At 40.0% G+C, this 144,179-nt stretch overlaps 3 protein-coding genes, 1 non-coding gene and 1 pseudogene across 12 annotated transcripts; 2 read left to right on the forward strand and 3 right to left on the reverse strand.

The window, feature by feature from the left end:
* Nucleotides 1-1,430: 1,430 nt before the first annotated feature.
* On the reverse strand, nt 1,431-1,575 carry LOC129150369 (small nucleolar RNA SNORA48; annotated as a pseudogene).
* Nucleotides 1,576-5,912: 4,337 nt separating this feature from the next.
* CA5B (carbonic anhydrase 5B) lies at nt 5,913-38,898 on the forward strand. Its single transcript, XM_008154930.3, has 8 exons — nt 5,913-5,937; nt 16,015-16,201; nt 24,486-24,683; nt 31,664-31,782; nt 32,808-32,903; nt 33,451-33,513; nt 34,476-34,631; nt 37,135-38,898. Exons 2-8 carry the CDS (start codon nt 16,060-16,062, stop codon nt 37,312-37,314), a joined length of 954 nt encoding a protein of 317 aa, XP_008153152.2. The 5' UTR covers nt 5,913-5,937; nt 16,015-16,059; the 3' UTR covers nt 37,315-38,898.
* An 8,574-nt stretch (nt 38,899-47,472) lies between these two features.
* Nucleotides 47,473-75,361, forward strand: ZRSR2 (zinc finger CCCH-type, RNA binding motif and serine/arginine rich 2). 4 transcript variants are annotated; one of them, XM_054720489.1, is made up of 11 exons: nt 47,473-47,647; nt 48,066-48,145; nt 55,965-56,040; nt 59,730-59,838; nt 60,035-60,121; nt 62,885-62,923; nt 63,528-63,646; nt 68,288-68,501; nt 71,847-71,902; nt 72,647-72,756; nt 74,826-75,361. In XM_054720489.1, exons 1-11 carry the CDS (start codon nt 47,607-47,609, stop codon nt 75,338-75,340), a joined length of 1,446 nt encoding a protein of 481 aa, XP_054576464.1. In that variant the 5' UTR covers nt 47,473-47,606; the 3' UTR covers nt 75,341-75,361. The 4 variants fall into 4 exon arrangements, with proteins under 4 accessions (XP_054576464.1, XP_054576470.1, XP_054576477.1 ...); XM_054720495.1 differs by lacking the exons at nt 47,473-47,647; nt 48,066-48,145 and adding exons at nt 48,168-48,227; nt 57,137-57,287; XM_054720502.1 differs by lacking the exons at nt 47,473-47,647; nt 48,066-48,145 and adding exons at nt 48,168-48,227; nt 57,137-57,254.
* LOC114227596 (U6 spliceosomal RNA) lies at nt 69,506-69,612 on the reverse strand. The gene has a single exon (XR_003613653.2). It is a non-coding gene; the product is annotated as a U6 spliceosomal RNA (small nuclear RNA).
* Nucleotides 75,362-77,685: 2,324 nt separating the features above from the next.
* On the reverse strand, nt 77,686-105,941 carry AP1S2 (adaptor related protein complex 1 subunit sigma 2). Of its 6 annotated transcripts, none has more exons than XM_028130305.2 (6): nt 105,802-105,940; nt 103,542-103,720; nt 96,677-96,785; nt 95,965-96,102; nt 84,056-84,105; nt 81,964-83,324 (listed from the first exon to the last, which is right to left on the reverse strand). In XM_028130305.2, exons 2-6 carry the CDS (start codon nt 103,718-103,720, stop codon nt 83,285-83,287), a joined length of 516 nt encoding a protein of 171 aa, XP_027986106.1. In that variant the 5' UTR covers nt 105,802-105,940; the 3' UTR covers nt 81,964-83,284. The 6 variants fall into 6 exon arrangements, with proteins under 6 accessions (XP_008153154.1, XP_027986106.1, XP_054576490.1 ...); XM_054720515.1 differs by lacking the exon at nt 105,802-105,940 and adding an exon at nt 104,773-104,919; XM_008154932.3 differs by lacking the exons at nt 81,964-83,324; nt 84,056-84,105 and adding an exon at nt 77,686-78,931.
* Between the last annotated feature and the right edge of the window lie 38,238 nt (nt 105,942-144,179).

Raw genomic sequence — 144,179 nt, forward strand, 5'->3', positions numbered from 1 at the left:
AACTCCTTTAACTAAAATCCATGTATACTGCCAGTATCAATGTGCATTCCACTCACTAGTCCCTAATGCAGTGATGGCGAACCTATGACACGCATGTCAGCACTGACACCCGTAGCCATTTCTTTTTTCTTTTTTTTTTAATATATTTTATTGATTTTTTACAGAGAGGAAGAGAGAGGGACAGAGAGTTAGAAACATCGATCAGCTGCCTCTTGCACACCCCCCACTGGGGATATGCCCGCAACCAAGGCACATGCCCCCGACCGGAATCGAACCTGGGACCCTTCAGTCCGAAGGCCAAAGCTCTATCCACTGAGCCAAACCAGTTTTGGCCCCGTAGCCATTTCTGATGACACGTGGCCGATGAGGCAGCTGCATGCCGAGGATGAAACATTTGCTGCTCCTGAGGATGAAACATTTGCGAAATAATGTTTTTTTCCTCAAAGTGACACATTACCCGAGTTATGCTCAGTTTTTTGGCGAAGTTTGACACACCAAGCTCAAAAGGTTGCCCATCACTGACCTAATGCTTAGTGCTTGTACTTGATAAGTACTCACAGGTTGCTCTGAATAATAATGTTAAGTTACAGATTTCTGATGGAAAATTGGAGTTTATGTAGCTTTGGATGTATCACATGGTTCCAAGAGATCTAGCTGGAAAGTAAAAATAATTGATTTTGGGATTAAAACATTCTTAGTAACATAAGGGTTGCATTTCTCATGGCCCATCAATATTGGATTGTTTATTATACTAGTAACTCAGTTGACTAATCATAATCATAGGCTGGATTTCTAAGACTCCCAGCACTGTTGGGAATGAAGTATCTTGGGGTACATTACATTTTTTTCTCATTCCTAAATAGAAAGAAAATTTAAAACACTTTCATGATATATCATAAACCAGGCTTTGAAATATTTTTGTCTTCATCCTGATATTTTATGCTTTATTGTAAGATGCGAAAATCTTATGAAACTAGGATATTCAAACGGCTCATCAAATTTTGTAAGTTAATTGACAGCCATAACCATTATGAACTTTGGTTTATTTTTTACAGGCTAACATTTTTTTTACTTCAGTGAAAGTTAATCACTATTGCTTGAAAACAAAAATTAGACAAACTGAATGAGTGTAATTTTGCCAGTGTTATATTCGTACAGAGGGAATTTAAAGGACAGTTACTTAAATGGGATGCTTGTGTGCCTGTCTATGTGTCTCATCCTGTGAATGAAGACCAATAAATTATGACTTCCATGTAGTAAAAGCAAGACTCACACTGAGTTTTCTGATATTTCCTTGTAGATGTTTAAATATTTACACTGCTTCTTGAATGTTACCTTGAAAGTTTTTCATGGTCTTGGTACACAATGCTTATTTTTCTAAGCTAAAATCTTTGCAGCTAGAAAAATATAGCGGGACTTTTTGGTCTTTTTTGTGTGCCTCAGACATGAAATAGCTCTGGCCACCAACACAGGCACCAAGCTAGGATGAACTAAGGACTGTATATCTGCCTGGCCCCTGGTTAATATAAAAGCAATACCACCAATCAGGTGTCTCCTTGCCCACTGCCAGGGGGTGACTTTTCTGGTCTTTAATCACCTAATAGGCTGTCTATTGGAGTTTACCCAAAAGTGTTGAGCCCTGCCCATACGTACTTCCTCTGCCAGCCTTTATAAAAAGGTGATGGGGGCCAATTTTCATTATAGAACCTTAAACTACCTTCCTCCTCAAAGCACATGAATGAATCAATATCTCGAAGTGTCTACCCTGAAGTTTTGGCCAATGACAATGACCTCATACTCTCCACCACACAGGATGATTCTCAACACCCTATAATGAAATGTCACTTTGGGAAGGCTATAAAGACCTGCATGCAGGACCTCTATTTCTACAAATCAGAGGTGCCGGATAGGTTGTTGCTCACAGCCAATCACCCATTATGCAATGTTAATCACAAGTGTGGACACAGCCACCAAACTTCCCAGCACAAGTTATGCAGGCAGTTTCTGTGAATGAATCAGGAGTTGACTTGCAAATTGAAATCTAGTTGTCATCCTGGGTAGTAGTAATCTAAATGCTCCTCTGGCCCTGGCCGGTGTGCTCAGTGGTTAGAGCATTGGCCAGTTAGAGCATTGGCCCACCCACCAAAGGGTCATTGGTTCGATTCCCAGTCAAGGGTAGGTATCTAGGTTGTGGGTTCGCTCCTGGGGGTGAGGGAGTGCATGCGGGTGGCAACCAGTGGATGTGTCTCTCTCACAGTGATATTTCTCTCTCTCCTCTCTCTCTCTCTCCCCCTCCCCCATAAATAAATAAATGAATACTACCCTGGATTCGGCCAGACCATTCAGGACTTTTATACTTTACTCAGCTGAATAGGAAAGTTTGGATAGTACATAGCATCAATTTACTAGTAAAGCACTGTGCTTTGTCATTACAGCAATGGTTTCCATTGAGGGGATTATTTCCCACTTAGTAGCTTATATCACCTTTATGAGGGACCGGGATTTCTCTTGCTACTCAAAATATATCAAACAAAACCCCTAGCTTTTATATCTTATGAACATAGCAAGACCTTAAAATGATTGTCATTCTCTCGATGAGCATTCAGAAGTTCATAGTCAAATCTCTGCCCGCCCCCCCCGCCACACACACACACACTTTAACGAGGACATTTTCCTCTGTGCTCACAAGGAAGGGTTCAGGATCCAGTGGCTTGCCTACTTGTTTATCTTATTATTGGCAGCATTGTTTTCTCTCTCTCTCAAGTTCCCCTTTCCTTGATTCCTTCAACTATGTCTTTCATCCAGTATTGCCTATATTTTCATAAGTTGCATCAAATCATTGTAAAGGAGTAAACTATTGCTAACTACACAAAAATTAAAACAGTAACTTGCACAGTCTGTATTTGGTCTCATTTCCTATTATTTTTTAAGGCAATAAATGAATGATATTGAAAACATTTTGTATAAATGAAGCAGAGTTCTCAGGGTCAGAGTGAGCCTAATGCAAGTGTCCTGTTGCAAAGTTGTTCTTTCCTCTGTGTTCCTTGTAGCACATTTGTGAATATTCCCACTGTCTTCAAGGCAGAAATGAAATGGAGAGTGAGAAGGAAACTAATTGGTGATCTTAAAATCTTTATTGCTGGCACATGGAAAATTATATGTAGCCAATCTTGTTACTATGAAGGGGGAAATGTAGCACTCCACATGAGGTAAAGGGGCATATATATTCAATGGTGATTTATTGGTAATTTATTGTGTAAAGGGCTGTAGTGAGTACTCTAAAAGTTGCTTCCTATGTTTTCTGGCCCAAGATATTCATACTAATCAGATCAAGAAGACCTGTGGTTATTGTCAGATGATTAAACCATTTAGTAACGAGTTTGATGTCTTTTAGGCAAGGAAGGGAATATAGTCCATGAGTTGGGGGTGGGGTGCAATGCCTCACAAGCAGAGGGGTGCTCTTCCCGAGGGATTTTGGGCAAGAGCGAGTTTTCTAGAACATTAGAAGAGGCAACATGGAAACAGGGCAGGATGAGCTAGGAGGTCGGGGATTTCTTTATGGGGATAACAGCTCCTGTTTTCTAGGGTAAAGTAAGCTAGCTAAGCTGACTTGGACAATTGTGATTGGTGTGTGTTGGGTTTTCTTGACAGGTGTGTCCCATAAGTGCAGGATGACTTAGGTTTAGATTTGTGACATGGGCTGGGCCACTGGGATGGCCTCCATTTTGTGGGTCCTAATATACAAATGAACTTTACCATTACAAGTCCTTTGCATCTTAACATACCTTCCTTTCTGGTCATTTCTTATTGTATCAAAACCCAAGTTGGGGCAACTTCAGGCTGTAAGCTCCTTGGGGTTTGCCTTATTTGTCACTGGAATAAAGTACTTGATAAACATGGTTTGACTTGATAAAGTGACTGAATGGCTAATGGAGAGAGCCCTTCCCCCATAAGTGTCCAGTGAGATATTTCTGGACAGGAAAGAAAGCTGGTTATAACTTCTTTAATTGTTTTTTTCTTCTGGACCCAGAGTTGTAAATGGAGGGATCAAGGATAGTATGGTACTAGACTTATTGGGTACTAGGTCACTTTATAAGTTATGTAAATGTCTAATCACTATGTTGTATGCCTGGAACTAATATACTATTATATGTCAACTGTTATTGAAAAAAAAATTAAATCTCTGGCTAACCTTAAACTGTTTTGGATCTGATGGCCTGCATACTTAAATGCTAATTTTATCATTGCCTGCATTATTCTCCTTCCATTAAGCTCCCCTTTTCTTGGCTCCTTCAACTATTTCTTTTATCCAGTAATGACTATATTTCAGTAAGATGCCTCAAATCATTGGTGGAAGAAGATGAGGTAGAACTAATTGTATAAAAATCAACTCAGTAATTTATATAGACTGTATTTGGATCAATTTCTGTGAGTTAGTTTTTCAGGCAAATCTGACTGACAGTTGAAACATTTTATAAATGAGTCAGGGTTCTCAGGGTCAGAATGTTCTGTTGAAACATTCTTTTCTCTGTGTTCCTTCTAGTGCAACATTTGTGAATGTCCCCACTATCTATGAGCCAGAAATGCAATGGAGGTTGGGAAGGAAAAAAGTAACTAAATATGCTATCATAAAAGTTTTATTGTTGATATATGAAGAAATAAAAGTAGCAAATCTTACTGCCAAGGGGGGATATATCTTTCTCCACATGTGAAAAAGGCAAATATTCAATGAAGATTTATTGAGAATTTATTACTTAAAGAAATGTAGTAAGTCCTATAAAAGTGGTTTTTTGTTTGCTACCCAAAAGCATTCCAACTAATCAATTCAAGAAGACCTGTGATTACCAAATCCTTTCTCACTTGTCAACCCCTTGCCACATCCTCTCTAATGTTCTTGTCATAATTGTCACGCCTAAACCCAAGTTGGGACAACTTCAGACCGTAAGCCCCTTGAGGCTCATCTTATTTGCCAGGGGAGCATGTATTCAGTGATAGGATTTATGTGGATGAATCAGATTTCTGTACAGGGGTATAAAAGCTGGTTATAACCTGGTCACATTATTCTAGTGGACTCAGAGTTGTAAATAGAGAGAGAAAGGAAAGCGGAGTCATCTGTGAGCGCAGGCAGGGCTGCAACCAGAGTTTCAGTCTGTGTGGTGTCTCGACAGGCCCTAGAGAGCCAGGAGCTCCCTGGATGCCTAGGAAAGTTCATCTGGAAGAGACATCAAGAATACAGGAGTTCCGTTTACTCCACTCATCTGCCTAAGGGACTAGAAGGAACACCGGTTCACAGTTCAAGTTCAGAGCACGGGAACACTGGCTCGAGGGAACTCGGGTGAAGTGGACACGAAAACTAGCTGGAAGGAACGTGCCTGCACCATCTGCTCAGTGTCGGCGTGTCCCTCCGGAGCCACCTGCCCTCAGTGTTTCGTACGGATGTTCGGAAATGGGGAAAACCGGAGGAAAATCATTTCTTAGACTAGCCTCTTAAGTCTGACTTCACCCGACAAAAGGACGCCAGCGCTCAGTTCTCCGGCCGGAGGGTTTCTCTCCAGACAGGTTGGGGGGCCGCCCACGCGACATCCAATTCCTGCGACAAAGTTCCGCACGGGAGGAGGAGGGGGGGGGGGTGCAGGGGCGTGATCAAGGTGGAGGGGCGGGCCCGGGCGGAGCTCGGGGGCGTGACCCGGAGAGGGGGGCGTGACTGTGGCGGGAGGCGGGTGGCCGGGCCGGAAGGCTGAGAGGGGCCCCGTCGGGAGTGGCGTGGCCAGGGCGGCAAGTAAGGACTTGGAGGTGGAGTCATGTGAGGCGTGGCTTAGGGGCGAGGGGCGTGGCTATTGCCCTGGAACCCGACGAGGGGGTGTGGCTATGATGGCTAAGTTTGCCAGCTGCGGTCCCAGGACTAAGTAAGGTTCATGCTCTTGGGAAAACGCTCAGGTAAGGGCCGGTGGCCGAGTGGAGCTGGGGCGCGGGGGGGGGGGGGGGGGGGTTGGCTACAGCGGGGGCTGGCCCACTCGGGGAGGGCTGGACCTTCCTCACATACCCCAGCACTGCCCCGCCTGGTCTTGGAACCAGGAGAGCTGTTTGCGCGTATTGCTGGGGTCACCGCGGAGCGCGGAGGACTGGTTAAGCTGGGAGGGCATTACCCTCCCCTTCTCCACCGCCCCCCCCCCACCCCCCCCCCCCCCCCCCGTGCATCCCTCTTCTATGGGAGTCACCAGCCAAAAGGCTGCGCTTCCTTTAGGGTTACTTGCACTTGCCGGGAAAACAGCCGCCCCAGGGAATCTGTGGGGAGTGTGAGCACAGTTCCTTGGGAGGGAGCGTTGCCAGGGCCGGTTGGATGTGACCAACTCGAGAAACTGCTGTGAAATAGCTGGACACAGGTAAGGACTACAAATCTGAGCTCGTGGTGCCACCAGCCGAGGCGCGGCCAGCTGGGACTAACTTGGGTCAGCGCTGTATTTCTTCCCTCCCCTGGCTTTGCCAGGGTCTGTGGATGGAGTCACAGCCACCCCCAACCCCAACGCCGGGGATCAGCATCACAGCTGTGTCTCGGGGACAAATCTCAGTCTTCTGCTTTCCCCGAGTCCTTCTGGCCTTTTTGTTTCATGCCTTGCCCCAGAATAGGAGGAGAACCTCGGAAGTACAAACGTTGATGGCTGCGAGTCTTTGTGGAATCCAGTGTTAAATGCTACTGCCTTGAGGCTGGTGGCAACTCATTAATATTCATGTCAGTGCCCTCCCCTCCCGTATATTTTAACTGGGAAAGTTTGAGAGGTTCAAGAAGGTAATGTGTACACCTTAATTTGGCTAGAACTTGTTCCCTCCCAGCTACTGAAAACCACATTGTTTTCTGCTTCCCCTACTTCCTTTACTGATAATCTAGTCAGTAAAGGAGCAGCCAGATTTCTCTGGTGAGGAAAGCTACCTGGGACCCTAGCCCTGATCTGCCCTTGCACATCCCTCAGAGCCCGCAGTTCTTGGATCTGTTGGAAACGGGAAACCTTTCAGAAGCTATGGAGGGCTGTCCTCCTTTACTTAGGTAATTTGGACATCAGTACCAGGACTGAAATTCACCAAAAGACCAAGAGCAGCGAGGACACGACTCTGTGCCCGCACACACCTCTCGGGAGCCAGGGGAGAGGCAGTGAAGGTGCGCAGTTGGAATGCAGTAAAGACTGGCTGAATTGTTGAGTGAATGAGTGAACATGAATATTTTGGAAATCTGATGGGAGGAGGACAGGCCACACTGGCATAGTTTGTTGCAGCACAGTAAGCAGTCACTGGGAATGTGTTTTGAAACCTTTGGCAACCCCCAGATTAGAAGCATACTCTCAGAAAAGAAGTGGGTGAGAGGAGGAAGCTGAGCTTTCTCAGTCAAGACATGGAAACATAACCTCTCCTTTAAATTCAGAGAATTGCAAGCTGGCTTCCTTTCTAAACCAAGAGGTGAGAAAATTACGGGTCAATATGATACGAATCAAGGAACTTTTTTCAATGTAACCATTACCTTTAGTAGGACTTCATTGCTGTCTGTTTGGCATACATATAGATGTCTTAATCAGGCAGAGTTCAATCTGTCATTTAATAAATACATGATGTATGAATGATTCTTTCAAGGCTTTCAGTATCTTTCTTTTTTCACGAGATTCTAAGTCTGCAAGACAGCAGATAAGGGACCTTGAATTAGTAAAATTCAAGACATGCATCAATAATTAGTGATCACATAGTACTATAGTACAGAAAACTTAGCCCTCCTGGGCTTGTAAAAAAATTAATGGGGATGGAGTCACTTCAAAATGGAGTCGGAGCTGTCATCCCAAAGGTGACTTGCATGTCTTACTCCTGAAACCTTTGCATTGTTAAAACTGAGCAAATAAGCCTACAGCATTGTATCCCAAACAACTGTTTGCAAAGCTAATAGGAAAGTAGATATGACTACATGACTGAAAATGAAAGACATTCTTTAAAATTAGTATCATATGTTAGCCTACCTGCATCTATAGCAATTTCTTCCTTTGCTTATTAACACTCAGAGAAATTCCTTCTATTGCTGCATTTATTCCCCTTTCCTTTCTCATAAAAATCCCTTGCCTTCACCTCCTAATCAGAACACAATTTGGGTTTCTACCTGAATCAGTGCTTCCTAAATAGCTCTTCTATAGAATCTTAAACACTTGTTGCCTCTCACTTTGACCTTTTATTTTTATGTTAACTGTCCCATCTTTAAGGACAAACTTAAGTAAGGACAAATTTTCTGTGAAAGCCAGTAATGTATGGTAGTAGTTCATTGTTATGTATTATGTTTGATAATTAAACATTATTTGTGGTTTCACGAGCTTGGGTTTTATGAGATCCTGGGTAAGTTTAAATAACCACCTCTATAACTTTTAATGTAACATATGGGATTGCTGTTAGGCTTGAGTATAAATAATCTCAACTATTGTTACAGGTATTGGAGCCCAGCATGAGTTTCTGTTTATTTGGATTTTCATGGAATCCTCTTTACCTCTGACTTTCCATGCTCTGTTGCTTCCTTGATTGCCTTTAACTGTTCCTTCTCCATCCCTTGGCCTCCTTAATCACTTCATTTTTTTCAGTCTCCCTCTGTACACCTGTTACTCTTGGGGGTGGGGTGGGGAGAGGGTGTACCTTCTCTCTAGCCTCATAGCCTCTCCTGAGGACCAGAGCTGCTTTGCCAATTCTCCTAGACCTTTCCTCTCATCTGTACCTTGGATCTCAAATCCAATGTATAATTAGATGAAGAGGGTCATCTTTGCCTTCTCACCTACACCTTGTGCCAAGTTCTGTTTCTCTGTCAGGGATCCATCCTCATTCTACCACCAGCATCATCTAGCTGTAAAACCATGAAGCCTTCTTCAGCTTCTTCCCTTTTCTCTACCCCAGTTGAGTGCAAATCTTATTGTTTTATTTTTAACCAAAATGGTGATCTCTTAATGCAAAGTGCCTTGTTCCTCTCTACTGCCACTATCAAGTTCAGTATTTTATATTCTCCACTTGGATCACTGGAATTTCATTTTAAACTTCCCAATTCTGAGCTACTAAATTCCCACCCAAAACCTGTTGGGCACAATATTGTCCTCATCTCAGTTCATGGCAACTCCATCCTTCCAGTTGCTTAGGCCAAGAATCGTCCAGTCATCCTTGACTCGACTCTTGCACATTTTACAGGCTGTATTTCCAGTTGTAGCTAAGACCCAACCACCTCTCATCACCTCCACTGCAACATCCTTAGATCTAACCCCTGCATTATCTGAATGATTTCCCTGATTCTTTCCTGCCTTACATCCCACTTGATTTCCAATAGCGTACCCTGAATGATCTTTTAGAAATATAAATCAGATTAAGTCCCTCCTCTGCTCCAGAAACTTCATCGTAACCCCATTTCTCTTATAGCAGTAGTTCCCAATCAGAGCTGATCCCCCTTCTCCAAGGAACATCTGCAATGTCTGGACACAGTTTTGATTGTCACAGTTGGAGGGAGAGTGCCACTGGCATCTAGTAGGTAGAGACCAGACAGGTTGCTAAATGTCCTACTATGCACAAGATGCTCCCCCACCCCCACCCCAAAAAAAAGAGTTGTCTGGTCAAAAATGTCAACAACGCCAAGGTTGAGAAACCTGAGTTGGAGAAAGAACCTTTATAGTGGCCCAGACATCTACTTGATCTGTCATCCATTACCTCTCAACCTCATCTCCTATCCTCTTGCTGTTTCACTCCTGTCCTATTGGCCTCTTTACCATCCCTTGTATGTGCCAGACACACTCCCACCTTTGCACAAGCAACTTCCTTTCTCTAGAATACCCTTCACCCTGATACCCATATAATAAATTCCTTTACCTCCTTCAATCCTTTGCTCAATTTCACCTTCTCGATAAGACCTCCCCTGAGCAATTAATTTAAAAATCGGACACCCCCTTCCCAGTGGCACTCCAAATTCACCTAACCCTGCTGTACTTTTCACTGAATCTGTTATATCATTGCTGTTTGTTGTCTGTATCCCCCTACTAGAATATAAGTTCCACAAGGGTAGAGACTTTGTTTTATTACCCTGTTGATCCTAGAACAGTGTCTGGCATTTAATATGTTTGATTGACATCTTGATGAATGAAGGAATAAAAGAGTGATGGGGAAACAAAGAGTGGTGGAATTGAAGGAAGGATGGTTGGAGGAATCATCTCGTCACTGACTTTCCTGGCTCCACTCTTTGCCCACTCCCATCCATCCTGCACTGTGCCCACAGTCATCAGAAACCATCAGGGCTTCCTCCTGTACACATGGAATAATATTTGAAAGTCTTCCAGTCTCTTGGAAATTTATATTCTCTGAATTAATCTCAAATCCCCATCCTTCCCTACCTTCCACTGTGTCTCCTGGGCATCTGCTGGGCCAATACCTTAACAAATATCCATAGCAGACTTGAGATTATGGGAGGTTCAGATACACTTGGCTTCATTTACCAAAAACAACATTTTGGTTTTATAAAAAAACACAAGGTCGTCTTCAGAGTCAGTGTCCCCTGCAGTGAGATCAACAGTATTCCTAGGAGACAAACAGAAGTTCAGACTTCCAGACCATTACATGCAGCCCACTATTGGGTGGGCTTTGTGGGGGAGGAACTAGAAGGTGAGGTTGACGTCAGGCCTCTGGAGCTCTTGTGTCCTCCTAGTCCTCGAGAGCCAGTCTGGAAGTAGGCAAGAGACACTTCCTCTGGGTGAGGTGTCATCAGGTGCCAGCCTTGGCATTGTGCACAGATGGCATGATTGCAGAATGCAGAGCAGTCCCCAAGGCAGTACTGCTCTGGCCTATTGCGCCAACTCAGACTTGCCCTAAGGGCTTTCCTGATGGCTCTGGAGCTAAACCAAGGATCAGTTACCCAGACTTCTCTGGGCGCCTCGGTAACAGGTCTCTGACCCTCACATGGCCCCTTGTGCAGGGCCAAGGGCACGCCCACCCATCTTTACAACTCCCTTGGTGGTCAGGCATGCTGCTGACCTTGTCTTATCACAACATTCTCTTTGAAGGGCAGACCAGCAAGTCCCTTCTGTTGAGTATACCTTGCAGTTGGCATTGTGTTCCCAGAATTTACTGTATTTTTTTAAAAATCTAGATTATAAGCAAGAAAGAAGTCCTTTTCCACATGTTTCCCCACCTCCCCACAACACTGGGATTGATTACGAAATAAGCCCAAGATTCTACCTATTTCAACTTCAATTGTCCTCTTTGGCCTTGGTTCCTAAGTACCCCTGCCTCCCCCATAATATCCTCATCATTGCTGACATTACCCCATCCATCTCTCTGTCTTTGTGCCTCTTATTAAAATAGTCTCTCTCCTATGACACACGTTTAAGATGTTACCCCATCCTGAAACTTAGAGCCTCTGCCCTTTGTTCTCATTGAATTAAGTCAGGGCTGTCTTCATATCTAACTTGATTAAGAAGTATTTGTTTAATTACGTTAAGTAAAATAAACCATACTCAGAGGAAAAATATTGTATAATTCCACTTATATGAAGTATGTAAAATAGGCAAATACATAGAGATGGAAAGTAGAAAAGAAGTTACCAGGGTTCGGGACATCATGAGGAATGAGGAGTTATCTTTTAATGGGTAGAGTTTATACAGGGGGTGATAAAAAATTTTTGGGTATAGATACTTGTGATGGGTACACAACATTGTAAATGTATTTAATGCCACTAAAAAAGCGAAAATGATCAATATTATGTATATTTTACTACAATAAAAAGATAACTAAAAAATCCCACAAAAATTGTTTGTTTAAATAGCTTTTCCTTGTAGATTGCAAGTTTGTGGGAATGGTGAAAAAAAAACATGACTTTTTCATCATTACCCAGCACAATGCTTTGAATGAGATAGTCACTCATTACTGCTTCAATTCAGGGATAGAAAGAAAAACAGAAATAAGGTACATTTTGACACATCTGCTGCCTCCAAAAATGTATATATACAAACACACATAAAGCTACTATGAACAAAAGTGATTCTAATTTGGTTTGAGAATTTCCAACTTCTTTTGTTAGTGAAGACATACTTCAGGTGTCACAGCCCTAAAGACCCCAGGTAGGAAGTCAGAACTGCAGGTGTGGAGCCTCTGTGGGTTTGAAGAACTTCCTGCCAGTCCCCTTCCATGTGGTGTCATGCATTTCTGCTCCCTGAGATCAGTGTGATCATTGGCAAAGTGTTACGGACAACAGCACACAGCACATACAATATTTGTCCAGGCACATGCACTAATAGCTAATCCTATCTAATAAAAGAGTAATATGCAGATTGACTCCAACATGAGATGGCTGCCCCCATGTGGTCAAAGATGGCTGCCCCCATATGGACACAAGATGGCCGCCACAAGATGACCAGCAGGGGAGGGCAGTTGAGAGGGACCAGGCCTGCAAGGGAGGGCAGTTGTGGGCAATCAGCCAGCAGGGGAGGGCAGCTGGGAGGGACCAGGCCTGCAGGGGAGGCCAGTTAGGGGTGATCCTACTGGGATCCGGCCTAAACGGGCAGTTGGACATCCTTTGAGGGGCGTGGTTAGGGAGTGATCAGGATGGCAGGAGTGATCAGGAGTGATCACCCAGATTGGAGAGGGTGCAGGCTGGGCTGAGGGACACACACCCATGTGCACGAATTTTGTGCACCAGGCCTCTAGTTAATAAGAATTCTGCTTTGAGCCCTCAGTTGTTCCTTTCAGGGTAGTAATAGGAAGTAACTGCCCTATGCCTTCACTAGACACACCTCATGGTTCCCATGGGTTTAGCCTTCTCCCCTCTAGCTCAGAGCTGGTGGAGTCAAGGGTAGAAGAGCTAGTTCACAGCCAGTTAACAGCAGTGAGGTACATGAAGAGAGTGGATGGTGAAATCAGGACAGGTGCCTCCTTTCTCTGCATCCCTGGGGATCCTAATGTGCTTTTTAAAAAATCTTACACTCTTCTTGGAAAGACTGTGAACGATAAAATTCAAGTCTGTAAGTGATATGTGTCTTTAGTGGCTTCTCCTTTTTGTGCCTTTTGGCAGCTGCCCTCCCCTGGCATTGCCAAACTGTTTAGAGGCCTCCAATAGGCTGAGGGCAGAATCTGAGGAGCACTAACACCTGCTGAGAACTGGATTGGTGTGTATTTTCCTTCCCATGGGATGTGCATTTCAAGAAGCTCCTAGGAGGAGACATTGCACATCTGGAAGCTAGAGTTCATGTCTTGTTCCTCTTTGCATCCCAGCCCCCAACATGGTGCCTGGGGCAAAGGAAATGATAATAAATGTTTCAATGAAAATGATTACTGGCAGAACTCCCATCTCTGTGACACCAGGTTGGGTTCAATAGGTTCCTCTTACAGATCAGGCAGAACTTTAGGGGTCCTTCATATCTTATAGGAAGGGATATGAGACCCTCCTCTTAAACATTTTCAAGTGTTTTCATAAATGTATATAAATACATTTATTTATACACTAGAGGCCCGATGCACGAAACTCGTGCACGGGACAGGGGTGTGTGTCCCTCAGCACAGCTTGCACCCTCTCCAATCTGGGACCCCTCAAGGGATGTCCGACTGCCCATTTAGGCCCAATCCCACTGGGCAGTCGGACATCCCTCTCACAATTCAGGACTGCTGGCTCCCAACCGCTTGCTTGCCTGCCTGCCTGATTGCCCTTAACCGCTTCTGCCTGCCATCCTGATCACTCCCTAACCACTCCCCTGCCAGCCTGATTGACGCCTAACTGCTCCCCTGCTGGCCCGATTGCCCCTAACTGCCTTCCCCTGCCGGCCTGGTCACCCCCAACTTCCCTCCCCTGCAGGCCTGGTCCCCCCAACAGCCCTCCCCTGCAGGTCTGGTTGCCCCCAACTGCCCTCCCCTGCTGGCCTGATCACCCCCAACTGCCCTCCCCTGCTGGCCATCTTGTGGTGGCCATCTTGTGTCCACATGGGGCGGCCATCTTGTGTTGGAGTGATGGTCAATTTGCATATTACCTCTTTATTATATAGGATTTCAAAGTGTATAAATAAACCTGCAAATGGGTGATGGTGATGTGTAGGAAAAGGAAAAATCCCTTCATACTGAGAACATACTAGCAGTCACTTCACTGTTCTCAGTTCTTGAAATTAGGATAAAGGTCTTTCCCTCTTCAAATCATCAGGTAGCCATCATGTGACAGACACTGTGTCCCTAAGAGATGCACCTGTGACTGAGATATAAATAGTCTCTACCACCACGGGGCTTAGATACTGTGGAAATAGTCATAAATTACATTCCTGGTGAGGTATTTAATTCAACTGTGACCAAGAACAAAAGGGCCCTGGGCTCATCAAGAGAGGCCACAGTCAAGGGAGGCTTTTAGGAGGTGACGGTGGATGTGGTCATTAAAGGGTGGATAGGAGTTAATGAGCCACAGGGGGAGTGAGAGTGGTCTATGGAAGGAGGAGCATCTACATAAACCCTTAGACTAGAGGGAGCATCAGGAGTTGGAAAAACCAAAGTCCATGTGGCTGGTGTGCAGACAGGAGTGTGAACTGGACATGAGGTTGAGAGGGTTAGCAGGGCTAGAGCACTCAGCTGTGCAGCCAAACTGTACTCATTGTTGCTCAAATGGTGTCTGAATAGTTGTCTGAATGCATCTCAAGTAATCACTCTAAACACTTTAAATTCTATAGTAGAGTGAATATATAATCAAGGAACATTTTTTTTCCATTTTTGACCTTGTTTGCTTACTTGGTCCAGGGATAGAAGTTTCAGGAAAAATGGATGAAGCAATATTGGGTGGGGAGTGGGGAAGAAGCATTCAAAGTTAACATTACCATAATTTCAGAACACTATAGTGAATGCCTTGTAAAGCATAGTCTTCTGAGACTCTCAACTATGAACATGTGAGAGGTAGGGAGGTCATCAGTGCAGTCATAAATGAATATTCAAATTGAATCTACCTGTAGGTTAGTTCAGGATTAATCTTCTGCATTTTCCAATTAACCAAGGAAAATAGTGCTACACCTAAAATTGGCAGTCACTGGTTATATTTAAGCTTGGATTTCAAAACCACCCCTGACTATTTTGGCAGGATGTATCTTGGATTGTTGTTTTTAAGCAATCCAGATGCAGACTAATTTTTAAAAAATTTAGCCTGCCTGGAGGGAGCCTTCATCTTTGGTTACTTCTTATATATAAAGTAGAGGCCCCTTGCATGAATTCGTGCATGGGTGGGGTCCCTCAGGGTAGCCTGTGGGGATCGGGCCCCAGCTTGCACCCACAGGCACTAAGCCCCAGCTTGCGCCCATAGCTTTGCAGCCCCGCAGCCCCGCCTGGCACCCTGCTGTGGCCTGGTGCCACCCCCTCACCTGCTCCACCATCCCACCTGTGGGGCGATAGATTGGGGGTGAGGGGGGAAGCCCCCCCCCCGCCTGGCTCCCTCAATGCCTGAGAGCTGGGTGGAGGCTCTGCCCCTGGCTGTTGGTCACTGTCTGCAGGGCAATTGGTGGGGCCATTAGGCCCCTGCTCACACCCACCTTGGTCTGGCAACACCCGCTCACCTGCTCCACCATCCCGCCATGTCACCCACCGACGCCCGCCATGTTCTGCGCCACCCCCTGATGGTCAGCGCACGTCATAGCAAGTGGTCAAACTCCTGGTCAAACTCCCGGTCAAACAATTTGCACATTAGGCTTTTATATATATAGCTATCATGCTAGACAATTTGGGTTTCAGGAAGTATCTTTTTCAATTTTAAGAACTCTACTGTAAACAGTCTATTCATTCTTGTGGTTAAAGAGCATAGTTTCTCTGGACCTCTAATATTTGCCAATCTCTAAGGAAAGGCAGGGTGCCTGACTTAGTCATCCAGATCCTGTTGACTCTTAAGTTTGGGCCTCTCTCACCCCATCGTGTGTAGTGATAGTCTGGATGTTGCCATCTTACTTAAGGGATTCCATATGGTCCTCGATCTTGACTATTTACAGCTTTTCCTCCTCTCTCCTCCTGCCTCTGGGTTATTAGGTTCCTGCAAGTTCCTTGCAAACTGCCCAAGACTTCAAGCCAAAGATGGTGGTGATGAGTAGCCTGCGGGTCATTCTTCAAGCCTCTTTATGCAAATTGCTGTGGAGAAGATGCCAAATTCTGAGATCCACACCAGTGAGGCCCTGTAGCCTCTACACCTGCACTTACAAAACCCGGAACCGAGCCTGTGAGTACCCTGCTACCTTAAGGAGAGCAGGATGCTTGTTTCATAACAGTCATGCATGTTAAAGATTTGTGGATGGGATGTCAGTGGCATTCCAGAGTGGGTTTATATGCCTTAAGAACTTTGAGAATTAATTACTTGTTTCTCTATCTGTCCTCTAAAAGGAATGTGGAAAGTTCTTTTTGCCCCAGCTTTACTGAGATATAATTGACACATAACACGTGTAAGTCTAAGATGTACCACATGGTAATTTGATACACATGTATATTGCAAAATGATTACTGCAGTAAGGTTTAGAAAGTCCTTTTCTTGATCAGTTTGAACATGTTAAAATGATGTCCTACAGAAATGGGACAAGGGCGAGATCCCAGTTCAAATATTTTGAAACATGTTCTTTATTGTTTCTTGTTAGCAATTGTCTTTTTAAAAATATATATTTTTATTGATTTCAGGGAGGAAGGAAGAGGGAGAGAGAGATAGAAACATCAATGATGAGAGAGAATCATTGATGGGCTGCCTTCTGCACGCCCCCTACTGGGGATTGAGCCATAACCCGGACATGTGCCCTTGATTGGAATCGAACCCAGGACCCTTCAGTCTGCAGGTCGACACTCTATCCACTGAGCCAAACTGGCTAGGGCAGCTATTGTTGTTGTTGTTTTATTAAGGTTGGCTCACAGACTGCGAATGATTTCTGTGGATCTGTACATTCTAGAAGATGCATGTTAATGTTTGCCAGCAGTTCAAAACAGTAGCATCACACCCTGGAATATTCTTTCCTGAGTTACGCATTGTGGTTGCTTCTAGCTGACCAGCTTGTTGAATGTATGTTCTTCTGTAAACGTAGCAGATCCAAATGAGGCAGCCGATGGTCTCTGCTGAAACCTCTCACATCTAATCCCCCTGCCAAAAGACCAGTTACCATCTACCTCTCTATGGGGCAGGGATTCTCCACTGCAGCACCACTGACATGGGGGTGGTCATTCTGTGTTGTCAGGGGCTGTCCTGTGCACTGTAAGATGTTGGATGGCATCCCTGGCCTCTACCCACTAGATGACTGCAATATCCCTGACCAGTTGCAACAACCAAAATTGTCTGCACGCATTACCAAATGAGCTCTAAGGGACAAAATTGCCTCTGGTTAAGAAATGATAGGAGAGGGTAAACTTTGTATCTGTGGAGAGATGAGTGTGAGTTTGTAGAGAGATTAAATGAATAAATATATCATTGAAGAGGTGTTTTTCATATTTTCCATTAGTTTAAAGGGGTTGACTCAGAGTTTTCAAATATTGGCTTGCTTCTAGGTCAAGGTTTCTCTATTTTTTTCTCTTTGGGTTTAGTCTCTTTTGATCCCATTTGCACATAATAAAAGCATAGGTAAGAAAGGAATGCTTGTAAATTAGGAATGATGATCTAGCTAAAGCCAAGGACTTGAAACTGCTCCATAAATATATTTTTATTGAGAGTATATTTTATTTCCTCTCACATTGACTGTGTTCTCATTAAAATGAACTGCCCAGTGTTATAATACATTTCTGGTTGCTGGGTGTGGCTTCCTACCACCAGGCCCACATCCTACCCAGAATGGGTTATTCTCAACACTGGCACTTTGAGGCTTAAAGTGGAAAAAAATATTTATCTAGGTAATAAAGTTTTACTTTTTTAACAGAAAGTTGAAAAGTATAAGTCTCTAACGGTATCTAGTAGTTAAATAAAGTGAACCACAAAAATGAGCTATGTAGAGAATTCCATCTTTTCTAATAATCACACTTAAAATGAACAAATAGCATGTCAACTGCATCTCAATAAAACTGGGGGAGGTAAATTTTGTTCATTTTTGTAATTCTACTAATATAGAAAACATAGATGAATTATAGTATATAGGTGAAATAAATATTACTAATATATTTTATTTAATGTAATATATCCAAAATATTATCACTTCAAAGTAAGATGAATATAAGGATTATAAATGAAATATTTTGCTTTTGTTTGAAATATATTTGCGCCGAAGCCGGTTTGGCTCAGTGGATAGAGCGTTGGCCTGCAGACTGAAGGGTCCCAGGTTCGATTCCGGTCAAGGGCATGTACCTTGGTTGCGGGCACATCCCCAGTAGGAGGTGTGCAGGAGGCAGCTGATGGATGTTTCTCTCTCATTGATGTTTCTAACTCTCTATCCCTCTCCCTTCCTCTCTGTAAAAAAAAAAAAATCAATAAAATATATTTTTTAAAAAAAGAAATATATTTGCAAACAATATAAGTCTTCACGGTCCCTCAGTGTTTTACATTTATAGCACATTTCAATTTCAACTAGTCACACTGGGTGTGTGGGAACCATGTTAGACAGTGCAGGTACAGAGAGCAGTTGCCTAGGAGTAACAGTAGATGAGAGGATGCTTAATGTAATGTGCAGCTGTCGGGGGAGGGGGGTTTGAACTGACCTTGAGAGCCAGTAGGATTTTCACAGATGAGAAAAAACCAGGCAGTTGTGATCATGTGAATGCAGGAGGTGTTCTGGGTACACCTGCTTGCCTGGTTGGAGAGACTATGGGTGAGAGGTAAGGCTAGAGAGCCTTGGTGTCAACTTGTTTGGTTTTCTCTATCAGTAAGGTAAGCATTAAGTGCCTCCATTGTGCCTGGTACCAAGTTCAGCCCTGGGCCTGTAGCAAAAGTACAGGATTCAGGCCCTACGGCTTAGAGTTGACACAGGCCCCTTGAGCAGATAAAGTAAAGGCACATTGCACGAGACATGGTTAGGTGCTAAATGGTGTGAGGGTGAATGCAGTGTGAGTTCAGCAGAAGTAAAGGTCAGAGTGGTTGGAGAAAATGTCAAGACTGGAGTTTGGGAAAATGGAGTAGAGGAGAGTGAGAGAGGAAGCAAAGCAACCAAGAGCATGGTATGAAGTCTGAGCTATAGAGACTGGAACTAGGCTGGTGGTCATGGGTGAGGCAAGAAAGAGGTAAACCTAAGATATTCTTAAAGAAAAATTAATGTGGTCAGTAGGATATATATATATATATATATATATATATATATATATATATATATATATATGCCTAATATGCAAATTGTCCCTGTGGGAGTTTGACTGGGAGACCGATCGCTCGTTATAACATGCACTGATCACCAGGGGTGACGCGGAACGAAGGAAGACCCTGTCTGGCAGCTGACAGCCGGGGAAGGGAGGCCCCACCCGGCAGCCAGAAGGAAGGCCCTGGCTGGCAGCTGGAAGGACCCGATAGGCCCTGATTGCCGGCTAGGCTTAGGGACCCTACCTGTGCATGAATTTCATGGACTGGGCCTCTAGTATGAAACATAGATAAAAAAAAGAATCAGACCTCCCCAGTTATGTTCTTTATTATATTCCTTCATCCCACAACTGATTGAAAGCCAGCTGAGTTCTGATTTGCAGAGCAGCAGGGGAAGCACATAATAACACTTGTATGTGTAGGGGAGGACAAATTATTTTCATTCTACCCTTCTGAATTATTGCCCCCGGCCCAATAAAAGAGAGACTAATCAAAGGAAAACAAACAGAATTTTAATAACATGGATACCAGGCCAAAGGGGGGGGGGAGGGAGTTTGAGGAACAGGTTAACATATAATGTGGATTTATAAAAAACATCAATTGTCTTGTACATTTTGATAAGCAGCAGCACCAGCTTCATTTGTGACACAGTTTGTGGCATTGGGGAAAAATGTATTCTGTGATTGAAGTAAATTATGTTATAAATGCAAAGAGAAGAAAAAATATTAAAAAACATATTTTCTAAAAAAAATAACATGGATACCTCCTGTATACATAGGAGAGACCCAGGAAAGCTGAGTAACTCCCTGAAACAACCCAACAGGCCACATTGCCCAGACCAAACACTCTCAGTAGTCCTCACAAACTCTGGGTATTCATAGTCTAAACTAGAGGCCCAATGCACGAAATTCGTGCAAGGGGCTCGGCCCTCGCAGCCGCCATGGCTTGCCTTGGCCCTCGCAGCCCCGGCTTCATCCAGAAGGTCATCTGGAAGGACATTCAGCTATCCGGTCTAATTAGCATATTACACTTTTATTATTATAGATGTCCCCTTGCTGTAGTTGTCTCTTCATATACTGCTATGGATAAGCCCCTGTAGTGCCCCTCAGCAGCTGAGCTGAGAGAACAAATGAGATAATATCCTGACTCAGTTTACATCACTCATATCAAAACAACTTAATTCTTAGATCAAAACAATTTCACTCTTAAAAACAACTTTAACTTTTGTCATGAACAGATTTTAAATCACATAAAACTGATACACAATAAGTGTGAATTCTCAAGTCCCCAGCCACAAGTCTCAATATCTCAGAGGTATTTCTAGAAGTTTAAAAACATCACACAATCAAATGCAGTTGTTTATCCCAACAATAGCAGTTCAATACTAAAATTAAAAGGCATATATCAGATAAGGCACTACAAGACAACAAAAAGGAGGAAGATATGGCTCCTACCTGCAAGGAATTTGCATTTTAATCCAATTATAACATGAGTATATTATACCAATTCATATACATTTTCCATTTTAGATTCCTGAAACAGAAAGTTCTTGTTTTTCACAAGTTCTTTTATATTAACGGAGAAACCCAAAACATTGATTTCAGACCTCTCTACAAGTGAGAGTACTGCATTATATGAAAAAATAGAAAGAAGAAGAATACTTTGAGTTTGTCTTTGCTTTTAGCTCTACACCAAGATTTCTCTACTTTGGCATTGTTGAAATCCAGGGTCAGATAATCTATGCATTGTGTGATGTTTAGCTGCATCCTAGGCCTCCACCCACTAGATGTCAGTAGCACCCTCCTCCAGTTATAACAATGAAAAATGTCTCTAGACACTGACAAATATCCCCTGAGGGCAGAATCACTTTGTTGAGAACTACTGCCCTGGAAACTACCAGGAGAGCTTTATGTCTGTACTGCTGGGGTACTTTTGCCCAAAAAGACAAGGTTAAGATCTTGCACTTCCAGCTTTGGGCAGCTACCTCAGAAAGAAGAATGTTTTCTATGTAAGAGTAAATCAGAGGCAAATGTCTGTTTTTTGTTTTTGTTTGTTGTTTTTTTTTAATGAAAAGAAGAGTGTCAGGGACCCTGCCATGCACAAGGTTATTTGACTGTATAGCAGCTGCCTTGTTAAATCCTTAGACTCATTCATAGCAGTGAGGTGAGGTGCAGAGGGTCATTAGTAATGATTTCCTGTTGTTCTTGGTTTTACCTACGTATGGTGCTTCTAAAGGGCAGAGAACTATAACACCCCAAATCATATACATGGGTTCAATCCATCATGCATGGATGTCTCAAAAGGTCTGTTTGTGTTATCAGGAAGCCTGTGGAGATTTATCAGGGACTTGCCACAAAGACTGTTCCAAACTAAAGGGGTTCATTTGCCTAGACACATCAAAGCCCAATAAAACACGAGCAGGAGTTTGCAGCAAAGAAAGTAAATGTTTATTTAAGAAAATGGCACCAAGTTTGGAGACACAAGTGAGCTAATGCTCAAAGACCTAGCTCTCCAATGGCCTGTATGAGGGCAGATTATATACGGAAACAATTATTAATCATTGTGACTAAGGGAGTTGAGGTCATGGGCTCTACTGATTATTTGGGGCCAGAATAGAAAGCAGTGGTTATTGTATTAAGTCCTGATGTCAGCTGTGGTGTCATTCTGTCCAGTTTTATGAGGGTAAAGATTTTATGCTTTCATGGGCCTGGGACTGACACACAACTGAGGCCAAGATGTTATCTTCAGTTTGAAACTGTTCCCTTGATCAACAGACCTGAGGTTTTGTTCGTAAGACCTTATGATGCTATCCAGAACCAGATGTCCTAAGGGCTTTGTGATTAAGGGAGTGGACATGCAGTATGCCATGCCGCTATTGACTGGACAAAGCTAGCTTGAATTAAGGGGGGAAGTCATATTAAAGAAATGAAGTTCCTGTGCAATTACAAGACCTGGTTCTTGAATTTTTGGTAGAAAAATCAGCATAAGTGATGTTATCAGTGCCCATGTGGGATAAAATGTATCTGTACACTTAATATTATAAACAGAACTCCAGGAACCTTAGCAATGGTAATATTCTACCCAGGTTTTGCATAATGGCTCCATAATCTTCAAATCTTGCTTACATAAGAGGTGAAGTTAGCATACACACTTAAATAGGACCATATAATTCCTCCAATGGAATTTATCTCTCTCTGGTTCTCTTTGGTCTGACATACTTCTCTGCTGTGATTCAAGAAGTATTTGAGTCTGTCCTTAAGGCCTTAAGTATCTCTATTTCCCCCCATTTTCCTTTCTTCTGAATGATATGACAGTGTAGGGGAGGAACAATAATTTTTGCTCTATCCTTCTAGGTTCTGGACTGAGACCCAACCCCCTCCAATAATAAAAGACAGATTAACAGGAGAAAAAAACAAACAAAGGTTTAATAACATGGATACCACCTGTATACATGGGAGAGACTCAAGAAAACTGAATAACTCCCCCCAAAGGCCCAAGCCACCACCTTAAATACAGTCTTCAGCTAAAGACAAAAGATTTGGGGGCAGGGCTCTAGTATGGGAGGGTATCAGGAAAAGCACAGTAAACAAGAGTAAGGTTGTTATATAGATTTAAGTCAGTGCCTTCTCCATTGATGAGAGTCTACAGATTTAGTCTTCTTCCTGGTACAGAGAGGGAGACACCCTTAAAAATGAAGATTCCCTTACAAATATAAATGTTTCTTACAAGAGGATAACTTCTACTGCATTTTCAGACCTTCTCATGTGTCAGTTGTTTCTTTAAAAATTCAGCCTAGCCGAAACCGGTTTGGCTCAGTGGATAGAGCGTCAGCCTGCGGACTGAAAGGTCCCAGGTTCGATTCCGGTCTAGGGCATGTACCTTGGTTGCGGGCACATCCCCAGTAGGGGGTGTGCAAGAGGCAGCTGATCGATGTTTCTCTCTCATCGATGTTTCTAACTCTCTATCCTTCTCTCTTCCTCTCTGTAAAAAATCAATAAAATATTTTTTAAAAATTCAGCCTAAAATAATTCTTGTGCCAAAGAGATATTGGGGTGACTCACTCTGCTCTCCATCAACAAGGCCCCTAAACCCTGAACATTTTATATGTCTCAAACTAAGAAGAAATTACTCCTTATCTTCTCACAATCGTCAGTATCTTTCTTAATTTTTCCAAAACCCTAGAGTGTGCTCTAATGTCAACTGGAAGCCTACAATATTACATTGTGTGTAAGGAATCCAGAAATCTTCAAAACAGCAAGCAAAATTATAGGATGCATGCAATGCAAGCCTTTATTTCTACTAGCCAACCAATTAAAACGTTAATGGTTGACTGAACATTTGCTTTCCAAAAATTATTTCTCCTCTTTCCCCATTTACTTTGTTGAATATGTTCATTATTGAAAATTTCATTAATATGTTCATATATATATATTTTTTACATATGTGTCCTTATTCCCCCATTACCCTCTACCCCCCACTTATGCCCCACCCCCCTGTTGTCTGTGTCCATTGATTAGGCTCATATGCATGCACACAAGTCCCTTGGTTATGTTCCTGTGTTTAAAACTAGTTTAGCAGTCTGTTCTCTGTATCTATGAGCCTGTTTCTATTTTGTAAGGAAAAACACACACCAAAAAAACTCATAGACATAGACAACAATATGGCAATTACCAGAGGGAAAGAGGTGTGTGTGTGTGGGGGGGGGGGTAGAAGAGGGTAAAGGGGGGATGAAAATGGTGACAGTGACGAAAGGAGACTTGACTTTGGGTAGTGAATACATAATACAATATACAGATAATGTACTATAAAACTGTACACCTGAAACCTATATAATTTTATTAATAAATATCAAGCCAATAAATTCAATAAAAATTTAAAAATACAAGTAAAATGGGCATATCCCTCAAAAAAAACAACAACAACTTAGTTTAGCAGGTGGAGCCCAGGAAATTATCCATTCTAATCTCCATGCATTTTTCTGTTATCATAAGTCTATGTTGCAGTTCGTTTAAGTGAAATTCGAAGGTGGACTGAGAGGCTGCAGTTTGACATCAGAGGCTGCTCCTCTGCAAAGGGCTCTCTGACCTTCCCATGTCCGTGTCCTCTGCTTTCGTCAGTCCATGAAGCCCCTAAGCGGCTAAGTCCTGAGACTTCTCGTTTCCATTAGCCTCAACAGGATCTCCACAAATAGAACCGCCTGATGTGTGATCCCAGATAAGGGACATCCTGATGGCAGTCCCGATGTGCTTTCTCCTAGTACACCCACTCTGGGAAAGAATGGACCTGGTCCCGGGGGGCGAGCGCCAGTCGCCCATCAACATCCGGTGGAGGGATAGTGTCTACGATCCTGACTTAAAACCGCTCACCATCTCTTATGACCCGACCACCTGCCTACACCTCTGGAATAACGGATACTCTTTCCTTGTGGAATTTGAAGATTCTACAGATAAATCAGGTGAGAGCCAGACTGGTAGTGTCATCTGAAGTTAAAGGCACAGTTTCATATGGGCACAGGTTATGTCACACTGTCTCCATGGAAGCACGACCTCTTTTGTTAGCAATGATGGGTCACAATTGGACTTACTTTTTCAATGTAAGTTTTTATGCATATTTTCTTCTAGTATAGGCAGTATTTTTATTACTAAATAAGCGCATTTCTAAGTATAGATTTATAATTGATATAGAAGATAGGGTGTGAAATTAAAAACTGTGTCCAAAATTTATTTTGTAGCGTTTATGAATATGTACTAATTTTCTCTACTTGTTGACTTTACAAGACACTTTTATGTTAAATAGTAACACTGTTTAATTAGATTTAACTGATCAGATTTCAATGCCTTTGAAATGGTGAAAAGAATATTCATGTGTGCATGAGGTTTTAGTCTTAACAACTAGCTAAAGCTAGAGTTTATTAGAAAAATGGAAACTCACATTCTGTTAATTTTGTTAGTTAAGCAATGTTACATAAAAGAAACACACTTTTATTTTTTATTTTGAATGTGTTTTTGTTGATTTTTTTTTTTTAGAGAGAGAGGAAAAGGGAGAAGGAGAGAGAGATAGAAACATCAATGAGAGAGACACATCAATCAGCTGCCTCCTGCATGCCCCCTACTAGGATTGAGCCCGCAACCTGGGCCTGGGCCCTGACCAGAAATTGAACCGGTGACCTCTTGGTTCATGGGTCAACACTCAACCACTAAGCCACACCGGCCAGGCAAGAAACACAATTTTAACAGATTTTAAAATTAAAACATTATATTGCTTTTGAATCTTTTTTTTTTCTCTTAGTCAGAGAAAAAATTAAATTAATCTGAATGATTTCGAAGTTTACCTGAAACTTTAGAGTGTGATGAATTCTATACAGGTTTCTTTTTTCTTTTCCTTTCCAAGCCAAATTTGATGGTATCAAATTGTCCTAATTACATTTAAATAATTATTATTTGAAATAGTGTGTCTTTTTAAAGAAAGGTTATCAACCTGTGGCAATTTTGCCACCTATTTTTTTCCCAGGGACTGGGGACATTTGGCAATGCCTGTAGGCATTTGTCGTCACAACTGGAGGGTGGTGGTGTGACTGACATCTAGTGGGTCGAGGCCAGGAATGCTGCTAAACATCCAGCATTCATGAAGCGTTATCCAGCTTCAAATATCAATAGAGCTGAGATAGAGAAATCCTGATTTAAAGGAAATTAATTTCCTTTTCTGAATATGAAGAAATGAGTCTGTGAAAGTTCATAAATGAAGTAAAAGCGTAACTTAAAACATAAATACAGTGTTCACTCCTGTGTTTATCCTGACTCGAGGATTCTCAACCGTATCTTGGGTTTCCTTGCATTTTTCTAGTGATGCTCTGATACCTAGACATGGCCCTCTGACCAACTGCAAACATACTGATCCTGCAATGGGGTTCATCTCTCTCTGGTTCTCTTCCCTCTGACATACTTCTTTGCTGTGATTCAGAAAGTATTCTAGCCTATCCTTAAGGGCTTAGGTGTCTCTATGTTGTACCCCATTTTTTTATTTCTCCTCCATGATATTACATGATCCCCAAACCCTAAATATCTTAATTACTTTTGGCAATGCTTGTAATTGGATAACTCTTCATGAATGCTGTCCTGCCTATTATAGGATGTTTAACAGCATTCCTGGCCTCAACCCACTTCTTCCTTTTCTCCAGATTCATCAGTGTCTTCCTTCTTGCATTTTTTAAACCCTAGAGTATGCCCCCACCTCAACTGGAAGACTATAATATATTTTATATAAGGATTCTAGAAATCCTCAAAACAGGAAGCTAAAGTCCTGTGTTTCAAATAACCATCTTGCCTTAGAGCTCTACCATTACTCCTGCCAGAGATAGAGTAATGGACAGACCCAGTCCACAGAACACCAGCTCTCATATGTTCACTCTGGATGCATAGCAATCCCCTCAATTAATTAGTATCAGCTCCAGCTGGTCCTTAGCAACCTTCTTTTCTTCTGACTGTTATTGGTGGGGTGCTCTCCATGTCCCCATCTGTCATTGGTGGAAGTGGGCTTCTTGGGATGCTGCAAGAGTAAGAATTTCCTGAGGCTCCCATGGGAGGATGAGGTATTGTAGAAAGCTTTATTGATGAGGTAATATTAAGGGGCTTTCTTTTCAAGGTCCCACCTCCCTCTGTCTTGCCATGGAAAAAGTCCTATTTTATCTTCAGCGGGGCTAAGATCAAAACCATTACCTAGAGTTTCTGCTCCATATTTGCACACTCCAGTCCAGCAACTGGCTAGCTTAGTTTGTGTTCCCAGCTGTGGTCCATTGCATGTGGGGGCCACAGGTCCATGGGCCATGCAGCTTCTAGGGCCACATGACTCTGGAGGCACAGGACCCATACGGGTCATGGAGCAAATGAGAAACAGTAGTACAAGCGGGAAACAGGAGTGCAAGTGGCAAGAGGAACAAGAGAGAATTCTTTGTCTGGGGAATTTTACCCTTCCAAGATTTTTCAGGCTTGCAGTGGATCCACCCCTAGCCTATTATATTTGTTCCCAGATTAGACTGACAGGCAAGCACCTTCCCTACATCACCCTGACTTGACTCGCATGCACCCATCTTCCCCTTTGTTGGACCCTTTCTTCCAGTGATTTTCAGGGAATGGAATGGTGGTTCCCTGGGAAGAGTAAAGTTGCAGCTTCCTGGTGAAGCTGCCCAGATGACCATGCTTATAATGTCTGCCCTTCCCTTTGCTCCTTTCCTAGTATTAATATTAATAAACTAGCTAGTTACAATGGTAACATGAAGATTCTAAATAGTGATCAATCTTCTAATAACTTTGATAGTTTAGGGACTATTGCCAATATTTTATTGCTTTATTGAGCTAAAATCCTTAGGAAGTTGTTTAATGGGTTTCCTGAGTGAGTCAATCCCAAGATTGTTCAAGGCAAATAGTTTTTTATTTTATTTTTAAAATATGTTTTTGTTGATTTCAGAGAGTGGAAGGGAGAGGGAGAGAGTTAGAAACATCAATGATGAGAGAGAATCATGGATCAGCTGCCTTCTGCATGCCCCCTACTGGGGATGGAGCCTGCAATCTGGGCATGTGCCCTGAATGGGAATCAAACCTTGACCTCCTAGTTCAAGGGCCAACGCTCAACCACTGAGCCCACTGGCTGGGCTTTTTGTTTTATTTTGCAGTCATGCTTTTCTCATTTGAACAATAGTCCCAAGAATTTTCATCCGCCTATTTGCATGGGCAATCTTATATGCAAAAAACACAAAAACGTTTTCCTCAGAATAGCTCTCTAGATACATACCAACACAGCAAACTGAATCATTCCTTAATCTTACCTTCCCTAGGTGAGTCAGTTTCACACTCTTTTTACAAAATGCAAGGAAGTTTATAAGGAGGTTGCTAATTTTCCACTTGTTTTTTCAGGAAGGACTAAAATAGGTAACTCCTTTTCATTGTGCTTTAATAATTATTTTCTTTTAGATATCATTAATCTTTAATAAGCACCTAACTCTATCTCTTTTTTCCACATTTCAGTGACTACCTCCTATCTCCTGCTTATTCTTCACTGCTATTTCTCCATGCTGTTTCCAAATAATCAATAACATTCAAAGAGGAAGAAAGAATGAATGAACATAAAAAATAAAGAAAATTAAAAGAAAGCAAAGACATCCTAGAAAGGAAGGAAAGCGTGAAACAACTCTAATTCTAGAAAATAAAGGATCTAATAAATACTAATGTCTATAAATTTCCCAGAAAAAAAAGTAGGAAATGCTGCTACAGTGTGCTTTACAAAGAAATGAGGATAAAGTGTGCAAGGGAACAAGCTGGGGAAGGTATGTGACAAAAACAAAATATACCAAACCTTAGGGGATGCAGCAAAAGCAGTGCTTAGAGAGAAATTTATAAATGAAAATGCCTGTATTGGAGAAGAAATTTCTCAAATTAATAACCTACTCTTTTACCTTAAGAAACTAGAAAGAGAACAGCAAACTAAACCTAAAGCAAACCGAAAGAAGGTCATAATAAAGAGCAGAAATCAGTGAAATCAGAAGTTGGTTTTTGGAAAGTTCGACAAAATTGACAAATGTTTGGCTAGGTAGAACAATGGGGAAAAAATAAGAGAAGACTCAAATTACTAAACTCAGGAATGAAAGAGGGGATATCACATCACGATCAGCCTTACAGAAATTAAAAGGGTAAGAGAAGGATTGTGAGCATTTCATACCACTGCCCTCTGCTGAATATTGTTTTGTTTGGCTCCCCTGAATAGAACACAGTTATTGATTTTAATGAATGCATATGAGGAATGCAAAATAATGCGGGAAAAGGCCCTGAATTATATCTAGGCTGAGTCCTGTAAATGATTCCTATAAATTATCACCTTCACTGAACTTACTCTCATCAGCAATATCAGGCATTAAAGAGAAAGAGTTGAGTTCTGTTGTTCTCCTAAGGATGCTTCCTGCCCCATTTGGCTTCACTTACTTGACACTTTTAGGAGCATCACCAATGAATCTAAGTTCTCCTTCCGTATTTTTGGTCCTACATCTACTTTTTTGGAAAAAACAAAATAGTAGTTTTTAGTAAATTTACAGAGTAGTGCAGCCATTATTACAATCCCATTTTAGAGCATTTCCATCACCCCAAAAAGTTTCCTGCCCATTCTGTATTTTCTTTTATTTGTATGGGGCTTGTGTATTATCTTCTCCTTCACCATCCCTTTCTCTGTTAGCTCCCTCACCTCTACTTTGGGGAGGAAGGGGCAGGAAGAGATTAACCAAAGAACTTTTATACATATATGTATAACCCAATGGATACTGACAATAGTATGGTAGTCCTGGGAGGGGCGGGGTAGAGAGGGTCAATGGCGGGGGGAGGGTACATCTGTAATACTTTAAACAATAAAGATAAATTTTCTAAAAAGCAAAAGAAGGGAGTGAACATTACATAGGCTGCTTACCTGACACTATGCTAGGTGTTTTATATTTCCTATCTAATTTTTACATGTTTAATCTCTTCTCAGAGCACAGAATGAAATATCAACAACCTCAAATAAATAAGTATGTAATTGATATATATTATGACTGGTCTGCTAATTCACTAACTTCTGTGTCCATTTTCTGCCCCATTTCTTGCCAACTGTACTCGCCCTTCTCATCCACGCATCTGTCCTGCCCGACTTCACCATTTTCCTTGCTCTTGTTGAGGTTACCAGTGATGTTTCAACTAACAAACACTTTACAGTCTATTTTTTTTAGTTCCTGTTTTCACTGAGGATCTCCTAAGTGTCAGGCAGTGTGCCAGGTGCTCATAATAGAAAGAGGGGATGGTTTTGCCTTTAAGGAGCTACAGTGTGGTGGGGAGACAGAAGTGGTGGGACCATCTAAAGGGGGCGACCATTTCTCCTGTCCAGCCTACTGTCACCAGTGGAAGCATGTGCCCAACATGGTCAGGATGTCTCATTTTCAAGTTAAGTTGAAAGCGTGGATTTTTATGTGAAATCATCCAGATTTAAATGTTGGCAACGAATGTGAAAATGTCTTTAGTATTATATGGGTGAATCTAAACACACCTGAAGACCAGTTCTGCCCTGCTCCCTTGAAGCCACCCATTGGTGACATCTCCTCTCTGCCTTGCTCATTGTCTTTGGAGAAGACACACACCGTAAGTGTCCAGGAAATTTTGCCAGTGTGTTTCTGGGGATAGGAGAGAAAAGCTTGCGGTCTCCTCTGCCCTGGTCACTAAACTTGGGACCAGGACGTCAATTGAATTAAACAGATTAGGTTAATTATTTGCCAAAGTCATGCTCACAATATGGAGCTGGCACAGAAAAATAAGAATTTTGAGGAGACGTTTTATTTTTATATCAGTACACTTTAGTACCATCTTCCTATTCATTTACTGAATCATGTGGTATTATTCTCTTCAACTTCCTTGCACCAAAGAAGTCATAGGTGTCTTTGCTCATTTCTTACAAAACTTCTTATTTTTAAAGAGAAAGGTAGGTAAAATATTTTCAAAAGCCAGTACAATACATAGAAGACCATTGTATGACATATCTAATGTATTTGGTCCTTGGGATCACTGTACTCAATCATTTGTGTACATAAAATTCAACAAATGATGCGATAAATGCTAAAGATCGTTATGATAGATGAGATGGATGGTTTTCATGTTGTTGTATTAGTTTAACCATGAACAGGAATCACCAAGGCCTGATTAGATGGAAGAAATGAGAAAATAAAATGATTTAGCAAATTCAAGCAAAAGAAGAAAATTAGCACCACCCAAAAACTGAGGAAGGGCAACTAGACAAACTCACATCCAAATATTTTGCATATACTGTAATGTATTGATTTCATGAGTTTCAGAAAACACTAGTCTAAACAAAAGGTATTTATCCAACACAGTGAACCTAGCGGTACAGTGTGTGGATGATTCACATTGTTCACTCTGTCCAAAGGGGGATGGGTGATAATTTTTAACTTGCAAATTTCCTATTCTATTTCAATGAAAGGGGAGGATATCTACAAAAACTGAAAAGCCAAGTATCATTGCATAAAAAATAAATAGAATATCTTTTGTCCCCATATTTCAGTTTTATGAGATTGGCTTGGATATACATGCTAAGAGAAATATACATTTTACTGTACCCACAAAAAACTGGGCACAGTAAATGTAGAATATAAAAAATAAGTCAAGAATTGACCTTTAACAATTGTATATAGCTTGGACTGTAGTTAAGTCTCAGTGTCATTCAGAGTGCAGATCTCCCCCTTAGACATGCATTAACTGCATGGAAATTAAGTTTATAAACACTTGTATACAACACAGTGTGTTCCACTTAGGACAGTTCATACAGAAGTTTCACCCACAGATTTGGCCTTTCCCTCCATCTTCCACGGTGTGAAAAAACTGTGCCCTAAAATTGTTGGATGTGTCATTTCAGTGATCAAGGGGGGACCCCTGGAAGATAACTATCGATTGAAGCAGTTCCATTTTCACTGGGGGGCCATCGATGCCTGGGGCTCCGAGCATACTGTGGACAGCAAATGTTACCCGGCAGAGGTATGTTGAGAAGCTCGGGAATAGTGACAACTGCGGAGGAGTGGGGATAGTTCTGAGTTTCTAGTTTCTAGTTTGAAGAAATTATCAGGAAGAATCAGGTGATTCCTATAAATCTAAATAGCTCTCTCAGTGGCATATTAGATTATTTCTATTACATGTAAAGTGATAACTGCCCTCATCTCAAATAATATAGCTTAAATCAACCTTAAGATTACAAAATGGACTTCTTTCAGAATTCTACGATAAGTTCAAATCATAGGCTAAAGTAAAAACCTAGGCAACAATGCAGGACCACCCCATCTAATTAATCCAAGTAAGAAATGGTGGGAACCTAAATGAAGAAATAGACATAAAGAGTGAAATTTAACAAGCATTTCTAACCTAAGAGCAACAGAGCACTTGAGGCGGGGTCCTCTTTAGGAAAGGAGAGGAGAGGAAAGGAAGGTAAGCATGACCTTGAGGGTCTTACTTGGGAGGCTGGGTAATGAAACATTCATGAATGATGGATGAGGAATAATTTGTAGTGAAATATAGGGAGCACATAAGCACATAGAATTTCTTCTAACAATTTTCCCCCTAATTTAGTTTTGTGTTAGCTTTAAAAGGAACATATTTTCACTGGTTCTCACTCAGAGAAATGTGTCTTCAACTCCTATCTCATTCCCATAGGGAGAATCTATTTCTCTCAAGATAAGCATCTCTCCTGTATATGCAAATGGATTTGGGATATGAGTGTTTCATGCAAATCAGGGCGAGAATGGACAAATGTTGCTCCCTCACTGAAATGTTACTCACTCAGCTATATATATTTTTTCTTTTATTTTCCTCCCCAAAGAAATGTCTCTATTCCAAATTAATTTCTGCTGCTGCATACATTTCTTCTTGTTCTTTATTTTGATTCCATATGCTTTTCCCAGTGGCTTTATTATGGGTGAGGAAACATGTTAAAATATCATGTTGAATAAGGCTATTTTTGATCGATCCTATGTGGTCATGTGTCAAACCAACTTTTAATGGTGTTTCAGCTGCACCTGGTGCATTGGAATGCAGTCAAATTTGAAAACTTTGAGGACGCAGTACTGGAAGAAAATGGTTTGGCTGTGATAGGAGTATTTTTAAAGGTAAGAAAAAGTTACCAACTTTAATTGATGTGTAGTATTCTAGGAGGAAAAGACAGAACATTGCATGACTAAGTTCTAAGAATATTGGGATAAAAATAAACAATGGTTAAAATACAAGATTATTATGAATATATTTTAAATGGAGTAAAAAATGCACGGTCCAATAGAGTAGTCACAAGCCACATGTGGCAACTGAGCACTTGAACTGTGGTTACTTTGACTGTGGAACAGTTTTTAATTTTAATTTTTTTTTTTCAGTTTTTAATTTTAATGAATTTAAATTTCAGACCTTATAGTTAAATGGAGGGGCACCTTTCCCTGCAGGCATGCTGATCCGGTCAGCAAACAGCCTGCTCTTTTGTTCTGTTGTAATTTAATTCAGTGATATTTATAATATTCTAAATTACCAGTTTAAGTACAGTTTAAGTAGTATGGTTGGTTTGCTTTTATGTAATCGCCAGGTGGTTAATTTTAATTCACATTCTGTTGTAATTTCAAAAGTGAGATGTCAATTATTTTTAATATTTCCTCATTGCCTTTTCTTTAGCTCGGGAAAAATCATAAAGAGCTACAAAAATTGGTGGATACGTTGCCATCAATTAAGCACAAGGTAATATTTTTGTTTCCAAAAGCACTTGTAATATATTTTATGTTGAAGTCTCAGGGTGGAAATACTAACAAAGCCCTTTGAATTGGGAAATGTAATTAATTTCAGTGTAATTCAGGTTCTCTTTGAAAGTTTCCTAGACAACAGCTTGGCTTATGGTGCTGGTGTGTTGAGAGCACCCCTGGCCCTCAGGGTACAGAAGGGATTCTTTGGTGGGCACTGGCCACTGGTTTTGCTGCCATGCCCTGAGCATTCGCGCACTTGGGAACATAATAGGTCCTCACCCCTCTGCTCCTGCCACCTGCTCCCTCTCAGTCCATGTGGGCACACTTAGAGCAGCCTTCTTGACTCTAGCTACCCTCCCTCAGGCAGGAAGCAGAGAAAAGTTGGACAGAAACTTGGCTTGTCCACCTCTAAATAACAATTACCCATATCCTTCAGGACGCATACCTTTGTCCAGCCCCAAGATCAGTTGTTCAATATTCAGAATCCCAAAGGGGCTGCTCCCTGGAAGTCCATATGTTGTTCTCTTCCTCTTTCCCTCCCCATCTCCCCCTCTTTCCTTCCTTCTTCTTTCTCACTCCCTTTTGCGTCTAGGATCCTGGCTCCTCCTAAATTGCATTGCATTTTAGAAAGGAGGATGCTATTAGTCTCTTAAAAAAGGAAGCCTCCCTATTTGTACACCAGCCACCACCTAATGCCCCCCAAGAATTCAGAGGAGACCACCTGCCGGAACCTCACTAGAATGGAGGGAGAAAATGGGTTCTGCTGTGTTCCCACTGAGGAGTGTCAGAAAGGCAGAGTTCATTGCAGGCATGGGCGTGATTCAGTCCAGAGGACCTAAGGAGCTCCTCTGGACCACGGCTGGTCCCCAGACACTCCTAGAGTTGTTGCCTTGTCATCTGTTTCCTGAGTGGTTGTCATCACCATGAAATGATAGTTTGGTGACCCTTTCTCTTGGCCAGGATACCATAGTGGAATTTGGGTCGTTCGACCCTGCCTGCCTGATGCCCACCTGCCCGGACTACTGGACCTACTCAGGATCCCTGACTACCCCACCACTCTCCGAGTCTGTCACCTGGATCATTAAGAAGCAGCCTGTAGAGGTTGATCATGATCAGGTACATTCTTTCCATGTTTCTGTATAAGGAAATTATAGTTTTCCGCTTCAAAACAAGCCTGGGCTCAAACTTTAGGATCAGTTTTAATTTATAATTCCTATACATTTTTATTAAAACTAGAAGCCCGTTGCATGAAGATTTGTGCAAGATTGGGTCTTCCTTCCCCTGGCTGCTGGCACCGCCTTCGCTCTGGCCGGAGCCACCTTTCTGCCTTCCTACACTGCCCCAAGGCCCGGAGCTGCTGGGGTGGTGCAGAACGCCTGCGTCGTCACCATGGTGACGATGCAAGCATCCCACCCACCCCTGGCAGCTCGGTGCCTGTGTATGCAAATTAATCCACAATCTTTGTTGGGTTAATTTGCATACTCACTCCTGATTGGCTGGTGAGCATCGTGAAGGTACAGTCAATTAGCATGTTACTCTTTTATTAGATAGATCTGCTAACTTCTTGTCTAATTTAGGTATAAATTAGGAAATGCTTCAAATTAACCAGAAAGAGAAGTTAAAACTTAGGAAACAGCCTGGCTAGTGTTGCCCAGTAGTTGAGTGTCAACCTATGAACCCAGAGGTCACTGGTTCAATTCCCAATCAGGGCACATACCCAAGTTGTAGGCTCAATCACCAAAGGAGGGTGTGCAGGAGGCAACTAATTAATGATTCTCTCTCATCATTGATGTTTCTATCTCTCTCTCCCTCTCCCCTCCTCTCTGAAATCAATAAAAATATATTAAAAGAAAAAAAAGAGAACATATTAAACAAACAAATAAATATATAAAAGGGTAATTTCTACTGGGTTTTCAGAGCTTCTCTTTGTCTGCACTTTAATAAAGATAATCAGCTCAAAATAATCCTTATGCCAAAGGCATATTTTGGGGTCACAAATTCTGCTCCCCTTTATCTCCAAATGGAGGAAGCTTTTATAACTACATATCAAAACCAGAAGTCATAAAGAAAGCAACTAGTGAATTAGACTGAGTATTTTTTTTAATTCTGTGTGATGAAATCCATTATAAACCAATGGCAAAATACAGATCTTGCCTGCCCATAAGCCTGGGCTTGGTGGCCTATACATTTAATCTGCTACTATCCTTCATATTTAAAAATTGACATGACAATGAAAAATAAGTAAATAAAATAAAGAAACCATTGGTCAGTGTCCTATATAGAGGACTTTGGAAATAAAATTTCAACAGAAAAAAAAAAGATAGAGCTGTCATCTATAATCCTAGTCACCTATAATCTAACCATTCAGTGTTAATCATTGGGAAAATCCTTCAGGTTTCTTATCTGTATAAATATGCGTAGTTTAAAAAAAAAGGAATTATTCTGTATGAACCATTTTGCTGCTCTTTTCACTCTGTGAAGTGTGGAATACTTTGTAGATAATACATTATCTTTGGTATTATTTTTAATGGCTATGTACCAATCCATTTTATAGATCTAATGGTGTTTGGGCTATTTCTAATCTTTGCAATTTGTAAAAAAACAAAACAAAACAACCTTAGTTACTTGGACACATTCCTATTTAATGAGGGTATAATGAGGGTATACGTGTGATTTGTAAGAAGGGTAACTGTTTGGTGCTTGCCTCTGGTCCCAATCCTGCCTCTGCAGCTCTACTGTGCCCAGGTTGTCCTTCAAGCTGTATTGCACCTGACAGGATAATGAGAAAGGTTGTGAATAGTTTTTCCGGCTGGCTTGAAGTTGAGTCCATCCCATAGTTGCCCAGAAAGGCAAGGTGCTACTGATTAATGCTATTGCCACACTAATGAACCCTTGATTTGGGGTTGCTCCTTTTGTACTGAGCTGCTGTGTCTAATACATTGGCCACTAGCCCCATGTGGCCATTTAAATTTAAATATAGATACATTAAAATGAAGCGTAAATTAAAACATCACTTCCTTAGTCACACTGGCCACAGTTCAAGCGCTCAGAAGCTCTCTATGGTTTGTGTCTACCCTAATAAACTGCTGAGGACCTTGCCATCGTTTCAGAAAGTTCTTTTGGACAGTGTGAGCAAGGAGCATCCCAGTGTCCAGGGGCGGTAAGCAATCAAGGATACATTGTGTTAACAATTCAGTTAAAATTTGAAAAACAAAACAAAACAAACAAACCACAAAAACATTTTTGGCGCTGTTATTCTTTGTACCAGGCCTTTCCTTTTTCATTCAGTGAGCTGCTGTTTTAACTATTTCAAGACGAGGTTCCTGGAATCAAAGATGAAGTAACTTATTCTTGGCAAGTGGCCAATATGTGGGGGACAGGGCCTTTGACCCCTAGTTCTTGGGTTCCAAGTGCCTGGCTGGTTTCACCACCTGCCGCTGCTCTCTTCTCCACACATCTTCCTCCCTGTCCAATGCTGAAGGCATTCCTACCCAGAATAAGTTCTGCTGTGTCCAATTTTAGAGGAATGTTTCAGAGTCATAAAAATGAAAGTAATTTATTAATGCGGTGAAGCTGTTTTTCCATTGAAATTATTTATGCTTCCTGTTTCTTTTTCTAGCTTGAGCAATTTCGGACCCTGCTTTTCACTTCCGAGGGGGAGAAAGAAAAAAAAATGGTGGACAACTTCCGCCCCCTGCAGCCCCTCATGAATCGCACTGTCCGCTCATCCTTCCGTCATGATTATATCCTCAATATACAAGCAAAATCCAAGCCATCGACCAGCCAAGCTAGCCCCTAAGACGCCCATATGTAGGTGGTGTTTTGCTTTAATACATAATAGGTTTTAAAAAAACTGTTAACTAAGACTATTCTAAACACCTGTGTTTAATACTAATTATAGAGGTGCATTTCTTGGTATGGTAGTGCTCCTTCAGTCTTTTATTGATAATGATGTTTATCACTGAAGTAGCAACAAGAAACACAAGTTTCTCTTAAAGCAATCTGTTGGTTTTTATAATGTCTTTTAATGTCTGACATTTTTGAGCTGTCTTTGTATATCATCAGTTAGTGGTTATATAGAGTTGTAAGTAGGGATGACAATCAAAATATTTAACCACTGGTAAGGCACAAACTAGTACTTTCTGGCTGAACATTGGCCATGATTTTAGGTACATTTTTTTTCAAAACATGGATGAATTTTCTTTTATAAGGCCTTCTCAGAGAGCATATTTGCTCTGATCTTTAGTTAACTTACAAGTACATGATATGCTTGCTTACTTACTATCAATTTATGATACAGAAAAAAATATTTTGTAATCCTAGGAAAACAAAGATTTACTGATATCCGAAAATCTTTTTGCATTTCTGAAGATCAGATATTTTACTTAAAGGCCTGATCATATAGAAAGCATATGCAGTGTAGAACATTTTAAAGAAAATGTTTGAAGTGCCTAGAACTTAGAATTCTTTCATGACGTATTTATGGAAGTATTTTTCAAATAACTAGTAATATAATCTATAGTTTATAATATTATTTTGCATTATTTGTACACTGTTTCATAGGCTATGATAATATTTTCCACAATGACAAAACAATCTTAGCTTCCTTTTAAAGCTGTCTGAACTTTATTTATTTCCTTAGTTGATGTTCTGGGCAAGACAGATGATCAAAATAAATCTCCCAGTTTATACAGTGGCTTAGAAAACTTTTGCTACAGTAATAGAGGGAGAAACTTGTCAAACAGGCTAAAATCTAGGTAATTCTACATATTCCATGGAATCCATGCCACTGTTGCCCTTGCTTGTAAATATCTTGGAATGTTTCTAATGGCCAATAAGCCTGTGTTCAGACTCAATATTGCCTTAATTAGTAGTATTTCTTTCATGAATATGCTAGTCATCTGGTCTGCAAGATAGAGTTGGATAAATATACTTAACACTACTGAACCATACACTGAAAAGAGTTAAGATGATAAGTTTTATGCTATGTGTATTATTAATTAAAAATAATTAGTAATTCAGTAGGAAGAAAAGATAGAATTGAAGTTGTATATGTAAACTTAGGGGGCTATATCTGTCCTAAAGAAGGTTGGAAGGGGGAGTGAAGGCATTTGCTTCTAGGGTGCATGCCTTTTCTGGGAAAGGGAAGCAAGTATACCTTGGGAAATGAATATACTTCTTAAAAAGATAAATCTGGGGGTGGGGGGGAGTTTACCTCAATTGATCGGTTTCAAACCATAGTTGTCTTCAAAAGGGTAAACACCCAAGATATGCATTATTCCTCTCACACAAGCTTCCCTCCTAGGCCTCTTGCAAACTCTTAATGCAAAATGCTATTGCTGTGAGTCTTCCAAATTGGAGCCAGAAGCAATGTATAGAACACCCGATTTTATATCTTAGAGGTACAAAGGGTGTACAGTTGATCCTTGAACTGCATTTGAAATGCGTGGGTCCACTTACACGTAATTTTTTTTTCAATAAATACGTACAGTACTGGAAATGTTTTCTCTTCCTTATGATTTCCTTAACATTTTCTTTTCTCTCATTTACTGCATTGTAAGAATGCAGTATATAATATACAAAATATGTATTAATCAATGGTTTGTTATCAGCTAGGCTTCTAGTCAACAGTAGGCTATTAGTAGTTAAGTTTTGGGGGAGTCAAAAGTTATACACAGATTTTTTACTGTACAAGGATGTCAGTGCTCCAAGCCCTGCATTGTTGAAGGGTTAACTATACAGGGTGGGGCAAGAGTAGGTTTACAGTTGTCTGTATGGAAAATAATATAATAATAAATTTAAGTACAAGAATAAGCTCAGTGTTTTGCATACTCACAACTGTAAACCTACTTTTGCCCCGCCCTGTATCTATAGGGTGTTTCTCAGTTTACAACTCCTGATTTACCTACACCTCATGTTCTGGTGTAATTATTATCAGAACCCTATTCATTCTCAGCCATGTCCTGTATGTATGTTTGCATAATACATTTTTGGTCACCCTCTCTGCGGAGGTTATGGAAACTGCCTTGGGGCGTGGTTTCATGCATGCCTTAGTTATCTGCCCCCAAAAGGGATAATAGATTCCCTGGCTACTGAGACACCCTATCAGGAAACATGTTATGTCTTTTATGTCTCCAAAAGTGTTTTACTGGTCCTTCCTAGACCCGAAGGGGATAAGATCTGTCAAAGGGCTGGAGAAAGAATTTTGTATTTGAATTGCTGCTCATCTTCATTAAGTAATGCTAGATTAATAAAACCATCTTTATAATATTAGCATTTGTTGAATGAGCTTTTCTTTCTATTAGTTGTTTTGAGTATGGAATATGTCTGTAAAATTTGCGAGATATCCTCACATGTAGATCAGAAAGTGAGTGGAAAACTCATAAGGATTTTACTCGTGAAGCAAGAATGGAAAGAACCACCTGCTCCCCCTCGGCTCACCTGTTTCTGTGAAACCAGGGCATGATCTGCTGACATCACCAATAGGGCAAGCTGCCAGTGCTACATGGGGTAGGGCAGTGGTGGGCAAACTCATTAGTCAACAGAGCCAAATATCAACAGTACAACGATTGAAATTTCTTTTGAGAGCCAAATTTTTTAAACTTAACTTCTTCTAACGCCACTTCTTCAAAATAGACTTGCCCAGGCCGTGGTATTTTGTGGAAGAGCCACACTCAAGGGGCCAAAGAGCCCCATGTGGCTCGCGAGCCGCAGTTTTCCGACCACGGGGGGTAGGGTAATGTTGGCTATTGTGAAACCAGGCATTCACCTCAAAAAAGTTTAGGACGATGTCTTTTTGGGGGACATGATATTAGCAAAAATACAGTATTGTAATTACTTTAGATACTTTTCTTTGTCACTAAAAGAAACAACATTATTTACTTGATATTTATTTAACTTAATGTTTTATTATATTTTTAATTCAACTTTGTTAGTTAAGTTGTTTCATATACAATGTTATTGATCAAAGTGGGTAGTTCATTTAAGTGAATAAGCTCTAATTTTACCATATAATTAATACATATAAACAATACCGGCTACTTTCCAGATAAATAGTAATGCATTCTTCTGTTTATGGACTGAGTGTTTGTGCCTGCCCCCTGCCCCCATCCAAGGTTCATATGTTGAAATCCTAACCCTCAAAGTGATGGTATTAAGAGGTAGAGCCTTTGGGAGGTGATTATATCATGAGGGCGGAATCCTCATGATGAGGTTAGTGCCCTTATAAAGGAGTCCCCAGAGAACTTTCTCACTCCTTCCACCATGTGAGGACACATCGAGAATATGGCTATCTATGAATCAGTAAGGAGGCACTTAGCAGACACCAAACTTATTGGCACACTGATCTTATCCCCCCAGCCTCTAGAACTGTGAAAAATAAATTGTGGTGATTTATTAGCCACCCAATCTCTGGTATATTGTTACAGCAGCCAGAACTGACTAAGACATTGTCAGTATATATACATTTTTATTACTTTTTTTTTTAATTCAACCAGTCTTCAGAAATGGTACTTCGGTTTGGGTTCTAGGTGGGGAGATCAATTCTGCCACCATTCATTCTCAAACCACCTGAAGTTGTGCTGCTTTGACCTTATCACTAGACAAAAGACTCAAATAATAACAATTATCACTGGATAGTTCTCTCCTCCAAAGAAAACTTTTAATCAGTTTTTACAAATCAGCATTTTTCATAATATGCATTTATAAGTAGTTTATCTTGCTATTTTAAGTTATAACTGTAATCTGGAATATATATATATACTAGAGTCCCAGTGCACGAAATTCCTGCATGGGGGGGTGTGCCTCAGCCCAGCCTGCACCCTCTCCAATCTGGGACATCCCTCTCACAATCCAGGACTGCTGGCTCCCAACTGCTCACCTGCCTGCCTTCCTGATTGCCCCTAACCACTTCTGCCTGACAGCCTGATCACCCCCTAACCACTCCCCTGCCAGCCTGATTGATGTCTAATTGCTCCCCTGCCAGCCTGTTTGCCCCCAACTTCCCTCCTCTGCTGGCCTGGTCACCCCTAACTGCCCTCCCCTACAGGCTTGATCACCTCCACTGCCCTCCCTTGCAGGCCTGGTCCCTCCCAACTGCCCTCCCCTGCTGGCCTGATCTCCCACAACTTCCCTCCCCTGCAGGCCTGGCCCCTCCCAACTGCCCTCCCCTGCTGGCCATCTTGTGGTGGCCATCTTGTTTCCACATGGGGGCAGCCATCTAGTGTGTTGGAGTGATGGTCAATCTGCATATTACTCTTTTATTAGATAGGATAGAGGCCTGGTGCACGGGTGGGGGCCGGCTGGTTTGCCCTGAAGGGTGTCCTGGATCAGGGTGGGGGTTTCCTTGGGGCGTGGGGCAGCCTGGGCGAGCAGCCTGTGGTGGTTTGCAGGCCGGCCATGCCCCCTGGCAACCCAAGTGGAGGCCCTGGCATATGGGATTTATTTATCTTCTACAATTGAAACTTTGTAGCCTGAAGCAGAGCCAAGCCTTTTGCTCTCTCCGTGGCCACAGCCATTTCTGTTGGGATTTATTTATCTTCTATAATTGAAACTTTGTAGCCTTAAGCGGAGGCCTGGGCCGGCCAGGGTGAGTGGAAAGCTTGGCTTCTTCCATCGCAGGGGAAACCCAAGCCTCCCTCCTGCTCTTTTTGTGGCTGCAGCCATCTTGGTTGGGTTAATTTGCATACTCGCTCCTGATTGGCTTGTGGACGTGGCTCGTGGGCGTGGCTTGTGCGTGTAGCAGAGTGATGATTAATTTGCATATTACTCTTTTATTAGATAGGATACACACACACACACACACACACACACACACACTGTATATATATCCATGCTTTGGCATAGCAATGAGGGTTGCAGAGACTTGAGACCCTGTTGTATGTCCTTGAACAAATTTAATACTGAAATTCATAGTAGGTAAAGAATGAAATTTTCTGCCCAGCCAGTGCTGCTCAGTGATTGAGCGTCAACCCATGAACCAAGAAGTCCCCAGCTCAATTCCCGGTCAGTCAGGGCACATACCCAGGTTTCAGGCGCAATCCTCAGTTGGGGGTGTGCAGGAATCAGCAGTCTCATTGATGTTTCTATCTCTATATCCCTCTCCCTCTCTCTTTAAAAATCAATAAAAACATATTTTATAAAAAAGAATGAAATTTTCTTTCCTGAGGTTTTCTGCATTGACCAGTGAATCCTAATACCTTTGTCCTACTAGAGCAAGAAAAAAAAAAACTAATTGAAAGAGTCCAAACCTGGCATTCAGAGAGTAGACATTTTTTTAAAATCCTTTTATGCTTGCAGTAAATAAAAAATATACTTATGGACTATCCTTTGGTCTTTTTATAATAACAAAGACATTTAATAATGGCATTATCTACTACATTATTTATATAAGTAAAATATTTTTTAGATAATCAGCTATTTTCTACAGACAACGTAAAATAAAAATTTAGGCATTTTCCCATAGAAGGGGCATAAACTGAAATATACTTACTTGAGAATAAGTAGATGTATTTTAGTCACCAAGGAAAATAGGAAATATATGTTATATTGCAGAATAAAGATAACCTTGTTTTATTTATCAGAATATCATAGCAGAATGTATCTTGCATTAAATTTTTACATACCTTATTTTTATCTTATGATTTATCCTTTTAATGATGGTAACTAGAGTTTGGAAATGGAATTGGCTTTTAAAATTAGGATTATCTTCCTAGAAGACATTCCTTCTTGTTATTATGTGAAAGTCTAGTGCAATTTATAAGAAACGTTACAGCAACCCGAAAACTGATGCTTTCAGTATGGCAGTAATTTTCATCATAAGTCCTGGTCACAGGAAATAGAAAAATGGTGATTTGCATCGGTACATTCTGCGTCACTCAGGGCATTCTCTAGTTTCAGAATATAACTGCCAAGACTTGACCTTCAAGGAGTTAAAGATTCAGTGCAAGAAGCAGACTTGTGAAAGCAATGAAGTGCAATATAGTGTGATAGGTGTTATAAAAGGTGAAATACCTATGCTTGGAGCACAGGCAGGGCAAATACCTAACCCATCTTGAGGGGGTCGGGAAGTTTTCACACCGGTGATGATATAGCAACTATTGCCAGGCACCATGCCAATACGTAGCATACGTTTGAAAACTATTGTTACTATCCCGATTTTTATACATAGACTGAGGACTAGACATTAAGGAATTTACTCAAGATCAGAGAGCCAAGGGCTTGAGTTTCCTAACCCATCCAACTCCAAAGCCTCTAATTACTGATGCACTGAACCGGACAAGATCAACTTGGAGGTGTGTTATTCCAAATGCCTCTGTAAGATAAGGTGACCAGATTTTAACATTGGTAAAGCGGGACATCATTGTCCGGGGGTGGGGTGGGGGGTGGTTCTTAACATTGGTAAAGCGGGACACCATTGACCAGGGCGGGGGGGGGGGATTCTTAATTAAAAATTTGGTCTATATGGAGCAACAAAAATTTTCATAGAACGCAAAAATAGTATTGTAATATATTTTTTAAAATTTCAACATAAGTACAATTTACAAATGAAAGATGAAACAGAGGGCTGGAGACCATGGGATACCAGGACACAGGCTTTATTGGAGATCACCCTGCCGGCCGCCTTCCAGAGGGGGAAAGGAGAGAGAGAGAGAGAGAGAGAGCATGCCGGGGTGAGAGTGCCTTTTAAGGGGAGGAAAAGAGGGGACGGGGCTTAGGGCACTCAGCACACGCTGATTGGTGGTTTCATGTAAGGTACATAGTTAGGGGCCTAGGGATTTAGGAATTGGGGGCTTAGGGTATATGGCAGGTGCTGATTGGTGGTACAATGTACAGTCCATATAAGGTGTTCAGGAATGTCTGGCTGCAGGTGGAGTTTAAATCATACTCCATCCATCAGTTGGGGGAAGGGAGGATCTATCATTCCAGGCTTTTGTTAATATTAAAAAAAAATTGAGAGTCCGGGCAAGGTCAGGGGGTGAAGGTCTATCTTCCGTAACTTCTTCCAGCTGAGAGGGGGCGTCGTTAGGGGCGTCTACCTGGGGTCTCAAGGATTCTGGTGCTAGGTTCTGAATTCAGTGACAGATAGATCTCTCCCACCTTCTGGTTGGCGAACGCCTGCATTCTGTTTTTTTTGTTTTGTTTTGTTTTGTTTTGCAAGAGAAACTAGTGACACAGCGCATGAGAAAGGGGGTAAAGAAATAGACACCAGTTGGCCTAATGATGGGTGGCTGGACAAGGAGTGCAGCAGCATGATTTCCCCAAGAGACTGGTTGGTGAAGTCTCGAGAGCGATCCTGTTGAGTCACTTGGGAGGTAAAAGCTGGTCCTGAGGCTGCCACAGCGTCACTTGTCTGGTTTTACTGCTTTTCTGGGCCTGGAGCTGAAAGACAACTGAGACCTAGATGTTATTTTTAGGGGGGAAAAGAGTAGGGTTTCAGTTGCCTCACTAGTGATATGAAAGGGGAGAATAGGTTACCCTGGGAGTGAGGTTCTTGCTTTCCCAGTTTTGCCCCTTGCTGGGCATCCACGTTTCTTGTAGGTCCTGAGACAGGGTTTCAAAGTATGGGTAGAGTAGTGGTTAAGCTCCCTGTGGCAGTTCCGACTCCTGCTGTGATGCTGAGGGTTAGGAGGAGAGGGATGATCTGGACTCCTCTTTTGTGTCAGATATGATGGGTTATGGGACAGGTAAAGACTGATTATTGGGGGCTGCATCTGCATTGGGTGAGAGATAGATGAGAGTACATGTTCCTGTCCAGCTGATGGGGAGACAGATGTATGTGTTTTCCCCACAGAGGAAGAAAAATCCCTGTCATGGAGACAAGCTGAAAGGTGTAAGGAGAAGTTTCTAGTTCCGCACTCCAAGCTGAGAGGGTAGTCACCATGGCGCTACCAATAAGGGGTGACAAATGAATGATTGAGATTGTGTTGCAGTGAAAGTGGGAGGGAAAGGGAAGGAAAGGAGTAGTGAGAGCCAGGGACCCGGATGGTTGGATAAGAGGTTAGACACTGAATATTCTGGTTTAGCTTAAGAAGTATCCAGCAAGCTTGTCCTGTCAAGCTTAGAGACTGAAGCCTCATTTTCTTGTTTAGAGTAACTTTCTTTCTTTCTACTTTTCTCTGTTCCATCTCATCACATGCACAAACCTTCACAAAAACCTTCACAATTTCAAATTAGCCTTCAAACCTTCCTTCCATGTCGGCACCATGATGAAAGATGAAACAGAGGGCCGGAGACCATGGGATACCAGGACACAGGCTTTATTGGAGATCACCCTGCTGGCCGCCTTCCAGAGGGGGAAAGGGGAAGAGAGAGAGAGAGAGAGAGAGAGAGAGAGAGAGAGAGAGAGAGAGAGAGAGAGAGAGAAAGAGAGAGAGAGAGAGAGAGAGAGAGAGAGAGAGAGAGAGAGAGAGAGTGCCGGGGTGAGAGTGCCTTTTAAGGGGAGGAAAAGAGGGGACGGGGCTTAGGGCACTCAGCACAGGCTGATTGGTGGTTTCATGTAAGGTACATGGTTAGGGGCATAGGGATTTAGGAATTGGGGGCTTAGGATATATGGCAGGTGCTGATTGGTGGTACAATGTACAGTCCATATAAGGTGTTCAGGAATGTCCGGCTGCAGGTGGAGTTTACGTCATACTCCATCCATCAGTTGGGGGAAGGGAGGATCTATCAACAAATATAATAAATAAAAAATTATGTATAGTATTATTTTATTCTTTGGCATATTTCTCATTTGAGTGAATTTTTTTTTTAGTAGATTGCTGTCGTTGTTTAAAAGGTCATGAATTTGCTGTAACGTAAGTCTTAAGTGTCACTTTCAAGGCCGGCGCTAGACTTTTTGCTGCCACTATAAAATATAAATAATACAATTACTGTCTGCTAAATTCAAGAAAATTTATGTATTTATGAAATAAGTTACCTACCTAAATTATCTGAATAGCTGATTTGTAATGACATCACTTGTTTAACTAGCTTACTAGCACGCAGTACGATGTGTGTCGTCTGAGAGACAGTTACAAAATGTTTTCGTCGTTGCCAATCCCAAAAAATGCCATTGTTCATTAAGTCCAAACAATGGTGGTCGAATTCTAACAACTGATCAACAATGCGAACTTTGATAAGCAGTTCTCGATAATCAGTTCTCAACAATTATTTGTTATTATTAAAGTTTAACATTATAAAAGTAACAAAAATAATATAAAACTCATATCCTGGCTAAATAGCCACCTGGCCGCCGAAAACCGTATATTCCCTTCCCGTTCTCCCTCCGTTCCCTAGCTTGTCGTGCATTCTTTCCAAAAATCGGGACTTTTTTAAAACGCCGCGGGACGCGGGACAAATTGTTAAAAATCGGGACTGTCCCGCCCAAAGCGGGACGTCTGGTCCCCTTACTGTAAGAGGGAGTAGGACAGGCTTTTTGTAGAGTTTGTGCTTCGGCTGAACGATTCCAAGGAGGAAGTAGGGGAAGCCGGGGCGGTTTAGTAACTGGGTAGCTGAGTAATTTTTTGGACTTGGAGGCGAGAAGTACAAAGCTAGGCCAGGGAGTTCGGTTCACCTCTGCATCCCCCAGATGTGAACGGAAGCGGGTGAGTCTGGAGCTTGGTCTGAGGCGCTGATAGGTGGAATCGCGGAAGGAGGAGGAGCCTGGGAAGTCGGACTGGGAAGCAAGGCGAGCTGCTTTGGGGGGGGGGGTGGCGGGGGCGGGGGCGGGGGGGGGGTGGCGGGGGCGGGGGGCGGGGGGGGGGTGGCGGGGGCGGGGGGCGGGGGGGGGGCGGGGATGGGGAGAAAAGAGGAAGAAGTGTTACTTTAACCTCACGGCCACAAGCCATTCCACTATGGTGTCGAGAGCAGTAGGAGGGAAGAGTTCTTTGCAGGCCGGCATAGGGATTCTCGAGAAGGAGACATTTCTTTGTGCAGGGTTTCGGAAGACGAGCCACCTGCGGAAACACCCCGTTTTCTATCTCGGGTGCGTCTGGGCGGAGGCGCGCCCCGCGCTCCCGAGAGACCGCAGGCCACGTGGTTCGTACGCAGCTGCGCGCTCTCCCGAGCCCGCCTTTCCCGGCAGGCCCTTGTGGGCGTGGCGGCGCTGGCAACATGGCGGCGCCCCAGACGGTGATGCTTCCGGACAAACTAAGGTAAGTTGGGCTGAGGGAGATGAGCTGGTGAGAAGAGGGGACGGAGCGGGCCGAGCCTGGGCCGGGAGGGTGTGCGAGCAGGAAGGAAAGGGGAGCTAGGCCAAGCCAGCGAGCCTCCGCGGGCGGCTCGAGCCCTCCCGGGGCGCTATCCTGTCCCAGACATCTGGCGGGGGGGGGGGGGAGCTCGGGGAGGTGGTCCGGAGAGCAGGGGGCGGGATGGAGAACACCTGCCGTCTGGGCGGGAAAAGGGCAATGGAATGGCAAATGCATGTTCTGTAATTAAAACACGGGAAGCAAGATTTCACTCCCGAGCGGCAGAGGGATTTGCTGTCATTGGGCGCCGAGGAGAGGGGAGCCCCGGCAGGCAGCGCCGCAGATGCTTGCACTGATGGCGAGTGTGCTTGTCTGCTTTTCCCAGCCACAAAAAGTACCGGGCCGCCCTGAAGAAGGAGAAACGCAAGAAACGCCGGCAGGAGCTCGCTCGGTTGAGAGACTCAGGTAACCGGCCTCTTATCCCGTTTTCTGTGTATGGAAGAAATTGCTCTCCCACTGTCAGAAGGATGCTGAGAATTGTTATCTGGTAAGAATTGCTGGGGCTGCTGCTTCCCAAGTCAAGACCCATGTCGGAAACCACGTTACCATACTACAGAGGAGGATAAGGTCTTGGTGAATCATCATCCACTGATTGTGTGTAGGTACTTATGAGCGATCTAGTATTACAGGTGCACACATGAATTACAGCAGCTAGCACAGCCCTTGCACGTATTAGGTATTCGGTGAGTATTTTTCTTGCACAACCAGCAGGAGTTGAGGATTTTAGACATTTTGCAAGTTTCTCTCAAACTTTAATATAAGAGACCCTTTGTTGACTCAAGTTGTTCTTGACACGTTATTGAAATATATAAGCATAAAACTAGTTACCAAACTTAACTATAAATAATAGATATACAAAACCAAGTGAAATTACACATCTACATTAATGTGATGTTACAGATGATGGGAGACAGATACAACATGACTGTGGCACTGATTGGAATTTGAAATGCTACTATTAATACTATTGCCCTGTGGTTATTTTTCTGTCCTTCACATGGCGGAATCTAACATTTATATATTAAACCTGTCTGTTTAATATAATGAAATTAGTACTAACTTAGTTATAAAATTATATAGCAATTAATAGATGCAGATGGAAGCACTGAAATCACACTGGAGTACTGAGCTATAATGGTTGCTATCCAGATTATCCAGAATATGCTTATTAAGTTATCCTGACAATTCTTGAAGTTCACAGACCCTGGCCTCAAGTAACCAGGATTCATGGGTCCTAAGAAAGCCATAGAAGTTTTATTTACCACTGGAGTTGCCTAGTAATTATTTAGAGCAAGCATGTCAAACTCAAAGTCTAACAGGCCAAATAAATAAGGTTTAAGTTTATGTGGACCGAAAAAAACAAAAGCTTCCATTTTCATAGAAACGTAGGTTTATTTCGATACAGACATGCTGAATACAAAGGGCTGAAATAAATAAGTCATTGTTAACATAAAATAATAGAACATTTTAATAAAAATTAATATTTTTTTCTTGAGCATTAACTTACCAGACACTGAATAACTGCACAAATTAATAAGCATAACACAAATAACCTATTTTTCTTGTTCTTGGAAAGCGAAATATTTCCTGTTGCACACACCAAACAAGTCCGTCCAAGACTAATGACATGGCCATCGGCTGCTAAAATAATCGCTGCTAGTATTAGTGGAGAGAAATGGTGCACCTGCACGTAAGGCACGTAGGAAATGAATGCAACATGACTATAGTAATTAGTCATTAGCAAACGTAATTCGTTATTAATAATTATGTATAACAGGATATTGTAAAAATTAAGTTATGGAATTTTTATTAAAACACTAGAGGCCCGGTGCATGAAATTTGTGCACTTGGGAGTGTTCCCTCAGCCCAGCCTGCGCCCTCTCACAGTCAGGGAGCCCTCAGGGGATGTCTGTCAGTCAGACATCCCTAGCGCTGCTGTGGAGGCAGGAGAGGCTCCTGCCATGGCTGCTGTGCTTGCCAGCTGTGAGCCCTGCATTGAGCATCTGCCCTCTGGTGGTCAGTGCGTGTCATAGCAACTGATCATTCCGCCATTCAGTCAATTTGCATATTAGCCTTTTTTAATATACTAGAAGCCCGGTGCACGAAATTCGTGCACGGCGGGGGGCTTGTCCCTCAGCCCAGCCTGTACCCTCTCCAATCTGGGACTCCTGGAGGGATGTCCGACTGCCCGTTTAGGCCCGATCCAGGATCGGGCCTAAACGGGCAGTCGGACATCCCTCTCACAATCCAGGATTGCTGGCTCCCAACTGCTTGCCTGCCTGCCTTCCTGATTGCCCCTAACCACTTCTGCCTGACAGCCTGATCACCCCCTAACCACTCCCCTGCCAGCCTGTTTGCCTCCAACTTCCCTCTTCTGCCAGCCTGGTCACCCCTAACTGCCCTCTCCTGCAGGGTTGATCACCTCCAACTGCCCTCCCTTGCAAGCCTGGTCCCTCTCAACTGCCCTCCCTTGCAGGCCTGGTCCCTCACAACTGCCCTCCCTTGCAGGCCGGGTGCCTCCCAACTGCCCTCTCCTGCTGGCCATCTTGTGGTGGCCATCTTGTGTCCACATGGGGGCAGGATCTTTGACCACATGACGGCAGCTATATTGTGTGTTGCAGTGATGATCAATCTGTATATTACTCTTTTATTAGATAGGTTAGAGGCCTGGTGCACGCGTGGGGGCCAGCTGGTTTGCACTGCAGGGTGTCCCTGATCAGGGTGGGGTTCCCTTGGGGCGTGAGGTGGCCTGAGCGAGGGGCCTGTGGTGGTTTGCAGGCCGGCCACGCCCCCTGGCAACCCAAGGGGAAGCCCTGGTATCTGGAATTTATTTTCCTTCTACAATTGAAACTTTGTAGCCTGGAGCGGAGCCAAGCCAGCTGCTCCCTCTGGGGCGGCAGCCATTTCTGTGGCAGTTAATTCACCTTCTACAATTGAAACTTTGTAGCCTTAAGCGGGTGAGCCCGGCCAGGGTGTTTGGAAAGCTTTGCTTCCCCTGTTGCCGCTGGCAACCCTGGCCTGCTGTCTCAAGCTCCATTCTGCCGACATTTGTTTGAATTTGTTTACCTTCTATAATTGAAACTTTGTAGCTTGAGTGGAGGCTTAGGCCTGCAACGGCTATGGAAAGCTTGGCTTCATCTGTTACCTGGGAAACCTTGCTCTCTGTGGCTGTAGCCATCTTGGATGGGGTTAATTTGCATACTTGCCCTGATTGGCTGGTGGGCGTGGCTTGTGTCGTGGAGTGATGGTTAATTTGCATATTACCATTTTATTAGAGAGGTTAGGATTTCTTTTTTCTTCTTTTTTTTTTTAGGGTCTGTGCTTTAATGAAATCTGTTTACCTCATATTTTGTTACAGTTTTTATTCCCTGAGTATAGTTTCCACTCTATCTCTTGGTACAGTTTTTAATACCTGCCCAGAGCAGACATTTATCTTTATTTTACATTACTTTTTCTAGGCCTCAGGCCATTAACTCAGAGTCTTCTAATTTTTACTCACAACCCAACTTATCTTTATCACTGAAACTATTGAGTTTCTAGAGTTCAGAAGGAAAATATTTCCCAGTATCATGGCAAGTTAACTAAGATAGTTGGAATATACTAATGAGGTCAAGGTTATGGGTTTGATTCTTACAAGGGCCACTGAGCTTTTTGCTTTTCCACCAGGATAGCTCTGACAAAGATGTGTACTCTTGACTAAAAGGGACATTTTTTTATAGGTTGTGGATTCTTTTCTTCTTTTTTTTAAAATTTCTTTATTGATTAAGGTATCACATATTTGTCCTCATGTCCCCATTCCCATCCCACACCCCTCCCCACACATGCCCCCACCCCCCTGTTGTCCCCAACCGCTGGTTAGGCGCATATGCTTGCACCCAAGTCCTTTGGTTGATCTCTCCCCTTTACCCCCACCCTCCCCTACCCTCCCTCTGAGGCCCGACAGTCTGATCCATGCCTCCTTGTTTCTGGGTCTGTTCTTGTTCATCAGTCTATGTTGTTCATTATTTCCACTAGATGAGTGAGATCATGTGCTATTAGAAATACACTTATAAGAACCGAAAATGAGACAAGCAATAATAGTTATGGTGACAGGAAATGAATCAGTCTGTAGTGAGTTTCTTTCTGGGCCAACAGTTCTTTTGAGTCCCAATTTCTATGTCAAACTGTTCCTTATGTGTACATGTCAGCACTGACATTACAGTTCTGGATGGTGGACAAATGGTGGTAATGCAGGTCCGACTCTCTCTGGTTTGGTCCTGGGCAACCTGCAGTGATGCACAGCTGCTAACTGCTAGTATGGGAAGACCAAGTCAGCATCTTCCATCTCTGGACTGCTTCGCTTCTGTCTTCATGGCTGGAGTAGTCCTGTCGATTCCTCTCTGTTGCTGGAATCCACATGGTCTCGGAGTTGTTTTCTGAAAATATACAAACATATTCTCGACCAAAAGTTAATAAAGGAATATTTTCTATAAATTTGACTTGGGGTCCTATTTCATTTTTTGCCCAAATGATTTTCCTCTGGCTTGTTTTGACACCTTGTGTGTTTTTCATGGGTGTCTTGCTTTTAGCCTTACAATTAATTTTCTAAAGTATTAATTTTCTAGATGTAATTTACTTACAGGTTATTTTTCCTTACATGATATTCTTCTACTATCCCCTCCTTTTTTGATTTAAATGTTAGGAGGCTTTTGCAAATTTTATAATGTAGTCTTGATGGCTTTTACATTTTAATTTTTTGCTCTATAGTATTACTGTTTTAGGTTCATTACATGGTGCACAATTTTATCATGAGATGAAGTACCAATAAAAATTTTAGTTAACACTTTAGGAACACCTTTTTGTCCAGTACAATTAATTTTTCTAGAATATTCGCTTGTTTCAACTAGCCAATTTAAATTTGCCTGAAAACTTGACTACTATTTTACTGTCAAATTTGTTACTCTAACAACAATCTTATTTTACCCTGTAAATATTAGTGGAAGGGATTATTTGCCTTCTTGAGTAGGTCCTGCGCATTCCTGGTGGTAGGCTGGATTTAGATATCGTAAACCCACTTCCCCACACCATGGGTACAAGACAACGCAAACAATTCTTGTTGGAGTGAGAGGGCACCTGCTGTCGGCCAAGTCTCTGTCGGTCACCTGGGTCCTGATCTGAGCTGGGCATGGGAAGCACGAAGCAGCCATGGGGGCAGGAGACCTCCCTCAGAAGGGGATAGGGTTCAGACCCCTGCAATGTTGTGGGGGGTGAGGGTCTGTGCCCCACCTCTTTTGATCCCCAAGTTCTCTCCTGATGGCCCCTCTGCGACTGTGCCTGTCTTAGGTTGTTCCTTCCTTGAGGAATCTTACCCGTCTCTGGCTAACCAGCCATCCTCCGGGGCCAAGCAGGGTGACGTGAGGTTCAGTTTTGTCTCCTTGGTAGCCTATGCCCCCGTGGCCTCCGTGCCCAGCACTTGCCTTGGGATCCCCTCGCCTGCTGGCGGGGCCCCAGCACTGATCACATATCTTGTGGAACCCGGGTTTCTTCTCCAGGGAGGGCTCAGGATTTCTTACATACCATTATATTGGCTGGGTCGAAAAAATATTCATTGTGGGCCACATGTGGCCCGTGTGCTGTGAGTTTGACATGCTTGATTTAGAGGCAATGCTTGGAATATTTAGAATGGAAAAAGCATCAGTGATGGGCAACCTTTTGAGCTTGGTGTGTCAAACTTCGCCAAAAAACTGAGCATAACTCAGGTAGTGTGTCGCTTTGAGGAAAAAACTAACTCCAAGACTCTAGTCGCAAATATTTCATCCTCAGGAGTAGCAAATGTTTCATCCTCGGCATGCGGCCACATGTCATCAGAAATGGCTACGCGTGTCAGTGCTGACACGCGTGTCATAGGTTCGCCATCACTGGTTACCTGCAACTTTTGTTAGCACCTCCTTTTTTATTCATTTAAAACTGGCCCACTAGAGGCAGGATAAAGCATCAGGGATAAAAGGAAAAACAGGGTAATTCAAGTTATTGTTGCTGTTAGTGATCTCCCCACCCCCTTAAAGTTCTCAGCTGCCTTTGTTTATTAACCTGTTTTCTTCTAACACTTTTTTTAAACCTCTTACTTTTTTTCTTTATCATTTTAAATCCTATAGCTGTTGTTTGTATTGCATTGGATTTTTTTTTATCCCTTTTGACTTTGCAAAGTGTGTTGGGAGTGAGCCTTTGTGGAGAGGCTGTTCATTGTAGCACACATTAGATGGGTAAACAGTGCCCAGAAGGTTAGATTATAAAGGTATTCTAAAAAATTGCTATAAGAGTGAGTTGACAAATGATTGGTAGAAATTTCTGGAATGTCGGCCTCTCAATCACAGGCAGTCTCTTTAGCACCCAGTTCTATTTAAAATAACCTGAAGTGAGCTGCCTTGTCAGCAAGTTGTAAAACTAGCATGATTCCATACATAATTGCATGTATAATACAGTTAGATATATTGTATGATCGAATATATGCAAGGATACATATATGTAGAGAAAAGGCTACACCCAAAACTCTTAGTAATCACCTGGAGTTTGTGAGCTTGGTTTGAGGCATGATGAGGAGTTGAGTGAATCAGGCAGCAGATATTTTTGCATACTGGCTGTGTCCAGGCAATGTCTAGTCTATGGACTTGCCTCTGTAAGTCAGTCAGTCATAGCCTCTGTGCCAGGTTCTTTGGGAGCCCTTTATGTACATTATTTCATTTAATTATCTGAATTATTAGATATTCTATGTGAGTTAGAACTTATCCCAATTTTTTTCCGACTTTCTTTTAATTTAAAGTGTTGAAAAAATAAAAATTTATTTGCTTAAGAAAAGTAAATTATCTAGGATAAGGTGGACCTTTGGGTTATACTTAAACTCAATATGTGTGACAGACACAAAATCTTTTTCCTTAAGCCTGAGATCTCCTGTTACATTTCCTTAAGGTTGCTTTAGTTGTCCTCATTTTCCCCCTCAAATTTAATTCTGAATAGCAAAAGATATGTGTTTACTATAGTAAAATTTGTTTTCCCATGTTTTTATTTTGAAAATGTCCCAATGTACAGAAAGTTAAAAAATACTACTATATGACTGGCTGTCGTGGCTCAGTGGTTGAGCATTGACCTATGAACCTGGACAATTTGATTCCTGATCAGGGCACATGCCCGTGTTGCGGGCTGGATCCCCCCGAAGGGGCTGTGCAGGAGTCAGCCGAACAATGATTCTCTCTCATCATTGATGTTTCTATCTCTCCCTCTTCCTTCCTCTCTGAAATCAATAAAAGTATTTTTTAAAAAATACTACCATAAACATTCATGAACCCTTCACCTTGATTTGCCCATGTTAACATTAGATACATACGTACACATTTTTTCCTGAACCTTTGCATGTCAGTTGCAGATACCATGACCACTCACCCCTAAATACTTCAGCCTGCATCTTCTAAGAATAAGAACCACAATACTAAATTTGCACTCAAGTGAAGGAATAATAATTCAGTGATATGATTTATAGGCCATATTTAAACTTGCTCAAACCAAGATTGATTATTTTGAAAAGCCATGCATTCTGGATTAGTCTGTCTTCTCCTGATTAGCTTCAGGTTATACTCTTTATGCAAAATTACTACAAAGCTGATGCTCTCTGATGCTCTCATTGCATACAACGGGGGCGGAGGGGGGGAGCTATGATGTCAGGTGGTTCTACTTCTTGTGATGCTAAGTGTGGCCATTATTGCCAATCAATGTTTCCCCCTTGTAATTAGTATTCACTTCTGGGCTGATATTTTGAGATGGTATAAACAAATCCTTTTCACAGCAAACTTTCATCTGATATTTGATGTTTTTTAGCCTCTTTCTATAAATTACTTGTTATAGTGGGGTTTGCAAAAGTGATGGCTTTTCTAATTAAGTCTTTCTACATTTCTTAGTCCATTCTTCTGCACATATGTTTGTTTCCTCCGATACCCCCACCACCTCTTTGAGTATCATTGTGAAGCCATCAATTAACTTTCTAAATTTAATGTGTTATCAACTTCTAATATTGTTCATTTTGATGCTGAGATTGTACCAAAGTTGGGCAGTTGGAGCCTTATTATTAGAAAAGTTTTAAAAGCAGGATCATACCATAAATGTAAAAATTAAAAAATGTATCTGTATTTTTCCCTGTAATATTGACTAAGGTTTTGTTCTCAGATAGTTTAATAAAACATTTAAATTCCCCCAGGACTCTCACAGAAGAAGCAGGAGGAAGAGGAGGAATCTCTTATTGAACAAGAAGAGAAGCTGTTGGAGATAGAGAGGTCAGCACAGACTGAAGTACTTCTTGTGAAGCCAGTTATTTCATTTGAATATTATGTCTTTTTTAATGAGTATGAGTCTTCTTTCTAGCACCCTGTCCAAAATAAGTCTTATAAAATACCTTGGATAATTCAATCTCTAGCTGACAGGCTATAACTAGATGTTGTCCTATTTTTAATGGAAGTATTTTTCTGTTTTTGCTAATTCATAAATGTTTTTGAAAAAAGTCCAAACAATTAAGAAGTGTAAAAAGTGAAAGGGCTTTAATGAATTCAACACACCTAAAGATAGTCACTGTTAAGAATGTAAAAAAAAGGCCCTGGCCTGTGTCGCTGAGTGGATTGGAGCATAGTCCCATACACCAGAAGGTCATGGGTTCGATTACCAGTCAGGGCACATACCCAGGTTTCGGGTTCAATCCCTCCCTGGTCAGGGTGGCTACCTGAGGCAACCAATCCATGTTTCTGTCTCTCTCCTCCTCCTTTCTCTCTAAAAATCAATTAAAAAACATCTTCAGGTAAGTATTAAAAAACAGAAAGTAAGAGAGAAAGTGTACATGTATTTCTATAATAGGATGATATTTATACATTTTCAGTAAATTGCTTTTTTTGCTAAATATATAGGCCATTTATTTAGTGTTCATGCAGAGATCCAATTCAACCAATTCAATGGCAACATAGTCATTGAATAGATATAGCGTAATTTATTCTTTATTCATAATTTAGAATTTACTAATGGACATGTAGGTAATTTACTATTAACTAACATTTGCTTACTATGTACTATTAATTTACATTCAGGTTTTTTACTATTATATAAAAAGTTGCATTTTAAAAAGCACTGGCCGGTGTGTTCAGTGGTTAGATCAGTGGCCAGAGCACTGAAGGGTCGCAGGTTGGATTCCCTGTCCAGGGTACATACCTCAGTTGTGGGTTTGATCCCAATTGGGCAGCATATGGATGCAATTGATGTTTTTCTCTCACATCCCCCTTCCTCTCTCTCTGAAATCCATGAAAAACATGTCATCTGGTGAGGATTTTTTTTAAAAAGTTGCAGTGACCATATATATCCTTGGTAACTGTCCTATTATTTCCTTAGGAAAATGCCTGGAAATGAAATGGTTGCGATCAAAGGATAAATACACATACAATGTAGATGGGCAGGTAGGAAGGGCTTCCCAGTTTGCAGTCTGCAGCCCCTCCAACAGTGAATCAAGGTGCCTATCTCCCCATACCTTCACTTGCACTAGGTATTATCAATTTTATAAACTCCTATAGTCAAAAGTTGTATTTCATTGTTTCAAATGTACATTTCTTAATTAGTAGGGTTAAGTATCTTTTTATATGTTTTATTACATATTTATAGATTGCTTAAGTCTTGCATAGTTCTCTTTTGTTATATATTTTTAAGTTTGTTGTGTGAGCAGTGTTATTACTTGATTAAGAATATTCTTTATCTGTCATATGTGTGATGTGTATTTTTTCTCATTTGTTATCAAGCCTAATTTGGCTTATAGCATTAATTACCATCATTTGATTTTCATACTGTCAACTTTCATCATGCTATCTTGCCTTGGTGTCTGACTTAAAAAGGCCTCCCCCATCCCAAAATGACAAAAATATTGTGTGTGTTTTTTCTCTAGTATTTTTCAGGGGGTAGTTTTGTCTTTGTTTAAGTTAAACATAGTAATGTGAATGTGCTTAATGCTACTCACTTGTACACTTAAAAAGGGTTAAAATGGTAAATTTTTATGGTATATTTTGCCACAATAAAAAAGTAAAAATGTTTTAAAAGGAGAAAAAACTTTATAGACACTCTCTATTTAGTGTGTTCATTAGAAATGTTGCTTCTTATAATTAATTCCTGTTATCTACCTAAGCACATAAATACCGTATTTTCCGGCGTATAAGACAACTTTTTTTTTTTTTTTTTTTAAATATATTTTATTGATTTTTACAGAGAGGAAGGGAGATGGATAGAGAGTTAGAAACATCGATGAGAGAGAAACATTGACCGGCTGCCTCCTACACACCTCCCACTGGGGATGTGCCCGCAACCAAGGTACGTGCCCTTGACTGGAATCGAACCTGGGACCTTTCAGTCCACAGGCCGACGCTCTATCCATTGAGCCAAACCAGCCAGGGCAAGACAACTTTTTAACCCAGGAAAATCTTCTCAAAAGTCGGGGGTCGTCTTAAACGCTGGGTGTCATCTTATAGGGCAGGTATATCCCAAACTCTATATTTTAACTGGAAAAGTTGGTCGTCTTATATGCCCAGTCGTCTTATACGCCGGAAAATAGGGTAGATGAATTGACCAAAATGTCAAACAGAAAAAAATGTAATAGTAATTGGGAACATGGAGTAGATTCAGCCAGATCTGCATTCCAGTCCTGGCCCTGCTACTTACTAGTTGTGTTCAAGTTGCTTAATCTCTCTAAGCTTCAATTTCCTTGCCTTAAATATAGAGATAAAGTCAATCATAGTACCTACCTTATAAAATCGGGGTAAATGCATAGTAATTAACATAGTGTTAGCATATAGGAGGTGCTGTGATAACTCTGGTTGTTGTTATTATAGATTTCTGTTACAGTGATGTTACACAGTTGATTCTTGAACAACATGAGGGTTGGGGGCACCAACTCCCCTGCACAGTCAAAAATCCATGTATAACTTTCAACATTTGCAGTGTGCCAGTCTCTATCATGGCTAAAAGACCTGTTCCTAGAATCTGAAGTTGGAAATGGAATATATTTTCCCCATAGATTATTTGAAATTGTGATTAGGTCCCTAGACATAAAACCTTATTTAACTCCTAATGTTGCTGAAGAGATATAGAATAATTTCTCATATTTCATTTTCCATTTCCAGATTCCATGGGGAAATGCAATCTGGATTCTAAACACCCCCGATTGGCTAATAAACTTTTGAGCCATAACCCATCTTTAAATTAGAAACTTGTGATATTTGATGTCCAAGACACCATTTTAAGATAGCATCACTCTTTATACTTGGTCATTTTAAAAATAAACTGGACACCTGCTAATTTATTTTTATGACTCCTTGTCACCTTTTCTTAAAACCTGTAACTTTCTTCATTTTAAAGACATGATGATTTAGTTTTATTTTTCTTCTTTCAGTTGTTTCAGCGCTTGGGGCAAACCACAGGAGTCTCTTAACTGTATATAGTAGCAGTCCAAAGGCTTATGGCAGAAGATGCCAGTTTTCCCTACTGCTGCAATCCTGCAGTTGCCACTTTTAGAATGTGCAGAATAGGAAGGGTAATACATTTTGAATGTGAAAAGCTAGATGTGGCTTTGAAACTTGTTACTCGCTTTATTGGCACCTACTTCACCTATGGTCAACAACCTACAGGGAAAGTTGTAGTGTCATTGTTTTATGTGAGAGATGTCATCAATACAAAATGTAGAAATAGTGATTTTAAGCTATTGCCTTCTAGGAAGACAGTTGCTGGAGTAAGTGTAGTGCTTTTCTAAGATCGTTACTCATGTCTTTTGACCCTCTTACTCCCACTTAACTGCTTTCTAGAAAATGTCTTTCGTGATAGTTTAATCATTCCCAAACATGCCATTTTTTGCTATTGTGTTTGTGTGTGTGTGTGTGTGTGTGTGTGTGTGTATTTGTAGATTAATGCCCATTTCTTTTATTTGATTGCCTTATCACATTTATAGGCAAAAATTACATGAGGAGTGGTTGCTGCGGGAGCAGAAGGCACAAGAAGAATTCAGAATAAAGAAGGAAAAGGAAGAGGCAGCTAGAAAACGGCAGGAAGAACAGGAGGTACAGTATTATCAGATAACCAGTTGACTAATCAGTTAACCCAAAACTCATTAAGAGATATATATCTTGAGTTAAAAAATGGATATCATCCATTTTACCAATGTTGTAAAAAATTGTTTTATTTGTCCTGTATGTGAAATGTTATAAAAAGTAAGTCTGAAAAAAATATTACTTTTCCTTTTTCCTTCCTGTAAAGAGAAAGTTAAAGGAAGAATGGGAAGAACAGCAGAGAAAAGAGAAAGAAGAGGAGGAGCAGAAGCTACAGGAGAAGAGAGAAAGAGAGGTGATTCCTGTCACAGGAGGATAAACGCACTGCGTATCCTCTTAGTGAGCTGATGTGGCAAGTGATGGGGTTGAAGATTAAGGAATAGGCATAGCAGGGCTTGGGCTCCAGTTTTTTGTTTAGAAAGAGTCATGTTTTTAGTAAAGTATACACTAGGGTTTGCTTCTGGTGCTCTAGAGTTTTTCATCTGTGCATTGGCATATACTTTAATGGTTTTTCTTCAGCTTTACCCATCTTACCCTTTTTACCAGGGGTTGGCAAACTCTGTAAAGGGCCAAAGCATAAACATTTTAGGCTTTATGGTTCATACGGTGTCGGTTGCAAACACTCAGCCCTGCCAGTGTGCTGTGAAAGCAGCCATAGATAATCTGTAAATGAATGGTTGTGGCTATGTTCCAATAAAACTTTATTGCTTTATTTAAAAAAACAGGCAGTGGGCCCCTGCTTTATACTATGTACCACTCTAGAGCAAATGCTGTTGTATAAGGGTCGACTTATAGAATAATATTTTGTATAGTTGCCACATTTATTTGATTTATAAGAGTTAAATGCTTATGACATGTCTGCAAGAATTAGTTGAAAGAAATCAGGAACTCAAATATTGAGGAATTAGGAAGGTTTTTTTGTTATTAAATCTTGACTTCCTTTCCATTTTGGGCTATAATACAATTGTAGCTAACACGTAGTTGCTCATTTAAAAAATCTATAAAGTTATGTGTACATATCTCCTGTCTGTATCTTCAGGATTCTTTTTAAAGATCTGGTATATTTTGTTGCTGTTCCTTAACAGTGTATTTATTTCAAAGATATCACAGCCTCATCTCTCCTGAGTCATTCATCAGGATGTATCTTTTCTGTAATGCTGGGTTTGATTAGTATAAAATTGGGTAATTAATCACTATATCATGGGGAAAATGCATTTATTTACACAATAGTCATGATGGGGTAGAAGCAGCCTCTTTGACCTTTGCTTTTTGTGTCTTAGGCTATCAGTTAATTCCAGTGCAAGTTCTTTTAGACACCTTTATTTGAGCACTGCTTTCCAGATAAGACAAGACCACACTAGGTTTTAGAGACAGGGCAGTCATTTGGAACTAGTCATTTTTTAATAGAGAGTAATCAATTCCCATTTTAGTAGTAGAATGTTCTTCAATTGCAGTCTTTCTGACATTAGATAAAAGCTAAGGCTTTTTTTTTTTTCTCAAAAAGCTAAGGCATTTGTTTCAAAGGAAGTCTCTTGAGACATTAAGGAGAAACGAGTAAAATGAAGTAGATTCTAAGCTTATAAAAAGGGATATGCAGTCTGTTTCTGCTCTGTGCTAGATAATTCTCTAGTGGATAGAGATAAAGTATCAAAAAAGACACTCCCTGCTCTCAGTTGAATTAGTTTTCTAGAGGGGAGAGCTGGATGATAAGTAAGCAAAAAAAGCTCATTTTAAGTGCTATAAGGTCATGTTAGGTGCTGTAAAGAAATAAAGCCGAGTCATGTGATAGAGTGACTAGGGTAGGCGAGTACTTTTTTAGATTGCCTGGTCAAGGAAGACTTCTATGAGGAGCCTATTTGTCAGCTGACACCTGAGTGCAGAGATCTCGGGGAGAAAAGGGGTCCAGGCAGAGGGAAGAGGCCTGTGCTTGGAGTGGAAAGAAGGTCAGGGTGCCTTAATCCTAGAGACCAAAGAAGAGAGAGGAAGGTGGAGAAGTCAGGAGGGTGGGCAGGGTCAGATCATGTAAGACCTGGATTTGAAGGAGGAATTCGGATTTTATGTTTAAAGTAATTGGAAGCCATTGAAGGGTTTTTAAGCAGGGAGTGACTTCATCTAATGTATATCTTTACCTTTAACAGATCATTCTAACTTTTGTATAAAGAAGCGGGTAGTGAGCAAGGAGGCAAACGTGGAAATAAGGTGATCAGTTAGAAGGCAGCTGTTCCATATAGGACATGGTGTTGGTTTGGATGAGGGTAGTGCTTAATACAGAAAAGTACACAGATTTGGGGTGTGTTGAGGCAGAGTTAATAGGACTCTAGCTGGTAGATTGAATGCATTAGGGAGGGGAAGAAAAGAAGGGGAGTTTAAGTCATACACTTGTAGGTTTTTAGTTTGAACTGAAATGGGGTGAGAGGTAGGGAAAAGGTAGTTTTCATTTGAGCTTTTAAGTTACTGAGGACCTTAAGTTACTGGTCTTACATGACCAGGTAGAGTAATTAAGAAAGAAGCTAGATAGATGAATCTTTTATGTAGTGCTTTAAGGGGCTAGGGAAGAAAAGTCTATTGATCATAATTTCAAAAACCTGTTTAAATGCCAATGAGGTCAAATCTATTGGCATATTGCAGGACTTCCTTTGCCTTATTGAAAAGTTTGAGACTTTTCATCAATCCTAATTACTACTGTTCATGTCATATTTTAGCATATTTTAAATGTTTATGATGTTTCCGCTACCATTGTGTTTTGTAATATTCATAATACCTCATCTTAAAAACTAGAACGTGACATATGTGCTCAAATATACTAAATATGACTGTTATTATTATAAGGTATTTTCAATATTTTGCAATCTGAGCCAGTAAATGTCCTATTTGAATGAAAACTCAACTTTGAAATCTTTTCAGAAGATCAGTGCTGTAGAAAGCAAATTAGGAACTGAAACTTTTTGTATGCATGGGTTGTTAAAATTTTTACACATGAGATTCTTAACCAGAGAAACCAGATGTGACTTACCTGACTTCCAGGTTTTCACTAGTCCTATGTTTGCACCATTTGTAGGAGGCTGTGCAGAAGATGCTGGAGCGGGCTGAAAATGAGGTATTTTCAAAACCTTTCGTTAAGAATTTGAGACTGCTGAGCATTTCTTTAAAAACAATACTTCCAGCAATGTTAATTTTGCGGTTGGCTCTGTAGATCATGTTGGAAATATCTGGGGTCACTTTTGCACCTCTGTGATTTATGCAACAAGAACTGCAGAAGTTACCAATGAATAAACGCAAATGGTATTGAATCACCCCTGTGGGCTGTCCTTGGTTATACTCCTTAATGTATGAATAAGAAACAGCGCACACTCTTATCCCCTCCCCACAATGGACCCTTTACCTTCCTGCTTCAGAGTAACCTTGATTTCTCTCAGTGGTGGTTCTCTAAAAACGCCTTCGGCCATTTTCAGAATGCCTGGACAAAGGGAAACTTTGGTGACTGCTCTTGGTCGCCGTGATGATGCCTGATGAGTGATGACAGGGAACCAAGAGAGACACAGTTTGTGTCCAATTGCTTTTCAAGTCTCCATTACATGTTACAATGTAAATTACATGTTACAACTTAATATTACTAAGAGAATCCATCTTTATTTATAACCAGTACAATTGAATACATTTTAAACATTGAATTCTTAATGGATCATGGTTATTTTCAACAGTTGGAAAATAGTGCCACATGGCAAAACCCAGAACCACCCACGGATGTAAGAATAATGGAGAAAGATCGAGCTAACTGTCCATTCTACAGTAAAACGGGAGCTTGCAGATTTGGAGATAGGTAACTAATTTTGCTTTATCATGTCAGAATGAAGCGCCTCAAAATGTTGAGCTTTTTGAGTTCTGTTTTTAGGGGTGACTTGGGCTTGAGTTTGAGGTGTTCACAGTCAGGCATCTGCTATGTTCTTCCTGGTTCTCCAGTTCCCCAGCTGTCTGTCTTCTGCTTCCCCCCCACACCTCACCCCTACCCTCTAATAAGGGGTTTAAGGCTGAAATGAGTGAAGGTAGGGAAAGCAGGTAGAATAGTGTCAGGCAAATGGCAAGCACTCTTGGAGTGTTTTTTGTTATTGTTGTCGTTATTCTCTGAGAACTTATTCCCTGCCTCTTTGCATCAGTGTTTTTGAAACAAGACATTCATGTGGAAAATTAAGCATTGATGTCTTCATTTAGCAATGTCTTCATACCTACTGTATGCCAGGCAATGGCGATTTTTATAATTTGGCCTGTTTATGAATGAGTAACTCAAATTATGTAAATAATTCATAATGAATGAATCCACCCAAGGCAAAATCTAATTATTACTATGAATTCTGCAGAATAAAATATATAATCATATATTAGTGTCCTATTAATTCCAAAAAGGGATATGAATAGGCAATTTCATATGTATTGGATGAGAAACTGTATGTTGTCTCTCGTGTTTATCTTATTCATAAAATTATCCCTTCCATGAGATAATTTCCTTCTTTGAAAATAGGAACTTTCTCTATCTTTCTCTTCTATTTCTTTTTAAATTTAAGCCTTAATACCATTTTACATTTTTGTAAGAACAATGATCCTCAACCCTAGATGCACATTAGAATCACCTAGAAAACTGTAACAAAAAGTATGTCCTAATTCAATTTGAGTAAATCAGAGTCTCTGAGACTTGGGAAGCCTTAGTTTTGAAATGTCCTCAAGTGTCCTAATGTGCCCCAGGATTGAGAGTCCCAAATGCAGGGTGGTTAACTCCTTTTATATTTTACTAGAGGCCCGATGCACGAAGATTCGTGCAAGAATGGGCCTTCCTTCCTCTGGCTCCCGGCACCGCCTTCGCTCTGGCCGGAGCCACCTTTCCACTTTCCCACCTTCCCACCTTTCCGCCTTCCCACGCTGCCCAGAGGCCCGGAGCAGCTGGGGTGGTGTGGAATGCCTGCATCCGACACAAGCATCCCGCCCCGCTCCTAGCCGCTTGGTTTCTGTGTATGCAAAGTAACCCACCATCTTTGTTAGGTTAATTTGCATACTCAGTCTTGATTGGCTGGTGGGCGTCACAAAGGTATGGTCAATTTGCATCTTACTCTTTTATTAGTGTAGATCAGTGATGGCGAACCTATGACACGCGTGTCAGCACTGACACGCGTAGCCATTTCTGACACGCAGCTGCTGAAGCGGCCACATGCCGAGGATGAAACATTTGCTGCTCCTGAGGATGAAACATTTTCGACTAGAGTCTTGGAGTTAGTTTTTTCCTCAAAGTGACACACTACCCGAGTTATGCTCAGTTTTTTGGCGAAGTTTGACACACCAAGCTCAAAAGGTTGCCCATCACTGGTGTAGATAGTAGGATTATTTATGCCCAGACGATCTTTGAAAAGAGTCACAGGATCTGGTCAATAGTGAAAGTTTCCTCTTGAGGAACTGGGAGCTAATGAAACTTTATTTCCCTTTGTATTTTTACAAGTATTTTCCAAATGCATGCTCAATTTCATCAAGAAATAGTAATGATTTATGTAAAACACCGATGTGCAATTAAGACTCAGCATGAGTTTATATTTGTGTGGATAGTTGAACCAGATTGCATTTAAGGTCTTCCAGCTGCAGGATTCCTCATTTGATGAAACATATCTCTAACATTTCCTTGAATTTTAAGACTGTGATCATCTGATTCTGGGATTCTTCTTCTGGTGGGCATAAGTTAGAAGGGAAAATGTCCTAAGCAGTTTCAGGAAATCAGTTGACAGTGCTTATTTGTGGAAATGGCCTATCAGGCTCTCAAAACTCACCCCTGAGAGTCTTTTCAAGGAAATACAGTGGTCAGATTAGTTTGTGAAAGTTTCTTAATATTTTGATAGGCATATGACATTTTACCATCACAACTATTAAAAAAAAGTAGGACAGCAATTTGGATATTTTCATTCTTCAAGTGGTGAGTTGTGAAATCAAATTCTAAGAAATTAGCAGTTACAAAATCAAGCACCACCCCTTCCAACAAAAACACTGCCCTTTTTACAGGGAGCCGTAGGGACTTGCTCTGGATCGCACAACTGTTCTTTTCTGTTGAGATCTGTCACATCATCAGTCAACACTTCCGTAGCCTAAGCATTTCTTTGGTTTTGTTTCTGTAATTAGTACAGTTCAATTCTAGAACCTTTCTGGAGTTGATATATTTTAGAGTCAGAGCTTTGAGGGGGGTTATTTTTTTCTTCCTAAAGGAACATAATTGCTGATGAAAGGTAAAACTTACCAGAGTAGTTATTTATACCTCACGCATTCCCTGTACTAATGAAATGCATGATGTATAAAGAAAACTCAGGGTCTCCTGCACTAAGTTTAATGAAATAAAAGAAATCGAAATTAAGGAAAGAAGAAAAAGTGGGTTGTGAATGTGCAGTATATTTGGCACTGGATTTGAATATATCCCAGGCAGATGATGAGCTATACAGTGTAGTTCTTACCAAAAAGGAAGAATGAGCAGTATCTCTGGAAAGGCAGAAATTTTCTTGGTATCGGAGTCTAAATGTTTCTCCCATTAAATACTATGTAAAGACATTGAATAGGAAGGTGAACTATTAACTTTGATAGATGTTTTGTTAACAGTTGCATATGTAATTTTCATGAGAATGTTTCTTACAGAGACCTTCAATAAATGATTGCAGCCTAATTGCAATGTGTGTGTATATATATATAGATATATACATACATATAAGCCTAAGTGACTGTTAAGACCAACCAGTGCTATGACATGCAATGACCACCAGGGGGCAGATGCTTAACATGGGAGCTGCCCCCTGGTGGTTAGTGTGCTCCCACGGCCAACCTCCCATGGCCAACCTCCCACGGCCGGCCAACCTCCCGCAGTCCCATTCCCCCTGACCCCTCCACCCAGCCTGCCAGGCCGAGGGCCCCCACAGTTAGCTTTACCTGAGGGGGCATTTGGAGACCCACACCATTTATTGGCTGTCCTTGGGGTAAGGTAATGTTAAAGTATGTGATTTTGTGCCAGTCTTACTTGATTGAAGTATCTGAGTAATGGGTAAGTAGTATGTTCTAACAAGGGGTTCTTAAACCTGGCTGACGTTTAGGACCAAGTGGGGGGTTACTTTGAAAAGATGAGTCTCCCACTCTTTGAGATCCGAACAGATGATCCGTGTGCAGAACTCACAAACACTCATTTGACACCCTGGGAACTAGAAGCAAGTTTATTTAGATGTAATAAACCCGAGAGCAGGATGTTAACCTTGTTAAATTGGTTTCTTGTTTAATTCTGCATGTGCTTCATCCATGTAAAATTCTGATTCACAGCTAACACTGCCAGTTAGGTTGAATCATTGCTCTTTGTTCTGTCGGTAGCTGTACTTGGGAAGATGGATCTCATCAGAAGGTCCCTAACTGAATAATCTAGGCGGGTCCTTTGGAAAAATAACATTTCACATTAATGAACACTGCACATTTCTGAGCTGGGCACAGCGTGTGTGGGCATTCTGTGTGCAGTGTCTCACTAGGTGTACAGACACATATTGTACACATGGAAAGTGAGGATGAGTTAAACATTTATTAGTCATTTAAGGGCCATTATTTTTTCTAGCATATGCCTAGTTCTTCAACTTATTTTCTTTTTAAAAGTTCTGGGTTGTTTTTTTTTCCCCCTAAAAGTTGTGTCCTAATCAATTTTATAACTAGAAACCTAATCAGGAAAATTTTGATGATTTGGAATTGTGAAGTACATTCCCCCCCCCCTCATTTTATTTTAGGAGAAGGATATAAATAAAAAAATAAAAGATCTTTAAAGAATTATTCAGGTATGGGCTGGTCCAGTTTACACAATGAAAAGAAAATTGTTCTTCATAATGGTTAGTCTTCTTCAATTAAATAAAAATTAATTACATTTGCCATACCATTTAATGAACTGTAGGTTAACTCAGATTGGATCCTTTCTTAATTACCAGCAACGTGACTTTGGTAAGTGCTTTCTTCTTTGCAAAGTACAGAGAAATACTAGCCCCAGCTGTCCCAACAGGTTGCAAGGATCAGAGGGAAAAATGCAGAAATGCCATGAAAACTATGCAATGTTATACATGTATGAGGTTGAAATACTCCATTAGCTGGCAACTCTTAGATTACCCTATTCTCATCAGGTTAGCTGAAGATTGTCTAGAACCAGGATTGTATTGTTCTTACTTTCCTCCTAACTTCCACATGGGGTACCTGAATGGCAAATGAACTTGGAAATAATTTTTGCATTTTAATGGGAATCAATATATTGCTCAGTCTTAAAACAGTTTTCTTAAGTATTAAAAGTTGATGTCTGAATGGATTTATTTTACAATTTAGTCGAAACAGTCACGTTACTTGAGTCTCGATCTCCAAATTTAATGCAAGCACTTTATGTGTAATTTCGAACTATTGGACTCCTTAATTTAAACTTTCCTTTCATATGCAGGTGTTCACGTAAACACAATTTCCCAACATCGAGCCCCACCCTTCTTATTAGAAGCATGTTTACAACGTTTGGAATGGAGCAGTGCAGAAGGGATGACTATGATCCCGACGCCAGCCTGGAGTACAGTGAAGAGGAGACCTACCAGCAGTTCCTGGACTTCTATGAGGACGTGCTCCCTGAGTTCAAGAACGTGGGGAAGGTGATCCAGTTCAAGGTGGGCATGCACAGTGCACATGGAGGAGGAGATCGGGTCACTTCCCACTGAAGTGCCCAGTGGGACAAGAGAGCTAGGGTACAGGCTTTCTGCCTGGGTGGGGGCGTGTGCAATGGTACAATGCCTGGCCCTGTGTAGGCCACCCAGGCACTCAATGAATGTCACTCCCTTCTCTCAGTAGAGGTACTTACTACATGAACTCATGTACTAGCATGAAAGTTCCTGGGTGCCAGGGACTAGATGGGAAAGGCTTTCGTCTCTTTAGTACCTTTGTGATCTAACTCTTCTAGCTGGTGAATTTGCTGCAGAAGGTCCCTACAGACAGCAGTACCAGCATTCGGTTAAAGGCTGCCTATGACAGAGAACATGCTACCTCCCTCTCTCCCTCCCTCTGTGGGTAGTGGGTCTCACCTAGAGCTGCAGTGTGCACAGTGTAATACCACTCCACTTACTGAGATTGTTGTTATATTGTTGCATTGTGTTGACAGTGCCAAGCCAGGTGCATGTTCTTTTTTTCTGGAAGTACACTGGAACGTAGATCTTGATTCCTTTTCTTTACATTGTTTTTATTCATTGGATCATTTCAATACTGAACATAGTATTCCCAAAGTCATGGTTTGTGGTGCAGCAAATGGGATTGAAAAAAAAAAGGCATTCAAATTGCACAGAATTATTTTAACATGTTCCTTAAGGCAAGAGGAAAGTCAGATATAATAGCCACTGCTCGAAGGACCTAGTACTTGAATCCTACCACAGTGAAGACTCCTACTTTGTGAACGATCAGATCCAGTCCTGAATGATTCTGTTATGTTAGGGTAGGGAAAATGTCCCATAATTTGGGGAAAAATAGGAATAAAGTTGTTTTTTTCCTGCTTGTTGGAAATAGCCAAGAGTAGAGCAACTGCTAACCAGTAGCACTTGTGAAATTCAAAGCTATACTTATTCCTACCAGTTTCTAGATTTTAACGTTTTCTTCCCCCCATGCCTTTAATTTCTTTTTTTTTTTAAATATGGAACGCTTCACGAATTTGCGTGTCATCCTTGCGCAGGGGCCATGCTAATCTTCTCTGTACCGTTCCAATTTTAGTGTATGTGCTGCCGAAGCGAGCACCCCTTTGCCTTTTATTTCTGTTGCGCATGCCTTTCTGTCTTCACACTACTTCTCAGCACAACCAGTAAACACTCAAGTAGAATTGCCTGGCTACCCATAACATGGAGCCACGTTAGTGCGGTTTGGCTAGGCCTGCATTCTGGAACATGTCACCTTACCTCTCCATGCCTTTTCCTCATCCCAAAAGTGAGGGGATTGGACAACATTAGTGTTTTCCCTCTCGGGGTCCCTACATTACACTGCTCCATGAAGTCAGTGGTGGAGCCGCTTTCAAAACTTCAGGCCAGCCCAGCCAGCGTGGCTCAGTGGTTGAGCATCGACCAGGAGGTCACGGTTCGATTCCTGGTCATGGCACATGCCCAGGTTGCAGGCTCAGTCCCCAGTGTGGGGCATGCAGGAGGCAGCCGATCTATGATTCTCTCTCATCATTGATTGTTTCTCTCTCTCCCTCTCCCATCCTCTCTGAAATCAATAAAAATATATTTTAAAAAACAACACACAAAACTTCAGGCCAGTTAGTGGAAATCACACCATTACCTGCAACTAGCCACCTACTAACCCTGGTGTATTTGTTTTCTTTTGTTTAGAATTTTATCAGCCAAGTTCATGCTAATCACATTGGTAGTTATAAATGGAAAGGTGTTAGTTTAGTAAATTTTTAGTAGGAAAATTTCCAAAACATTAAATTTACCATGGAAAATTAATAATGGGTCTTTGTGAATCACTGGCTTAAGTGATCTCGAAGGTCCCTGGTACACCTGATGTGGCTGCCCAAACAGATCCTGCCTCTTTTTGGGTACTCTAATAAAAATACTCGGGAACAAATTTGTAAAATTAAACATTTATTTTGAAAATAAAAGCTGAACATTACTATAAACATTTGAGGACCTTTGTATACCAAATAAAAAAATAAAATAACCACCCAGACGGCGTGGCCTAGTGGTTGAGCATCGACCTATGAACCAGGAGGTCACTGTTTGATTCCCCGTCAGGGCACCTGCCCGGGTTGCGGGCTTCAGCCCTAGTGTGGGGCATGCAGGAGGCAGCCGATCCATGATTCTCTCTTATCATTGATGTTTCTCTCTCTCTCCCCCCCCTTCCTCTCTGAAATCAATAAAAATATATTTTAAAAAACAAAATAACCAAATTAGATATGTCATTTTCGAAGGCAAATGATCAAATGTTCAACCTAACTAGTAATAGGAACAGTGCATATTAAAATGACAGATCAGTCACACCTTATCAGGTAAAATATTATAAAATTCTCTTAATACCAAGACTGGGCAAGGATGTGTGAATTAGTAAAAGCACTTCAGAAGGCAGTAGTTGTCAGTACCTAGTGAAGTTGTAAACTTACAAATCTGCACGCTATTTGTGGTCGTGCACACAGGAGAAATCCATATACCTACAGACACGTGTTCCAGAATGCTAGCTGCTGCACTGTTTGTTGTTAAAAAAAATTGGAAGCGCCTTGGATATCTGTCATTTGAGGAGTGGACAAATTGATTTGCTAATTTGATATATCCAGTATACAGTATACAGTAGTTAAAATGAGTCCTTAAGTTTATGGGATTACATCTTTAAAAAAGGATGTGGAATAAATACTATTTATGTAAAATTTTAATGTGTGCAAAGCAATGCTATACATCATCTATCTATATATATGTATATATATGTTTTTCTTTGCATACATATGTGTGTGCCCATATATGCATAGTGGACATACATTTCTGTGTGTGTGTGTATTGCTGTGGATATTTGTATAGGTGTGTATTTATGTTTGGAATGTGAAGGATATGCCCACCCTTAAGATAGTGCCTGTGTATGTGACGGAGGAGGGAGGAAAGGATAGAAGAGCTTCAACTGGGTCTTTATGTTTTACATATTTAAACATTCTCTGTCAAAAAGGAAAATGTCAGTGTTAAATCTGGGTGGTGTGTAGATGGGCTGATTTTTTTTCCTTTGATTTCTATGCATATGTGAAACATTTCACATCTATGGGGGGAAAGGATCTGGATGAACAGGGATCAGCTAATTGGGGCCTGCAAAACCACTATGTGCTGAAGTATACCTTAAATAGACGTGAGAGTGGGGTAGTACCTCGATTTTGGAATCTTTTATTATTAACTAGTTTTGGTAGTGTTGACCTGAACAAAATGCATTTAATGGCTGAAGGACTTCTTTTCCTTAGTTGTTTTTTTTTTTTAATGATAGAATTTTTCATTGCTCCTTAGGTCAGCTGCAACTTGGAACCTCATCTGAGGGGCAATGTGTATGTTCAGTACCAATCGTAAGTATTCTGAACATAAAATGTGTTCACAGTTTGTCACAGTATAGTGTTGTGACTATGTTGGTGTCTGGGATTCTTTCCACGGAATGATATAGCTTTAATATGCATGGTATTTTTAAAAACGTAAATATTAAGAGCTGATATAGAAATATAGAAGGGATTTGAAAAGAATACATTTGGATTTCATTCTTTGTATAAGTACATAGTTTTGAATCTTTTGTAATGTAGTTATTTTTTACTTATATAATTTTAATAATTAAAATACAAACTGAAAGGGATAACTACATTAGAGGAAAGCATAAATCAAAAGAGCCAGGAATTGAAGCCCCAAGTAATCTCAGTGTGTATCATTTCTGCTTGTTTTGTTGTTTGCCTGGGCCACACCGTGGCTAATGAGTTAAATTAACCATTGTAATAAAAATAGTGATCTTAATTGAGAAACAATGGGCACTGATAATGGGAAACACTTCTGCATTTTTAATGGTCCCATCTTTTGGTTTAAGAAGCTTTGACTCTAGCCAGTTTCCATGCATCAGAGCCTCTCAGAGAGTTGGTAAAAAGGGTTCCTGAATAAATGGTGAGCTTCAGGAGCTGGAATGTTCTAATGAGGACTCTCTTAGTGGTACAGAAGCAGTAAGCTTGGAGGTCCTACAAGAAACTAATAAAAGGATTTGTTAACAACAGCATTAATCTACATATTAGAACATTACTGTAAAGCGTGTCCTTTAATTTGTGGTTTAAAAGGGAAGAAGAATGCCAAGCGGCCTTTTCTCTGTTTAACGGAAGATGGTATGCAGGACGACAGCTTCAGTGTGAATTCTGCCCAGTGACCCGGTGGAAAATGGCAATTTGTGGTAAAATATAACATGATGATTTATCCCCAGTTGTTCTACTGTTATATAAGAGGAAATTCTTAGTGAAGAAATTGTATTTTAAAGAGGTGAAGCATAGCTTTTACCTCACACAGTAGATGAGCTGAGACCATTATATAAAGGACATTACATTTTAGATCTGTGACAGACCTTGTGTGTCTCTTTGTGCATGATATGATTGAGGTCACAGTGTATGGGTGACAGAGTTGGGCTAGAATTGGGTCTTGTGGTCCTCAGTGCTGGGGCCCCATGTCTAACTCTTTAGGAAGCCTGAGAAGCTGGGGCCCTGGAAGCCACCTTTCCTTATTGCAGTTTCAGAGATGTTTGCTGTTGATGGCTCCCCTCACTTAAGCTGTGTTGTTTTCCCCATCTTTATCCCCAATGAATCTTTGCTCATCTTTGCCACCTAAAAACATTACCTATAACATCCCCTGCCTTACTTGAAAAACATGCTTTTGTGCAGTAGATTGATTCTAGCTGTGGGATGTGGTGAGGGCACATTCAGTCAGACTGACTCATCGACAGTGGCCCCAAATCAGGAAATGAGTCAGTCCCTTGAGTAGCCAGCAATTTTGATGGCCTTGTTCTTTTTTTATTTCTCTTGGATGGGCTTAGCCAAACTGTACTGCTAAGGTACCGGAAGCAAAGACATGGAGCTATTTGCGTCTTAAGGGAGCACATCCCTGATCCTTTACTTTTCTTTTCTTTGCTTTACACGTGTCTGCTTAACACCTCTTATTTAAAAATATATAATTTACAAAGTCTGAATCTTTGGCAACTTGGTCGTAATAGATGCTGTCACTTAAAAACCATTTATTGAAGAAGGGAGGGGAATATTTTTGAATCCCTTGCTTTGGAAAACGAGAAGAACTATTACACCTTAAGTTTAAAGGCTTGGGGGGATGAAAGAAGTGGACCCGTTTTATCCACAAAGGTGTTTACTTTGGTCAGTTCCTGGCAGTCCAGTATGGTTTCACTGCGGTGATTCTGAGTGTGACTTTGACTCTCCCAAAGCAGGAGACTATTTCACTTGTTTTGTTTTTCAAAATAATAGTTTGGTAATTTTTCCCATTAACGAGTGATGTTGAGCAGTTTTTCGTGTCCTTCTTATTGGCCATTTGTCTATTTCCTTTGGAGAGATGTGTATTCCGATCCTTTGCCTGTTTTTATGTAGGTTACATATCTTTTTACTATTGAGTTGTAAGAGTTCATGATTTATTCTACAGATAAGTCCTTTTATTAGATCTATGATTTGTAAATATTTTCTCCCATTATGTGGCTTGTCTTTTCACTCTGATGGTGGCCATTGAAGCACAAAAGTTTTTAATTTTGATGATAACCCGTTTATCTAAGTTTTTTCTTTTTTTAAAACTTGTGCTTTTTCTGTCATGTCTAACAATCCATTGCTTAGCCCTGTGTCACAAAGATTTTACTTGTATGTTTATTTCAAAGTTTCATAGCTTCGTATCTTACATTTAGGAGTCATCGTTTTAACTTTCTTTTTGCATATAGTGTGTGATATGGAGGTATTTCTCTTTTAACTGTTTTTACATATTTGGGAAATTTACTGCTTTAAAAAAAATTTGAAGACCCCAAAAAGATTTCTGAGTTGTTCAACTAGATTTCACTTTGACAAGAATCTTCCATATTAAAAATACTTGGTAAATTTAAAAGCGTTAGGCCAATGTTTACCATCTTCTTCTTAAAGTGTTAATTAGGGATCTGCATTGTCAGTGAGTGGGATGGTGAAATCCTAGAAAAAATTGGAGTTACCACTTGTGTCATTTGCACACCACACAGTAATCCAGTAGAGAAGCAGTATATCCTGGCTAATTAAGATTTCTGATTTGTTACTTTTCACAGTGCCATTTGTTAGAGCACTTGAATATATTTGAAATTCTGGGAACCAAAACTGTGACATCAATTTATGTAAGCCCCTTTTAAATAATATAAAGAAGAAAATAGTTCTGTCACGTCCAACATGAGAAATGTCCTTTCTAAGAAGGATAAGTGCCAGCAATAAATGCTCTTTCCTCACTGTGCCATTGCAGGTTTGTATGAAATACAGCAGTGCCCAAGAGGAAAACACTGCAACTTTCTTCACGTGTTCAGAAATCCCAACAATGAATTTTGGGAAGCTAATAGGGACATCTACCTGTCTCCAGATCGGTCTGGCTCTTCCTTTGGCAAGAACTCCGAGAGGAGAGAGAGGATGGGCCACCATGATGAGTACTATGGCAGGCCCAGGAGGAGGAGAAGCCCCAGTCTGGCCCGTTTCTATAAAAGGAATGGAGAAGCTGAGAGGAAAAGAAGTACCCACAGGGATAAGAAGTCTCACAGACACACAGCCAAAAGTCGTGAAAGGCACAGTTCACGAAGTAGAGAAAGAAAAAGGGACCGCAGTTGGGGCCGGGGCAGCCGGACCAAGAGCCACCGGAGCCGAAGCAGGAGCCGGAGCCGGAGCCGGAGCCGGAGCTGGAGTCCAAGCCCCTCTAAGTTCAGGAATTACAGTGGGAGAAGGTCAGGTAGTAGAGATGGAACTGTCCATAGTCCCAAATCCAAATAAACTGATTGTGTTTTTAAATGATCGCATATGTTATTTATTATGGCTGCTCTATACCTGGGTAGAGGGCTCTGATTTTAAATGGATTACTAAGTCTGGTAGAACCCCATATCATCTATAACTCTATTTAAAAATATTAGCATGGCTGGCGTGGTTCAGTGGTTGAGTGTCGACCTATGAACCAGGAGATCACGGTTCAATTCCTGGTCAGGGCACATGCCCATGTTGTAGGCTCGATCCCCAGTAGGGGGCATACAGGAGGCAGAGGATCAGTGATTCTCATCATTGATATTTCTATCTCTCCCCCTCCCTTCCTTTCTGAAATCAATAAAAATATATTTTTAAAAAATACTTTTCTCTGATAACTTATATGCTTCTTTTAGAAAACCTAAATGTATAAACAACATGAATATTACTTGTAATCCTAACCCTTAAAAAGAACCAGTTAACAATGGAGCATTACTTTAGTCTTTTTTTCTCTTCGTATGGGTGTGTGCACATTTTTTTACACAAAGAACATAGATGTCTGCAGTTAGATATGCTTTTTGTCACAAAATATTGTCATACTTTCTCAAGGCCTATTCTGAATGTTATTTTTACTCACTGCATAATGTGGAACTCTTAATTTATTCAACCATATCCTTCTTGTCGGATTTTAAGTTATTTTAACTTTTACACTATTAAAGAACCCTGTGCTATAAACAAATAATCCTGTGGTAGATTTCCTTACTTTCATACATTTCTGATTATTTCCTTAGGATAAATTACATCAAGAGAGATGAATACTGAAGTATTTCCAAATTGCCCTACAGAAAAACTACACAGATCATGAGTAATAAATTTTGCTATTCCCACACCCCACATTACTTTTCACCAACTTGGTAACTTTTATGTGTTTAACTTTGTTTCTGTACAATTGGCTAAGTAAAATACTTTTTCTATATTTAATGGCCGTTAAATTTGGTTGTTTGCCCCTTATTAATAATCTATTGGATTTTTCTGCATGTAATAGCTTGTGCTCAATCAAGGTTATGAGTTGTAGTATTAAGCGGCAGTGTCATATGGAGGGGAAGCAATTTTTGTTTTTATTATTTAGAGAGAGGAAAGGAGAGAGAGAAACATCAATGGTGAGAGTATCATCAATTGGCTGCCTCTTGCCTCTCCCCTCTTACTGGGGCTTGAGCCCAAAACACAGGCATATGCCCTGACTGGACCTCCTGGTTCAGTGGTTGGCAAACTGCGTGCGGCTCGCGAGCCACATTCGGCTCTTTGGCCCCTTGAGTGTGGCTCTTCCACAAAATACCACGTGCAGGCGCGCACATACAGTGTGATTGAAACTTTGTGGCCCATGCACAGAAGTCGGTTTTCGGCTCTCAAATTTCAATCGTTGTACTGTTGATATTTGGCTCTGTTGACTAATGAGTTTGCTGACCACTGTCCTGGTTCATGGGTCATTGCTCAACCACTGAGCTACACCAACTGGGCAGAAAGAAGCAGTTTTTTAAACCACAGACCAAGTTCATTATCCTGAAAAATGTCCATGTTAAATATTGTTTTTTAAAACTTACTAGTATTACCTGATTACCACTTATAATTCAAAAATTCCAACTCTACATTGCTCACAGCCCAAAGGCCTGTTTTCAGGGAATAAATAGCAATGTGTTAGTGGCTCTTTAAATCGAGATTTTTTTTTTTAGCAGACTAGCAACTTAATTTGATGATAAGTTGTGTGTGTTTTTTTTTTCTGGTCCATAGATATTTCCACCCGCCTCCCCCCCCCCCCCGCCGCCCCCTCCCCCGAGCATGTACTTGTCTCTGTTTGTTTCCTCATTCTTAAATATCTTTGTAGTATTTAACATTCCCCATCTGTAGTTAATAGGTCCCTTAACTAAGCTTTGATTTGCTGCTTATGAGACAGTAGTTGGCAAAATCAGTTTGTTCTATGAGTGTGCTAGTACCTGTAGTTCATGGGATCAGGGGTGGGGGGACCCAGTTGCTTTGGAATACTTTTTATTACCTGGAGTAATAGGAGTTGCTCATTCAGAAAAAGTAGAAAAGTCAAGTGCATCAGGTTTTAAAAGCGGCATTTATTGATTGAAAATAAATGTGCAGATAGGCTCTCTGTAGCATGGAATCCACATTATTTTTTAATGAACTTGAAGTATATGAAGACTTTTTATATCTGCCATTTATCTTGTGTGTGCTTTTAACAACCACCACATTCAAATGGAGGTGAATTTTCAACATGTTAACTGAAAAAAAAAACACACCTTAGAATTTTTCCTTCAGCAACTCTCCATAGTTTGACAAGCTTTTGGGAAGAGATAGATAAAAACACACTACAATAGTGTACATTGAACATTTATTAAAACTAATTGGCGAGTGATGAGACAATGCACACATGGCCTGAATATTGGTCACAATCACAATAAAGCTTAATCCAGCCCAGCAAATACAAATGAAAGTGTAAACCATGAAGATGTGCTTACATATGGAGTATGTATAAAAGTGACATTGAAATAGCTCTTAAAAATATAGGGCCTACTAATGCCATTTTACCTCGTTCAGCTCTCACTTTTTTTTTTCCAGCTCTCACTTGTATATGAAAGATGGTATGCTTATATTTTTATAAGATTTCTCATAACTATTTCTCAATGCTATTGGAGGGCAGGAAGCTCCCTAAAGTTTGCAGCACTTCTAAGTGGCAGGAAGCAATAAAGGAGAGCAAACTAAATTTGGCTGCAACAAGCACCCCAGAAGGAACCTTAGTGCTTTAAATGACATAGTCAACACTTTGTGAAGAGAGTAACATTTTCCATAAGAATCTGTCATGAAGAATTCCTGGCAAGTCAACATTCTGTTTTATTTTGGGGCATCAAAATCCAACTAAGTGACTAAATGATTATGACCACAAAATTTATCTCAGGAGTCAAATTTTCCTTGGCCTTAAAAATAATATGCTTGCCATTATGAAACAATCTCTTCTTCATCCCAGGTTTGGAATGCCAAAGAAATAATTTTCCGTGTAAAACGGTATAATTCCAATTTAGTCTATGTGTATTCCCTTTGTTTTTAGGTATGTAGTTTCCAAATAGGGTCTTTTGGTATAAATTTGATGGTTTTCTTTTAAAATTTCAACATAGTTTTCATTCAATTGATATGTGATATGTCAGTTCCCTTTATAATCATATATACTGGAGTGCACTGGCTTTTGGCTTTGTAAGTTTCCTTTGCCAAAGACAGTAATTAATAAATATATTTAACCTGATTGTCATTTTCATAAGATATCCAATTAAGAGAAACAGACCTATAAACCTTAAAATACCTTTCTTTTTCTCTATCATTCTAATTCATGTAAGTCCCTTAAGTTATCAATTGATTAACCAAAATTCCCTTTAAAAAAAATTGTGTAGGCCTGAATGAAGCAGCTTAGTGAAACAGTAATACTGACAAGACATCTTACACCATTAGCTAACATGGACATGAAGGCAGTGACCATCTACAGTGTGTGAAATGCCACAAGAAGTCATCAACAAGGGAGGAGAGTTATGTCAGTCCAATCTCTTCAAGAACACTACGTGGGGTTTCGGCTTCCTGTGGAGGGAAAATGTGAGACTCTGGTAAGCAGATGTGGGGTGGCTTGAGAATGTGAAACTGACAAAAGACTTGCAAGCTTCAGAGAAGAAGGAAAGCAGTTCAGTGGTATGGGCGTGTTCTACTGTGAGCCAGTGGTTATTTAGGGTTTTATACCCCATACATTGTAAGCCACAGAATATTTTCAGCATGCATTAAATATATACACTGAGTGGCCAATTATGATCTCTGAATGCATAATCTGGCCACTCTGTGTGTGTGTGTGTGTGTGTGTGTGTGTGTGTGTGTGTGTGTATAATTAGAGGCCTGGTGCATGAATTCGTGCACAGGTGGGGTCTGGCCAGCCTGGCCAGGGGGAGGGGACATGGGTAGTTGGCCTGCCTGCCTGCTGGTCAAACTCCTGGTCGAGGGGACAATTTGCATATTAGCCTTTTATCATATAGGATATACACTGAGTGGCCAGATTATTATGCGTTCAGAGATCATAATAATCTGGCCACTCAGTGTGTGTGTGTGTGTGTGTGTGTGTGTATTTTAAATCTTATTGTTTAAAGTATTACATTGATTACTGACCAATAATTGCTGTAACACAAAAAGCAGTCAAACCCATTGGCAATTTAAGAAATCATTGCTACTCAATTATCTATCTACAGGAAAGGTAAGTTATCCTAGTGTTAAAATTCAACCCCCCCTCCCTAAATAAAAAGCAGGGGAAAACCTGAGTTGTCCCAATTCTTCACATAATTTTGGTTTCCATGCTTTTTTTTTTTGGGGGGGGGGGGGTGGGGTGGGATGTCACATGTATTTATAGGAATGTCTTCCTCTCAGAGTCTTTACTCAGTTTTTCACTTCAACTGACCCCAGCAGAGCTTCAGAAACTCACCTCCTCAAACCTCCCCAGGGCAACCAATGACTTCAATGGAGGCAACATACACACAAAGAATGCTTTGGGATAAAAGGCATTTTTGTCTTATGTAACAACCAATACTCATTTTTTAACATCAAAGGAAGACAAAGCCGGCATATATAGAAAAAATTATTTTAAAAATTCCCAAAGTGGCTGATTTTGCACTTCACTAAATATAAAGGGACCAAGTAGATCAAATTTCAGGCATTACTTGCAACAATTTTATAATTAAAAGGCATAGTATGTTTTCATGAAGGAAAATAATGTAATTTTTAGTATCTAACAATAAATTACTTACTTTTGCATCCTAATTGTGGAACAGCACAAAATAAGGAAAAAAAAATTAAATCATAAATCCATATATTAGATTGTATGTAAAACACTACATAGAATAATCTTAAGTAAATTACACTTAAACTCCATGGTCTGTTGCCTTGTTGGGAAAGCAAGAATCAATAGTACTTACCTTCATGTGTAGAGATTAAGGGAGATAAGTCTTAGTGCCTGATTTACAGGAAGTGCTAAACATGCTGATAGCATTACACAGTTGAAATCTAAATGAAGGTACTTAGCACTCAGTAGCAAATGAAGTACTATAAACCAACTCTCTAAAGTTCATATGATGACCTTTAGTATGTTTGTATATTAATGAAAAATTGGTAAAAATCAGCTTTGGTAAAAACGATTATTTTTTATGAAGTATTTTTGCTCCTCCAAAATGGAACCTCAACCTAACCACACTACAGAACTAAATATGAAAGAGAAGAAAACAAGTTAAATATCGCCACAAGATTACAAGCAGCAAAATACAGAATGGAGGGAATTTTACAGCATAGGTGACTCAGTTAACAGCAAAAAGGTAAGGGGGAAGAAAGCAGAGGAGTTATTAAAAACTGAGACTTGAGGCATCAGCTAGATACAATGTGAGCCTTGTTGGAATCTGGTTCTAACAAACCAATTATAAAAATACATTTTTCAGATGATGAGATTGACACAATACCTGCTGAGCTAAGGAGGCAGCTTGTTTTTCAGATAATTGGGAAAAACTGAACCAGAAATAAGATATTAGGAATTACTGTTAATCTTATGGGGTGTGGTACTTATCTCTTAGGGATACATACTTTAGTTTCAAAGATGATAGGATGTCTAGGGCTTGCTCTAAAGTACTGAGGGCAAAATGGGGTGGTGGTGGCTAATGAAATAAGTAATAAGAGTTTTGAGCTGATGGTTATTGAAGTTGAGCAATGTAATGTGTACATGAGGGTTCCTAGTACTATTCTATTTGCATGTCTCAATTTTCATGTTATAGCTTTTAAAGAAAATCCAATGGAAATTATGTAGCATTCCCAAGAGTGATATAAACCAATCTCTTTCATTTTCAATGTTTAACTTTAAACATTAAATGCACTGAATCACATACATAGTAAAATGAAACAATTTAAAAATAATAATTTTCATTTAACATTAAATAATTTTTAGTGTCATACAACCTTTAATGTATTTATTAAAAGGGTGCCTACATTCAATTATGTAGTTACGCATGTAAAAATGTCCCTCATCCTACTCCCTGGAGCTGGCCAGATTTCCCCTATGTGCTCACTGTCTGCAAACTTATATAGCATTTCTCAATGAGAACCATGTTGCTTATCAAATATACATTATTTAAAATACTTGTCCTTTCTAAAGGGCCTAGATTCAAAGAATTATTTGCACATTTTATTCCTTTGAAATTTGTCAAATTGTGTTTAGAATATAAAATATAATTTCCACACGTTCACATTGAAATTGTAGCTCAAAATTACCTAGAAAAATTATTGCCCAAGAGTCAAATTCATAAAAACATAGAAGTAGAATGGTGGTTACCAAAGTTTGGGGGAAGAGGAAAATGGGGATTTTTTTAATGGGTACAGAGTTTCAGTTTTGCAAAATGAAAAATTTCTGGAGATCTATCACAACAATGTGAATATGCTTAACATTATGGAACTGTATACTTAACGATGGTTAAGCTGGTAAATTCTGTTATGTGTTTTTTACCACAATTAAAGAAATTAGCTGGAAAAACTAAAATGTAAAATACATTATCAAAAGGAATGGAGAAGAAAAAAGTCATTCACATGAGACAAAGTACATGCAATATTTTTATTTTAGACATGCAAGGAAAGCTATTTCAGAATTGACTAATTTAAAGCAAGCAGCTGTATACAGAAAACAAAAGAAGCAACATATTGTTACAGCTCAGCACACAACATCCAGAGCAAACAGGCATGAGACAATGCATATTTATGCATCATTAAAACCGGATAAATAATACATTGCAGGGTGGTATGGAGGGGAAAATGGAAATGAAAGACCAATGTTTCCCAATGCTTTCAATGTATAATGCTAAATTTCTCATCTGATAGCCCATCCAGGTGCCATGGTAAGAATGTTACGAACTGATCTGCATGCCTGCCTGATACACACTTTCATGGTCTTCCTTTAGTGGTAAACCAGTTTGAGCACTTTTGAATTTACTGTTTAATGATAGCTTACTTAACTCAGGCTTTGAACTCTCTAGGTATAAACAATGAATTATTTGGTACTTTCCTTTTGTAATAAAGTATGTTGCATGTTTTATTGAAAGTATACACAATAATGATCAATATTAAGAAATATAAAACCATAGTTAATAAATCATAAGAATTTTAAATGAAGACTATATGATAAAACCATAACCATTAAAATATAAGTATTTAAACTGAATATTCAAATTTGACTATACTCAGTATTAATGCTTTGAAAGGGTTACTTACTATTAAATAGATATTGCAGATCAGATTTTCTGACATAGCTTTCTGTTAGTTTTTAAAGGATTGTTTGATCTTCAATAAATGTGGCATTACAAATTTCTTAAAAACTGTGTGTTTCACCTTAAATTATGTCATAGTACAGATTTTACTTTCTTGTATTTCTGAATACACTTTTATGTGATACATTAAAACACATTAGCTCATATAGACTAAATATAGGTGTGTTTTTTTCAACATTTGAACACCAAGCCACACTATATATTATGGCACTAATTATTTGGACTTAGCATTTCAGCTGTATTTTCTTTGGTAAACATTGTAATGATTGCTAAGTTTTCCTCTTAACAAGATTAATCACAAATGGCTCACAAATGACATGGATGTGTTTAAGATGAAATATTACTAAAACATTCATATGTCATATTTTTTAAGAAATTAAACCAGCTGCAAAAGCAGGAATAAGCTACATCAAGATCACATATAGAAAGGAAATAAAACAAAAAAGAGGAATAAGAACAGGAACAAAGTTACAATTGTAAAGGTGTTGATTTGGAACATTCTATTATTATAAGATGGTCACCAAGCTGAGGATATTTTCTTTCATAAGTATATCAGCTCTCTATTTCCTCTGTAAGAGTCTGCATACCCGTCGAGTAGTCATTTAGTACACTGGGACATTAAAATATTCATGACGTGGCTACAAAAGAAATGCATATGTTCTTATACACAGTATACAAACTGACAGACACAATCAGATTTCTAGAAGGTTTAGTGCACAGTAAGGAAAACTTAAATTTTTGATTTTGTTCTTTGGTTTATAGCTGAATATTTTAACTACTAAACAATGTCCAGGAGTTCACACTCATCTTTTAATTTTACTATATACATAGATCTATCTATCTATCTATCTATCTATCTATCATCTATCTATCGTATAGATAGATATAGATATAGATATAGATATAGATATATAGATATATAACCAAAATGACCCACACCCTACAGAATCCTAAAATGGTCAATGCTGAGTTAACTGAAAATGCAAGTACATACTCCCTCCCTCCAGTACATTCAAGTTCATCAGGATTTAATTCCACTAAGTCAAAGAATTTCAACCCTTAATGAAAATCATTACATCCTAAGGTGACCATAAACTCTTTTGTAGACCCTAAAGGAAAAATCTTTCCCAAGAAAAAGTGGAAAAGTAGTCACCCATCTGTATTTTAAGTAGCAATGGAGGTCTTAACGGTTCACTTAGCTTAAAAAAACAAAAACACCCAAAGACTAGGCCTTTGAGATTAAGGATATATTACTTTTGAAATAATCTTTTAAAGAAATCTCCAAACAGATCTGTTAAATGTCTATGCCTACAAATGTATGTAAAACGATGTTTCTCACAGGTAACCTGAGGTGAGGTTTTAAACTGACCTTAGAGTGTCCGGAGATGGATTTCTAGGGACGCCAAGAACCTCCTGAAACTAGAGGCAAAATTATGTGCAGATTTTTCTGAGAAGAGGAACCTTGGCCCTTCAGACTCCTTGGGATTATACCCCCACCAATATACTTGTGACTCAAAAAAAAAGTTTAAAACTGCTTATCTGAGTGCTTTAAAAATATCCTCATTTTAATATTTCTTCAACTTGGCACTTTGAAATGTTAGGCTACAAAGTCATGTAAATTGTTCCAATAAAGTATGTAATAGATCCCTTACAAAATAACCATTAAATACAGAAGTATCTGAAGAGGAAAGCCAGTTAAATTTTAATCCTCAGATAATTCCTAAATAGTTTAAAGAGATAACTGCCCTTCCCCCCCCTCCCCCACACTCAGAATAGATTATACTGGAATGAAACAGCTTAAAATAATAAATTAATAATAAGTTAAACCCCCAAATGCTTCCTTTTCTTCTGGAAGCTCTCATTTTCCCAAGGGAATTCTATATATGTATCAGTGGCATTAGTGAGTCACAGTATTTAATAATACTTTTTGTCAATGAACCTCTTTCGGTATTCTCTATGAAAAAAAAAATGATGGATCATTACAAGAGCAAAATTCCCTAGTATCTGTTAAATTAAATAATTGGGACTATCCCTGGGGATTTACTGTAATTAAGACTTTTCAGATAATGCTAAAATATAAATAACAAACTTATCATTGCAAACTGAATTATATATCCTACTACATTTTGATGCATGTCAGTACTCCAGCACGTATTCTAGTATGCTTTCTTACACCCCATGAAACTCTTGCTGTGATACACTTTCATTCTGTTTTCTGGAGAGAGAACAAGAAAAGTTTAAGTCTGTCAAATAACCTTTCACCTAAATAATACCAATGATTTTGAGTATTTATATTATAGCTTTTAATCTATGTTTTCTCTCTTAAGTTTATTATCATGGAGAGCTTATGCCATTAAAAGGAAAGTAAGTTTTTCCAAATAGAGCTGAGTACACAGCCATTCCTCTCCAGAGGAGACTTACTATGAAAGAGAACAAATAATTCTATAGGAACATTTCTCAAAGGTGACCTTTCACTACCTTTAGGAAAGGGTTGGTGATAAACCAAACTATTATTTATAGCCAATGATCCAGATTATTGTACTTAAACAAGAAATTAGCATTCATCAATTGTGAAGAATAGTCTTCATAGAAAGAAAACCTTGTTTATTGGAAAAACATCCTTTGAGAAAAGAAAACCTAAATAATGTATTCTTTTACCACATTTAAGTTGCTATAACATATTTTAAATAACTTCCCATTTTAGACTGCGAGGGTCTGAAAATAATGTGCTATGAACAAATGTCTTAATGACCAGTTACCATTTAAGGTTGATTTTTAACAATGATAGGATTAAACATAACTCCAGTACCCCTGGCCCCTGTACCACCAGTACTTCTTAGGAGTTATGGAATACTTCTATTTAGAATAGAAAAAATTTTAATCCAGTTGTATTACACAAATACAAATCAAAAACTGCCCTTAGTACAGATTCTTGGAGACTGATTTTTTGAATAAAGATTGGGCACTTATTATTTTCGATCTAAAATGGGCCTTCAATCCTGGGCAGTCCTTATGCTCATCACTGATTTGCTCCCCATTAAGTTTATTCCAAAACTTCAACATTTCCCTCAAGCTTTCTGCCTCTTTCTTCTCTCCAGCTCTCCACTAGCTGATGTAGCTTCTCGAAGCCAAGAAAATGACAACACTCTCGGTTTCACTCAACCAACTCGTGAGGAAAAAAGCACTCTACAGCTTTCCCACATTATCTACTCAAGAAAGGAGGAAAAATTGGACTTGCCCTAGACCAGTGCTCGATTCACCCTCCCAATATACTTTTCCCTTTATTCTATTCCTGTTTTTCATCAGTCTCTGCATTAGCTCCTTTTCCTTAGAATACATATGTTCAAACCTCCTCCATACTAAGAATAATCTTTTTCTCACTCCCCTACAAAAAGGACCAGATGGAGTGGGAAGTGTAGGATAACAAACATTGAGAGGAATTAAGTTACACCTGTTCTCAAAACCACCCATGTTCCTTAAAAAAGACAAACCCATTACCTTAAAATTCCCCAGACATTCACCATACAAGGCTGATGATGCAAAGTAAAGTGATCTGGGAAAACTACAACGAAAACTGGTAAGCTAGCAATTACCTGAAGGCTTAAGGTTTGTTGAAATGAGAATTGCTAAAGTAAACTAGTGGTACTGAATCCAAAATTGAAAACCTAATCTCTGATTTTCTCTTTCTAGTAACAATGCACTCAATGAGAAAATAATTTACATTTAATGAAAATAAAGTGTCATTTGAAATTACATTTCTACTCCACCTTTTCTTGCAAATGGGCATCATTTATTCCTTGCATTGTAAAGTATTATCATTTGTCCTTCATGTTCTAGAACACAGTAGTCCTTTTGATTACTTCTCACTGAATTCTATAGCAAAGTCCTTATTCCCAACTCTAGAACCCTATTCCCTGTGCTGAAGAACAAAGGACCAAAGGACCAGAGAGTATCCCAACTCACTGAGATCTATTTTTAGCAAGGAATAAAAAGCAGCACTTTTTAAGTACCTTTTAGATGACAGGGCTCACAGGGCTCATGGTGTCAGTGTTATTTTACAACTAGTTGTGAGGCATTAAGAAAATCAAGTGATATTTTACATTAAGTTAGTAATGGGTGGTAAGAGCAATAATTGCTCCAGATGGTATCTAAAATGGTAAAGTACAGAAATGCTTCACTTTACATGCTGAAACTTTCTTTCTAGCAAATGCTACTCTATGTTTTACCTAATGGATCAACACAATGTATATTCTTCCATTCACCCAGTATTTTGTCATTTAAAAAATTACAAAGTAAAATATTTTATACTTATAAATGTACTTATAATACCTGCTTACTTTACACTTCTAGGAGAAGGGGGGGGGGTGTGCTCAAACATCTTCAGAGTTAATACCATTAAGTTAATGTCCTGCTCCTAAATCTTCTCTCACTTGATATCCCTTGAGTATCTTTTCCATAACATTACATAGAAACTGATCTCATTTCTTTTACAGTCAGGTAACAGTTTCATATATGGCCATCCTGTAATTTTCTTAACCTGTTTCCCATTGATGGACATTTGTGTATGTTCCTGTGGCTTAATGTTATAGCGACCATGTGTCTTGGTGAATTTGTACATTTGTACATTGGTGTATTTGTATATTTCTGTTGGATAAAATTCCTTGAAGTATAACTGATGTGTCAAAAGGTGTACACATTTAACCATTAACAGGTATCACCAAACTAATCCTCCAAAATGGAATACAAGTTTAAGTGCTCACAAGCAACAAACTAGAGGGTCTCTCTCATCTCTGCCAATCCAAAAAGAAACAAAGCAAAAATAGGTCTAACTTATATTTTAATTTATATTCTCTTAGTAAAAGGACCGTTTGTGTCTTCTTTCACCTATGAATGACTTATTCATAGCTACTGCTGTCTTTTTCTATTGTGTTGTTGGTCTATTTCTATTATATTTGTCTTAATTTTTGTCTTAAAAATAATGATGGGGATAACTTAACTACATCTCTATAAACACTGCTCTAAAACCTGTTATTGATAAATTACTTTCTCTGGCAGTTAACTGTACTGTAAAAAAATTTAAAAGCAGATTAACTCTGCAAATATAACTTTTAGACTATATGCAAAGTTTGACACATATTTTAGGGTAATTGTATTGTGTTTGCCTTGTTCTTGCATTTGGATCATAACTCGAAATGTGCTAAATTTAATCAGGATTTTCCAAAAAACGATTTCTTGGAGTCGCTGAATTTCAAACTCTAAGTATATTTACTAAGTAAATTCTTTAAGGCTAATTGGGTATAAAAAAAACACACACAAAGTCTATATGCAAGCCTATATATTCAAATTCTGAACATTTAACTATTCCTCCTTTAAGAAATTATCAAATCCCTAATATGGGTGGCAAAATGAGCAGACTAACTGCCTGGAGGGTATATTCAATTCTGTTTTCAGGTAAAAACTCAATTACCTTAATAGATGTTAAAAGATTTGGTGGTTGTTGGGGGAAATTAAATTATATAGTGACATCGTACAAGCTTTGCTGTGGGTACGTGCTGAACTCAACCATAGATTATCTCCCCAGGTACTGGTCATCGAGTAATTTTGGTGAATCACTGAGGTGATTTTTCCAGGAATTTACATATTATTAAGGATATTTGTCCTCCTCTCATAATATTTAGGGCTTTTGTTTTCTTTTTTGCTCCTTCTACCCTTTGATTCATTTCTATCTAGTCATTTATACTCTGGACTATATACAGGGTAGGGCAAAAGTAGGTTTATAGTTGTAAGCACACAAAACACAGTTTATTCTTGTATGTAATTATTGTATTATTTTCCATCAAACAACTATAAACCTACTTTTATCCCACCCTGTATTATATTGAAAAGATGTAGCAGTCTTTAATGTAAATGCAACCTACAAATGGAATCTTGAAGTATTCTATGGTGTTAAATTAAGCCAGGATTTCTCAACCTCAGCACTATTGACACTTGAGGCCAGATAATTCCTTGTTCTGGGAGGGCTATCCTTGTCACTGTGGATGCTTAGCGGCATCTTTGGTCTTAACCTACTAGATGCCAGTAGCATCCCCACCACCAGTTGTGACAATCAAAACTGTGTCCAGACATTGCTCAATGTCTCCCGAGGAGGCACAAGTGCCCATCACTCCAGCTGAGAACTACTGAGTTAATCTAATTATCTCTGGTCAGTGATCAAGTTTGTGTTCTATTGTGTTTGCCTGTATGTGTTAATTTTCCTACAATAGGAATTGTTTAAAAGCAGCAACAGAGGAAACAATAGAAGAAAACTTAAAAAATGTGTCAGTAGGAGAAAAAAGAACTCAAACCCTAAAATTTTTCAGAAAGCACTTTTTAAAGAAAAAATGTCATCACCAATAACTAGTAATATGCTCTTTTGCAGGCCCCAACCCTAGGGCTCTAGCAATCAATTTGGTAAATCAGGATCAGCACTAAAAAGGGAAGAATAGAACAGAAAATGTGAGACTGCAAAATAAAAAATAAGAGTATATTATTTCACAAAAGTTTTTCCCGGTTTATTTGTATGTAACTAGTGTGATATAAAATGTATTTATGACTGTGGGTTGTCAAATACTTTTGAAAATCAGATTTATGGTTACTGAATATTTTAAGTTATCCAACTTTTCATTATTACAAATAACCCAGAGTAGCAAGAGTTGGCTTGAAATGAGTTAAAATCAAACAGTGGGGGAGGGGAGTCCTCAAAATTCTGAAAAGCAGACAAATACAGAGAGCTCAAAAACACACAAACATGGAGCAAAATGATTGCTATGTAAAAACAAGTGACCAAGCACATTAGCCAAATTGTTCCTTATCTATACTAATAAAAGGGTAATATGCTAATTAGACCGGACGTCTTCCTGACAAAGCTAGGGGCGTGGCTGGCCTGCAAATTGCCCTTGGCCCCTTGTCCTGGCTGGCCCCACCCCCCAGTAGGGACCCCCACTCCGATCTGGGGCCCCCTTTCAGGGCAGGCCACCTGGTCAAAAATTTTGCACCAGGCCTCTATCCTATATAATAAAAGGGTAATATGCAAATTGACCCTAATGGCAGAACGACCGCTGGACCAGTCACTATGAGGCACACTGACCACCTCTTGGTCCCTTTCCCCAGCCGGCAGGCTCCGATCGCCTAATGGCCACCAGTGGTGGGGGCGGGGCCAGCAAGCAGGCAGGAACAGCTGACCTCTCGGTCCCTTCCCCCAGCTGTGAGGCACTGGTCACCCGATGGTGAACAGGGAACAGGGGGTGAGTGGTGGCAGGGGGCGGGGCCGGCTGCAGGCAGCTGGGGAAGATGGCCCTGTTCACAGGCCAGGCCTAGGGACCGTACCTGCGCAATAATTTCGTGCACTGGGCCTCTAACTATAAAGTGATAGGCAAGAGTTGTTCGCCCTTATGTTTTTTCTGTATTTGCGCTTCTATATTTTCCATTTTAAGGATTAACGTAATCACACCTCACTTATACAGAACTTGTTCTAGCAGACCAATGAAATTTACCTATAAAAAATTAAAATATGGCTCTGGCTGGGTGGCTCAGTTGATTAAGAGTGTTGTCCTGTATACCAAAAAGGTTTCGGGTTCAATTCCAGGTCAGGACACATACCTGTCTCTTTCTCTCTCTTCTCTCTCCCCCCGTTTGTTTCTCTCCTCTCTCTCTCTCTCTCTCTCTCTCTCCCCTCTCTCTCTCTCTCTGTAATCAGTTTAAAAAACCAATATATCCTATGGTGAGAATTAAAAAAGAAAATTAAAATATGCTAGCATAAAAGACTACAGTCTGGCCCTAGCCAGTTTGGCTCAGTGGATAGAGCATTGATTGGCCTGTGGACTGAAAGGTCCGGGGTCAGTTCTGGTCAAGGGCACAGGCCGGGGTTGCAGGCTCAATCCCCAGTAGGGGGCGTGCAGGAGACAGCTGACCAATGATTCTCTCTCATCATTGATGTTTCTATCTCTCCCTCTCCCTTCCTCTCTGAAATTAATAAAAATCTATTTTTTCAAAAAAAGACTACAGCCTGGTTAAATTTTAACCCAATCTAAAAGAAAAAGGGTTAGGCTTAAAGGTTTTAACATAAACAGTGGTAATTGTAAAGGATTTATAGGAATTTGTCTAAAAAGATTTACACCAAAATGCTTTTTCCTGCTAAATGATATTATATGTATTTGAAAGTATCTGTTTTAAAACAATGTAAGATTCTTGAGTTTCAATAGCATGCCAAAATATTCTTAATTAGTAAAGTTTTAATTAAAAAACCCCAAACTTCATATTAAAAGACAATGTTATTAAATCCTTCCAGAAGTACTTATTAAATAATTCTAAATTACAAAAGATTTATTTTTTTAAAGAAATCACTTTTTCTCCTAAGACTCTTACCTTTGCATTTCTTAATGCAATCCAACAGATTACCACTTCCACAAAAATATGGCATAGTACTAAGATATATCATGCAGGCCCAGCACTAATTTCCATAGAGCACCACTTTCTAGACAGGCAGATTAACAACTGCAAATCCAATAAATCTATTCATAAAGTGGATCACCTCTAAGTAGAAGCAAATTCATGAGAGTAATGCTTGCTTTTGGTACCTCACTTATTTTCATTTCTCAGGTTGTTTCAGTGAGAAACAATACCAACAGCAAACAAAGCTCAAAAGGAAACCCCCACAAATTTCAAAACGATGCTGTTAGTATAAAAAAGAAAGGTTGATACATCTCAAAAAGCACTGATCAACACCATCATGCATCTACCGCTGAGGGTTAAAGCCCAATGCCCAGTAGTTAAGTCTGGATCTTCACGGATCAAGCAAGGACTTGGTATCATCTCGCGTGCAACAGTCTTTGCATAACACTCCATTTTATCCATGCCACAAAAATGGTAAATTTAGTAGTTACCAATAAATAAGTTGGGGGTCAAAGGGACTAAAGTCTTAGACTGCTCTTTATCATAAGATATCCTCAGACAAACCTCCCCATTCTTCATTCTGGCTCTATAAAATTAAGGAGCAAAGAAAAACTGTTAAGTTCCTTACTTTACAAAGAAAATGCACTCTATATTTCCTTTGTTATACGTTAATAAAATGAATCCAACTGTACCACTCCCCTTCTCACCCCCCCTCCTAAAAAGTCTAGCTTAAAATAGATATTTAATTGGTGTGTGTAGGGGGGAGAAATGTTCAAAGTACAGGGAAAAAAAGAATGTCAATTTAGTAATATCAGCATGTCGCATTTTAATTTTTAAAAAATCTAGTTAAGTACCAGTGGCATGTTAAGAAAACATATTTTAAATTCCAACAGTTAAGCATTAAAAATTGGATAATGGACAAAATTTTCTGGGCTTTACCTCCAAATCTAATTATGTATTCATAAAACCGAATATCAAAAGGAAGAAACAGAGTTCTTCGGTCTAGAATTGTCAAAAGTAAAACCCTTGTTTACTAAGTAATTAAGTAAAATAAAAAAGGTATCTTTATTACTTAATCACAATGTCTGATATGTTAGCAATTATCAGAGTACACATTTAAGTTCTCATTATTAACTATAATATGCTAATCGAAAATCCACTTTATCCACTACTGTCTACCCTGTTTGCCTACAGAAGGACTACCTAAATAAACGAAGGACTACCTAAACAAACTACATGACATTTACATATTGGGTAAAGGGAAACTTGAAAGAAACTGTCCTAGAGAAAATAAACATAATTAAGGATAGAAATGTATATTTCACAAATTAAAAAGGACTGAAATCAAAATCATTTCTGATTTGCATATATCCTGAAGCCATCTTTGGTGTTAGAAATAATTAATTTAAGGAAAAAAACCTGACACCAAATAGAAAAATCACAATACAGTTGACCCTTGAACAGCCACCTAGTGTGGAGGTGGTGATATTAGGGCCACTGACACCATGCAGTTGAAAATCCAAGTATAACTTTTGACTCCCCCAAAACTCAAGATGTCCCTTAGTATCCTCGGGGGATTGGTTCCAGGATCCCTTGTGGATACCAAAATCTGAGGACAGTCAAGTCCCCTACATAAAATGATGTAGATCAATGCATCTAGTTGGTCCTCCACATCTGGGGACTCCCAATGGAGTACAGGTATTTATTGGGGGGAAAAAACACCCACATATAAGTGGACCTGCATAATTCGAACCCGTGTTGTTCAGGGTTAGTTTTACATAAAAAACTAGGTTAAAATCCATTACTTAGAACTTTTACAAATTTAAGACTGCATTTAGATAAGTGTCTTTACAGCTATAGACTAAATGAATACTACACCCCAAATTATAAGACCAAAAAAGCTACTATAGATCTAGGTGTTTTGATGAATGCAACAAGAAATGATCTGAAATATATGATTTATATCTATATATCCAATTTAAAATTCCAACTATTAATAATTTGGAAAATGAAGTTTCCAGTCCAAAAAGTAAAAGATGGCATTGGAAATCTACTCTGTTCAATACAGAGAAATGTCCAGGAGAAGGATGAATTTTTAAAATAATATTACTGAGGAACACAGAAGTTGGTGTTTATAACAGAATGTTTAAAATATACATACCATGACAATACACAAATGGGGGTAAGGGGAATGATGAGCACAGTGGTTAAGACTTCACACAGCTCTGCAGTCTAGGAGACCTGGGTATGGAATCCTGGTTTTGCCAGCTGCTACCTAGGGACTAGTTACCGGACCCGATAAGCCTCTACTTGATTTGTTGCAAAGGCTCACATGACTCTCAGGGCATCCTGAGGATTAGTATAGGATGCCTCATATTCAAGTGCTCAATAAGCATTAGCTATCATCATACTTCTCTTGTTGTCATGGTGTCCATATAAAAATGTTTTTAAGCAGTTTGTGGAATGATTTTTCTCATCTTATTCCACCAATTATATGAACAAAATGTTCAAATATTCTTCCAGAAATGTAAACATGTATCATGTTTCAACATATAAATGAATCCATTTTAGGAAACAAGCGTCTTGTCACCTCTAGATTTCATGTGACAGTATGTTGGTGAATAACCTGAATAACAGGTTAACCCGTTAACCTGAGGCCTTACTCCCCATATAGACTGTAGCTTGGCTTCATAATGGCCTTAACCTGCAATGTATTATAACTCACTCTAAATTCATAATGGACCAGCCACCTTCTACCTTCCCAAAAACTGAATGGCAAAATTAAGAAAAATGATTCACTCAGACAACTGATTAGAAAATTTCTTAATGTACTATCACTTTTGTTTATGTATCAAAAAAATGTAAACATTGTTATAGATGACAAATAGGGCCAAAGCTCTCTGCTAAAGAAGAAACTTTGTTATTTTTTTAAAACTAGGGTGAGATGAGTAAGAAAATTTTATGCACGACTATAGTCATACTATGATGTCTCTCCATTCCTACTTTCCCCAATTGAAGATATAAAAATACTACTTCAAAAAGGGAGACATTGCTTACTACTATAATACTTCATTAGGGGAGAGACACACACACTCACATACATTCTCTCACAAATAAATATGGACCTGTAATAACTTTTTTATCAGCTAGTACATTACTTACAATATATGCTATAAAGTAAAGTTAGCATATTTGTCATACTGTAAAGTCTAGCAATTTCCCAATACAGTTTAAAAAAATCCAGGTACAAGGAGATATCAATACCCTAAACAAAATTTTCCAGAAAACAACACATTAAAATTAAAAGCTTAACTTCAATAACTTTAGAAATGTTTTAAAGCAAATATAATTAATCAGGAAATGAATTGGAGGAAATACCAGGATCTGATAGAACAGGCTATAGTTCCATAATAATGAAATATGAAAGTGATCAAGGGAAGGGACAAATATAGAGAATCTCCAATTCTTGATTCTGACCTAATTTTTAGAAAAGTCTGATCCGTGAACAGCAAAATAATGAGTACTAACCCTAAAACCAACTTAACAAGAGCAGACTATGAGCTTGCAGTCAGCACACCTGATGTTAAAAAAAGATCAAACTGTACACACATGGAAGAGGAGCTATGCTCATTTCACTACTGAATAGTGAATGGCATCAGAGCAGCTAATAAAATGCTTCACTTTTGCAGGTATCTTAACCACTGTCTTGGTAACTCAAGATCACTAAATGTATAATGCATTGTCTCATATTTTATATATGTGTGGCCCAGATGATGTCATCTCAACTTTGAGCAATTCCCACAGCTGACACAGTCAGTGACTGATGCAGAGGGATTGTAGAGGTCAATGGCTAAGAAGTTATAATGGAGAAAAAGAGATATACCCTTCTGTTATAGCAGAAGTTCTAAAAAATTGGATTTAAACAAAACATATGAATAAACAAAACAAAAAGACCCATACATAAAAAGAACAAGTTGATAGTTACTGTAATAAAAACATGCTACATTTGTTATATTGAGTAGTCCCTTCTTCTTATGCTATAAGCTTTGTTTGATTAAAACCACAATTATCACTAAAGCATAATTTAACTTGGTACCTGAATTAAGGTATCATTAAGTTTTTAGGAAAAGCTAGCCTTATCTATGAAATTTTAAACTTCAGAAATCAAAGGTACAGAAGCATCAACTATACAATTAACCCAGAACAACTGTAGAAATTAGAACAGAAAGGAGGTTTATTAATGGCTCTAGTGATATCAAGGCAAGATAATAATGTAGTAGCTTGACAGAACATGGTTTGTTCTCTAAGAGCAAAGAAAAGTACTTTTCAGTTAGTTTTTCTAACAGAAAACTATAGGGTTCTACAAAAAGTGTAATTATAACACTATGATTTACTTGGCTACATTTGCACTTAATGGACATGAGGTGAAAATATGAAATTTGGAATGAAAATGCCATAATCTCAGTCAACTCCTGATTATCTACATGAATGAGAAAAGGGGTTATCTTAAGTAATTCAGAACAATGGGTGGAGAGTTCTCAAATTACTGTTAATATTTGATGAATCTTTTCCCTTCTTAAAGTAGTCTGTCTTATAAAGGTTTAGACTCTAGTTTTTTGAGGTCCAAAACTGGCCATCAATATGACAGACCATTTTCAAAGTAAATGATCCATCCATAGATAATGGAGTTGACATGACTGACATATTCCAATCAATAAACTGCACACAGACACTGCATGCCGAGCATGCTTCAGAGTAATTTCTGAAACTGTGTAAGAATGAGAGAAGATGACTGATACTTCTTAACAAAAGCAAAACATGCTAGTGTCTACAGAACTCCCAGCTTACCTCCTGCAGCAGATCGGCCTGCTCGATTGCCTTAAGGACATTTTTCTTAGATGTTTCCTGAACTTCCCCTCCCAAAAGAAACTCATCCAAAATAAAATAAGCCTTCTCGAAATTAAAGATGATATCAAGCTCACACACCTGAAAAACAAAACAAACAAAAAGTAATAATAAAGCAAAAGATAAGTATAGTGAATAAAATCTGACCGGAGTGAATCCATCTAAGTTCTTTCTAAAAATGGCAATCTTGTTAACTAAGCATCATTGATTTAGTCAGTTTAATTTTCAAATCTCAAGTACTTGAAAACACAATGCTTACATGCTAAGTCAGACCAACTCTGCCTGGGCAACTTTTCTACTCATAAAAGCTGATTGAAAATACCCATTTCCTGGGTAATGTGATTATAACTGCCAACAAAATCTAAATTCTTCACTAAGCACTTCTATATATTACTCTTTGCAGTTGGACTCCTTTCTATTTCACTATTTTAAACCTCATTCTTAACACCATAATTAAATGAGTAGGTCTTGTGGGGTCAAGCAATTTTGGCAGTTAACTGATTGACTAGGCACACTGACAAAAAATAGTCCTTCTTTCTCTCTCCCACAGTTACTTTCAAAGAGTCAGAATCCCCAAGACAATCAAACTTGTTATAGAAAAGATTAAAGAAACAAAACTGTGGCATTCGATTCCCTAAAACAAAATACTACTCACACTGCCAAAATACTTGTCAAGTAATTCCACGTAACGATGAATTATTTCCAGGGTAATTAGCTCATTGTCTTGATCCTCAATAGCACAGCAAAAATACAGACTAGCGTATCTGTAACAAAAACAATTTAAAAAAAAATTTACCCTATAATCATGGTTCCTAAATATATTTTCATATCCTATTGTGAAAGACCCCATGTTTATACAGCTTATTTCCTCTTTTACAATAGTACAGATTAGTTTTTTCCTGGATTACAAATGCAATAAATGCCTAAGAGAAAATTTGAAAAGTATAGACAGGCAAAAAAAAAGAAAATAATAATAATCATTCAATCACATAATCTAGAAAGAGTAACTACTTTGCTCTTCTTCCTTTCAGGCTCTTTCCTATGTAGATACTAAAACATAACTGACCCAGGTTGTTCTGAAGTTTACTTAATTAAAACAAAATGCACTGCACGACTAATTCAAAGTACAAGTAAACAGGGAAGAATATAAACTCTCCAACTGAAGGGCTTATTGATATTGAAGGTATTGTCAATGTGAAGTCAATGTTCTGGAATGTTTTGTTAAAGTGTAATATACACACAGAGAAGAACCCAAGTCATAAATGTAGAGCTTAATGAGTTTCCAAAGTGAACCTGCCTGTGTACAAAGCGTCCAGATCAAGAAACAGATTACTGCCCTAACCGGTTTGGCTCAGTGGATAGAGCGTCGGCCTTCGGACTCAAGGGTCCCAGGTTCGATACCGGTCAAGGGCATGTACCTTGGTTGCCGGCACATCCCCAGTAGGGCGTGTGCAGGAGGCAGCTGATGGATGTTTCTCTCTCATCGATGTTTCTAACTCTCTATCCCTCTCCCTTCCTCTCTGTAAAAAGTCAATACAATATATTTAAAAAAAAAAAAAACACAGATTACAGAACCCCCTCTCCTAGCCTCTCCAGGTCACCACCTCCCACCCTCATGGGTAACTACTATCTTGACTTCTAACAGCATACATTATTTTAAAAGGGAAGTTTCTAGGATTGTGCAACAAACCCCAAGAAAAGAACAACAGCTCCAAGTTATTACAGAAGTTAGAGAAAGAGAACAGAGGAAACAGACCTCGCCTCAATTCTTCCGAGTTCTCCCCTGTTGAATTGAGGTCTAGGTTATTCTCCCTTGACGGAGTAAGGTTGATAAACTCATAGTCTCCTCCAAATTAGCATTTTAATGGTTATACTTAACCCAAGAAAGCCAAAACTTATTAACATACAATCCTTCAAGGCGTAGCAAATGACCAAGTCCTTGAGGAGGATTAAAAGAGCATTTTCAAATGGTTTAAGCCTATTTAAGGGTTTTTAAAAAAAAACAAAACACCTAAGACATTCTAAACAAATTTCAATTGAGATTGTAATTTTCACTGAGTAGCATTTAAGTGATTTTTAGAACACACAATGGGCAATTTACTGCTCAAAGCAGTAATGCAAATATATAAATGAGCACAATCTCAATTCAATGAATTCCTGCTCTTCAGTGTGAGGATAATTATTTACATAACAACCTACTAATTTCAATATTATCAAAAACATCTCATCTTATGTGATCTTTCAAACAGCAAGCATCATCATCCTTGATTACAGAAGACAAAAAAAAAAAAAAAAAAAAAAGTCCAAGAATACAGGACCTGGTAAGTGGTTGTACTGGGACAAGAAATCTGATCTTCAGACCTTAACTCCAGGCACTTTTCCACCTACCATACCAACATCCCTTGTCATACAAAGCATGGCTTTTTGCCATATTCATTCTACCTGACTTCTATACCTAGTCAGTCATTTAAAACGGTGTAGAGGCATTTGAATGCGTTCATTTATTATCAAGAAGGACATAAGAGGGCACCACCTCCAACTTGAACAAAGAAGCTTCTCCCTCTTTTCCCAGCACTAACCTGTGTTTATCTGTTTAAAATGCAATGGGATATTATAACTCTCCATCCGCCTGAACCCACGCTCACCAAAGAGAGTTTTGAATTTGGGGAAGTGGATACAAATGACACATTAAGATGCCCTGACTTAAGAAAACCAAAGGATAAAGGAACTGACATTAAAAATGCGCAGATTGAAAACCAGACATGACTAGATAACATGAACAGAGTGCTAAATGATTCCATTAGAAAGAATTTACTACTAGTTTTGGGTAAAAATTTTTAATTATAAGATTTTTCTTTTTTAACTTAAACCAGTCTAATTTAAACTTAAAAATATATTCTTTGCCCCCCACCACCACCACCATGAGGATGCAAAACTCAACAGTGACAGTGGAATATTTAAATTAATATAATGGAAGTATTTGGCCAAAAGAACTTTAAATTTCATCTGGTAATACCCTACAGCTACCAATATGTTAACAGTAGATAGGAATGCAAAACAAAACAAATCCAAATCAAATCCACAATCAACTGAAGTTTTCATTGTATTCAGTAGCGAATAAAATAGCAGCCCTTGTTTTACACCATGTACTAATGGTATCAACTTCAGAAGAAATAATCTGTCTAGTTTGTGGATAATAAGAACAGTTACCTTCTGTTGAAAGGATGTGAGCTTTTCAAACTTAGTTCTTTCTCATTTGTCATAATTTCCAAATAAAATAAACAGCTCCAGCTCCCTATGTGAGTAGGTCTTCCATGAAGCCATTATATAGCCACTTACAGGTAAAATCTTTGGAACATTCTATAGTTTCAAAAGGCATTTAAAGTTTCAAGAATGCATAGTTGTTATTTTTGTTTCCTCCTTTTGTCTTGTTTGCTTCAATATATCCATTGCATCAAATAGACTCAATGAAAAGATTTTTTTCAATGTTACTATTAGGTAATCTAATGCTTGCATGGTCTTTGCTCCATAACCACTGTACTGCCTCTTTACTTAGAAATAAACAGCATTTTAACACTAGTCAAAGGTCCTCAATTCTATTTACTTCTAGTATTTCTAAACTATTAATATAAATATCACCAGACTGATGCGTCTTAAGCACCAACCAGTAATATTTAAAAAAAACACACACAAAAACTCCACAACACATTATCTAAATGTTTGCTCTTGCTCAGAATGGTAAAAGAGCAACCAAATTAAAGTAATTCTTTATTGTAGATGAGCATCTAGTTATCAGGATTATTATAAGGTACTTCTTTCCAGAAAGCTTAGAGGAGAAAGAGAAACAGTAATAACGGGTAACGTTCATTGAGTCCTCATATTTTACCATTTTAAACCTCACAAAAACCCTTCCAGAGACACCATTATTAGTTGCATTTAGGAGACCCAGACTTAATTGAGCAACCTCCCCAGGAACAGTGATTTGGCTCCAGAGCCCAAGTTTTATATTAAAAACTACAGCCAGGAACTGTATTAAATAAAGTAACCCAGCATCTGGCAAAAATTAAGACATATTCAAAGCAAAGCAAATTTTAACAGCTTTGAAGAGAGATAAAAATTGTTACAGTGATTTAGTAAAAGATTACCAAGAGAACCTGAAGTGTACTCCCTATTTTTAGAAATGGCTTTAAAAAATTGAACAATGAGCTCGTTTTGTTCTCTTAGTGCATATTTGTAAGTCTGAATTTGAAGTAAAATTAATAATAGACTAGTAAGAAGAAACGTATGTTTAGTTATTTTTAGCGAGTGGATTAAGGCTTACTCTAATTACTGGCACTCAGAGAGCATCTGAAAGTGCCTATTCTTACATTCAAAACACATGACTGCTCTGCAGTCAGCTAAATATCAGCTGATGGTGGGTGAATGTAACTAAATAAACTGTTCTCTATACCCACGGTGTCATTAAGATTCTTTTGTTAGTAAAGAAAATCAATACAGTGCTCTTCGAGGAATTCTCAAGTTAGTAATTTGGAGACGCATGTATTTTTTAATTTTAAGACTTTAATCCAGCGCCTCTTCCATAACATGCTGCACAAAATAGGAATAAAAACAGCATAGTGTTCTGTCTTCAAAAGATCTCAAGGGCATTTATTGTAGAGATGAGGAAACAAAGGCCAAAGACTGGTTCAAAGTCACAAAACTAGCTAATGGTACAAGCGGAATAGAACTTGAGTTCTCAGACGTTCAGATTTCTTCAGCTCTACTAATTTTATCCTTACTTCTTTCCCACCACTCCCTCCTGACAGGGGGAATTGTTATGCAAAATGTTCAGCAGGGATAAAGTGGATGAGACTGCTTGAGGAAGAAAGACAGAAAGCGAAGTGCTAGTTCAGAATTTCTCTGGAGCTAAGTGGTAATTCTTTTGCCTGAAAGGTCTTCTCTTCCAGCTGGACTAGGGACAAATAATCACCTGTTTATGTGAATAAATATGTCCTTAGTACAATGGGTGTTTTCAGTATGCATAGAAAAACAGATTAAATTTAACTTTTGGATGTGCATTTTGTCTTGATAAAGCCTTTTTTTTAAGTGCACCTTTTATTTATAGGAGCTTGAGGCAAGTATCAGAGTCAGGTTACATTTCCCTTTATAGCCTTTAAAAGAAAATCAGTGGCCCAACATGGGTAGGCTGAACACTGCCTGTAAGATCACCAACTAGCGCTTTTCATCCTTCTGTTTAACAGGCCATTTCCTTCCGCTGCAGGAATCTCCATTCCTGGGATTCATTCCCTTGCTGGTATTTTCCTCCTCCACACGGGGGACTCCTTCCCCTATCTAGAAATAAGCTTGCGTCTCTCACATCTTTTTAAAAACCCTGTCCCCCACTCCTATGTTTATGGTTGGTTACCACCTCTTCTGTCCTTCAGAGCAAAGCTCCCCAAATAATCTATACTTACTGTTTAAATGTCTCCACCTCCTCACCCCATTTTTTGGAGAGAGCTCTGTCTTTTGTATTCCACTGAAAATGTTCCCACAAAGGGCACTGTATGAAATGCTCACTGTAAAATCTAATAGTCTTTCTTTACTGTAATTGAACTTTATGCAACATTTGGCACCGGTGACTCTCTCCTCTTCTCCATGTTACTGACCCTATGCTTACCTTCTCCCCCCTTTTCCTCCTACTTGAATGTTGGGGATCTAACACATTATGCCTAATTACCCGCCCCCCCCCAAAAAAAAAAAAAAAAAACTTCCATGCCTATGCCTACTCCAAGAAAACTAGGCATCTCCAAATGGAAGTCACATAGGCATCTCAAAGTCAACTTATCTACCACCTCACCATTCAGCCTGTCGGTGGAACTAGAAATGTGGAATCCCTTCATTCTCTCCCTTCTTTCGCTGCCCTCCCACCTTCTAGCAGTGACCAAGTCTTATTAAATTTACCTGGGTGACAGCTCTTCCCACCTGCTGAGCACACAGCAAGAGGTCTTCTTTCAGGAACTCATTATAATTCGGTCTCCAAACAGATTCCCCCCTGTTTCCAGTCTCGGTCCTTCCCCCCACCCCATTCCCCAATTACAAAGAGCAAATCTTTTTTGATCACTGTTCAAATCCTTTGCCCCCAAGCTTAAGATTTGAGCTGTAGCTCCTATGTCAGTCTCGAACTAGCATATGACCTTGGACAAGTCACTTCTCCCAAATCCTCATTTAAAAAAAAAATTGAAGTTTGATCAACAGTAGTAGTTTTCAAACTCGGGAACCATCTCCTATACAGAGGGTAGGGGCCAAGTGATTAGGGGTACAGGATCCCAGTCTTTATTCTACAAGAGCACCTCCACTTCCACTTGTTTCATTTAAGGTTCTATCGTTGGGGCAAAAAGCTTTTTTTTTAATCATATAAAAAGTAACATAATTTATATGTCAAGTTACCTCAATTTAAAAAAAAAATCACTTAACTAGATATTCTAAGACATTTCCCAGTTCTAAAATGCTATGTCTTTTCTCAACAAGTACTAAACCAAACACTGGATATAAAAGCACCCAAAGATGACTAAATTCATTTTATTGGAGAAAAGAGTCTACAGTATTTTTTAAATTCTCAGTGTCTTATAATCTCCCTTACTTCCTCCACTATTTCCCCCACAATATGCACCATCCACACTTGGGAGTGGAATACAGGAAAGCTGCGATAAAACCCAGATTTCTCTTCAACCCTCCTCGTAGTCCATATTGTTAGTTCTCTACACATCCCCCATAGAAGAGAATTTTTCACATGCAGCAACCCTTGTATCTTAAAAACAGTAAATTATTCCTAAGGGTAGAGAAATAGGGAAAAAATAATTATATTTCTTTTTTAACATGATTAGAACAATCTTGAGAAATTTATTTAAGGTATTCAGAGTTTCAGATGCTAATAAAGATATAAGCATTTTAAAAAAAGATTAGTGTTAAAATTTTTTTACTTTATTCTTGGCAAAATTATCTATCAGATCTAATCACACCTCTACCACAGCAACAAGTATACATCAAATCAATAAACACTACTAATAGATCCTGTATACACACAAAATTTTTAAACATTTATAGGACTCGAATGGTCTATGTATTCAAGGTGTTTAAAGTGAATAAGATTCTAAAAGTCAGATGAAAGGCATGTCAATTATCAGTCATTACTTTACAGATAGAAGCGGGAGGAAATGCTTATCTAAATTCAGAGAATTACTCACAATTTAAAATACTGATTCTATTTCCCCCTGCAAAGGGATGAATTCACTGAATTTTTCTAAAAAAGATGACTAAGACTTTAATTATACAATTAGTTTTAAAACAACATCCCTGATTTTATCATGTTAGCCTGGGTCATAAAAACAAGTTATTTAAAAAAAAATACAAAGCTTTAACTTAAAACCTTTTTCATCTAAATCTTTGTTAATTGTTCTCTCTCAAAAGTCTGCAATTTCCAGATTACAAATGACCAACATCTGATTCTGCTATTTCACCTTTCTGAAAAATAAAAATTATACCTCTTGTAAACAATCTTCAGATCTCGCCACTCAAGAAAGCTGCACATTTTAGGCTTCCGTGCTAAAACGGTTTGAACAAGTTCTCTTGTGATCTTTTTCTTCTCTTTGTCTGATAGTGGGACATACCATTTCTGCAGCCGAAGCTTTCCCTGACGACTAAAAAGCAACATAAACTGCATCTGTTAAGATAAATAGAATCAACATTACATGCAATACTTTGATTCAATAAAGTTAAGATTAAGATGACATGTTTCACAGAGAAGCTTGGTGGGCAGGGAGTTTGACTGATGAACGATTCGTAGCCATCAATATTTCTCTGCCAGTTAAAATAGCCAGAAATTCTTGTCGAAATATATTCCCACCAGATGCCGAGCTCCCCACCCCACCCTGTTCCAGTTAAGTTTGGAGTCTGCAGAACAAAAAGAAAAACAGGCATTAAGTTGAAGTGAAAATGTTGTGGTAAAAGAAAGACAATTCTTGCAATTGAAGAAACGATTGTCTATCGGTGCTGTACATTCCCCACTCTCTATATGCATCAAAAGAGAATTGTTAACATCAACTGGGTTAGGTACATTTGAAAGAAACAGAAGACCTACTATTTTTCACCCTTAGGCTGTTCTTGTTCCAGGATGAATTACTTGTAGGCAGGCTGCTATCACTTAGAATGCTTTCTTCAGTTTATGCTTACATAGTTTATTTTTATTTTTCAATTACAGTTTACATTCAATATTATTTTTATGCTTACATAAACAAAAGATCTAAAATATTAACCCAAAGTATCCCATAAACGCACATTTTCCTTAATAAAAGCCTAATTTTATGTATCCCTTCTCATCTCACTTCTTAAAAATTCCAACATAAATACGCACACGATAAAGTGCTAATGTATTATGAAAGGGAACATAAACCTTTAAAAAGCCCAAATAATGTACATCCAGAAACATTATACAAAATACTTCATTTAAAAATTTTAAAAATAGCATTTACAGATGGAGTGGATGCTGAATTCCAGTGTATTTTACATGTACTATGTTGTATATATTTATTTGGAGTCTGCAAATCTGTTGATTCAGACAGGCATTTTTATTTCTTTTAACTATTCTAAGTTCCTTTAATAGTGTTACTGCAAGTAAAGAGTCCAGCCTGATTCTTAATATTCGCCACACCATCTTGAATTTGAACATGGGGTGGGAGAATTTACCCAACCCATGTAGAATAAAATGGGTCCTACATTTCGCTAAGAAATTATTGTCGCTTTTTGTACTAATCCAAACAGGCATCAGCAAGATACTCAGTAAGGTATGATGCAGCAATTTAACTTTATCCAAGTTAAAATTGGCTTGCTGCACCTCACTTGAAACACTTCACCGGCACAAAATTAACGAACAGTATTTGTGGAATCGCAGTGCCTCCCATCCAAGTCCTGTTAAGAGAGCGGCATTCGAAGAGGACAGCAAGCAAAGCATCAACTGGACAAACGTTTAATGCAAGCCCATTGCCAGAACTTGGGAAAGAACAGACCGGTATTCCAGGATCTTGGTGGCCAGGAGGGGGGGGGGGTTGCTTTCGAAAAGGAGTAAGGGCTTCAAGGCTGTCTGTACCAGGGTTCTATATCCCCCTCCCTAACACTTTATAGGACGGATAAATAATTCACTCTTTAAAATAAACGATGTGCTGATACGGGACAAACAGCAAGAGACAACTATTTTCTCCCTCTTGTTAAAAACAATGCTTTGATTTTGCCGCCAACCATAGGGCACCTCAATTCCTCGAGACTGGTACGAAAAACAACGGGCTCGGCCACGGAGCAGGCTCGGGGCCAGCGGTCCTCTGTCCGGCCGCCTCCGATGCTTCCCGACGGGGCCGCACTCCATCACCAAGCGCGCCCCGGCGAGGTGACAGGCGAGGAGCGGGGCAGACAATGGCATCCGCCGCCGCGCAGGGGGCGCCCAGGGTCCTCGGCCGCCGCCGCCCCCGGCCGCGGGCCCCTCCCGAAAATGCCCCCCAAAACTTGAGGGGCTTCGCGAACCACAGGTGCCGCGGGGCCGCCGCGGCGTCCGGGGCTGTGACACCCCCCCCCCCCCCCCGCATCCCGGGACGCGGACGCGGAGAGAAGTGAGTTGCGGGGAGTCGCGCCCCAGTGGCGGAGCGGGCGGGCGCGGGGTGGGGTCGCGGGGCGCGCGCGGGGCGGCTGGGGGCGCGCCCACCCTCCCAGCCCACTCCCCGTCCCCGGCGCCCCAGCTCGTCCCCCGGGACTTACGGCGGCAGCGGGCCGCGGGCGCGGCGCTGCTCTGCCAGCGGCGGCTGAGGCTGAGGGGCAGCCCCTGTCGCTGGGCTGAGAAGAAGCCGTGGTGCTCGTGGGGAGGGGACCCGCTTAGTGGAGGGAAGGCTTAGGCGGCGAGGGGAGGGCGAGCCAGCAGACCCCGCCCCGGGGGCCGGGCGAGGGAGGAGCCGGGGCTGCGGCGAGCGGAGGGGCGGGCTGGGCGGCGCGCACCCGGCTGCCCAGCACTAGCCTGCAGCACCGGAGACAGCGCAGCGGGCCGCACGGAGCGAGGAAGCCGATTGGCCAGGTCTCTACCGAGAGGGGTGGTCTGGACCGGAAGCCGGGCCACGTGACCCGGAAGCGGCCGCCGCCGGAACCGGCGCGACTGCGCACTCCTGCGGGTTCCTTCGGGCTGCGCGCGCGGGCGGCAGCCCAGGCGATTCGGGCGGTGGGAACACAGCGTTCCACGTACCCTTTCTCGACCCCACCGTGTGGGGTAGGGAAGATCTGGACCGCGAAGAGCCTAGTTCGAGCTCCGATAACTCCCAGTGGCCCCAGGGGGTGGGACGGAGGCGTGACAGCTGGTGATGATGGAGCGGAGAGAGAGACGGAGTGCTGCAACTCTGTAGAAAACGCGTCAGCTCTGCTGTGGAGCTCGTGCACGCGTTCAGGGGCCTTTTGCAATGACTCTGGCTCTAAACTGTGCGGAATCTGGCCCCTCCTTCCCATCGCACTGCTACAGCCCTAGACACCTTTCACCCTAAGCCGTTTTTAAGTGTCTGCCCTAGGCTTCCGGCACACGGGGATGCCCACCTCCCCCAACCACCCGGGTTCCAGTTTAGCCTTGCCAGTGACTTGCTCTGCCAGGCATGCCCTTCCTCTCAAATGTCACATCTTCCACGAAGCCTCACCCTCAAACCCTGTAAGAACGAATCCCTCTTTCACCCACGTGCTCATTAAGCCGTTGTTTAGCATATCTTGAATTTTATGAATTTTTCATCCCAGCCTAGTTCAACTGTCCTGATATATAACACAATTAAGAAATGTGAGTTGACTGATAAGGACTATAAAATGATAGATTTGTTAAGAGCCGTAGTGCTGAGCATCGTGTCTGGCACATAATGGATGTCCGTATTTTTTTTTTTTAATGAAAGAATGCATGATTCATCTAGTTCGACTCATCCTCTACAGATGAGGAAAGAGGAGTCCCACGGGACTAAGTGACCTTGTTTGAACAGGCAGGGATTTCTCATGTCTAATGCTATTCATTACCCGTCACCTAGGTTCTTACAAAGGAAGCTAGAAAATTGCTTTTGTTGAGCTATGCCCTTTTTTGCGGAGGTTCCCAAACATAGTCGCCAGAATTTTTTCATGGCCCAAAGTGAAAAAGAACTGCTAAGTTTTTCATGAAGCTAAGTTTAATCAATTTAAAGGATTCTTTTATTAGGGATTATGTTCCTTTTGTGTGTTTAGGATAGTACATAATAGAGATTGGAGGGCGTTTTTAAATAAAACGTGTAAACAAAAATGTATAACTCCTCTTTTAAGCACTATTATGTTGCTTGAAAATTTGCTACTAACATGAATGATGAATGTATACTGGAATATTAAAGCGATGGGCCACCCAAAGCACAGAGCTGGCTTTCTGTAGGTCTTCAGGTCTCCTGGCCAAATTTCTCTCCGTTTCCTGACTAATCATGCCCCAAAGGTACATGTTAATGACCCATTTCTCTCTTACTACACTAAACAGATGCCATGCCATGAAAACTTGCCCTCCGAATCCAAACTGCTTTTTTTTTTCTTTTTCAGTACAAAACATATTTCCTCAAGGATCCTCAGATAACCACCTCCAAGTTTAAACTCATTGGTTATGCTCCTACTGTTGGTCTGTTGTTCTGAAAATAAGGACGGGAGACTTGCTGATGACATATTGGCAGTCTCTGGTGTTCCTAGCCAAGAAAGGTGGGGGTTGGAGGTAGGGAGGGAAAGGAATTATGGGAAAAAGAATTAGCAGCTGAAAGCAGCTATTACATAATCTTGGCTGCTTATTAATTTAGCAGAAGGAATGGCTTATTAAATTCTAATAGCAACAGCACAAATGCAAACAACCTAGCAATTAACAGTGCAGGGCCCATTATTTTGTTAATATGTTCTCTTCTTTTGGCAAGTCTATAAGAGCAAAATTTATAGAAGCAGATGGTCATTTTCAGTAGATTATAGATGGTTTATTCCTCAATCTTAGTATTAAGTGCTAATTGTGCATTCACCCTGAAAGACAAAAGAAGCTTTGTTACTGTCTTTGTTAGTAATTAATCGCTTGACTTTGATTACCACAATTTTTAAATTGTGGGCTTTGTTATATGCATGTTTCTTCTCACCTAGTATCTTCTTCATCTATTATGTTAATAGGGCATCTTTTTTTAATCCTCTGCTTTTGTTATCTGGGTGGTCCTGATTTCGTGGTTGTTAATGATGGCACAAAATTATTTTTATGAAAATTAAAAATCAGGTTTTTTTTACTTGTTCCTTTTTTTGTACAAGAGATATTTATTTAAAAACCATTTTTCACAGAACAAGAACATGTAGTTTCTTGATGCAAGACTGCCTGATGTTACTTGTTTCAATGGCCCAGGTAGATAAAGGAAAATTCAACAAGGTCAGAAGAAAGAACAGATTTATCTTTAAGTAGAAAAGATAATTTTGTCCCACATATACAGAAGGTGAAGAATTGAAGTGTATCAGATAACTTGCCTGTTATTTACTTTTTTTGAGATATAATTGACATGTAATGTATTACTTTCAAATGTACTACATAATGATTTGATATTTATATATATTGAAAAATGATCACAATAAGTTTAGCTATTAAGTTTCTTAAACTTCAAAAAGGACCTGTTTCTGCCGGAACCGGTTTGGCTCAGTGGAGAGAGCGTCGGCCTACGGACTGAAAGGTCCCAGGTTTGATTCCGGTCAAGGGCATGTACCTTGGTTGTGGGCACATCCCCAGTAGTGGGTGTGCAAGAGGCAGCTGATCAATGTTTCTCTCTCATCAATGTTTCTAACTCTCTATCTTTCTCTCTTCCTCTCTGTAAAAACAGCTGATCGATGTTTCTAACTCTCTATCCCTCTCTCTTCCTCTCTGTAAAAAAATCAATAAAATATATTTTTAAAAAAAGAAAAAAAAGGACCTGTTTCATGTATGCTAAATTCAAGAGCTAAGAGTAAAATAGGGAGTCTACTTTCTAACAATAAAATGTTGAGACTTTTTATATAATCTTTTTAAAGTTTTCAAAAATAGTTTTAGTTTTATGTTAAATGTGTGATGACCATATGATTTTATCTCCTCTCCCTCTCAAAATGCCATTAAATGAAAAAAGAGAGAGAAAGAGAAGTGTTTAAAGTATGTATCTACAACGACAATAAGAGAGGATGTCAACATCCTCTTGCTATTGCTCATCATTAAACGCTGCAATTTAAGTAAAAATCGTGATATGTGTATATTGAGAATATGGAGAAGCAGAAGTGAGGGGATGTTGAAATATTGCTAAATCCTCTTGCACTAACAGTAAGAAAACAGATAACATCTAACATAAATCGAGAAATAGAATTTTTAGTAAACTCCAGAAGCAATAATGCCTCTTTTTCCAGGGACTGAATCTTGAGGTAGGATGTAATAAAGATTATTACTGCATTTAATTTTACTGCAGGTTTTACTTAATCTTCTTTAAAATTATAATAAAGTAGATTTAAAAAACCCTTCTGTTAGTACTAACACTGTATTATGAACTCGTACAGAGTTCCTTCAGCTAGTCTATGCTATGTTATTTATAAATTATTAATATGGAATTCCATGCTGAATCAGTGTAGACGATCACAATAAGTTTAAAAAAGATTTCCAAAGATGAAGTTGTTCCTAAGAGAAAAGTGGCCTAAAATGAGAGTCGTTAACCAAAGCATTTCAAAGAGATAGAGCTGTCATTGCCAAAGTCCTCAACGATGAGCTAAAGAGAAATGTGAAACATCTGCTCTCTCTTTAAGCCTGTTTCTATAGCTTTGAATAAATTGCAAGAAAATGACTCTTCTGCCCTAACTGGTTTGGCTCAGTGGATAGAGCGTTAGCCTGCGGACTCAAGGGACCCAGGTTCCATTCCGGTCAAGGGCATGTACCTTGGTTGTGGGCACATCCCCAGTGGGGGATGTGCAGGAGGCAGCTGATTGATGTTTCTCTCTCATCGATGTTTCTAACTCTCCTTCTCACTTCCTCTCTGTAAAAAATCAATAAAAATATTTTAAAAAGAAAATGACTCTTCCTTTTTAATATTGGGTAAGAGCAGTGATTCTCAACCTGGGCAATTTTGCCTTACTCTGACCCCCCCCCCCCAGGGGACACTTGGAAGTGTCTGGAGACATTTTGGTTGTCACAGTGGGGAGGAGGAGGGAGTTGGTGATACTGCTGCAATGTACAGGACAGCTCCCATCACAGAGATTTGATATGTTTTCAACAAAACAATTTCAGATAGTATTCTTTTGACGTGGTCCTTGAAATGAAATGTTTCAGCAGTAATCTAGCCAGTGCTTCTAGGATAGTCTCTAGAGGACTTGTGAAAGCACAGATTGCTGGGCCCCATCCCCAGAGTTTCTAATTCAACAGGTCTGAGGTGGGGCCTGAGCATTTGCATTTCTAATAGGTTGCTGCTGATAATGCAGGTCCGACCACACTTTGAGAACAATTTTTCTGTAACAACAACAACAAAAAAGCTATGATATATAACTGGAAAGTGCTCAAAGCCAGCAATTGTGATATAATTTTCCCAAATGATCTAAAGGTAACTTGAGATCTGAATATTTTTATAGCTGACTTCATTAAGCCTAATAACATTAGGAGAGTAATATTCCCAGTTATATGAACCTGAAGCTAAACCTTTATGCACAATCCAGAGTGCCATATGATCATTGTATGCCCTGTACAAACTAATATACAATAATAGTCTGTTAGAAATTAGAGCACTTAGAGAAACCTGAAGATTGAACAATAGAAGTCAGATGCTCACTTGATGAATATCACTAGTCTAAAAATATTTTCCAACTAAGTAGGAATCGCCTCTGAAATATTTTGTCAGCAATTACAGACATGAGAGAGAAAAGAGAGGGTTTAGAGGGAACAGCTAGACAGAATCAATATCCCTGGAAATATTGACAGAAACCACTATGTGGTAATCAAAATCTGCCCTTTCTGTGCCTTGGCACACAGCTAGACCCTGTTCCTCAGCCATACCTGCAGTTAGGTTTGCCCATGGGATTAAGATCAGCCAATGAAATGTGGTTTGAAGTGATGTCAAGTCATGGCCCAGAAAATCCTTTCATAGGAAAGCCTCTTCCCTCTCTCCCTCCAGAACTTTGTGATTGGGAGAGCAGTGAATTTTCAAGTGGATAGCTTTTTCTCAATTCTAAATCGGCATTTTGTGCTACTTCATATGTCTCATTTACGTTGAAATTAGAAGAGAATTCTCAAACAATCTGAGTCCAGAATTTATAATTCCTCATCTATCAAAGGGGCAAAGAAAATTGAATTGCGCTTGTTTTTTTTTTACAATCCTCTGGCAAAGGCTAGCATTTGTATTAGGCAGTAAGTAAAGCAACATTTTAAACATCCTAAGGCTGAAAGAACCAAGGAAATAAAAAAAGGGGGGGGGGCACATTCCAGTAAAGTTCCCTAATTTTCAAAGGTGAATAATATTATCTATTTTTTAGAATTAAGAAATCAAAATTTACAGGTTTTTGTGACCAGATTATGCCCTTGTCTTCTAAATACTATAGGAGAAAGTTAAAACATCCTAAAGTACTATTTAGAATACATGGACATTTTAATAGAATGATTTGAAAAAAATTTCAGAATTATCACATACATTTTAAATATAACAAATAGAATTTTACTCCAGTAAAATTAATAATAAGAAAACCAATAAATTTAATTTAAAAGCAGGGGAAGGTGGGTGGGAAGAGATCAGCCAATGAATTTGTATGCATATATGCATAACCCGTGGACACAGACAATGGGGTGGTGAGGGCCTGGGTGTGGGGGAGATGAGAAGAGGTTAATGGGGGGAAAAGGAGGACCAATGTAATACGTTCAACAATAAAGATCTTTTTAAAAATATATATATTTTATTGATTTTTTTTACAGAGAGGAAGGGAGAGGGATAGACAGTTAGAAACATCGATGAGAGAGAAACATCGATCAGCTGCCTCCTGCACACCCCTACTGGGGATGTGCCCACAACCAAGGTACATGCCCTTGACCGGAATCGAACCTGGGACCCTTCAGTCCACAGGCCGACTCTCCATCCACTGAGCCAAACCAGTTAGGGCAACAATAAAGATCTTTAAAAAATAAAAATAAATTAAAATGGCCAAATATATGGTAATGGAAGATGATTTGACTTTGGGTGGTGGGAACACAATGCAATATACAGATCATGTATCATAGAAATTTACACTTGAAAACTATATGATCCTATCAACCAATCTCATGCCAATAAATTTAATAAAAAATAATTTTAAAGGTCATTTCATTCAAAATTTTTGTTTTACAAATGAGGAAATTAAACCCCAGAGAAGTTAAATTGTTCAAGATCAAGAACTAAGTAGCAGGTGAGGAAGTAAGACCACTATGTTCTGTCTCTCTAGGTGATTTTTCCTAGAGAAAATCACCTCTATTGCCCATAAACTACTAGCCCCTATCTCTACTTCTTGAGTTTCATTAGTTTTTTCTGCCTCTATTCCCTTATAGCATGTGAAGTATTTTTTCTTTTCATCTTCCTTATTATTGCACTATGTCAGACCAACAAACTGGATTATCTCAGCCCCTTCCCTCCACCTGATCCCATTTACTTCCTTCTGAACATGGCCACCTAAGTGTTTTTTCTGAAACATAAATCCAATAGAGATTAGACCCTCTGCTTAAAATGCTTTAATTTCTTTATTACCTCATTTAGTAAGTCTGGGCCAGGCACTCACTGGGTACTGGGGATAAAATAGAGAACAACTTAGACATAGAACTTTCTAACAGGTTCATATGGTATGATTGGGGTGGGGCACAGTTTACACTCAGTAATTCCAATATAGTGGAGTGTTTCAAAGGGGGAAGACCAAGGTGCTGTGGGAGCACATAAGAGTGCCTAACCCAGAGTCTTTTTTAAAAAATATATATATTTTATTGATTTTTCACAGAGAGGAAGAGAGAGGGATAGAGAGTTAGAAACATCGATGAGAGAGAAACATCGATCAGCTGCCTCCTGCACACCCCCCACTGGGGATGTGCCGGCACCCAACATACATGCCCTTGACCGGAATCGAACAGTGGTTGAGTGTCAACCTAGGAACCAGGAGGTCTTGGTTTAATTTTCAGTCAGGGCACATGCCCGATTTGTGGGCTCGATCCCCAGTATGGGGCGTGCAGGAGGCAGCTGATCAATGATTCTCTCTCATCATTGATGTTTCTATCTCTCTCCCCACTCCTTTCCTCTCTCTGAAATAAATAAAAACTAAACACATTTGGGCTTTATATAAGGATATTGGGAGACATTGGAAGATTTTAAGCATGGGCAATGCCATTATCAAATTTGAGTATTGGAGTTTCAGAAAGCTCACTCTGGATGAAAAGTGGTTAATTGTAGGATATATTGTAGTCAGAGTTTAGTTGTAGATAAAATAAACCATTATAACTGATACAAACAGAAGCAGCCTAAAAGTGATTGAAAGAGCTGGAAGAGAAAAATCTAGGATGAGTTTCCAGGAAAACCTTCCAAAATAGCACTGCAGAACTTGACTGCCAGGGAAATGCTGTGCCTGCCATTATCAGTGGAATATTAAGAAGCTCTTTCCATAACTGCTGGCTTCAGGCCTATACTTCCTCTGTTGTGATTCAGAATTCAGAAGTTGCTGCCAACAAAATGGATGCCATGGGTCTTGCCTCTTTTCAATCATGTGGCTAGGAACTGGACATTGGACTTCCTCTTCAACTGACATTGAAAGCCAAATGCTTCCATAAACATACTCGCTAGCAGAAATAGCAGAGGCAAGCCCCTTGTTCATGATATATCATTTCCCCTTTCAAATCTTGTATGGGCACAACTTATTGTTGGAATCTGCATCACAACCAGAAGCCTAGCTGAGGGGTTTAGTTTTCCATTTTCTGGAAGGAGCACCACAAGGAAATTAAAATGGATGTTGAGTAAGCAGATTCACAATGTCCACTGCAGAAGTCTAGACTGGTGGCCAAGAGACCAATTGAGAAGCTATTGAGTAATTCACATGAGAAGTGAAGGTATCTTGAACAAGAAATAAAGAAAAGGAGATAGATTTGAGAGAATTTAGGAGGTAGGATTGATTGGTGCAGTTTGGTTTGATGTGGGAGTAAGGGGAGTGGGTATAAAGTCAAGAATGATACTGGGGGGTGATTCCCTGAGAAATGGAACTGGTAGAGAAATGATGAGCTCATTTGTCAACCTTCAAAATCAGATATCTATAGGGCCTTCAAATGGACAGTAAGAGTTGTTGACACAAGTCTGAAGGCTCAGGAGTCAGGTTAGGGCTGGAGCTAGAGATTTGTGAGTCATCAGCATAGAACTGGTAAATGAAGCTGAGTCAGAGGATGAGATCACTCTAGAATAATGTATGCAACAATAATATTATTTTTAAAATAACTGTTAAAAACAGAATTATAATATGGTTCCCATGATGTTCACCTGGTATTTCTCCTATGATTATGTTAGGTTATCAGGCCAAAGGGAATTTGCAGATATAATTAAGATTATTACTAATCAGTTAACTTTAAAATGGAGAGATTATCACATTGTAAAAGACACATACAAACATGGAAGGAGAGAGGTAGCAATCAAAGACTCAAGTCAGGAGGACAGCACAGACCTGTAACATTTTTTTTGTTTGGTATTCCTCACTCCTTCTAAATTCAGTAGCCCCATTCCTCGGGGAAACTGTTTTCTTCCCCTACCACCATCACCTGAATTCCAAGGATGAAAATTAAAATAGAGAGATTACCCAAGTGGGCCTAACTTAATCAAATGGAACTCTTTAAGAGAGTTTTCTCTGACTAGTAGAAGAAGAAATCAGAGTGATTTGAAGCATAAGAGATATTCAGTGAGAAGAGTTTCTTCATTGGTGAGTGGCGGGGGGGACATGTGAGTGGACTTGAGAATAGCCTCTAAGAGATGAGAATGATCCCAACTGATAGTCAAGAGCAGCAGCAGCAACAACAACAACAAAAACCCAGGAACCCCAGTCCCATAACCACAAGGAACTTAATTCTGCCAACCATCTGAGCTTGGAAGAGGATCCCAAGCTCCAAATGAGAGCACAGCCCCAGTTTATACATGACTGGACTCTTGACCCACAGAAGCTGAGAGATATTGATATTGTTTTAAATTGCTAAGTTTGTGTTGATTTGTTATACATTAATAGAACTCATACAAATACCTAGGATACAACTCAGGAATACTAACTTCTAGGAGCAGGCAGGGGGAAGCTTCCAAAGAAGACTGAGAAGCAGTGGTCAAAAGTATGGGAGGAGACCCAGAAGTATGTGGAGTCATGAAGCTAAAGAAACAGCTTCTGACAAGAAGAAAGTTGTCAAATGTGCCAAATATTGCTGAGAATTCAAGCTGAAACAGAAAGGGCTCACTCGGTTTTTTAAAAAGCCATTTGAGTGAAGTGATGTGTAGAAATACTGCAGCATATGGATGAAAAAAATGGAAAGGGGAGAAGTGAACACAGCTCTTTCAGGAAATTGTATTTAAAGAGGAGGAAAAAATAGAGAGGTAGCTGAAGAGGGGGCATGGCATCAAGTTAGAGATGCTGTTGTTGCTTAAGGAGGGAAAGACATGCTGATGGGTAGGAGTTAGTAGAGAGGGAGAGGTTGAAGATATGGGGGAAATGAGTAAATACTCAGTACTACAAAGATGCTGAGTAGTGAGGAGGTGATGCAAGCCATAGCACAGGTAGAGAGACTAATAAGAGAAGGGACATTTCTTCCATTTTGCTCAGAGCAATGAATGATAGGGAAGGAGCTTCTTTATCACTGACGTAGAAAAGGAAATCTGCTGGCTCTGAAAAGGGAGGTGGAGATGGGTTGAGCAGACTGAAGCAGGTTTCTGCTCAAAACCTTGGAGAACCTTCTTCGAAACCTTGGAGAACTTGAGAGAGGCTTCTTTGAAACCTTGGAGAACTTGAGAGAGGCTTCTGGAGCAATATGAAAGGATAATTGAGGGCATGGAGAGTATAGTGGAGATGAGATCAGTGACTGGGTCATCCTATACTTAGTTGCACTGATAGAGGGTTGAGATTTGCCAGATGGTTGAGATAGAAGGAGAGACTGGAGTGATGAGGCATGGAATTCAAGTCAAACAAGGAAAACAGTGACAATGAAAGTGGGGAGGGAGGCTGTGGATGCTGATAGAGCAAAAAGAAAGGAAGTAATGGGGTTGAGGAAAAGGAAGACTCTACCTCTATTAAGGCCAGATTATAATTAGAGCAACTGAATGAGACACCTGGAGGTATTGGAAGATGTCTCTGTGAATGCATTATTTCAGAGGCATGCAACAAATAAGGGCAGAGTTGATGGTCAAGTGAAAAGGAGGTGAAGGTCACTGGAGCAGAGAAAACCAAGAAAGGAACTTGCTTGAGTGTTGAGTAGTGAGTCATCTATGTGGATGTCAAAGTAGCGGGACTTAATGGAAATGGTGACAGGAATCCAGTTGCTAAATACTTCAAAGAAGGACGGGGAGTGGTATATAATGGCAACAGGAGGAGTAGGATGTGGTTTTTTATAAAAACAATTGATTGTGATACAATTCACACATCACACAGTTCACCCATTTATAGTGTGCAGTTCAATGGCTTTTAGTACTATTATATTCAGAGTCATGCAACCATCACCACAATCAATTTCAGAACATTCTCAACACTCCAAAAGGAAACCCCACACTCCTTAGCCATCATCATCATCCTATTTCCCCATCCCTTCCCAGCTCCTGGCAATCACTTATCTGCTCTCTGTCTATGGATTTGCCGTATAAATGAAAGCATATAACATGTAGTCCTTTGTGTCTGGCTTCCTTCAACTACTTTAGTGTTTTCAAGCTTTATCCAAGTTATAGCACGCATTGGGATTATATTTCAGAGCATTATTTTAATGGATGAAAAGAGCCTCAAAAGAGCTTAGGGGAGGATGCCAGGCAAACACTTCCCGTGGACAGCAAGTCAGCTGTGGTCATTAACATTCGGTGCTGAAAATTGTTATAAGTACCTCTTTCTCTTAGGAGTATCTAAAATAATTCAATATGAAATGCTAATGCATGTTTCTTCCCTCCCTACCCCCAGCAGTAAATATTAAGTTTTATTTAATTACAAAAACTGAGTCAGTCATTGTTGCTTCATGTAAACTGCTCACCTAAGAAACACATTCATCTTGTAGAGGAGATAATGAGCAAAACTGGCAATGCCCTAATAAGCTCTAAATTAAGCATACATAATGCACAAAATATAAGAATCAGCCAAAAATTTCTATTTATTGATCGTTAGCGTTAATAAGAACAGCAGCAAGTGTCTTTGTTCTGTTCACTTAAAATTATAAATACAAGGTAAGCAAGCAATTAGGAAGTTAATGTGAGGATTCTGTTTTCATCCTGATACTGCAATAATTTATTTCCTAACCTATTGACCTTAGAAGCCCTGTATGGCTTCATCTTCTCTGGTCTTTGGCTAATTTCCAACTACATTAGTAACAGATACTGTGACAATGGGAGCAGGGCCTACTAAAAGCAATAAAACCGAATGAATACATCTACCTCCAGGAAATGTCCATTACAAATAATCATAAGAGACTGTTGTCTGTATGAAGGGACCAGAGCCCCTTATTAATACTAGTGGAGGAAGTAATCCAAGAAGCTAAATGTGCTGATGAGAAAAGTAAGGCTCTCTGAGGAGCTCAGATTGTAAAAGACACATACAAGCTTGGCAGGAGGGAGATAGCAATCAAAGACTCAAAGCATGAGAATAGCACAGACCTGTAATAACTAATGCAAGAAAGACTAGCAAGAGGGAACTGAGACTTGCTGAAGGCTATTTGAATTAGAAGGTTCACTGCTGCAGTGCATTTTTGTTTGTTTGCCTGGTATCCCTCACTCCTTTTAAGCTCAATAGCCTGATTCCTCAGGGACACTGTTTTCTCCTCCTAACACCATCACTCCCATCCCAAGGATGCAAACTAAAAGTATGCACCCTTCAGGTTTGGACAAATCATATCTAAGAATATGAAAACAATTTTCAAAAGAGATTTGTAACATATCATTTGCAATCTATGGGAAATAGAAATGCTTCTTAAAGACAGGAGATGGGCGAATGCCTTAGTTTTCAAAAATAGGGAGAAGGGCCGAAACCGGTTTGGCTCAGTGGATAGAGCATTGGCCTGCGGACTAAAAGGTCCCAGGTTCGATTCCGGTCAAGGACATGTACCTTGGTTGCGGGCACATCCCCAGTAGGAGTTGTGCAAGAGGCAGCTGATCGATGTTTCTCTATCATCGATGTTTCTAACTCTCTATCCCTCTCTCTTCCTCTCTGTAAAAAATCAATAAAATATAAAAATATAGGGAGAAGGTAGGTTATGCAAATGTTAATGGGGATTTCAATATTAATTTTCCATTAAGAATATTATATGGGTGGTGTGTGACTCCCAGAGAGAGAAGAGGTGATCCTTGAAGAAACCAGCATGGATTTATTAAGAAAAGACAGCCTGACAGACAGGCCGTGTGTGTGTGTGTGTGTGTGTGTGTGTGTGTGTGTGTGTGTGTGTTTTGTTTATTACACTAGTAGATCAAAGAAAGGGATGCTGTGGACATAAAGTTTTCTGTATTTCCACAAGGCATTTTAAGACTTTCATGGTATCCTTGTAGGAAAGATGGAGAAATTGCATGGATGATAAGATAATTTACCAGCATTACCACTCTATCCTAAGAATGCTGATTAATGGATCTCTCTTTGTCAAATCTGGCACGTTTTTGTCAAAGGTCAGAGCTATTTTCCTAGCATGGTCATTTTCAAGTAACCTGGATATGAGCTGAGTGGATCTGATTATTAATGTATGGAGAACAAGAAGCTGGGAGGCAGTAGGAATAAAAGCAGATGACAAAGGAGGTTCCAAACTGCCATTGCCCCTGGAATGATGTACCAGCTAGTATCTTTTAGAATAAGGCAGGACAAATGTGTGAATAAATGTATAAATGGCCATCTCTGTTAAAATGAAATTTAAACAGGAGAAGTTTTAGTGTTCTATCCTTGGAACCAAAGTTAAGTATATAGGGAAAACTTACTAACTAGCAGCATGTGGAAAAGAAGATTGGAATTTTAGTGGCCTGAAGCCAGTAAGAGCCAAGAGTGTGATGAGGCTACAAAAGAAAAGAAAAGAAAAGAAAAGAAAGAAAGAAAGAAAGAAAGAAAAGAAAAGAAAAGAAAAGAAAGGAAATATTGGATTGTTTAAATAGAAATATATTATTCTGACTATTCTATGCTTTTGATGATCAAGCTTATTATACTTTGATTTATTATGTTCAATTCTGGGAAACATATTTCATGAGGGACATAGACCAACTTCAACTCCTTCATAGGAATTATATCATATAGTGCTATAAATCAGGACATATGAGCAACAGGGGCAAAAGGATGGCTCTCTTACAGCATTGAAATAGATGGGATATAAGAATTCGTTTAGTTCAAGAGGAAAACAAGGATCTGTGGATGAAAGTTACAGGGTGGTAGGTTTTATATAAAATATAAACAAGTACTACTAATCATTAGGAATCTGCTATAGAAGTAGGTGAGCTTCCAGTTGTTGGAAATATCCAAACAAATAACATGGCAGAGGGGATTCCTTCACTACATGAAGGGCTGGACACCCAGAACCTTAAGCTTCCTTTCAATTTGGGGGCCCTGCAAAGCCCACTTTGTTTGGTGATGTGTGTGTGTGTGTGTGTGTGTGTGTGTGCATTTTGTTGCTCTCCACTCCAAACAGAAATGAAATGTTTTCTGAGTTATATGTAAAAAATCTAGAACAATCAGGCACAAATGGGATAGAAGGCCAGTATATGGAATTTCCTTTGGATCGCCCCCATAATGCCTAACACACAAGCACTCAATAAAGGGACTCTTTTCTTGAAGCTTCTCTATGTTTCTCATAAAGATGCTTTCTTATTTTATACCCTCATTTATAGTCATGATTTAATTGCACTGAGGTGACTCCTTTCCTTTTAAATAAAAGTCTTTCCTTTAACTGTTTTCTTTTTGCTTGTGGATATCTCCTAATTTAAGAGTGACAAATCATGCATTTTTACTACTAAAGAAACTGCAGCCGAAACCGGTTTGGCTCAGTGGATAGAGCGTCGGCCTGCGGACTCGAGGGTCCCGGGTTCGATTCCGGTCAAGGCATGTACCTTGGTTGCGGGCACATCCCCAGTAGGGGGTGTGCAAGAGGCAGCTGATCGATGTTTCTCTCTCATCGATGTTTCTGGCTCTCTATCCCTCTCTCTTCCTCTGTGTAAAAAATCAATAAAATATATTTTTTAAAAAAGAAACTGCAGCTCCGTAGTATAATTTCCATCATTGTAATTCACATCAAGTAAAAATACTTTCCTAATTCTCATCCCATTCTCTCTCCAACAGGACTTTATTTTGGAAGGTACTTAGTGTTTGCAACAAAAGCCTGAAAGAGGTTTTTAGTACCCCAAATAAAATAGTGTGCCCTTCAAATCAGGCTGACTCAGGCTTTAAATTTTGTCTATTCTGCATATCTTAATCAGTTTAGTTAAACTTTCAGAACCTCAGTTTCCTCATCTATTAAATGAGGTTAGTAATATATACTTCAGAAAGTTATCTTGAAGATGAAATAAAATAAAGTTTGCCAAGGACCTATCCTAATGCTTAGTACATAGTAGGCATACAGAGGAATGTGAATATTATTAATTTCTCACACAGTAACTTTTCAACAATTCTCAGCTCTCCTTAAAGTGTGTGTGTGTGTGTGTGTGTGTGTGTGTGTGTGTGTGTGTGTGTTACCTGTGGTTGAGTAGGCTCCAACTCCTGGCGGCTCTATGAATGAGTGATGTCCAGAATGTCCTGTTCTCAACAGCTCTGCTCAGCTCCTGCAGACTCATGCCTAAGGCTTCTTTTATGGAGTCAATTCATTTCATATTCGTTTTTTCCCCCCTGCTGCCTTCTATTTTCCCAGCATTATTGTCTTTTGCAAAGAACCCTGCCTTCTCATGATGTGCCAGCTTCAGGTTTGTCATTTTTGCCTCCAGGGATGTTTCAGGTTTAATTTGATCTAGGACTCACTTTTTCATTTTTCTGGAAGTCCACAGTATCTGTACAGCTCTCCTCCAACACCGTATTTCAAATGAATCAAGTTTTTCCTATCAACCTTCTTCACTGTCCACCTTTCACATCCATACATAGCAATTGGGAATATGAGGGTGTGGAGGATCTCATTCTTAGTCTATAATGACAATCTTTACTCTTAGTGATCTCTCCGAATTCTTCCTTTGCTGCCCTTCCAAGTCTCAGCCTTGTCCTGATTTCCTGGCTGCAGTCTCCATCTGACTTGATAACTGAACCAAAGTAAACAAAATTAACAATTTAGAGGTCTTCGTTGTCTACGTTTAAGCTGTGCATTTCTTTTATAGTCGTGATGTATGTCTTCTTGATGTTCAAACGCAGTCCTGCTTTGACACTTTCTTCTTTCGCTTTCATTGGAAATCATTTCAAATCATTGCTACTTTCTGCCAGTAAGATGGTGTTATCTGCTTATCTTAAGTTACCAATATTTCTTCCACCATTTTCACTCCTCCTTCTTCTGAGTCTAGCCTGGTTTTTCATGTATGTTCTAAGTACAGATTAACAGAAAGATAAAATGGACCCTTGGTGACACCTTTACCTGTAGGAAACCATTCTGTCTCTTCATATTCTGCTTGGACAGTGGCTTGCTGTCCACAATACAGGTTATACATCAGGACAATCAAGGACTGAGGCATGCCCATTTCCTTCAGAGCAACCCATGGCTGTTCATGATTGATGTAGTCCAAGGCTTTACTGTAGTCTATAAAATATAGACTAAAATTTAACTTATTTACACTATAATATTTCTATTTAAAATATTTAGTGCCAGTGCCCAGGTCTTTCCCTAATCTAATCAGTTAACTACAGCTAAAATGTCCTAACTTCATGATTATTTATAGGTTTGTTCAAAATAAAATGGCATGATGGTGACCAAGTTCAAGGCATGTGTTTATCATTAGCCTAGAATTTTTCTACTACCCATTCTGTGTCTAGGTCTGAAGCTATAGTTTTCCCAAAATGACTGGCCCAGAGAGAAGCAATTGGAGGGTTCCTGCCATAACCAAGCCCAAAGCCCTGATTGTTTCCTTCCTGTTCTTAGAAGAAATTGGCCTCCTCTGTGTGATTTGAAGTCATGAATCTGGATCACAGTGAGCAGTACGCTTTGCTTAATGAATCCTTAGGAGGACAGAGAAAAAAAATAGACTCAAATACATGCTGGGTTGGTTAGCCAACCTTTCCCTGAATGCTGCCCTGCTCCAACCTACAATGAAATAGGGAGGCTTTTATATAGCAACGACTCCATCATCAGTAGTTCTGTCTGTTGAATCTAATACGCATAGTCTATATTCTTGATTGATTTTAATCTGACTCGGCAGCTTTCTTTAAGTATTGTGGCCATCTGCAAGCAGGAATACTAGTAAGGAGGGCTTTGTACAAACAGCATAGCTGCTGGGTTCTCTGCCTCATTTCCCCCCTTTTGTCTTCTTGACCTCATGTTCCATCACCTGCTAATGTCAGGCTCCTGTGGCTTGCTCAAGAGGAGATAAGCCCAAGAAGTAAGGGGAAAGAGAGTAGGGGACAGATGAATAATAAACAAATAATCAGATGATGCTAAGTGCTACCCTTCTCTGCATCTGGAACTCCAGACCTACAATAGTAAAATTCCTTGAACAAGCTATGTTCTCTCCCACCTCAGTGACTTTGAACACTAATAGAAACCTTCCTCAGCTTTCAGAAAATCTCAGCCCTTTTCACCTCTTCAATGAGGCCTCCTTGACATTCCTATATTATGGCCTCTCCTATGACCTATTGTTGTCTGTCCACTCCTAGTAGTCCAGAGGCTACTTACAAGCAGCGGCCATGTCTTTGTATTTTCTGTAACTCAGAGACTTTACATAATGGCTGGCATGTAAAGATTGCTCAATAAGTCTTGGTTGATTGACTGAATGGGTCAGGAGAGTTGAAGGCCAATCCTTATTTATTACATAAATAGTATGGAACCCCCGTGATATTCCAGGGGAGCCATACAATCCAAAAATAAGCAAGTAACTCTGTGAGAAGTACCAAGAAGTGAGGGGAAAGGATTGACAGTGGAAGACACACCATAAGCAAATAAACAAATAGGTCAGGAGGTGATAAATAGCAAGAGAGAGAAATTGTAGGGAGGGGCTACTGGAGTTGCTATTTCAAATAGAGTGGAAAGCCTCCCTGGCAAAGTGGTATCTGAGCACAGATCAGAAGAAAGTGAGGGAATGAACCAGTGGAATCTGGGGGATAAGGCTTCCAGGCAAAGAGAACAGGAGAGTGCCAAATCTTACTACTTGATGGGAGGAAGTGTGGCATATTTGATGTAAGGAATTAGAAGGAAACTAGCATGGCTGAAGTAAAGTGAGTGAAGAGGAAAGTGGTGAGAGGTGAGATGAAAAAAAAAAAGAGAAAAGGAAGGAAAAACAGACAAAAGATGCAGAATCCATTGCCTCTAATTATTAGGGTTTGGACCCAGGTGAATATGGTAAACCATCAGAGAAAATGAGACCCTGAATTTGGTTGGAAAGTAGGAGACAAGCCAGAGGAATGGAAGGGAGTGAGGGAGGAGGGGTCTTAATTCTGAAATAGGAGACAATACTAAAAATAACATTCTAGTATACTTGATGTTCTTCCCAGGTAATTGATTATAATATTGAAAGAATAAAATTTAAACATCAGCACAGGAAATTAGTGAGTTGTAGCCTCTAGGATGGTGGGGTCACAAAGAACATCACATCACATACTTTTACTTGTACCGTCACTAATGATGCTAGGCTGGTTGATCAAAGTAATGTGGTACAAATAGTATACAGAGATTTCTGCAAGTCATTTGGCAAGGTCTTGGTATCCTTCTGGAAAGATGGATAGATATGACCTGAATGGTCATCCTACTAGATGGCTTTGTTCTTTTTTATTATTTTTTTTTTATTGTGGCAAAGTACACATAATATATAATTTACTATTTCAACGATTTAAAAATATACAATTCAGTGGTATTAAGTACATCCCCAGTGTTGTGCTACCATCACCAGAACATTTTCCATCACCTCAAAAGGAAATCCTATACTCAGTAAGCAATCACTCCCCATTCTCCTCTCTCCCCCGTCCCTGGTAACCACTAATCTTCTTTCAGTATCTATTGATTTATTTATTCTGGATATTTCATATAAATAGAATCATACAAGATATGTACTTATTTTGTCTGAGTTTTTTCACTTAGCTTATGGTTTTCAAAGTTCATCCATGTTGTAGCATGTGTCAGTACTTCATTCCTTCCTTTTTATAGTTGAACTAGTGGCTCGGTGCATGAAATTTGTGCACATTAAAAGGGAGTTAATTAGAGGAAATATTTTAATATTGCTATTTGCCCTTTCTCTATAATAGAAGTGTCAGAGATGAAAGAAAATTAGTAAAATGTATATGAAAATCTTCCTCTTGTCAGAGTCTGGGGTGTGCCGAAGGACCCAGAGTCAAGTCCCCACCCACTCATGTGTGCCTTGAAATTGTGCAAGACCCAGACATGGCTGGCCTCACCCCCATCAAGCCCCTCTGGGCAGGGGGGTGCAGCATCAGGGCCCCTGTCAAGCCCCGCCTGGTAGGGGGCACAGCCTCAGGTCCCCCACCCTGGCCCGGCACCACACAGCCTTAGGTCCTTGCTGATTGCTTGTTAAGGGAACCCTGTCGCCATTGTGGGCACAGCCATCTTGTGACAGTGTTATAGCATGAGGGTCAATTTGCATATTACCTCTTTATTATATACAAATATATATTTTATTTATCCATTCATCAGTTGATGGAAATTTAGGTTGTTTCTACCTTTTGGCTATTGTTAATAGTACTACTATGGACATTTGTGGACAAGTTTTGGTTTGAGTACCTGTTTTTAATTCTTGTGGATTTGTACCTAGGAGTGGACTTTCTGGGCCATATTGTAGTTCAATGTTTAACTTTTTGAAGAAATGCCACTGTTTTCCACATTAGCTACACTATTTTCCATTCCCACTAGCAATGTATGAGGATTCCAGTTTCTCCACATTTTTGCCAACACTTGTTACTTTCTAGTTTTAGCTTTGTAAAACAAAACAAAACAACAACAAAAAAACAAACAAAGAAACAAACAAACAAAAAAACCCCCAGCTATCCTAGTGGGTATGAAATGGTATCTCATTGTGGTTTTGATTTACATTTCCCTAATGACTAATTATGAGCATCTTTTCATGAGCTTGCTTGTTGACTATTGCTACATCTTCCTTGAAGAAATGTGTTTGTTTCAAGTTCTTTGTACATTTTTTAATTGGGCTGTTTGTCTTTTTGTTGTTGAGATGTGAGTTCTTTATATATTCTAGATATTAGCTCCTTTTCGGATATATGATTTGAAAATATTTTCTCCCATTTTGTAAGTTTTTTTTTTTTACTTTCTTGATAGTATTCTTTAATTCACAAAAGTTTTTAATTTTGATGAAATCCAATATATCTATTTTTCTTTTTTGCTTGTGCTTTTGGTATATGTCTAAGAAACTATTACCAAATCCAAAGTCATGATTTAACCCTAGGTTTTCTTCTAAGAGTTTTAGAGACTCCATCCACTGATAATCTATATATTCATGGAAAAGTTGGAAGGGAGCACCCTATATGTCACTTAACAGTGGGAACTGGAGACCTTGGGAAGTCTGTGGGAGGCCAGGCCTTCTGCTGAGAGAAACATCATCAAGTTAGGAGCTCACCGGGAGAGTTTCTTTTCCAGCATCCACTCAGTCTTCAGATCTTCAGACCTTCAGACCCTTTTCCCCAGTGCTCATTAAACACTAGCTTCCTTTCTTCCAGGGCAGAAGTTAACTGGGCTTTAAGTAGGGTTTTTACAGTTTGTCAGAGGTTAGGAAAGACACTATGAATAGGCAGACTCCAAACAGTAACACAGAGCCACTCACGCAGCTCTGCAGAGCTCTCAGTGTACACATGGGTAAGGAGTCCCAAAACTATATCCCAAGAGGTGATTAGGAGCCACTTGGAAGCTTCCCCAGGTTTTACAAGGACTGGTTGACTTGGTCTGAGGTGATGACCAGACAGAACAGGAGACATTAGCTTCTGCACATAATCCTCCCTCAGCTATGAGGTTTTCTAACGCAACTTTACTGGCTTTTCTGTCTCCCTCTTCCATTCTTAAGGACCCTTGTGATTACATCAGACTCACCTAATAAGCCAGGATAATCTCCCTATTTTAAAGTCAGCTGATTAACAACTTTAATTCCTCTTTGCCATGTAACATTACATATTCACAGGTTCTGGGAATTAGAACATGGACATCTTCAGGAGTCCATTTTTTTCTGCTTGCCACACCTTATACTTTCCTTGTCATCTGTAGGGCTTAAAAGATCTCCAAACTGTTAAGGAAGAACCAGGGGATAGAATTATGGCAGCTTTATCATACTACTTTTTCCTTTCATTAGATACACTGATCCAGGGCTTCTGCAGTCTTTGGGCATAAGCCTTGTGAACACCTAGTCACTGGTCATTCCGACACAGCCAGATGATTTGCCAACAACCCCAGGGAATATGTATTTACCCCCTCCCTCAGTGAACCCTTCTGTCTTTCCAAGACCATAACCGTAAGTCAAATGGCCTTTACCCCACATTAAGTGACAGCTATCCAGTCTCATGGCAGGGACAAATACTACACACAGTGCATAATGCTGGGGCAAGGCAGGTTTATTGAGGAAACTTAGAGGAGGGCCAATGAAATGTATGACAGATGATGACATACATTGTACATACCACCTCCAACTCTTCTCTTCCCATAGAGAAGTGTTTGGGGACATGGCACACTTGAAAGCACCAAGGATTGACTCCAGTAAAAAGACTGCTCCTCTGTATTTGTAGAGAAATCGAGAGGGACCGGAGGCACCCAATCAGAAGTGCACCATCAGGAATTAGGAGGACTTGGTAATCCTCAGTGCAATGCTTTGCTGAGGTGAGAATCAGCTTAATCTGGAATTTGCAATCACACTTCTCAGCTGAACATTTTGAAGTCCTTCCTATGAGACAGCCTATTGCTAGGCTCCCTGAGGAGAGGCATAGCGCTTTCAACAGACTCTCTCTTCAGATGGCAAACTGATCAAATTATCAGATGACACCCAAATGGAAAGTGTACCAAATTCAGGATTTTGAAATATTGAAGCAAGCCAGGAAGATAAGTAAAACCTAACCAGATGATGTTTATTTGTGATATTTTTGTTTTTTTGCTTTTCTTTCTTTTCAAATGTGTCCAAATACTCCAACATCAGTGGGTGAAATGGGTCAACTACGGAAAAACCTCAGACATTTTCTAGACCAGCATATATATATATATATATATATATATATATACATTAGAGGCCCAGTGCATGGAATTCGTGCATGAGGGGTCCCCTCAGCCCAGCCTGCACCCTCTCCAATCTGGGACCCCTTGGGGGATGTCTGACTGCCAGTTTAGGCCCGATGGACATCCCTCTCACAATCCCGGACTGCTGGCTCCTAATCGCTCACCTGCCTGCCTACCTGGTTATCCCTAACTGCCCCTCCTGCTGGCCTGATTTCCCCTAACTGCCCCCTGCTGCTGGCCAGGTCACCCCCAACTGCCCCCTCCCTGCCGGTCTGGTCACTCTTAACTGCTCCCCCCACTGACCTGGTCACCTCTCACTGCCCCCCTCTGCTGGTCTGGTCACCCCTAACTGCCCCCCCCCCCGCCAACCTGGTCACCTCTTACTGCCCCCCTGCCAGCCTGGTTGCCTTCAGCTGCCCCCCTCTGCTGGCCTGGTCGTCCCTAACTGCCATCCCTGCTGGCCTGGTCACCCCTTATGGCCCCCCCCCCATGCAGCCTGCTGTTCAGTCATTTGGTCGTCCCTCACTAACCCCCCTGCTGGCCTGGTCGCCCCACACAGCCTGCTGGTTCAGTGGTTTGGTTGTCCCTCACTAACCTCCACTAGACCTGGTCATAGGCAGCCATCTTGTGAGGGTTAATTTGCATATTACCTCTTTATTATATAGGCTATGTAATTCTGAGATTAATTTTAAGGACTTAGTTTTTCCTTCAAAGAGTAACAAAAGCTAGAGAGAATGTTTCCCTGCTGAAGAAAAATCAGCATAAAAATAGCTACTAGAGCTCTTAACAGAACCCAGAGGCTACCCAAGTAGCCTACCAAGGAGTGCACTAAAAGTTCCTGAATTTATTTCCAACATCCCATAACAGATGAATGTTAAAATTTCAGCAATATGTCTCTCCTTCAGTCTTAGGAGCAGCTTTCACTAAGAATGTTCCCCTCCAGTTACCATATATAATGCAATTAATGAATGGAGTGTGTACATGTGGGTGGGGGTGAAGATAGAAAAAGTATAATTTAGATACAAAAGCAGAAACTGTATATTATTTCAGAGTCAACTTCCCCACCATAAGTGTTTTAAAACCTCAAAATCCATCACAATGCTTATATAATACTTTTCATCTTCAATATCAAGCTAATTACTTTCCACAAATTTATGAAAAAGTAATCATAGAATTCCATTCAATTTTTAACTATGTATAATATTTATGAATCCACAAATTGCAAATGAAAAATAAGAAAAAGGTAATAAAAGTGATCTGTTTCCGACTGAGAAACATGCATTAGAAAATTTGAATCTGCTCTTGCAAAGTCTTGTTCACCAGATTTTCTCTTGGGGCCCTGGACAGTTAGCATAATGCTTACTGCTTTTCAGATCAAGAATGCCTCCTAAGATTTGAATTTTCACAACTGACTTAATTTTGACAGTTTTTGTTGATATCAAAGAACCTAGCTCTTCACCAGACCTAGAAAAAAAATCTGTATAAAGTGACCTAAGAATATTTGTGCCCCCACCCCATCCAGTTCCAATCACCACCATTTGTAACATTCACATAACTTAAACTGAAATCTTTTGGCTTGCCTTGTTCCTTTGACATGCAAACAGCAGTGGGAGAAAGGGAGATGATAAATAAAGCATGCAATAATGTTATAATTTCCAAGTGTTTAAAGAGAACTCATTACAGCAAGCATGATTTCTAAGTAATATTTGGTGTTTGAAAACACAAACAAGTGTTTGTTTTATGTGGTAGTGTTTGAACTTTAGTCAACTGATTACTTAAAACTTCAGAAAAACAAATTCATGTATCAAAAACTATGACTACCCTAGCAAAGAGGAAAACAGGAATTGTTCTAAAACACAGGATAAAATTTAAGTGCTATATCTGAATAAGATGACATCTTCATGAACAACACATAAAATTCAAGTCAGTAGGGAGCCATTGGATGATTATAAAACAACAAAGCTGAGTCTCAAACCGTCCTCAGGTAGGAAACTTCAAAATCATCCTTTCTATTAATCTCAGTACTATCCATTTCAAATCTATGTTTTCTCTTGAAGTTGCTTGCTGACCAGAATGTTGTTATTTGATAAGTTAGAAAAATAAGCATAGAGAAGGACACTAATCCCAATAAAGGAAAGTTTTTGGAATGCTGATAACAAATAATCACCTCTTTTAGATAAAAATCTGCCTCAAAGAAGATGTGATGCATTGTGAATTTAAAACACACACACACACACACACACACACACAAAAAACCTGTCTTTCATTTACAATCCTCAAATCAATGATAAAGATGAAAAGTCCCAAAGAGAAATGTTGAAAAGAATATTACATCTTCTCGCTTCCCCAAGATGTCATGAATTTAGCACAGAAAAACAGGTGAATATATACTTTTAATATATTTTACCCTCTTACAATCTATCCATAAGTCTACAGTAATAAGTAGCATGATGATCTGGAACACTACTACTGTTTAATTAATATGTGAACATCTTCATATTATTATTATCAGGAATAAAAATTTTAGACTATAGACTGAGCCCAACCATCTGGTTTCCCATTCCCTACAGGGAATGTTTGGTAGGAATTGATGTTGCTAAAACAGGGATTGTTGGTGTATTTTAGAAACTATGACTATACTGTCAAATATGCAAATTCAGCTTCTCTCTGGGATTTCCACTGATTCCTAGTGTCTTTTTCACCCACCTGCTTCATTTCCTTCAAACTTCTTTAGGTGTCCCTAAATTCCTACCTCTTCAGTTTTCACGCCCTTCTGTTCAGTGAGCCTAGACAAATGTTGCTTCCATATCATACCGGCCCCCTCCCTCAGTCATGCAATTAGGATCAGCACTTTTTCCTGTTTTAATTTTTTTTCTGAGAAGCAATTTACCCCTTTACACTATCACCCTCTATGAGGAAACATCCATTTTGCAGCCCACTTTGTCCTGACCCCAAAAGATGAATGAAATTGTGTTTTAATTAAAGTCAGGGGCCAATGGATTAAGAGACAAAAACTTGCCCAGCCTGCGTGGCTTCGTGGTAGAGTGTCGACCTATGAACCAGGAGGTCACAGTTGGATTCCCGGTCAGGGCACATGTGGGGGTTGTGGGCTCGATCCCCAGTAGGGGGTGTGTAGGAAGCAGCTAATCAATGGTTCTCATTATTGATGTTTCTCTCTCTCTCTCCCTCTCCCTGCCTCTCTGAAACCAATAAAAATATTTTTTAAAAAAAGAGAGACAAAACCTTGAAGTTCAAGGCTCATTTGTGGATATAGCTTAGACATTTCAAGAAACCACCTAGATTTTGTTTGAAAAGTAAATATAAAACTAAAAGAAACTTAACTGCATGGTTAATGTGGAAGCCTCCTATATAAACTTAAAACTTCTGATCTTGTTTTTAAGGAAATGTTTTAAAATTTCTTACAATAGGAATAATAGAAATCCAATCAGCAATAAAAAGATCCAAATTGTAGAGAAAATATTGCAATTCTACTGAAAAGGAGCCCTACTTTCTGTGAAGAAAAGTGCAAGTTGGCCAGCCCTGACTCAGCACAGATGGGACAATAATAGCTTAAATTGAATTCTTCGGCTGCAGGATTATCTATTTCATTAGGGATTTAGACTCAGACAGAGAGCTGGGCAGTTTTGCTCATTCTTATTCTCAAAATAATAATATTCTTTCCTTGAGCCAGTCAATTTTATTTAAAGTTTTCTATAGCTAAGACTGCTATAAGCTATAATACTCAGGAGGATCTCTTGTATGTTGCAAAGAAATGGCAGAGGTATATTACTTTTTATGCTGCAACCTCAATGATCTCCCCTTTCTATCTCATTTTTATTTAAATTACAGGAAGACAGAAAAAAAGTTGAAGTTCTCTGTCATCCCTAGTCTGTGCCCATGCTAAATTGTTTTTAGCTCAGTGAAAAATGTTTACACAACACAGACTTAATTTTTAAATTACAGTTGACATACAATAGTATATTAGTTTTAGGTGTTCAACCCCGTGATTAGACATATTATCACTTATGAAATGATTACCCCGATAAATCTAGTACCCATCTGATTCCATATATAGTTGTTACAATATTATTGACTATATTCCCTATGCTGTACTTTGCCATAACTATTCTGTAACTACCAATTTGTACTTATAAATCCCTTCACTTTTTTTTTTACCCAGTGCTTTAATGCCCCCTCTCCTCTGACAGCTGTCAGTCTGTTCTCTGCTTCTCTGTGTCTATTTTGTTTGTTCATTAGATTCCACATATAAGTGAAATCATATGGTATTTGTCGTTCTCTGTCTGACTTATTTCACGCAGCACAACACCCTCAAGGACAGGTCCATCCATGTTGTTGCTGCAGATGGCAAGATTTCATTCTTTTTTTATGGCGGAACTATATTCCATTGGATATCTATGCACTTCTTCTTTAAATATTCATCTATCGATGGACACTTAGTTTGCTTCCATATCTTGGCTATTGTAAATAATGCTGCAGTAAACATATGGATGTATATGTCTTTTCAGCTTAATGTTTTGGGTTTCTTCGGATGAATACCCTGAAGTGGAGTGGCTGCATCCTTCTTTGTCTCTTGCTATAGCCTTTGTTTTAAAGACTATTTTGTCTGGTATAAGTATTGCTACCCCACTTTTTGTTTTATTTATTTCCATTTTCATGGAATATCTTTTTTCATCCCTTTATTTTCAGTCTCTGTGTGTCTTTCAATCTGAAGTGAATCTCTTATAGTAGCTGCAGGTAAATCCAGGGTGGGCCAAGGGTATATGGGACAAGACATTTGTAGTACTGAGAAAGCAAACATCATATGCAGACTCAGAAGCAAAGTCAAGAGCAGGTTTCTTAGATCTGGCTTGTGCTGTTATCTGGGTCCCAGGCCTATCATAAACACATTGCAAGAGTAAAGCATCCTAGGTAAAATTACCCTGTTTCCTTTAATACTGTGTATCGGTGCCTCTGTCAGTTATTTTTAGATGCCAAGATTGAAGTGCTATCTGACTTCTGCTATGTTTCATGAAATTTATTGATATAGTTTGGGAGACAATATATTCTAATACAATTTGTTCCAACCCTGGGTTTTCATTGGAATTATCCAAGGAGCTTTGAAGGAAAATACTGATGCCTGGGCCTCACCCATATAAAGTAAGTCTCTCTGGCAGCGGGGCCAAGGTCGTGTGTGTGTGTGTGTGTGTGTGTGTGTGTGTGCGTGAACTGTCCATATGATTTTTATTGCAGTCAAAATTGAAATTGCTGGGTAATGATGAGAATGAAGCTTTGGGAAAACATTGAAATCAGATAGCGTTGGGTATAGATTCTTGCCACTCTACTAAGCAGCTGTATAACTTTCTATGGGTAAAAACTCCTCCTCTGCGGCTCAGTTACTTCATTTGTAAATCAGGGAGAAAAAATATACATTTATACACTGAGTGGCCAGATTATTATGACCACCTGACGTTTGTAGGCAAATTAGCCATACACTGCATCGTATGGGATATGGAAGCCGAAGGCCTGTTCAAACACCTTTGCTGTCTGCAGTTACCAAGATAAAATGTCTCCAATTCACACAGGAACACAAGGATTGGACAGTCGAGCATTGGAAAAAAGTCATGTGGTCTGATGAATCACGTTTCCAGTTGCCTCATGCAGATGGCAGAGTGAGAATTTGGCGGAAACAGCATGAAAGCATGCACCCCACATGCATGAGTACAACCCTTCAAGCTGGTGGGGGCAGTGTTATGGTTTGGGGCATGTTTTCCTGGCATGATTTGGGCCCTTTAATCTGTGTGGAACAACGTCTGAATAGCACAACATACCTAAGTATCGTTGCTGATCAAGTTCATCCTATCATGTTGATGGCGTATCCCAATGGAGATGGCTTCTTCCAACAAGACAATGCGCCATGCCACGGTGCTCGTATTGTGCAGGAGTGTTTTCAAGAACATGAGGGAGACTTTACCTTGCTTATGTGGCCCCCACAATCACCAGATCTCAATCCAAGTGAGCATTTGTGGGACGAAGTTAAAAGCCATCAGGCAGCTGGTTCCACAACCATCAAATCTCACAGAACTGGACAGTGCTATTCATCAGGCATGGTGTCAGATTCCTCGCATCACCTTTCAACATCTCGTGGAGTCATTGCCAAGAAGAATCGCCGCAGTATTGAAGGCAAAAGGTGGCCCAACGAAGTACTGATGGGATGGTCATAATAATCTGGCCACTCAGTGTATATGTCATAGACTTCTTTGAGAATTAAATGGCTGCAAAAAAAGTCTACTCTTTGCCTGGCACATAGTTGGTGCTTAGTAAATGTCAGTTCTCACCTTCTCAGTGCCTGCTGACTTGCTCTGAAAAGTGCTACTGTGTCTCCATACATCTAAGAATGAAAATTAAATTTTCACATGTATGTGGAGAGGGTGGGGAGCTGTAAGAACAAATGGAGGAGGGCAGGATAAGATTGCTACACTGTCAGAAGTTAATGAAAGAGAATGTAACAAGAAAACAAACAACTGGCTGAACATGGAAACAAGAAAACCACTAAGTGGTTAAAATACAATTATGCAAAGACTTCCTGTGGAACAGATTTAGGATGGCCTAAGAGCCGATCCCTACCAGGGATAATAAGTAGGTGCTGTGGGGTCAGAGAGCCACTGATTCAGATTGGATAAAGAGGATAGAGACGTAACTTAAAAGAAATAAAGCTGTAGATTACCACCAGTGTTTAATGGACTCAGAGGGGATTGGGGCTTCTGGCAGAGTGTTTGGGAGGTGAATTAGGGAAAGATATTTAGAAAACTAGCCAGAAATAATGCAATGTCTGTATGGAGTTGAAGTCTCAAGTGGAAATACCTTCAAGCACAAGAAAAATATTCACCAGGGAGCCTCTACAACACTCTAGGTTAAGCTGAGTACCCTCCTCTGGGTTTCTTGTGTTACCTGTAAATTAACATTCAATATTATATTAACAGTAACTACTTGTGTTGTGACTAGAAGACTGAGTGTGTTTTCTTTTTTTGGGGGGGGGAGTGTTGGGGAGGAGGGCTGTGTTCATTTATGGACAATACTTGAAGTTCAACCATTATCCAACTAAAATAAGTCAAATCAGAGCCTGGGTCAGTGTGGCGGACCTTGAGATAGCCTCTCCCCCTTTATCTTGGGAATGCTAAGTTTGGTCCAATGAGAGGAGGGTCTAATGACAGGAGAGACAAAATCTGTAGCCATTTTGCTTTCATAAAGAATGCCAGTCTTAACATGGTGACAGTATTACACAGGGAAGCAAAGAGTCACATGAAAATGGAGCTGGGGTCCTCACTACTGGACTTTATCAGTTATATGAGCCAATTCTATTGGAGTTATGTTTTCTGTATCTTGCAAGCCAAAGTTTCCAATGGATATGGAAAGGCAGTCTCATGCACACAGTCTTTTGATCCCAGCTTGGCCATATAAGAATAGGCTTTGGGTCTGGAACATGTCATTACTAAGACATAAAGAGCCCACACACCTTGTGCTGGGTTTATTGCCTTGTGTGGACATGCTCAATGAGTGCTCCTTCATTCTGCTTAAGCGTGTAGGTCAATATCCCATAGGCACACACCCAACTTTCGGTATTTTACACTCCAAGGGTAAGGGTTAGGGTCCTTCTCTTGTGGCACTAGAGGATTGTGCATAGGCTGCCTGGGGGAACCTCTAGCCATGGGGGACCGGCTCCCACTATTGAAGCTGATCTTGCTAAGTTTCTTCTCCACACACACAAAGCATTGTTCCATCCGGTTCTTGTGCCTGCATTGTGTTTTCCTTGGCAACTCTGATGTGAAGATGTGATGGGCAGAGGGTTTTGGAATCTTCCGCTGGGATTAGCAGCGTTCTGCTAGACAGATATATATAGTCAGATTTTGCACAAAGATATAGTGGGCAGATTATCTTTAGATAAGCAGGTTGATGACTGAATTTCTTAGCATCAGTAGTTGAATTAGTTAGAACTTTTTAAAACAGATGAGAAAGCAAACAAGAAGGGCTTTAGATAAAAAGGGATTCATTGGAAGGGTCTTCGGATAATTCATCCCATGGTTTGTCTCAGCGGGACAGTGGTGTGATTAATGGGAAAATGCCCATAGATATAGTTAAAGGAATATGTTTTCTTTGGTGTCAAAAGATACAGAAACCTAGCTGCACCCAACAGCCTCATAAAGCAGGAGACAATGTAGCTAGCATCCTTGATTCCTCTGCGATTCCTTTAAGGTAGGTGAGCACAGAATAAGAATTTTGCTGGGTGGTAAAAAAAAAAAAAAAAGCTCTCACCTGCTTCCTCTCTCTCTCTCTCTCTCTCCCTCTCTCTCTCTCTCTCTCTCTCTCTCTCTCTCTCTCTCTCTGTTTTTGTTCTGTCAGCCTCTTTCAGTCATACTGCAGAACCTGACTACCTGCTTGCCTATTCACCAGATATAAGAAATAGACACAAAACAACCCTTGCACATTCCTCATTTGTCATGAGACTGGTGACATTAAAAGTTAATTTCCCATGAGTTTCTGGGCCTGAGCCATTAGGCCTGCCTGCGGTCCATTCTACTTCTAGAATAGAGGCCAGAACTAATAAACCAGCTCTTAGGGAAGCAACCAGGGCAGCCCTAGTAATTTCAAGGACAAGATGAGGATCCTCCTCTCCTCAAGACATTCCCTTCCCTGCCTGTCTCTGCTTCTCTCTGCAGGTTTCACCCAGGATGTTGAAACCCTAGTTGATGGCAGCTCAAGGGCTTACATCCTCCCAGCACAGACACCTGAAAGGAAAGAGCTCCTTTCCCTTCGGGCTCATTTGAAAATGTCCAGGGAAAGTCCTCTGATGGAGCAAGCTTGGGTCATGTGGCCTGTCTAATGAATTGGGTTGTCTTAGTCAGCTGGAGTAGCTGTAACAGACTACCAGAGACTGGGTGGCTTACGCAACAAACATTTCTCATGGTCTGGATCTGGAAATTGTGAGATTACGGTGCCAGCATGGTCGGGTTCTGGTGAGAGCCCTCTTTCTAGTTTCCAGATGGCCACCTTCGTGCTGTGTCCTCACAAGGTGGAGAGAGAGAGAGAGAGGAAGCAAGCTTTCTCCCATTGTTATGAGGTTCTGCCCTCATGACTTAATTACCTTTGAAAGGCCCCATCTCTTAACACAGTCAGACCATAACGTGGGTGATGGGAGCTGGGAGGAGGGTATTATGATTAGCAGTGCCATTAAAACCACACAGTGGGAGCTGTGAAGATGAGTCATCCAAAAGAAAGAATGGGTCATTCTCAAAAAAGTGGGGTGCTGGCCATGTAAAATGAGTAGATCCCACCACAACAGTAAATAGTAAACCTTTGAAATCCAAATAACCTTTACCACTAATGCTACTGACCCTGTTAAGGAAGAGATGAGGATCCTCCTCTCCTCAAGTCATCCGCAAGAGCCTCATTTCTTAAAAGAATGTTGCCCAACAGAGCTGTTTTTCTAATCACATTCAGTCATGACAAACATTGCTGTGCTCCTGTCCCATCAAGGAAACACATAAGAACAGAGGGTGACTGTATGGTTCTATTTCTATAAAATGTCTAGAGCAGGCAAATTCATAGAGACAAAAGGTAGATTAGTGGTTGCCAGGGGCTGGGAGGAGGTGGGGGTGATAGCTAAAGGATATGGAGTTACTTTCTGAGGTGATGCAGATATTCTAAAATCATGGTGATGGTTGCACAATTTTGTGGGTATACTAAAAACCATTGGATTGGATACTTGAAATGGATGATTTGTATAGCATGTGAATTGTATCTCAATAAAGCTGTTGTTGTTGTTATTATTATAATAGAGGGCTGAGAAGAAGCTTAGAAACTGGTGAAATAAGAAAAGCATATGGACACCCCTTCAGCAAACCAGACCCACAATTGAAGATAGTGGATGAGGGACAAGGTTTTTACTGAACTCGGAGCTCTTCCAAGTGCGGTCCCCTCACCAGCAGCTGCATCTCCCGGGAGCTAGTTAGAAATGCACATTCCTGGGTCCTGCCCCAAACTCCCAAATCAGAATCCCTTGGGATCATTAAAGTTGACAAAGCATTCATTTAACCCATTGCTGTTTTTAATAAACAAGAACTCCTTACCTAACAGTGTCCCCGGGCTTTCCAAACTGCAGGTCCAACAACAACAGTAACATATTTTTCTAAAATATTATTTGGACAAAGAACCCTTAATTCTGTACTTTACGGATAGTGATACAACATAGCAGAGCTTATTAACAACCAATGGTTCCTTGCAGTAAAGATAGTTCATTTGCTGGAAGCTGCTAAAGCAGTTAACCAGACTGATGTGTCTTGAAGCTGCAAGTATTTTCTCTATAACCTGCTGGAAAGATACCTCTATCATATTTCTCCAGTGAAGATGCTGAAATTGGTGTGAATGCAATGAAAGCTGAGATGCAGGTGGAAATTCAGAGATAGTTTTGTCATCTTGAAAGCCAATTACCTGCTCCAATGCCACATTTCCAGATCCAAGGTTTGAGGACAGATTTATCTCCCGTGATCATGTGAAGCATTGTAAGTGCTGCACACATATTAGAAATACAAAGCCAGAGCAAGAAAAACAATCTTAACACTGCTCCTGAAAATATTCAGAAATGATCTTGAAGCCACGCACAAAGCTCGGTTGGTGAGCCTGCTTCAGTGAAATTGCTCTGTCATCATCCACCTAACGTTTAACTCTAGGAGGTAAATTGTGACTGTGGTCAATTACTATTAGGCAGGGAATGTAATAAATCGGTGGCAAGAATTCCGTGCTGGCAGTGCTGGCCAAAATCATTGGGCGCCTGCTCTGAATTCATTTAAAAGTGAATGTCCATTTGCTGCACAATTGCAAATGTGCGGAGCCATGGTTGAAAGGGCAGTCCAGCCACTGTCTCGGCTCAGATGTTGCTGTAGGCTACAGTAAAATGTCACACTTTAAAAAGTGAGCGCTCTAACTTTTTATAGCAAAGTAATATTTTAAAATAAAATTTTATGTACAGAAGTTCATTCTAGGATAGACTATTTGACTCTGGCCTTGGCTTGGGCCATTGGGCATGTGGTTAAAATGTGTATTTTGTGCACCCCTGGTTTGCAATGGACCAAACTTAAAAATTAACATTAGATATCCAGGTTTTTAAAACAATTGGCCTTCCCCTTACCCCCCGCTACAATTTCCCATCAGCTTGTGTCCTAGTTCAGCTCTTCCTGTCTTCTTCCCCTTCTCTGCTTTGTCCTTCTCAAAAGCCAAACACAATTTCTTTCCATTTGCTTAGGGAAGCAATTCAGCTCTTCCTGCTCTATCTCCAAAATTAAGTAGGGCCTTTCTTCACTCAGCTAAAGCCCTATAGTCAGTACTGAGACCTGAAACAACACCTCCCCCAGACTCTTACAGAGAAAAAAAATGTATATAATATTCATAACTTATATGCAAAAATAGAAGATACTAAATATTAAACTAAATAAACATTTCCAGTGGGTGGAAATAAGGGGTACATGCAAACTCTCTATATTATCTTTACAATTGTTGTGCAATGGAATTATAATCCCCTCTCCCACATTGGCAGTTGGACATTGTCAGGTTCCAATTCATAGCTTCCTGGCTCCAAAGTATGTGCTATTTTCACTATAACCTACTGATTGCCAACACATGCCCCAACCAGGGATCTAACCTGCAACCCAGTTATGTGTCCTGACTTGGAATTGAACCAGCAACCTTTCAATGCACAGGACAATGCTCAACCACTTGAGCCACTCCAGCTAGGCACAACAGATTAAAAAAAATTTTTTTTATTGATTTCAGAGAGGAAGGGAGAGGGAGAGATAGGAACATCAATGATGAGAATCATTGATCGGTTACCTCCTGCACGCACCCAACTGGGGACCAAGCCTGCACCCAGGCATGTGCCTTGACCTGGAATCGAACCGTGACCTCCTGGTACATAGGTCGATGCATAACCACCGAGCCACACTGGCTGCATGCACAGAAGCTTTTTGATATCAGTCAGATTTGCACTCTGAATTATGTTTATTGAATAATGTTCTCGATTTGTACTAGAGGCAGGGTTAAAAATGAGGTGGCCTTGGAAAGCAGTCTCAATATTAAGTTGAAATATATGATTGTCACAACTGGCTGAATGTTGGCAATTTCACATGGTTTGACCTGTTATATGCTGTGTGATAAACATGCACAAAAGCAGTGCTCTAATCCAATTCATGCTTTGAATCAGTTAGAGCTTTGGTTGTTTCCCAGAGCTGCTGTAGCTATTGGCTTGGGGGGAGAAATTTCACTGAGCTGTTGGAGATACTGTTTCAATTTTTTTGTTTCAATTTTTATTAGAGTTATTGGGACACTTGTCTGTCGGCTATTTGCTGTGCCAATCTTTTTCTCCTCTATCTGCTTCTTTGTGTTTAAAGTTAGCCATTTAGAACTTGGATACCCAGGTGCACAAAATGTACCCAAGCCTTGAATAGCAAGTAAATCAACCAGTAAAGAGAATTCTAACTTCAATTTGTAGACTTTAAAATTTGTATCCAGATTTATCCCAGAGCCCCAGAGTAAAGAAGGTACAGTATATTTTAAGGTTATTTCTTGACAAGAGCCCCTAAAGATAGGGACATAGAGAAATGCTAACTGCCCCTTGTTCAACATCCTTGAAAATAAATATTAGCTATACTTTGGTGTAATTGATTTGGAATAAGAAACTTCTTTATTGAAAAAAAGACTAAAGATAATATATACCGTACTAAAATAATTTGAATTTTACAGCTAATACCCTACTAATATTTTTAGTTTAGCACCATCTGTTTATCTGAAATGAAATTTCTGGCAAATAGTCATGCCAGGAGATGCTGTTTTTATTTATATGTGCAGCTGAAGAAAAGAATAGTAAAATCTGTTTGAGTTGAAGAAATATGTTTATAAAATGTTTTTTTTTTTTAAATCTGAGTTGGCTGAGAAAGTGACTTTTTAATCTAGTGGCAGCTGATTTCATTTGGCTGGTGTTCAGTCTAAATAGTTTATGTTGGAGACAGACCATTTGTTTTATATTTGGATGCAGAATAACCAACAGAGCCTTCTGAGCTATGGGGGCGGGGGGGGGGCAGGAGATGACAAACATCTTATTCTCCCTATTAGCCTACCTTTCTAATTATTTCTTGTTTGTTTTTTTCACCAACACAAGTGGCATGCAATAGGTCTGTAAATTAAAAGCCCACGTGGCAAATTGTATGCTACCCAGTTGCCCTCTTATTTTTATTCAGCTGTAAGAAAGTCACAGTCTACATATTAATTGGCATTTGTTTACAGGAGAGGGAAATGGTGGCTTTTGAAAATATGACTCAGTGGAAATGCTTCTTGTCACACTGGCTTACAAATAGAATCACTGCACTCCCTTTGAGTACGCTGGGTGATTCCACTGGGAGCCTGATTCTTCCCAACAGAGTGTTAATTAAAGCCAGCCACCTCTTGGCACCTTGCTGTGTTCCAGCTACACTTCAATATCCTCCAGCCACCTCTTTAATCAACAACATGTGTTGGATGTCTACTTTTAGAGACACTGCAGCTACCACCCTGATTTCAAAGGCAGTGATTAGGAGAGGGGTTTTATTGCATTGCTTCAAAGTCAGGACACCCAAACCTGCATTCGAAACCATTCATATCTGTCATTGATTTGAAATAATTGAAACTTCCCATGTAAGATGTGGATTTCGTAGAAAAAGGAGATCTGGCCGAAACCGGTTTGGCTCAGTGGATAGAGCGTTGGTCTGCGGACTGAGGGGTCCCAGGTTCGATTCCGGTCAAGGGCATGTACCTTGGTTGCGGGCACATCCCCAGTAGGGGGTGTGCAGGAGGCAGCTGATCGATGTTTCTCTCTCATCGATGTTTCTAACTCTCTATCCCTCTCTCTTCCTCTCTGTAAAATAATCAATAAAATATATTTTTTAAAAAAAGAAAAAGGAGATCTGGCCTTTTTGTCTTTGTACCCAAACACTTAGTGCACAGGTCTCATTGTGTTTATCCAATAAACCCACTTTTCTTACTGGGCAGTATGAAATTACCATGTTATGTGCCAGCTTCTCTTAATATTGTGAAAAACAACGCATTATTTTGAATGTAGAGGCTGGCTTTCAGTGATGAACTTATTACTCATAAAGTGCAATACATTCTAAAAGAAAATTGATGTATTAGTTGGCTCTGCTACCATAATAAAACATCACAGACTGGGTGGCTTAAATAACAGAAATTTATTTCTCACAGTTCTGGAGGCTAAGAAGTCCAAGACTGAGGTGCTAGCTGATTCAGATCCTGGTAAACACTCTTTTCCTGGCTTGCAGATGGTAGCCGTCTTGCTGTGCGTCACAGGGCAGAGAAAAAGGGAGAGAGAGAGAGAGAGAGAGAGAGAGAGAGAGAGAGAGAGAGAGAGAGAGAGAATCTTTTTCTTCTTATAAGGCCACAGTCCCACAGTCCCATATGGTTAAAACTCTCCCCTAATTATCTCATTTTTTCCTTAATTACCTTCTAAAAGCCCTATCTCCAAGAATAGTCATGTTGGGGGTTAGGGCTTCAACATATGAATTTTGGGAGGACACAATCCATTTATTGGACTGGACTAAGAGGCACTTTAATATTAGGACTCTCAAATTACCATAAAAAGAACCAACTTTTAAAAAGTTGGTATTAATATTATTATCTTTAAATTTCATATCTCCAAAAGAAGTCTGTTTTTAGGATTTTATTTAAAGTTTGAAAATATGCCAAACTAATCTATGGAGTATTAAAAGTCAGCATAGTCATTCTGGGGGAAGGGGTAAGTGACTAAAAGGGGGCATGGAGGGGGCTTCTGGGACGCTCCAATGCTCCATTTCGTTTTTTTTTTAAAATATATTTTATTGATTTTTTACAGAGAGGAAGAGAGAGGGATAGAGAGTTAGAAATATCGATGAGAGAGAAACACCGATCAGCTGCCTCCTGCACACCCCCTACTGGGGATGTGCCCACAACCAAGGTACATGCCCCTGACCGGAATCGAACCCGGGACCCTTGAGTCCGCAGGCCGACGCTCTATCCACTGAGCCAAACCGGTTTCGGCTCCAATGCTCCATTTCATTTGGGTACCAATTCAAAGGATATGATCAGTTTGTAAATGTTTGCTGAGCTGTTCGTATATAATTTGTGCACTTTTCCTGTATGTATGTTACAGGTCAATCAAAAGTTAAAAAAAAAAGAAATCTGAATGATGCATTTAATACCATATACAAACTACCCAATTATCCCATTGTTTTCCAGCTCAGAAGTAGAAAAGACAGAGGTCTTTTCTAGTTCAAAAAGCGACCAGAGGGTAAAATCTAACGTGTTGTAACATATGAAGACGACTAGCCTTGTACAAGGTTGAGTGTAATATCTTCCCACAGGCACAAGCAGAACTGCAGACGCAGTGAAAATTTCTGGCTGACACTGCTTGGTGCTGTTTTTCTCAGCCCGGTAGCCCGGCAGCTGGAAGCTAAAAAGGCGTGTTTCCAGGGAGAGGAGGAAGGTTTTCTATGGAAGGGACAGTGTGGACTCCAGATCAGGGCCATATCCTGGACCTTCTCTCGAGAGTGACAGCAGCTTTTAAATGAGTTGTCAATAAACACTGCCCTGTTCCAGGAAGTTCCAGCTGCCCTAGGAGGAGGCTTTGGATCGGTGCAAGTGCCAAAACTGGCTTTCCTAGATGATGTGTGGAGCTGAAGAGTCAAGTGATACGTTTGTATCCCTGGAAATCAGTGTCCTTAAAAGCTTCCTGTTACCAGACTAAAGGGGTCTGTTTGCCTGCCCGTATCAGAGCCCAATAAGACATGGACAGGAGTCTTGCAACAAAGAAAGTAAGGGTTTATTTTAAGGAAGTGCCACTCATGCAGAGAGAGAGAGAGAGAGAGAGAGAGAGAGAGAGAGAGAGAGAGACATACAGGTGAACTAATGCCCAAAGTCCTGGCTCTCCAGTGGCTTCCAGGGGATGGATTCTATAGGGAAAAATCATTTAATCATGGTGACTAAGGGAGTTGGGGTTGTGGTCTCTACTAATTGGTTGGCGCTAGGGTAGGGGGTCATTAGTCATTGCAGCTGGTCCTGATGTCAGCCACGGCGTCATTTTGTCTGGTTTTGCTGCTTTTCTGGGCCAGGAGCTGAAGCGCAGCTTATCTCTAGTTTGACCAAATCTTTGTCTCTGTGGTCAGAAGACCCAGGGTTTTGTTCCTAAGATGATTTTATGTCAACCAGAACCTCATTGTCCTGAGGACTTAATGATTAAGGGAGTGGACGTGCAAGGGGGAAGGAGGCAGGTGAGTCAGGTTCTGAATGAGGCCAGTTTGAATCAGAAAGCAAGGAGGAAAAGGTCATATTAAAGAAATGAAGTTTGTACGCAGTTACACACCCAAGATGGAGATTGTCTTCCTGAAGACAATTGCAGTTATAGAGTTTGCACTTGTAACCTCCCAGGTTTACAAATAGGTTGCTGCTCAAATGCCAGAACACCGGGATCATGCTCCATTGTTCCTAGCTCTCACATTCAGTATTTTATTGTTTCACA

This window comes from Eptesicus fuscus, chromosome 1 (assembly GCF_027574615.1).
Source record: "Eptesicus fuscus isolate TK198812 chromosome 1, DD_ASM_mEF_20220401, whole genome shotgun sequence".
Taxonomy (NCBI): domain Eukaryota; kingdom Metazoa; phylum Chordata; class Mammalia; order Chiroptera; family Vespertilionidae; genus Eptesicus; species Eptesicus fuscus.

What these genes read in the sequence shown, in the direction of transcription:
- ZRSR2 (XM_054720489.1), top strand. Translation starts at nt 47,607, where the DNA reads ATGGCGGCGCCCCAGACGGTGATGCTTCCGGACAAACTAAG. An exon ending in GCTTGCAGATTTGGAGATAG is followed by an intron (nt 63,647 to 68,287) that starts GTAACTAATTTT and finishes TTTCATATGCAG; the next exon opens with GTGTTCACGTAAACACAATT. An exon ending in GTGTATGTTCAGTACCAATC is followed by an intron (nt 71,903 to 72,646) that starts GTAAGTATTCTG and finishes GTGGTTTAAAAG; the next exon opens with GGAAGAAGAATGCCAAGCGG.
- AP1S2 (XM_028130305.2), bottom strand. Translation starts at nt 103,720, where the DNA reads ATGCAGTTTATGTTGCTTTTTAGTCGTCAGGGAAAGCTTCGGCTGCAG. An exon ending in TTGACAAGTATTTTGGCAGT is followed by an intron (nt 96,103 to 96,676) that starts GTGAGTAGTATT and finishes TTTGTTTTTCAG; the next exon opens with GTGTGTGAGCTTGATATCAT. An exon ending in CCATCTCCGGACACTCTAAG is followed by an intron (nt 83,325 to 84,055) that starts GTCAGTTTAAAA and finishes TTTCTTTTGTAG; the next exon opens with CCACGTCATGAATATTTTAA.
- CA5B (XM_008154930.3), top strand. Translation starts at nt 16,060, where the DNA reads ATGGTGGTGATGAGTAGCCTGCGGGTCATTCTTCAAGCCTCTTTATGC. An exon ending in CAAAACCCGGAACCGAGCCT is followed by an intron (nt 16,202 to 24,485) that starts GTGAGTACCCTG and finishes GCTTTCTCCTAG; the next exon opens with TACACCCACTCTGGGAAAGA. An exon ending in AGATTCTACAGATAAATCAG is followed by an intron (nt 24,684 to 31,663) that starts GTGAGAGCCAGA and finishes GTGTCATTTCAG; the next exon opens with TGATCAAGGGGGGACCCCTG.